The sequence below is a fragment of the Pelophylax lessonae genome (assembly GCF_965119305.1).
Source record: "Pelophylax lessonae genome assembly, chromosome: 2".
Lineage (NCBI taxonomy): Eukaryota > Metazoa > Chordata > Amphibia > Anura > Ranidae > Pelophylax > Pelophylax lessonae.
Genome location: NC_138769.1, coordinates 1344568 through 1471740, shown reverse-complemented (window position 1 = coordinate 1471740; position 127173 = coordinate 1344568). Strand labels below are relative to the sequence as shown.

The following is a 127173-nucleotide window of genomic DNA, read 5'->3' as shown; positions in this document are numbered from 1 at the left end:
AGGATAGAAGACCAGTAAGGACAGTCCAATTGTGGGCAGTATTGATAGGATATAAGACCATTAAGGACTGTCTCATTGTAGGCAGTATAGATGGGATAGAAGACCAATAAGGACAGCCCCACTGGGGACAGTATAAACAAGAAAAAATACAAGTTATTCCCACTGTGGGCAATATGGACAGAACTGAGGACCAGTCATTTTCTTGTGGTGATATTTTCTCACTCAGCTTCTTATGCTGCGTTTTCTTTTTTTCCTTCCTGTCTTGATGGTTTTATGTCCACTTTAGATCTTCCGACGGACAGTGCTGGGTATGTTTGAAGGGTATTCACTGACCCCATGGCCGCTCCCTGTATTTGCACACCTTGTGAATTCAAAATCGTGTCAAAGAAACCACGTAACAGAAATCACAGACACCCTAAAATAAAAAGAGGGTGTGAATTCCAGCAAGGGCATAGGCCTGTCCCTATGGAAGGGGTCAAGACTGTGTCCCTACAAGAAGAAAAGGGGGTTTAAATGTGCCTCTACGAACAGTCAAAGTATGCACATGTTCTTGTAGCATAGCAACAGTACACAAATGTTATTTTTTTTAAAAAATTCATAAATCTTTATTAATACATAGTAAAAACAAAAAGTATATCACTCTAATAGATAAAGCAGTCAATACATAGTGACAGGATTAGTACAAATATAGATAGAAAATGCTGGAGCTACGCGTTTCGCATTATGCGCTTCCTCAGGGTCCAGCAAAGGAGAGTATGTAAACAGAGATTCAGTCTTTAATAATCTAAAGGTACATAAAACAATTATTAGATTTGTGAATATACATATATGTCTTATAACATTTTTGTTATTCTCAGTTTGTTATTTGCAGCTATCAATTGTATGTTACTTACACTGTTATCTTAACCTTGAACACATCAGTTTTACTCTAATTATTTAACAATTATATAAATAGATCAAAAGATAGATTTTCCATAAATATAGCTGGTTAGTATATTGGTTCCTATGTTTATAGATTCCTTTAGATAAAAGGGAGGGAGAGAAAAGCCATTTCTGTTTGACAAACTCTTTTATGCTTTGCTTGTCAGAAGGACAAGAAACTAAATCCCACATACTAAACAGAAAGAGTGGAAGGGGGTGGGGAAGAGGAGAAAGAGAAGAGGGATGAATATGAGAGAACAGTGATCAAAAAGGGGAGGGGGGGGGGGAAAAACTGTAGAGTGTGAATTACCACGTAGCCCACAGGGGGGGCAGTGATAAGGATAGGCTAGTTCACCCGAGTATAGTAACTCAGGGGACAGTCCATCCATAGGGGAGGCATAGAGGAGACCAAAAAAGATAAATGGTATATATAAAGAGGTATATTCACTTTATTATAAACTAAGAAAATGACATACTAAGGTATTAAATTGTCTTACCCCAATTTAGACGTCACAGTGAATAGAGTTGAATATACTTGTTTAATTTAAAATCATGTTGTATGAAAGGGGGAGCCAGAGCCCCTAAAATCAGCAGGAAGAGAAAAATGAATTTATATATATGTATAGTTAATCCTTATTAGATTATTTTAATAAGGGGGATGGTGATTTGTAAGAATAGGTACTTACCAGGGACTCATTCTCTAAAATTTGTGTATTAGGTGGTGTAAACGTCAAGCAAGACGTGTATATATTTAAGTAGAGGGGGGGTTAGACATTGGAATCCCCTACAAAGGTGTGCACCAATATTAAGTGAGAACGGGTTAAATAGAAAGTCCCCTTTGAAAATTGGGGATCAGTGTGGTGCTGGAAGTATAAAAACTAAGTATGAAAGAGTCATTGGGTGCTTTAGACAGATTGGATCCAGCCCCGAATCTGAAAAGATATATAAAAATAATGGACCGTTGGTAAAGTGCTGAGCCTGATAGAAAAGAAAAGTGAGGAGCTGAGTTTATAATTAGAACACTTACCATCTGAAGCAATTCAGAAAACCCACGAGGAGTATGACACTCAGCCTATGCAGCCTGTAAGTGTGAGCTTACTAAGCTGTCCGGTATATATACTAACCACTCTGTATCTGGTCTCCTCCTCCTCCCGGTCTCACGCCCCCCACATCCGCCCGCCATAGCGTCCACGTGTAGACGCCGCGGGAGGATGTTCCCGCATACCGGAAGTGAGCGTCACTTCCGGTTCCGGGACCGGAAGTGACGATCTGCCATAACGTAATACGCCATTCAGACAAATAAAAGCCAATAGGAGCTGATTAACACTGTCAAAGATGGCAAAAAAACAGGAAAACATCCCAACCTTCAATATAGCATGTATGAAAAGCATCTGAATATAACTATTTATTCCCTATTTGAATCAGTTCAAACCTGCATTTAAGCCATATAAGAGAAGAGATTATCCATAAACGTACCAGCAAACAGTTTTACTCAGAAATGAAATTAGCAAATCTGCTTATATGGTCTGGTCATGTGGAACAGTGAATAATTAAGATTTGTAAGAAAAAGAAGAAAAAGAATATATAATTTGGCAGCCGATATGTGGGACAATGAACCACGCGGTAAACAGACCTACAGCAATGGAATCCAGGGGGGGGGGAGGGGGGGGGGAAAGGCTAGGGGGGGAAAAGAAAAAAAAAAAAAGGAAAAAAAAAAAAAAAAAAAAAAAAATTTAAAATTATATACACTCTTTTTTTTTTTTTTTTTTTTTTTTTTCCCTTCTTTTAAAAAATTATTTTTGTTTAACTTGAAAAATTATATAAAAAAGTGAATACAAATGAGTTAATCTCTTCAATATCATATTGGAGAGTCTAAGAGGATATTAGTCTGCCAAAAAGGGGGCAAAGCTCAGGTGTTCATTCAGTCCTGGGAGGGTGCAGGCATTTAAAGAGAAAATCCAACGCGCTTCCCTTTGTAGAATTAAGTTGTCAAAAGGTCCCCCTCTGGGTCCAGGATGGATCCTATCTAGGGCGAAAAATTTGAATTTTGGACATTTATATCTATGCGTTTGAGCTATGTGTCTTGCTATGGGACTTTCTAAATCTCCACCCCTTATGTATGATACATGGTCCTTGATTCTCTCCCAGAAATGTCGTTTGGTTTTGCCCACATAAAAAGCGGGACATTCACATTTCCAAATATAGACAATACCTATAGTTTGGCATGTCACAAAATGTTTGAGAACAAATGGGCGTCCATTTGGCAACGTTTGTTGAGGCTTGCTAGCAATGAATTTACAATAACCACAAAGTCCACAAGGGAAAGTGCCTTGGGGTAGTTTGATACAGGGGTCTGCCCTTTTGTCTCTCTGGTAGTGGCTGGCAGTCACCATATCTCGAATAGATTTATTTCTCCTAAAAATCACACTCGGTCTAGTATCCACAAAGTTACTGAGGATTTTATCCTCTGCTAAGAGATGCCAATGTTTGGCTATAATACTTTTTAGTTGGTTGGATTGAGAACAATATCTCGTGATCATTTTAGTTGAGTTTTGAGAGTTTTGACATTCTCCTTGAAAAAGGAGAAGGTCTCTAGGGCTGTCTTTTGCTTTTTTGTAGGCTTTTTTAGTGCTTTTCCTACTATATCCCCTCTGTATGAATCTTTTTTGTAATTCTAAAGCTTCTTTTTCAAATTCAGTCTCTTCCGAACAGTTTCTACGAATCCTATAATACTGTCCTATTGGTATTCCTTGAATTACATGTCTTGGGTGACTACTATCTGCATGTAATAACGCATTTGTTGCAGTTGGTTTTCTATAGAGTGTGGTTGAAAGTGTATTATCCATGCTTCTATAGATCTCAAGATCTAAAAAAGGAATCCTAGATCTATCAAAAACATAGGTGAAATGCAAGTTGAAGTCATTTACATTTAAGATGTCTATGAATTCCTTTAAGGTGTCGAGAGGACCCGACCATAGGATGAATATGTCGTCGATATATCTTTTCCAGATCTCTATATGTGCCAGATATACTGATATAGATTCTTGGGCAAAGAGCCATCGTTCCCACCCCCCCAGGTACAGGTTGGCATAAGATGGGGCACATTTAGTCCCCATCGCCACCCCCTGTACCTGGAGGTAGTGGGAACCATCAAACACAAACACGTTGTGTGTCAAGATAAAAAATAACAAGTCTGAAACAAACTTGTTTAACCTTCTATGGTCAAGTCCTCTCTCATCCAAAAAGGATTCAATAACTTCCACACCTCGAGAGTGTGGAATATTTGAGTATAGGGACTCAACATCTATAGATACCAGATAGGTCTCCTCTTCGATCTGTATATTTTCAATCGTTAATAACATATGCATAGTATCTTTTAGATACGAGGGTAACGACTCTACATGTGGGCGTAGGTATGCATCTACATACGAACTAGCATTCTGTGTAAGACTATTGATGCCCGAGACTATGGGACGGCCGGGGGGATTTGTGTGATTTTTATGCATTTTTGGAAGTGCATAAAATGTGGGCGTTGTGGGTTCTTTAATAATCAAAAATTCCATCAAATCCTTGGTTATAATTCCCCACTGATAGTATTGATCTAGGAGTTTTAGAAATTCTCTTTGATTTTTAAGTAACTGTAAACTGCTTACTCTTGAATACCAGGCTCTATTATCAAGAATATTGTTGCACATTTCTGTGTATTGTACTTGATTTAAAATGACAACATTTCCGCCTTTGTCCGCAGACTTAATCACAATATCTTTGCGTTCTTGTAAGTTGCGTAGAGCCTGGTATTCTGTTTCGGACAGGTTATTAGAGTTTTTTCGTATGTTCATTTGTTTAATATCCTTTGTTACCATATGGATGAAAAGATCAACTTTAGGATTGGTTTGACTCGGGAAACGTTTAGACTTTTTTTTAAAAGTTTGTACTGATTGTTGTGTTGTTCCTACCGAGGTCGAGGGTGGGCTGGGTCCGGGTGTAGTCGGACCCGACTCATCCTCAAGCTCGGTCAGGATTTTAAGCATCTTATAATCCTTTTTGGACCAATCGCGCCAGGTTTGAAGAAGACCACCCATGGGGGCTTCTTTTTGCTTGATTTTAGGGCCCTCAATTAGGGACCTAAAATTAAGCTTTCGTGCAAAAAGATTAACATCTTTTATAAATTCAAAACGATCTATGTCTTTTGCCGGACAGAAATTAAGCCCTAGACCAAGTATTTTAATTTCCTCTTCATTTAATTGAACACCAGAGATGTTAATGACTTGTAGAGAATTTATTTCTTGGTTTAGTTTTTCTCTTCTGTTGTGGATATTTTTAGAGGACCTAGAAGTCCTAGTGTCATTTGTTCTAAAAAAGCATTGTCCTGAGTATTGGGGGAATTTCTTTTTGGGATAGTTCCACAGTGTGTTCCTTGGGCATTTGCTGATGATGTGCTGGATCCACTTGCCAATGGGTTTGATGGTGATTGATTTTGAGTTTTGGATCCAAGTTTTAAAGCCTTGGCTGTTTGTGTAGTCTGAAAATTATGCTGTGTTCCCATAGGGGTATCTCTTTCATCATCTTTCCTTTTTTCCTGTCTCATTCTATTAGATCTCTCTTGGCGAGCATTCCAAAAGTTGGAAGATGTGGAGGATGCAGCTGATGAGTCAGACCAGTTGCCATCCTCTCTATTTTGTTCATTTTGTGGTCTAGACCTGTATGTTTTATTAGTGTTCCTTTCCCATTTATAGGCTCTTCCTGTCCTAAATGCCATTTGATCACGATTCATTTTTTTGTCTTTTCTTTTAATAATTTCTCCACTAAATTTTTCCACTGCATGTTTAATTTCAAGATTTTTCTCCTTGAAAATGGGTTTATTTTGGAATGCCGCTAGTTGGTTTACAATTTCTACTATTTCTTTGTCTAAAATGAGTGCTTCTGCCTCATAATAGCTTTTTAGAATCTTCATCATTTCAATTGAGCATTGTGTGAGATTATCTTCCCATTTATTTTTTAATTCTGTTGAGACTGAATGAATTGTTGGAAATATTTGTATACGTAACCCAATGGGTATAATTTTGGTGTCTATATATTGTTGGAAATAAGTGGCATGCCAGAAGAAAGTTGTCTTACGTATTAGAAGTTGTCTTAAACGAGTTGTGATTTGCGAGATTTCGGAGTCCTCCTTATTTGAGCCGCGAATTTCAGTCTGTATTTGTAGCATGTAATTGGACCAGAGATTTCCCAGATAGTCAGCCATTTCAGTCACTGTCAAAGAGACAAAAGGACAGACCCAGACACACAAATGAAAAAAAAAAAAAAAAAAAAAAAAAAAAAAAAAAGGGGGGGGGGAGGGAGGTTAGGAAATGTGAAATAGAGGGAGGGGAAGGAGTGTTGTGGGATTCAAATTCAGTAGATATTCTTTAACAAACACTATTGTAATATCTAGTTCAGTATATCATACATATTACTTTTATGCGAATTATATTCTCAAAGGTATTACATTAAACATATGCATAGATTTGGCTTGTTAATGATTAGTTTAATATATTTAATTAAATAGAGCGACCCTTAAAAAGGTCCCCCTTCCAGAGGAGTTGGGGATTTGACTCCCCTCAAAGAACAACAGACAGTATGGATGGAAGGGGGGATTGGGGTCTTTTTAATCAGAGATTATAATGGCACCTGCCCCCATATGCAAACAATGGAAGGAATTCCAGCAAGGGCATAGGCCTGTCCCTATGGAAGGGGTCAAGACTGTGTCCCTACAAGAAGAAAAGGGGGTTTAAATGTGCCTCTACGAACAGTCAAAGTATGCACATGTTCTTGTAGCATAGCAACAGTACACAAATGTTATTTTTTTTAAAAAATTCATAAATCTTTATTAATACATAGTAAAAACAAAAAGTATATCACTCTAATAGATAAAGCAGTCAATACATAGTGACAGGATTAGTACAAATATAGATAGAAAATGCTGGAGCTACGCGTTTCGCATTATGCGCTTCCTCAGGGTCCAGCAAAGGAGAGTATGTAAACAGAGATTCAGTCTTTAATAATCTAAAGGTACATAAAACAATTATTAGATTTGTGAATATACATATATGTCTTATAACATTTTTGTTATTCTCAGTTTGTTATTTGCAGCTATCAATTGTATGTTACTTACACTGTTATCTTAACCTTGAACACATCAGTTTTACTCTAATTATTTAACAATTATATAAATAGATCAAAAGATAGATTTTCCATAAATATAGCTGGTTAGTATATTGGTTCCTATGTTTATAGATTCCTTTAGATAAAAGGGAGGGAGAGAAAAGCCATTTCTGTTTGACAAACTCTTTTATGCTTTGCTTGTCAGAAGGACAAGAAACTAAATCCCACATACTAAACAGAAAGAGTGGAAAGGGGTGGGGAAGAGGAGAAAGAGAAGAGGGATGAATATGAGAGAACAGTGATCAAAAAGGGGAGGGGGGGGGGAAAAACTGTAGAGTGTGAATTACCACGTAGCCCACAGGGGGGGCAGTGATAAGGATAGGCTAGTTCACCCGAGTATAATGGCTCAGGGGACAGTCCATCCATAGGGGAGGCATAGAGGAGACCAAAAAAGATAAATGGTATATATAAAGAGGTATATTCACTTTATTATAAACTAAGAAAATGACATACTAAGGTATTAAATTGTCTTACCCCAATTTAGACGTCACAGTGAATAGAGTTGAATATACTTGTTTAATTTAAAATCATGTTGTATGAAAGGGGGAGCCAGAGCCCCTAAAATCAGCAGGAAGAGAAAAATGAATTTATATATATGTATAGTTAATCCTTATTAGATTATTTTAATAAGGGGGATGGTGATTTGTAAGAATAGGTACTTACCAGGGACTCATTCTCTAAAATTTGTGTATTAGGTGGTGTAAACGTCAAGCAAGACGTGTATATATTTAAGTAGAGGGGGGGTTAGACATTGGAATCCCCTACAAAGGTGTGCACCAATATTAAGTGAGAACGGGTTAAATAGAAAGTCCCCTTTGAAAATTGGGGATCAGTGTGGTGCTGGAAGTATAAAAACTAAGTATGAAAGAGTCATTGGGTGCTTTAGACAGATTGGATCCAGCCCCGAATCTGAAAAGATATATAAAAATAATGGACCGTTGGTAAAGTGCTGAGCCTGATAGAAAAGAAAAGTGAGGAGCTGAGTTTATAATTAGAACACTTACCATCTGAAGCAATTCAGAAAACCCACGAGGAGTATGACACTCAGCCTATGCAGCCTGTAAGTGTGAGCTTACTAAGCTGTCCGGTATATATACTAACCACTCTGTATCTGGTCTCCTCCTCCTCCCGGTCTCACGCCCCCCACATCCGCCCGCCATAGCGTCCACGTGTAGACGCCGCGGGAGGATGTTCCCGCATACCGGAAGTGAGCGTCACTTCCGGTTCCGGGACCGGAAGTGACGATCTGCCATAACGTAATACGCCATTCAGACAAATAAAAGCCAATAGGAGCTGATTAACACTGTCAAAGATGGCAAAAAAACAGGAAAACATCCCAACCTTCAATATAGCATGTATGAAAAGCATCTGAATATAACTATTTATTCCCTATTTGAATCAGTTCAAACCTGCATTTAAGCCATATAAGAGAAGAGATTATCCATAAACGTACCAGCAAACAGTTTTACTCAGAAATGAAATTAGCAAATCTGCTTATATGGTCTGGTCATGTGGAACAGTGAATAATTAAGATTTGTAAGAAAAAGAAGAAAAAGAATATATAATTTGGCAGCCGATATGTGGGACAATGAACCACGCGGTAAACAGACCTACAGCAATGGAATCCAGGGGGGGGGGAGGGGGGGGGAAAGGCTAGGGGGGGAAAAGAAAAAAAGGAAAAAAAAAAAAAAAATTAAAATTATATACACTCTTTTTTTTTTTTTTTTTTTTTTTTTTTCCTTCTTTTAAAAAATTATTTTTGTTTAACTTGAAAAATTATATAAAAAAGTGAATACAAATGAGTTAATCTCTTCAATATCATATTGGAGAGTCTAAGAGGATATTAGTCTGCCAAAAAGGGGGCAAAGCTCAGGTGTTCATTCAGTCCTGGGAGGGTGCAGGCATTTAAAGAGAAAATCCAACGCGCTTCCCTTTGTAGAATTAAGTTGTCAAAAGGTTGTAAAAAGAGGGTGTCTCTTCTTTATTTATATATTACACCTTATCGTTCAGAATACCTAGAACAGGTGAGCAGATATTATCATACAAAGAACTGAGAGTATGTACCGAGGCATTGCTCCTTTACACCAAGGACCGTGTGTATCACAATTTTCTGTATTCTCCATTGTTTTCCCATCATTATGTTTGTCCTATATTAAGTCCAGCGGGTTGTATGTTGGGCTTGGTGGCCCGCTGTTTGTCATTTAGGCCAGATCTAATTAATTTCTTCGAAATATTGAGGCAACACATTGGGGATGCAGAACAGAACATTGTTGTTCTTTAAAGTTCAACTCCAGCTCTTTTGAGCCTTTCATTTTCCTCAGAAGTACTTCTCCCCGACAGTGTTAATTTAGTCGACTAAAACCGACTAAAACGTTTTCGTCGACTAACACAATTCAGATGACTAAAATACGACTAAAACTAAAATGGCATTTTAGTCTTAAGACTAAAATACAACTAAAACTAAAATGGCATTTTAGTCAAAAGACTATAACTAAAACTAAATCGAAATTTGCTGCCAAAAATTAACACTGGTGCATGCTCAAAGCATAAATAATAACATATTAGATTTTTCACTCCAGGACCAGCAGTAGTATATAATGAGTTTGGAAATTGTAAAGAAATGCTTAAATGATGCATTACATATTACAATTGAACTACACCCATTTGATTATAGATGACTAAAATGAGTTTTAGTCGACTAAAATGTAGGGCGTTTTAGTCGACTAAAATATACTGGAGTTTTAGTCGACTAAATACGACTAAAACTAAAACACTTGCAGAAGACTAAAATAGGACTAAAACTAAAATGCCATTTTAGTCCTAAGACTAAGACTAAAACTAAATTGAAATTTGCTGCCAAAATTAACACTGCTCCCCGATACAAGTCTAGACGGATGCAAACACAGATGAAGCCGGTCAAATGCTGCTGCAATGAAATCTGATGGTCTCTGAAGTGCCTTAAACTGATGGTAAAAGCATGCTAAATTTTCCCATCGACATCGGTCCTTTTTTGGACAGAGCAGGGAAGAGATTAAACCCCTTATTGGCTTTTTTTTGTACCATAGTACAGCTTCCCCCTTACTTCCTAGTAATGTTTCCAGTTGGGATGGGCACTCTTTATCATGGGAAGGGTTGGATCCTCTGCGGGGTCTTTTCTTTCTTTCTGTCCTGGTGATAATTCCTCTCATATCTTGTCCGATTGCTACAGGTTGGCGCAGGGACAGGAAGATGGTAAAAGTCTCACAAATGTGGTTACAGAGAGTGATAGAAAGTTGACAAAAGTGATTGGAGTTTGGCATTCTGGTGTGAACAGTCTTATAAGTAATAAGATGAATACCTCCATTGAACAATCACATTGCAATGGTTCAGGCCAGCTCTGCCTCTCCTTAGCACCTTAGGACATTAGCTGTGGATGAGGACGAGGGGACATTGGCTGTGGATGGGGACTGTGACAGACTCACCCAGGACACAGACTTTTGGAGAGAACTAGGAGCAAGCCTCTAACCCACTGACTATGAGCCCTGGCTTTTAAGGGAACACTAGTCTTTGGGAGGTGGGTGCCTGGGGGACCCTTATAGAGGTCTTGTTGATGATATCAAGTTCATGTCTCCCCAAAACATACAGACTCTGGAAATCTAGGCCCAGGATCCCTGTTTAGGGCCTAGATGCCCCATCACCAGAAATGACTGTTTTACGCTGTGAGACTCTAGCAGATGTTAATATAATCAGACTACTGGGACATTGTATGAGCTTTGCCTCATAGCCTGTTGTAGACTGTTGCCATGAAGTCTGTGGCTCCTGATTAATCAAAGCATTGCTTAGATGTGGATTCCATGGGTTAGTGGGTCACCTATTGTTTGTCTGTTTGCTAGTAATCTGTGAACTTCGCCTAGGCTGGTTTAGGTGACTAGTTCATTAGCTCAAGTTAATTATATCACTGTCAGCTATTAGTTGCTAGAGGTAAATTAGCATTGTTTATGTTGGCTGTTTCATAATTATGTTAATTATCTTCTTGTCTATAGTTTGTATTGTTAGGGCAATATAATCAGGAGGGGGATGTCCTCCCATGGGGTATGCAGTATTTGTGTGAGTTTTCAATAAACAGTTCCAGTTGTCATCTAAGCTATTGTCGGTTAGTCTTGGATGGTCAGCTATAATATCTGGTATCTATGTCCAGACTGGAGGAAGCCATATACTGATGGAAGCACCAAAGCTGGGTGCTGAGACAGTTCTGTCACAGGGACGAGGGGACATCAGCTGTGGATGGGGACAAGGGGACATCAGCTGTGAACGGGTACGAGGGGGCATTAGCTGTAGATGGGGACGAGGGGACATCAGCTGTGGATGAGGGTGCATCAGCTGTAGATGGGGACGAGGGGCCTTCAGCTGTGGATGGGGACATTAGCTGTGGATGAGGATCAGGGGCCATCAGCTTTAGATGGGGATGAGAGAACATTAGCTGTGTATGAGGGGGGCATCAACTGTGGATGCAGACAAGGGGGCATCAGCTTATGATGGGGACAGAGGGAATTAGCTGTGGATGGGTATAAGGGAACATCAGCTGTGTATGGGGACAGTAGCTAGGGATGAGATTAAATAAGTTGTGGATGGGGATGAGGTGGCATCAGCTTTAGATGGGGACAAGAAAGCATCAGCTGTGTATGGGGACAAGGAGGCATCAGTTTTCAACGGGGACAAGAGAACATCAGCTGTGGATGAGGATAAGGGTACATTAGCTGTGTATGGGGAAGCGCACCATCCTCAAATAGGGACAAGGGGACATCAGCTGTGGATGGGGATAAGGGAATCTTAGCTGTGTGTGAGGACAAGGGGACATTAACTGTGGATGGGAACAAAGGGACATCAGCTGAAGATGGTAGAAGGCAGAATTTACCATCAGTTCAGGAAGGGATTCTTTACAGTAAACTGTAAATTAATTTACTAGGTGATGTAGAAATGGCAATGGTGGAATATATATGACCAAACAGTTTTCCTACAATGAGTATTCTCAGATCTCATACCAACTGGTCATATGGGGATATTTCCATCCGGATAGGCAATCCAATTGCCCTTTACGGGTCATAGGGACTTTTCTCTCTCTGTGGGATCAATTTGGCCACCATTGTTTTGTTTTCGTCTGGAGAGGTGGAATCAACCCAGGGGCCAAACACAGAATGATGGCAGTCTACCAGGGGGTCATGATGGCTATCTAACAAGGTGTCAGACACAGAATGATGGCCATCCACCAGGGGGTCAGACACAGGGTAATGGCCATCCACCAGGGGCCAAACACAGAATGATGGCACTCTACCAGGGGGTCATTATGGCTATCTACCAGAGTGTCAGACACAGAATGATGGCCATCCACCAGGGGGTCAGATACAGAATGATGGCCAGCAACCAGGGGGCCAGACACAGAATGATGGCAGTTTACCAGAGGGTCATGATGGCAGTCTACCAGGGGGCCAGACACAGAATGATAGCCATCCACAGAGGGGCCAGACACAGAATGTTGGCCATATTTACCTTAGTTCTGATATAACACAGACAGACAAAATAAAGTATATAAATTTATTGCATCTGTACATTATCGGGATCTCTCCAGATTCTGAATATTCCAAGTTCTTGTCGACTTCCATAATACTGCATTCACGGCGTTGTCACCGCTATCCCTGACCCCGTCATGTACAAGGTTATACGGCTTTCCATGACAGGTGATAGCGAATACACATCATCTCTATATATGTGCCAGATAGAAACGTCCTCACCCCAGGCCTCAGCCGTCAGCTAATACAATGTAAGAAGACATAAATGTGCTGCGTTCGGGTTAGTGAGAACTTTTACAACATATGTGTGCTGCGCTCGTGTTAGTGAGAGCGCTATATTAGAGAACTTTGTACGCTATGTGTGCTTTGTACAACATGTGTGTTGCGTTGGGGTTAGTGAGAGCGATATGTGTATAGAACTTTGTATGTTACCTGATAAATATAAAGGTTATGTGCTGGAGGGGCAGCAGACCCCATTGCTCATACATTTAGCAGAAACACTCCTTTTTCTCCTGAGGCGCCAGAACGTATCTGCATTGAGGTCGATATACTGGCGTTTTGGATATACAGTTTATGTAACCTCAGTGAAGCTGAAGAGTTTACACAGGCTGGCAAGTAGGATGGGGCCACACATTCCCCCATGGGGCCACTCTGGACCCAAGCCTTTCATACAGCAAATATACAGTATGTCCTGTGTGGTCAAGCCGGGGAGATGGTGGACATGTCCAGGACGGGAGGGTAGTGTCTCACCACAAAGTGATGGGAGTTAGGTGGGACGAAGCTCTCACCCAGCGTTAGTCTGGGGATCCGACTCACACTGACCACCAGCTGAGTGTCCCCTCCACGCAGGCAGAAGGTCAGAGAGGAGTGCAGGGTCCCAGTGACCGACTCCTCACTCAGCAACGTCCACTGATCTACGTTGGCCCCAGAGTACTGGCAGGTGGGCCCCGGCCGCAGGTATTGCTCCAGGAAGGCCTGTAGGGGAGAGAGATAAGTGATATCAAGAGATGTTACAAAATACACCCAGATCACTGACTGTACACCCCAAAACTCATTTCTGTACCCAGGAAATACAACCAAACCACAAACAATCTCTAAAAGTGTCATAAGACTCTATGAGTTCCTCCCACAAAAGGAAACCTACCTACACCTACAGTACCTCCTTCCTTCCCTTAATCCTCTCTTACTGAAAACTCGGAGGTGTGGTCCCCAGGTTCCTCCATACTGCTCATGTACTCTGGATTTCCTGCATCTAGTGTAGGATCACAGCATTATCAGTAGGCACCACAGATGTTCCCACTAAGGAAATGCTGATCCGTAGGGACCCTGGAGGACTGGAGATGGCACTCCACCCATAATATCTGATCTCTGCTGACTGAAAGAGATCAGGGCTCTGCAGAGTATATTGTAGACTCAGAGAGCCAAGGTACCTGAAGTGTGGTCCTCAGGTTCTCCTGACGGGTCACGTGCTCTGGATTTCCAGCATCTAGTGTAGGATCACAGCAGGATCATTAGGCACCCATTAGGCACCACAGATGTTCCCAACTGAGGGAAATCCTGAAATTATGACCCATAGGGGACCCTGGAGGACTGGAGATGGCACTCCAACCATAATATCTGATCTCTGCTGACTGGAAGTGCTCTGAGCTCTGTAGGCCCATGGAGCCAGGGTACCTGAGCAGACATATTGTGAGTCAGACACTGGCTGAGGTGGTGGATGATGGCCTCCATGCTGTACAGGTGTGCCTGCCGCGTGGTGCGGAGGTAGCGTTGCAGGCTCTGTGCGATGAGGGGGAAGACGCTCTGGGCTGCCTCTCTTGGTGGTAAAGCTTGGGAAGATTTTGTGCCGTCATCCAAGAGATTCACCTGTGAGAAGGCGCGGTGCACAGCGACCACCAGCCTGCCAACATGTACAAAGAAACCAAAATGTATCACTGAGCATATAAATCACACAGCGTATCATCTACAGATATACAAAACATAGATATGCTTCAGGAGAACCATTATCACTAACCCCTATGTATTTCCCAGAATCCCTTGCTACTGGAAACATGGTGCTGTGCTGAGAAGTCACATGACTAACCTACAGAAGGGCGATCATGACCACCTCCTATGTATTTCCCATATCTATTTTTTTACTGGAAACATGGCTCTCCTGCAGAAGGATCCTCATGGGCGTCCCCTATGAATTTCCCACAATCCATTGTTACTGGATACATGGTGCTGTGTTCAGAAATCCAATGACTATTTTAGAGAAGGACCAACATAGCCTTTCCCATAATCCCTTTTTACTGGATACAAGGCGCTCAGCTGAGTCATCACATGAGTATCCTACAGAAGGACCATCATGGGTGACCCTATGTATTTCCTATAATCCTGTGTTATCGGAAACATGGCGCTGTGCAGACAATTCACATGACAATTTTACATAAGGACCATCCGAACTGCCCCTATGTATTTCCCATCATTTTTCTTTTACTGGAATCATGGCGCTGTGCTGAGTGGTTGCATGGCTATTCTACAGAAGGTCCATCATGGACATCCCCTATGTATTTCCCACAACCCCTTGTTGCTAGATACATGGTACTGTGCTAAACAATTCAATGACTATCCTACAGATGGACCAGCAGGTCCTTTCCTATAATGTCTTGTTACTGGAAACATGGCGCTGAGCTGAGTGGTCACGTGACTATTCTACAGAAGGTCCATCATGGGCGTCCTGTATGTATTTCCCAGATTTCCTCGTTTTTGGTGCCTAAAACATCCCATCCTCGCGGACTGTCTTTTGTTCTATCTATGGGGACGTTGCACCTTAGCAACTGGGATCTATTTCTATCCTACAGAAGACCAATATCACCTTCCCTTATGTATTTCCCATCATTCCTTGTAACTGGAAACATGGGGATCTTCTATTTAATCCCACAGCTATCCTAATGACGGACCAGCGTGGAGTTTACCATGATCCCCAGTTACTGGAAATATGGTGTTGTGCTGCGTAGTCGCATGACTATCCTACAGACGGACCAGCATGGCCTTTCCCATGATCCCCTGTTACTGGAAATATGGTGTTGTTCTGGGTAGTCGCATGACTATCCTACAGACGCACCAACATGGACTTTCCCATGATCCCCTGTTACTGGAAATATGGTGTTGTTCTGGGTAGTCACATGACTATCCTACAGATGGACCAGCGTGGCCTTTCCCATGATCCCCTGTTACTGGAAATATGGCATTGTTCTGGGTAGTCGCATGACTATCCTACAGATGGACCAGCATGGCCATTCCCATGATTCCCCTGTTACTGGAAATATGGTGTTGTTCTGGGTAGTCACATGACTATCCTAAAGACGAACCAGCATGGCCTTTCCCATGATTCCCTGTTACTGGAAATATGGTGTTGTTCTGGGTAGTCACATGACTATCCTAAAGACGGACCAGCGTGGACTTTCCCATGATCCCCTGTTACTGGAAATATGGTGTTGTTCTGGGTAGTCACATGACTATCCTAAAGACGAACCAGCATGGCCTTTCCTATGATTCCCTGTTACTGGAAATATGGTGTTGTGCTGTGTAGTCACATGACTATCCTACAGATGGACCAATGTGGACTTTCCCATGATTCCTTGTTACTAGAAATATGGTGTTGTGCTGCATAGTCACATGACTATCCTACAGAGGGACCAGCATGGCCTTTCCCATGATCCCTTGTTACTGGAAATATGGCGTTGTGCTGCATAGTCACATGACTATCATACAAATGGACAAAGGCGGCCTTTCCCATGATTCCCTGTTACTGGAAATATGGTATTGTTCTGGGTAGTCACATAACTACCCTACAGATGGACCAATGTGGACTTTCCCATGATTCCCTGTTACTGGAAATATGGTGTTGTGCTGTTTTGTCACATGACTATCCTAAAGACGGACCAGCGTAGACTTTTCCAGGATTCCCTGTTACTGAAAATATGGTGTTGTATTGTCACATGACTACCCTACAGATGGACCAATGTGGACTTTCCCATGATCCCCTGTTACTGGAAATATGGTATGTGCTGCGTAGTCACATGACTATCCTACAGACGAACCAGCATGGCCTTTCCCATGATCCCCTGTTATTGGGAACAATGATAGGGATGACTGTGCAGATCTATACGGTGTTACATTCTCCATATGAGAAGGTTGTACCATACGTCACCTGGCGCGGCGCCTGCGGATTCTGCGCTCGTATTCTATATCTTCGTAGTAGCGGTCCTTGTAGTTAGAAGAAGTGAGCTGTGATTGGCTGGCTGTGCTTTGTCCCAGGCCTGGGGAGAGTAAAAATGAGCTTAGTACATTTTAAAACCCTCCAAATAACAAATAGTAGATGCAACTTCAAGGGAATAGCTTTCAGCACAGTGGTATTGTCCGCTCTGGTCCATCCTTCACATCACAGCAAATGTTCTGGGTCAGTAAAGAACCTTTTTTATTCAACAAAAACAAAGCATTTTGTCATGAACTGCTATATCTGTTGCACTTTTGGTCTTGGTGATGTGAAATATGGAATAAAGAAGATGGTTGTGCTGAATGCAAATCCTTTGAGCCTTGCCATACACCAAATCCAACACAGCAAAAATGGCGGCTGCTCTGATGATTGCGCCTTTAAGACCTTGTCACCAGACCATTCATTTATACAATAATCTCCCTATGGGATTTTACAGAGCCTAGCCATTGTGATGTCCCACCTAATATTGAGTAGGTCCCCATTTTGCCCTGACCTGTCGAGGCATGGACCCCTCTAGACCTCTGAAGGTGTGCTTTGGTATCTGGCACCAAGCCCTTATAAGCAGATCCTAGTCCTGTAAGGTGTGAGGTGGGTCCCCCATGATTCAGACTTGTTTTTCCAGCACATCCTACAGCTGCTCGATTGGTTTAAGATCTGGAGATTCCGGAGGCCAGGTCAACAACTCAAACTAGTATTCCTCGAACCATTCCTGAATTATTTTTGCAGTGTGGCAGGGTGCATTATCCTGCAGAAAGAGGCCACTCCCATCGGGGAATACGGTTATCATGTAGGGGTGTACTTGGTCACAACAATGTTTAGGTAGGTGCCTTGTGCCCAGTAACATTCACATGAATGGCAGGTGCCAAGATTTCCCAGAAGAACATTGGCCAAAGCATTACACTGCCTCTGCTTGCTTGTCTTCGTGCCATACAGCATCCTGGTGCCATCTCCTTCCCAGGTAAGTGACAAACCCACCCATCCACATGATGGAAAAGACATCAGACAGGCCACCTTCTTCCATTGCTGCGTCCTCCAGCTCTGTAGCCATCAGTAGCAGATCCTGTAAGTTGGGAGGTGGGACCTCCATGGATCGTACTTGTTTTTCCAACACCTCCCACAGATGCTCGATTGGATTGAGATCTGGGGAAATTAGAAGCCAAGTCAACACCTCAACCTCCTTGTTATGTTCCTCAAACCATTCTTGAATCCATCAGACCAGGCCACCATCTTCCATTGCTCTGTGCTCCAGTTGTGACGCTCACGTGCCCATTGTAGTTGCTTTTGGCTGTGGACACGGGTCAGCATAGGCCCCTGACCGGTCTGCGGCTACACAGCCCCATACACATCACCTTCAGGTACAACATGTTCACTTGCTGGCTTATATATCCCACCCACTTTCAGGTGCCATTGTAACCAGATAATCAATGTTATTACTTAACCTCTCAGTGGTCATAAAGTTATGGCTGATTGGTGTATATACTACATTTAATGTATCCTTTTCATGTTATCCTCCCATTTATAGACATCTAAAACCCTGAGCCTGCCGCTGAGTGCCGCCATCTTGGATGTAATGTCAAAAAGACACAGCAAACTCAGAAACTGTCACTCAACTGTCAGTCTCTAGTATTCCCCTTCATTCCTCCTCTTATGTAGGGAGGTGAGGGGGGGGGGTGGAGAAGCTGGGCCACCACAAACAATAATTACACACACTTATACTTACCAACATATTGATCACCCCCCCCCCCAGGGCCCACACTTTACATGCCTACTTTTCAGGTGGCCATGCCTAGTCTATGGCCACTCCCTTACAGGGTACCACCCCTAAATATGTAGAGAGTGCCCACTCACAGCCATGGTCCAATCAGTTCATAACTTTTTCAAGTTACTGCACATGCTCAGGAACTCAAATAAAAGTGATGCTGTGATTCCCGAGACACAGACAGAGGTTGAGGATGTGGGACTGCCCCAGGAAATCTGGGACAGTTGGCATCTCTCCAGCTTCACATAGCTTCAATCTCTGCTTTCATACCACATGTTGATCTGTTAGGTCCTTTTTATGCTTCCTATCAGGACTGAGTGCTGGGGAGTCTTTCTATGGCTTAGTATACTGTTCCTCCCTTCCTGGGCTAGTTATACTGTAGGGACCCTGCCTTGGGTGTCATTGGTCCAGTTGCCCCCTGGCTATAGCAGGTCTGAGCCTTGTTTATGTTATCTGGGTTTGCTGGGTTTCTCCAAAGCCCAAGGACATTGATTGCTTTTTCTAGCTTCTAGGCAGTGTTCTCCTCCAGTGAGCAGATACTGTACAATGTATGGGGTTAAGAATATTAATTCCAATCGCTGAGGGGTTTATGCCATTGATTTGGGCTGAGGAAGATGATACACACTTGGGGACACCTTTTAGAAGGATCCTTCCCTCCTGGGCCTGCTGCATGGAGAGGATGTGTGTGGTGGAAGGTCCTTCCCTCCTGGGCCTGCTGCCTGGAGAGGATGTGTGTGGTGGAAGGTCATTCCCTCCTGGGCCTGCTGCCTGGAGAGGATGTGTGTGGTGGAAGGTCATTCCCTCCTGGGCCTGCTGCATGGAGAGGATGTGAGTGGTGGAAGGTCATTCCCTCCTGGGCCTGCTGCCTGGAGAGGATGTGTGTGGTGGAAGGTCCTTCCCTCCTGGGCCTGCTGCCTGGAGAGGATGTGTGTGGTGGAAGGTCATTCCCTCCTGGGCCTGCTGCCTGGAGAGGATGTGTGTGGTGGAAGGTCCTTCCCTCCTGGGCCTGCTGCCTGGAGAGGATGTGTGTGGTGGAAGGTCCTTCCCTCCTGGGCCTGCTGCATGGAGAGGATGTGTGTGGTGGAAGGTCATTCCCTCCTGGGCCTCCTGCCTAGAGAGGATGTGTGTGGTGGAAGATCCTTCCCTCCTGGGCCTACTGCCTAGAGAGGATGTGTGTGGTGGAAGGGCATTCCCTCCTGGGCCTGCTGCATGGAGAGGATGTGCGTGGTGGAAGGTCATTCCCTCCTGGGCCTGCTGCCTAGAGAGGATGTGTGTGGTGGAAGATCCTTCCCTCCTGGGCCTACTGCCTAGAGAGGATGTGTGTGGTGGAAGTTCATTCCCTCCTGGGCCTGCTGCCTGGAGAGGATGTGTGTGGTGGAAGGGCATTCCCTCCTGGGCCTGCTGCCTGGAGAGGATGTGTGCGGTGGAAGGTCATTCCCTCCTGGGCCTGCTGCCTGGAGAGGATGTGTGTGGTGGAAGGTCCTTCCCTCCTGGGCCTGCTGCATGGAGAGGATGTGTGTGGTGGAAGGTCATTCCCTCCTGGGCCTGCTGCCTAGAGAGGATGTGTGTGGTGGAAGGGCATTCCCTCCTGGGCCTGCTGCCTGGAGATGATGTGTGTGGTGGAAGGTCCTTCCCTCCTGGGCCTGCTGCCTGGAGAGGATGTGTGCGGTGGAAGGTCCTTCCCTCCTGGGCCTTCTGCCTGGAGAGGATGTGTGTGGTGGAAGGTCCTTCCCTCCTGGGCCTGCTGCCTGGAGAGGATGTGTGTGGTGGAAGGTCATTCCCTCCTGGGCCTGCTGCCTAGAGAGGATGTGTGTGGTGGAAGGTCATTCCCTCCTGGGCCTGCTGCATGGAGAGGATGTGTGTGGTGGAAGGTCATTCCCTCCTGGGCCTTCTGCCTGGAGAGGATGTGTGTGGTGGAAGGTCATTCCCTCCTGGGCCTGCTGCATGGAGAGGATGTGTGTGGTGGAAGGTCATTCCCTCCTGGGCCTTCTGCCTGGAGAGGATGTGTGTGGTGGAAGGTCATTCCCTCCTGGGCCTGCTGCCTGGAGAGGATGTGTGTGGTGGAAGGTCATTCCCTCCTGGGCCTTCTGCCTGGAGAGGATGTGTGTGGTGGAAGGTCCTTCCCTCCTGGGCCTTCTGCCTGGAGAGGATGTGTGTGGTGGAAGGTCATTCCCTCCTGGGCCTGCTGCATGGAGAGGATGTGTGTGGTGGAAGGTCATTCCCTCCTGGGCCTTCTGCCTGGAGAGGATGTGTGTGGTGGAAGGTCATTCCCTCCTGGGCCTGCTGCCTGGAGAGGATGTGTGTGGTGGAAGGTCCTTCCCTCCTGGGCCTGCTGCCTGGAGAGGATGTGTGTGGTGGAAGGTCCTTCCCTCCTGGGCCTTCTGCCTGGAGAGGATGTGTGTGGTGGAAGGGCATTCCCTCCTGGGCCTGCTGCCTAGAGAGGATGTGTGTGGTGGAAGGTCATTCCCTCCTGGGCCTGCTGCCTGGAGAGGATGTGTGTGGTGGAAGGTCATTCCCTCCTGGGCCTGCTGCCTGGAGAGGATGTGTGTGGTGGAAGGTCATTCCCTCCTGGGCCTGCTGCCTAGAGAGGATGTGTGTGGTGGAAGGTCCTTCCCTCCTGGGCCTGCTGCCTGGAGAGGATGTGTGTGGTGGAAGGTCATTCCCTCCTGGGCCTGCTGCCTGGAGAGGATGTGTGGTGGAAGGTCCTTCCCTCCTGGGCCTGCTGCCTGGAGAGGATGTGTGTGGTGGAAGGTCATTCCCTCCTGGGCCTGCTGCCTGGAGAGGATGTGTGTGGTGGAAGGTCATTCCCTCCTGGGCCTGCTGCCTAGAGAGGATGTGTGTGGTGGAAGGTCTTTCCCTCCTGGGCCTGCTGCCTGGAGAGGATGTGTGTGGTGGAAGGGCATTCCCTCCTGGGCCTACTGCCTGGAGAGGATGTGTGTTATGGAAGTTCATTCCCTCCTGGGCCTGCTGCCTGGAGAGGATGTGTGTGGTGGAAGGGCATTCCCTCCTGGGCCTGCTGCCTGGAGAGGATGTGTGTGGTGGAAGGTCCTTCCCTCCTGGGCCTGCTGCCTGGAGAGGATGTGTGTGGTGGAAGGGCATTCCCTCCTGGGCCTGCTGCCTGGAGAGGATGTGTGCGGTGGAAGTTCCTTCCCTCCTGGGCCTGCTGCCTGGAGAGGATGTGAGTGGTGGAAGGTCCTTCCCTCCTGGGCCTGCTGCCTGGAGAGGATTTGTGTGGTGGAAGGTCCTTCCCTCCTGGGCCTGCTGCACGGAGAGGATGTGTGTGGTGGAAGGTCCTTCCCTCCTGGGCCTGCTGCCTGGAGAGGATGTGTGTGGTGGAAGGTCCTTCCCTCCTGGGCCTGCTGCATGGAGAGGATGTGTGTGGTGGAAGGTCATTCCCTCCTGGGCCTGCTGCCTAGAGAGGATGTGTGTGGTGGAAGATCCTTCCCTCCTGGGCCTACTGCCTAGAGAGGATGTGTGTGGTGGAAGGGCATTCCCTCCTGGGCCTGCTGCCTGGAGAGGATGTGTGCGGTGGAAGTTCCTTCCCTCCTGGGCCTGCTGCCTGGAGAGGATGTGAGTGGTGGAAGGTCCTTCCCTCCTGGGCCTTCTGCCTGGAGAGGATGTGTGTGGTGGAAGGTCATTCCCTCCTGGGCCTGCTGCCTGGAGAGGATGTGTGTGGTGGAAGGTCATTCCCTCCTGGGCCTGCTGCCTAGAGAGGATGTGTGTGGTGGAAGGTCTTTCCCTCCTGGGCCTGCTGCCTGGAGAGGATGTGTGTGGTGGAAGGTCATTCCCTCCTGGGCCTGATGCCTGGAGAGGATGTGTGGTGGAAGGTCCTTCCCTCCTGGGCCTGCTGCCTGGAGAGGATGTGTGTGGTGGAAGGTCCTTCCCTCCTGGGCCTGCTGCCTAGAGAGGATGTGTGTGGTGGAAGGTCATTCCCTCCTGGGCCTGCTGCCTAGAGAGGATGTGTGTGGTGGAAGGTCCTTCCCTCCTGGGCCTACTGCCTGGAGAGGATGTGTGTGGTGGAAGTTCATTCCCTCCTGGGCCTGCTGCCTGGAGAGGATGTGTGTGGTGGAAGTTCATTCCCTCCTGGGCCTGCTGCCTGGAGAGGATGTGTGTGGTGGAAGGTCATTCCCTCCTGGGCCTGCTGCCTAGAGAGGATGTGTGTGGTGGAAGGTCCTTCCCTCCTGGGCCTGCTGCCTGGAGAGGATGTGTGTGGTGGAAGGTCCTTACCTCCTGGGCCTGCTGCCTGGAGAGGATGTGTGTGGTGGAAGGTCCTTCCCTCCTGGGCCTGCTGCATGGAGAGGATGTGTGTGGTGGAAGGTCATTCCCTCCTGGGCCTGCTGCCTAGAGAGGATGTGTGTGGTGGAAGATCCTTCCCTCCTGGGCCTACTGCCTAGAGAGGATGTGTGTGGTGGAAGGTCCTTCCCTCCTGGGCCTGCTGCCTGGGGAAGGTACAGCTCCAGAGTGGTCCAGTCCATGCTTCTAAGCCTTCTAATGTTTCTAGGGCCTGCTTCCTGGAGAGGGTGTGTGTGGTATAAGGCCTGCTGCCTAGAGAGGATTTGAGTGATTGATGATCCTTGCCTCCAAGACCTGCTGCCTGGTGAAGATATGAGTCGGGGAAGGTCTTTGTCTTCCAGGCCTGCTGTCTGGGGAGGGTATATGTCTAGAGTGGTCCAGTTAATGCTTCTAAGGCTTGCTACCTGGAGAGAATGTGTGTGGTAGAAGGTCCTTGCCTTCTAAGCCTGTTATCTGAGCAGCATATAGTTCCAGAGTGGTCCAGTTTATGCTTCTTCCTAGAGAGAATTTGTGTAGTGGAAGGTCCTTGTCTCTCGGGTTTGCTGCCTGGAGAGGATATGAGTGGTGGAAGGTCTTTGCCTTCTAGGCCTGTTATCCGAGCAGCATATAGTTCCAGAGTGGTCCAGTTTATGGTACTTCCCTGAGTCAAATTGTATAGTGGAAGGTCCTTGTCTCTCGGGTTTGCTGCCTGGAAATTATATGAATGGTGGAAGGTATTTGCCTCCCAGGCTTGCTGCCTGGACAGGTATAGCCCCATAGTGGTCCAGATCATGCTTTATGGCCTGCTACCTGGAGAGAATTTGTGTTGTGGAAGGTCCTTGTCTCTCAGGCCTGTTGCTTGGATGGTGTGTGTGTTTGGTAGGGGGTCCTTGCCTCCTGCTGCCTGGGGAGGGTAAAGTTCCAGATAACTCTAGTTCATGCATTCCAAGTCTGCTGCTTGGGGGAGGAAGCTGAAGCTGGAGAAGAATCCTACTTAGTCAAATGGGCTTAAAGGTTTATTTGGGTACAGAGGAAATCACCATTAAGTAGGCTAGGAGGGCTTGTGAAATCAGGAAGCTTTTTCGAGTGTCATTCCTGCAATATATTGATGCAAACAATACCATTTTTTGCACATGTTCCAGGTACGGGATGTAAAATAACTGAAGATCGGGATATTCTACAACAGTGGTTTGCTTTGAGTACTCTAATGGCACTTTTCCACTGCCAGTACCGGCTCGGCTCCACTCGGCACTGCTTGGCCCAGCTCGGCTCAGTTTGCTTTTCCACTGCGTGGTACGAGTCGGCACCTTTCAGCACTGTATAGGCTCTACTCGGCTCGGTTTGCTTTTCCACCGTTGTAGTACTTAGTAGTAAGTGGGTGGGATTACAACGATTCTCTGACCAATCAGTGGCTAGTAGTGACAAACAATCAATGCTGCATGCAAAGGATTGTGGGATAGGGTATCGGTACGGCCTGCTTGGAACCCCAACTGAGGTGGTACTGTTTAAGCGAGCCGTACCGACGCCGTACCATGTAGTGGAAAAGCGCCGCTGTACCAAACCGTACCGAACCGTTCTAACCAGTACCATGCGGTACCATGCAGTGGAAAAGAGCCAAACCGATCCGTACCATGCAGTGGAAAAGCGCCGCTGTACCAAACCGTTCTAACCCGTACCATGCAGTGGAAAAGCGCCAAACGGATCCGTACCAGGCAGTGGAAAAGCGCCATATGGTCTTTTATGTGTTTGTTCTTATTCTATTTTGAACAACTAGAGCTGGGGTTTTTCATCATTTACTGAACCTATCCAGGACCTGGGAACCCCCGAATTTGCCGTCAAGTATTACGTATCATATTCTGGATTTGGGTCACCTCCAAACATAAGATAATGACATTATATTATTATTCCTTCACTCTCTACTTTCCATTTATGAAGTCGACCCGGAAAAGACTGAACAGAAAGATTAGGATGGGGGAAGAGGGTGTCTGGGAGATGATTATCAACCCCCCATATTACATATTGTAGATTCATTGATAAAATACACAGCTGGTTAACAAAGGTCTCTATAGGATTGGCCACTTTTTTGACCCCTAATGGCCCCTTTACTATACAACACTGTCATTCCAAGCTGGAAAAACCTACATCAGAAATCTTTTGGTTCTACCAAATGTCCTTGTTTGTCTTTGGGCCCAGGGGTTCTTGAGGATCCTAAGGTGACTCCTTATGAAAAGTGGTGTGCCCAGGATGTGGGTCAGAGAGGGGGAATTTTGATTATTTATAGACTATTGCTGACAAACTGCCTTATATGCAGGCCTGGGACTCGACTTCGGAGAGGAATGCGGACCATTGGCATGCCTGTTTCCATTTTGCATTTTTAAACATTTCCTTGGTGGAGGCGAATGTGAACGTTATGACTAGATGATATATGGTTCCTTCCCGTCTTTCAAGGCTTTTTCTGAATTTCTCGCCTTTGTGCTTTCGTAGCTGTCACTCTATTGGCACAATGTGTCACATTTGGTGGGAATGTCCAAAACTGCAGGGCTTCTAGAATAGGCTGATTGCCTGATTCAGGAGAGACTCTGGGGCCCCGGTACCTCAAACTCCACAGGTTTTTTTTCTTTATTTTAAAGCCCGTGGTGTGTGAAACACACTCAAAAGACTTAACACCCGGACCCCGGTGCATAAAAAAGTGCACACACGCAAACGTGGACACACAAAAAGTGCACAAGGCGTACACACATGGCCCTCCTCCGAAGAGGAAGGGCCCTGACCCTGATCCCCCGGGGCGCGAAGCTCCTGACAGGGACTGAGGTACTCACTTAGGTCCACCCAGCCGAAACCGGGCGGACCCCATTCTTCAGGGGGACTGCCGAAACAGCCCACCCCGAGTACTAGGTAGGGCTCCCCCGAAGGGAGACCCCATGGGAGAGGGCGAACTAAGCCAAAAGGCCATATCCACCCCCTCCCAAGACTTACAGGGCAGGCCCGAGGACCTACGCCATCAAAGTCGTGCAAAGTGCTCAACCAAAAAAAGGGACAAACGTGACACACAACAAAGAAAAACAGAGTGGGGAAAAGGGAAGTGGAGAAGTGCAGGGTAGTGCCAAAGTGAAAAACCTTGGCAGGCCCCCCGGCCAGGAATAAAAAATTCCTCTGGTGTTGGCCAAAAGGCCCACCCCAAGAGGCAGGTGCTTGAAAAAGTGTGATGGTGCAGTGACCAAGGTGCCACAAAACTCAGGTGAGCTGCCCCTCACCAGTGAGATTGAGGCACCCCTGGGCTGCCACCCCAGGGGCACGTACACCACGGGCTTTTTTCGGTCTCAGCCCCCGGCCAGACCCAGTGTAGCCCTATCCCATCAGGAGGCATCAGAATTTTAGACAGCTTAGGGAGAACCTGCCTTCAACTGGGGACAAGCCTTTTGCAAGGCCAGATTCAACCCAGGAGGAAAGGTTCCCCCACCACCATCCGCCATTCCTTACCAATCACATCCAGGAGCAGTACTAACCGGAAAATTGGCGAAACCGGCTTTCCCGCTCCCTTCAAACTGACAGGGGCGGACCTATTCAAATCAGAAGGCAACAGACCCATCCGGCTTTCTCTGACAGTGCCTACTTCCCGGTCCTCCAGTTACGCCCAGAGCGCCCGGTTCATTTCAGCCCCTGCCGATACTAACCATCAGGGTCCATACCAGCTGATAAGAACAGATACTACACTTCATCTTAGCCAAAAGGCCTCAAACTCCACAGGTTACTTTACTAAATAAACCAGTAGAGAACCTTCCATGATCAGCGCAAAGACTGATCTTCTTTATGCTACTGGCTGCTAAACTTACTATAGCTCGCTCATGGAGAAGACCCTCTGTTGCAGTTCCTATGTTTAGGCACGAAGTCTCTTGGATCATGCTAAACGAGCACCTCGCCAGCAAACCTATTGACAATTCTCATCGCTTTTAAAGGGTTTGGAGTCCATGGGCCAGCTATGTTGACCTCTAGAGATCTGCAATGTATTGAATGTTTCCTTCTAGCTTAATGTGCCTTACGATCTTCCCTCCAGGCCAGTGGTGTATTTAGGTTTTGTGCTGCCCTAGGCCTGACTAAACTTGTGCACCCCCTAATTTAAATATGACCCACCCCTTCCTGTAAAGGCCACACCCCTTCCTGTTTCTGAAGCGTTCTGTCATCTATAAACCACAGACCACAACCACAGCGTATCAGTGCCCATCAGCGTAGCCTCATCAGTTCCCATAAGTTCAGCCTCATTACTGCCCATCCGTGCAGCCTTATCAGTGCCGCCTCATTACTGCCCATCAGTGCAGCCTTATCAGTGCCGCCTCATTACTGCCCATCAGTGCAGCATATCAGTGTAGCCTCATCAGTGGCCACCAGTGCAGCCTATCAGTGGACATTAGTGCATCCTAAGATATTTGGACCAAATGTCCTTACCCGCCGGTACTATCATACTGGTAGGTAGAAGTGTGAGTGCTTTATGTGGGTGCCAGACTTATTTGCCCTTCTGGACCCTGCCCTCTGGCCCAATTCGCCTCATAAGACTGGCACTATACTAAAAGTGGGGCGCAAGCTGGCGGGGACCCTTTTTCGTGCGGGAGCTAGGAGGAGGCTATTTTTTTTTTTTGTGCAGGTGCAGCTTTTCTGCTGCCCCCCTGCAAAGTGCCGCCCTAGGCCTGGGCCTTGTTGGCCTAGGCCAAGATACAGCACTGCTCCAGGCTCCTTCTATCACTTCTTCTTTTCCTCCCCTTCTGTTCTTTTCCCTCCTTCCAATTCTTCTTTGTCTCCATCATTCTTGTGTTGCTTCAGACACTTCCTTTCAATGTATATCCGGTGAGAGCAAAGAGTACAGTTTTATAGTCTTGTTGTAATCTCCACCATTGCATAGTGATAACATGGCACAGATATTCCTTCCCCTGGGCTGGTTGGTCATCTTTCTCAATGGTTACCTGCCAATAATGCGATGCCTGGGCGCTCCTCAGGGTTCATATCATACTGTAATTTCCCTATGTTCTGCCAATGCTCTGGGCTCATGTTTCTATGTCATTTTCTACTCTATTTCTTCAAAATAATAAAAAGATTGAAAGAAAAATACACAGATGGGCTCTGGATCCCCCCCTGCCCATCCATTCTACCACACCACTCACCATCCACACCTTTACCCTCCGAGTGACGCAAAGATTTTCCCAACTTTCTGCCATTGGGCTCCGGAGTGTAAACAGGGAAGTCCTTCGAGTAATTCTCCAACACATACAGAGCAGCTCTTTGTATACTGCAGAGAAGAAGAAGATATTACATTGTAAAACTAATGTGACTGCTCAGTGTTCTCTGTACAGCACTGCCGTATACAGTGCCTTGAAAAGGTATTCACACCCCCTGAAATTCCCCACATTTTCTCATGTTACAACCAAAAATGTAAATGTATTTTATTGGGATTTTATGTGATAGACCGACACAAAGTGGCCATAATTGTGAAGTGGAAGGAAAATGATAAATGGTACAAATAAATCTGTGAAAAGTGTGGCTGCATTTGTATTCACCCCCCGGAGTCAATACTTTGTAGCTCCGCCTTTCCCTGCAATTACAGCTGCAAGTCTTTTTGGGGATGTCTCTACCAGCTTTGTACATCTAGAGAGGACATTTCTGCCCATTCTTCTCTGCAGAATATCTCATCTCTGTCAGATTGGATGGAGAGCATCTGTGAACAGCGATTTTCAAGTCTTGCCACAGATTCCCAATGTGATTTAGGTCTGGACTGTGACTGGGCCATTCTAACACATGAAACCATTCCATTGTAGCTCTGGTTGGATGTTTCGGGTCGTTGTCCTGCTGGAAGGTGAACCTCCGCCCCAGTCTCAAGTCTTTTCTTCTAAGATTGCCCTGTATTTGGCTCCATCCATCTTCCCATCAACCCTGACCATCTTCCCTGTCCCTGCTGAAGAAAAGCACCCCCACACCATGATGCTGCCACCACTATGTTTCACAGTGGGGATGGTGTGTTCAGGGTGATGTGCAGTGTTAGTTTTCCCCCACATATAGAGTTTTGCTTTTAGGCCAAAAAGTTGAATTTTGGTCTCCTCTGAGCAGAGCTCCTCCCCCACATGGCTTCTCCCAAACTGCAATGGGGACTTCTTATGGCTTTCTTCCACCAATGGCTTTCTTCTTCTCACTCTTCCATAAAGGGCAGATTTGTGGAGCGCACGACTAATAGTTGTCCTGTGGACAGATTCTCCCACCTGAGCTGTGGATCTCTGCAGCTCCTCCAGAGTTCCCATGGGCCTCTTGGCTGCTTCTCTGATGAATGCTCTCCTTGCCCGGCCGGTCAGTTTAGGTGGACGGCCATGTCTTGGTAGCGGCCCGGCCAGTCGGTTTTTATATAACCTAACCCTGCTTTACACTTCTCCACAACTTTATCCCTGACCTGTCTGCTGTGTTCCTTGGTCTTCATGATGCTGTTTGTTCACTGAGGTTCTCCAAAAAACCTTCACAGAACAGCTGTATTTATACTGAGATTACATTACACACAGGGGGACTCTATTTACTAATTAGGTGACTTCTGAAGGCAATTGGTTCCTCTAGATTTTAGTTAGAGGTATCAGAGTAAAGGGGGGTGAATACAAATGCAGCCACACTTTTCACAGATTTATTTGTATCATTTATCATTTTCCTTCCACTTCACAATTATGGCCACTTTGCGTTGGTCTATCACATAAAATCCCAATAAAATACATTTACGTTTTTGGTTGTAAAGTGACAAAATGTGGGAAATTGCAAGGGGTGTGAATACTTTTTCAAGGTACTGAGGTGTATAAATGTATAATAATAGTATGTGACTTTTTGGAATTTGTGGCAGTGGATTATACAGTATGGAACTTAAGGTGGCTTTTTCCTTTAAGTGGGCATATAGGATGAGGGCTGGGGTGGGTATATAGGATGAGGGCTGTGGTGGGTATATAGGGTGAGGGCTGTGGTGGGTATATAGGGTGATAGCTGTGGTGGGTATATAGGGTGAGGGCTGTGGTGGGTATATAGGGTGATAGCTGTGGTGGGTATATAGGGTGAGGGCTGTGGTGGGTATATAGGGTGAGGGCTGTGGTGGGTATATAGGGTGAGGGCTGTGGTGGGTATATAGGGTGATGGCTGTGGTGGGTATATAGGGTGATAGCTGTGGTGGGTATATAGGGTGATAGCTGTGGTGGGTATATTGGGTGATGGCTGTGGTGGGTATATAGGGTGATAGCTGTGGTGGGTATATAGGGTGATAGCTGTGGTGGGTATATAGGGTGATAGCTGTGGTGGGTATATAGGATGAGGGCTGTGGTGGGTATATAGGGTGATAGCTGTGGTGGGTATATAGGGTGATGGCTGTGGTGGGTATATAGGATGAGGGCTGTGGTGGGTATATAGGGTGATAGCTGTGGTGGGTATATAGGGTGATAGCTGTGGTGGGTATATAGGGTGAGGGCTGTGGTGGGTATATAGGGTGAGGGCTGTGGTGGGTATATAGGGTGATAGCTGTGGAGGGTATATTGGGTGATAGCTGGGGTGGGTATATAGGGTGAAAGCTGTGGTGGGTATATAGGGTGATAGCTGTGGTGGGTATATAGGGTGATAGCTGTGGTGGGTATATAGGGTGATAGCTGTGTTGGGTATATAGGGTGAGGGCTGTGGTGGGTATATAGGGTGATAGCTGTGGTGGGTATATAGGATGAGGGCTGTGGTGGGTATATAGGGTGAGGGCTGTGGTGGGTATATAGAGTGATGGCTGTGGTGGGTATATAGGGTGAGGGCTGTGGTGGGTATATAGGGTGATAGCTGTGGTGGGTATATAGGATGAGGGCTGTGGTGGGTATATAGGGTGATAGCTGTGGTGGGTATATAGGGTGATAGCTGTGGTGGGTATATAGGGTGAGGGCTGTGGTGGGTATATAGGATGAGGGCTGTGGTGGGTATATAGGGTGATAGCTGTGGTGGGTATATAGGATGAGGGCTGTGGTGGGTATATAGGGTGATGGCTGTGGTGGATATATAGGGTGATAGCTGTGGTGGGTATATAGGGTGAGGGCTGTGGTGGGTATATAGGGTGAAAGCTGTGGTGGGTATATAGGGTGAGGGCTGTGGTGGGTATATAAGGTGAGGGCTGTGGTTGGTATATAGGGTGATAGCTGTGGTGGGTATATAGGGTGAGGGCTGTGGTGGGTATATAGGGTGAGGGCTGTGGTTGGTATATAGGGTGATGGCTGTGGTGGATATATAGGGTGAAAGCTGTGGTGGGTATATAGGGTGATAGCTGTGGTGGGTATATAGGGTGATAGCTGTGTTGGGTATATAGGGTGAGGGCTGTGGTTGGTATATAGGGTGATAGCTGTGGTGGGTATATAGGGTGAGGGCTGTGGTGGGTATATAGGGTGAGGGCTGTGGTTGGTATATAGGGTGAGGGCTGTGGTGGGTATATAGGATGAGGGCTGTGGTGGGTATATAGGGTGATAGCTGTGGTGGGTATATAGGGTGATAGCTGTGGTGGGTATATAGGGTGAGGGCTGTGGTGGGTATATAGGGTGATAGCTGTGGTGGGTATATAGGGTGAGGGCTGTGGTGGGTATATAGGGTGAGGGCTGTGGTGGGTATATAGGGTGATGGCTGTGGTGGGTATATAGGGTGAGGGCTGTGGTGGGTATATAGGGTGATAGCTGTGGTGGGTATATAGGGTGAGGGCTGTGGTGGGTATATAGGGTGATAGCTGTGGTGGGTATATAGGGTGAGGGCTGTGGTGGGTATATAGGGTGAGGGCTGTGGTGGGTATATAGGGTGAGGGCTGTGGTTGGTATATAGGATGATGGCTGTGGTGGGTATATAGGGTGATGGCTGTGGTGGGTATATAGGGTAATAGCTGTGGTGGGTATATAGGGTGATAGCTGTGTTGGGTATATAGGGTGAGGGCTGTGGTGGGTATATAGGGTGATGGCTGTGGTGGGTATATTGGGTGATAGCTGGGGTGGGTATATAGGGTGATGGCTGTGGTGGGTATATAGGGTGATGGCTGTGGTGGGTATATAGGGTAATAGCTGTGGTGGGTATATAGGGTGATAGCTGTGGTGGGTATATAGGGTGATAGCTGTGTTGGGTATATAGGGTGATAGCTGTGGTGGGTATATAGGGTGATGGCTGTGGTGGGTATATAGGGTGAGAGCTGTGGTGGGTATATAGGGTGAGGGCTGTGGTTGGTATATAGGGTGATAGCTGTGGTGGGTATATAGGGTAATAGCTGTGGTGGGTATATAGGGTGAGGGCTGTGGTGGGTATATAGGGTGAGGGCTGTGGTGGGTATATAGGGTGATAGCTGTGGTGGGTATATAGGGTGATAGCTGTGTTGGGTATATAGAGTGAGGGCTGTGGTTGGTATATAGGGTGATAGCTGTGGTGGGTATATAGGGTGAAAGCTGTGGTGGGTATATAGGGTGATAGCTTTGGTGGGAATATAGGGTGATAGCTGTGGTGGGTATATAGGGTGAAAGCTGTGGTGGGTATATAGGGTAATAGCTGTGGTGGGTATATAGGGTGATGGCTGTGGTGGGTATATAGGGTGATGGCTGTGGTGGGTATATAGGGTGATAGCTGTGGTGGGTATATAGGGTGAAAGCTGTGGTGGGTATATAGGGTAATAGCTGTGGTGGGTATATAGGGTGAGGGCTGTGGTTGGTATATAGGATGAGGGCTGTGGTGGGTATATAGGGTGATGGCTGTGGTGGGTATATAGGGTGATGGCTGTGGTGGGTATATAGGGTGATAGCTGTGGTGGGTATATAGGGTAATAGCTGTGGTGGGTATATAGGGTGAGGGCTGTGGTGGGTATATAGGATGAGGGCTGTGGTTGGTATATAGGGTGAGGGCTGTGGTGGGTATATAGGGTGATGGCTGTGGTGGGTATATAGGGTGATAGATGTGGTGGGTATATAGGGTGATAGCTGTGTTGGGTATATAGGGTGAAAGCTGTGGTGGGTATATAGGGTGAGGGCTGTGGTTGGTATATAGGATGAGGGCTGTGGTGGGTATATAGGGTGATGGCTGTGGTGGGTATATAGGGTGATAGCTGTGTTGGGTATATAGGGTGAGGGCTGTGGTTGGTATATAGGGTAATAGCTGTGGTGGGTATATAGGGTGATAGCTGTGGTGGGTATATAGGGTAAAAGCTGTGGTGGGTATATAGGGTAATAGCTGTGGTGGGTATATAGGGTAATAGCTGTGGTGGGTATATAGGGTGAAAGCTGTGGTGGGTATATAGGGTGATGGCTGTGGTGGGTATATAGGGTGATAGCTGTGGTGGGTATATAGGGTGATGGCTGTGGTGGGTATATAGGGTGAGGGCTGTGGTGGGTATATAGAGTGATGGCTGTGGTGGGTATATAGGGTGAGGGCTGTGGTGGGTATATAGGGTGAGGGCTGTGGTGGGTATATAGGGTGATGGCTGTGGTGGGTATATAGGGTGAAAGCTGTGGTGGGTATATAGGGTGATGGCTGTGGTGGGTATATAGGGTGATAGCTTTGGTGGGTATATAGGGTGATGGCTGTGGTGGGTATATAGGGTGAAAGCTGTGGTGGGTATATAGGGTGATAGCTGTGGTGGGTATATAGGGTGATAGCTGTGGTGGGTATATAGGGTGAGGGCTGTGGTTGGTATATAGGATGAGGGCTGTGGTGGGTATATAGGGTGATGGCTGTGGTGGGTATATAGGGTGATGGCTGTGGTGGGTATATAGGGTGAAAGCTGTGGTGGGTATATAGGGTGAGGGCTGTGGTTGGTATATAGGATGAGGGCTGTGGTGGGTATATAGGGTGATGGCTGTGGTGGGTATATAGGGTGATAGCTGTGTTGGGTATATAGGGTGAGGGCTGTGGTTGGTATATAGGGTGATAGCTGTGGTGGGTATATAGGGTAATAGCTGTGGTGGGTATATAGGATGAGGGTTGTGGTGGGTATATAGGGTGAGGGCTGTGGTGGGTATATAGGGTGATAGCTGTGGTGGGTATATAGGGTAATAGCTGTGGTGGGTATAGAGGGTGATAGCTGTGTTGGGTATATAGGGTGAGGGCTGTGGTTGGTATATAGGGTGATAGCTGTGGTGGGTATATAGGATGAGGGCTGTGGTGGGTATATAGGGTGATGGCTGTGGTGGGTATATAGGGTGATAGCTGTGTTGGGTATATAGGGTGAAAGCTGTGGTGGGTATATAGGGTAATAGCTGTGGTGGGTATATAGGGTGAAAGCTGTGGTGGGTATATAGGGTGATAGCTGTGGTGGGTATATAGGGTGAGGGCTGTGGTTGGTATATAGGATGAGGGCTGTGGTGGGTATATAGGGTGATAGCTGTGGTGGGTATATAGGGTGAGGGTTGTGGTGGGTATATAGGGTGATAGCTGTGGTGGGTATATAGGGTGAAAGCTGTGGTGGGTATATAGGGTGATAGCTGTGGTGGGTATATAGGGTGATAGCTGTGGTGGGTATATAGGGTGATGGCTGTGGTGGGTATATAGGGTGAAAGCTGTGGTGGGTATATAGGGTGATAGCTGTGGTGGGTATGTAGGGTGAGGGCTGTGGTTGGTATATAGGATGAGGGCTGTGGTGGGTATATAGGGTGAGGGCTGTGGTTGGTATATAGGATGAGGGCTGTGGTGGGTATATAGGGTGATGGCTGTGGTGGGTATATAGGGTGATAGCTGTGGTGGGTATATAGGATGAGGGCTGTGGTGGGTATATAGGGTGATAGCTGTGGTGGGTATATAGGGTGATGGCTGTGGTGGGTATGTAGGGTGAGGGCTGTGGTTGGTATATAGGATGAGGGCTGTGGTGGGTATATAGGGTGATAGCTGTGGTGGGTATATAGGGTGATAGCTGTGGTGGGTATATAGGGTGATGGCTGTGGTGGGTATATAGGGTGATGGCTGTGGTGGGTATATAGGGTGATGGCTGTGGTGGGTATATAGGGTGATAGCTGTGGTGGGTATATAGGATGAGGGCTGTGGTGGGTATATAGGGTGATAGCTGTGGTGGGTATATAGGGTGATGGCTGTGGTTGGTATATAGGGTGATGGCTGTGGTGGGTATATAGGGTGATAGCTGTGGTCATACCTGACTGTCCCCAGGGTGTAGAATCGGCTCTCCCCATCACTGCTCCGGACCACCGTCAGGATGTAGTAGGCCTGCAGTTGTCTCAGCTCCAGTAGAACCACAGCCAGGTAATGGATGAAGATGAAGGCATCCACCAGGGAGGCAGCATACTGGACCACACTCAGCAAGTTCCGCTCCCGGCCACCCAGGACCCTCACTATATAGAACAGCCAATAGGAGAGAAGGAAGATGCAAAGCAGAAGAAGCAAGAAAGCCCGAAACTCCACCAGACGGGGCAGAACGTAGCGCGGAGTACGAAGGAAAACCGCCCAGGAGCCCAGGATCATGAACAGCATCTTAAATGCCACAGAGACATAAAGACCCTCACAGATTACCCCGCAGGGCTCCAGGTCGGAGCGCCACAGCACCTGAGGAAGAAGGATAAAGAGAGGAGGAGTCAGAAGTGTGAGAACCCCCAGAATACAGAAAGTATAGAACCCCAACATGGTCCGAGCACCAGGCCTGCCTGGCTGAGACTCTGAGGGTCCGCGCCGCGGAGATACATCTTCAAGGGAGGCACTGCGCTCTGATGTCACCGCCGTGGTCGTCTCACCCCAATTATCGTCCTGGAGAAGAAAAGAGAGACATGGATGCAGAGATTGATGGATGCAGAGATTGATGGATGCAGAGATTGATGGATGCAGAGATTGATGGATGCAGAGATTGATGGATGGAGAGATTGATGGATGCAGAGATTGATGGATGCAGAGATTGATGGATGCAGAGATTGATGGATGCAGAGATTGATGGATGGAGGGATGGATGGAAGGACTGGCAAACTGATGGAGGAATGGACAGATGGGGCGAATGATGGATGATGGGTAGGTAGAAGAATGTTGAGATGGATGGATGGACCAGTGAAAGGAGGAAGGGAGGGGGCATGTGATGGGTGGAAGGTTTGTTTATTTGGATACTTGGTTGGTTTATTTGGTGAATGGATGGAAGGAAGGTTGTTCAGTTAAAAAGAAGAGTAGAGGCACAGGGGGTTGGATGAAAGAATGGAACGTTGGTTGGCTGGTTGGAAAGATGGTTAAAGAAATGAGAAAAAAGATGGATGGTTGGAAGAAGGGATATAAATTTGGTTAGATGTTTGAGTGGATGGATGACTGGATGAATAGATGGATGGATGGAAAGTTGGTTGGTTGGCTTGTTGGTTGATTTGTTGGTTGATTGGTTAGTTGGTTTGTTGATTGATTGGTTGGTTGATGGGATGAACAGAGGGATAAATTAATGGATGGAAAGTTGGTTGGCTTGTTGGGTAATTGGTTTGTTGGTTGCTTGGTTGGTTTGTTGGTTGATTGGTTGGTTAAATGGATGGATGGATGGAAAGTTGATTGGTTGGCTTGTTGATTTATTGGTTTGTTGGTGGAATGGATTGATGGATGGATGGATCAGTGGGTGGAAAGTTGGTTGGTTGACTTGTTGGTTGGTTGTTGGGATGAACTGAGGGATGAATGGATTGTTGGAAGGATATAATAAAGAAGACTAGATATATAGGTCTCACCCTCCCCTCCTCCTCCTCATCTTCTCGTCCTGTCTCCTCAGCATCCAAAAGAGGTTGGCTGGCCGGGGTCTGGATGGTGACCGACTTCTGGGTATCATTGTATCTGGATTGGAAGACAGATTTAATCACACACGAGTCCTATGTGACAGCGATGTAGAACTGATTATAGCAGGCAGTAAAGGGGGGTTGGGTCATGACTGAACACGGTCCTGTGATGGGGCAATGAAAGGACCAACTCCCCCTCTTACTTCCTTCATATTGGCCTGCGTATATAGCTCAGCTGTAGCTGTATCCAGCTTTATCCCAAACTCTGAGAATATAACAGGAATGGACTGTGTATATAGCTCAGCTGTTTATCGGTTTCTGTCCCATTCCCATTTCACGTTCCCTTCTTCTCCTACAGACCAATTTTATTGACCGATGTGTAGGTGTATGGACAGACTGAGTGATCGATGTGTAGGTGAATGGACAGACTGAGTGATCGATGTGTAGTTGAATGGACAGACTGAGTGATCGATGTGTAGTTGAATGGACAGACTCACTGACTAATGACAGACTGAGTCCCTGTCTGAGCTCCCACCTCACTGACAACAACCTTATTTACCCCTCTCTGCCAATCCCTCCACTGACCTCCATTCAGTGTCCTCCACCCCTCTCTGCCAATCCCTCCATTCAGTGTCCTCCACCCCTCTCTGACAATCCCTCCACTGGCTTCCCATTGCCCAAGAATAAAATTAAAAACACTAACAATAACATAAAAAGCCATTTATAATTCTGCCCCGAGCTACATCACCAATCTTGTCTCCAAATATCACCCAAACCGTGCTCTCCCCTCCTCCCTACACCTCCTGCTCTCTAGCTCCCTTGTCTCCTCCTCCAATGCTCGTCCCAAGGACTTCTCCAGAGCCTCTCTCATCCTCTGGAACTCCCTACCCCAATATGTCCCAATCTTTTGCTCTGTCCCTGAAAACTCATCTCTTCAGGGAGGCCTAATCCTTCCTTCAGTGCACAACCAAATCTTCTACTTCCCTCATCAGTTCATCCCTCACAGGTATTACCTTTTGTTTCATCCTCCCCTCCCTATTAGATTGTAAGCTCCCAGGAGCAGGGCCCTCCTAACCCTCTTCTATGTAATTGTGTTGCTGTATTGTCTTCCATTATATTGTAAAGCGCTGCGCAAACTGTTGGTGCCATATAAATCCTGTATAATGATAATAATGAATGGTAATTGATAGACAATTGGTTACCTCTCAGATCCCGGCCTGCTGTGAAATGATTGGGCTGAATACACGGATTCCTCATCCATCCCTGCTGGAGAGAAGGAAAGGTCAGTAAAAGAACCAATATCAGGGACATGGGGTCAGAGGTCAGGGGTGCTTCGTGTCACCTTTATTATAGTAATGTCCTGCATTGTGTTCCTCATTCTGAAGGTTTCCCGCACCGGTTGTCATGTCCCTGGAAGGGTCCATGTTAATCACATTGCTAAGTAACCATTGTAGGGGGAACCGGCTCAACCAGTACTGGTAGAGGAGAACAATGCACAGGACAGGGACACCCAGGCATGGTCCAAGCTGGTTTGTCCTTCACTTGTTTTCAGTAAGGCAGCAAACAAACGCAGTTTAACCCAGGAGGGGTTCTTACAGCAAGTCCATTGAATAAAACAAACAAATCAGGTGCTCTTCCGAGCAACAATCCAAACTCAGATCAGAACCAGAATAACGGGGCGCCCCTTAATGGTTACCCCAAAACATGCAGTTCTTGTAGTATTTAGTGTTCGGTCTGCCTTTTCACCCAGCAGCAGGCCTGATCATCAGACACAGTGGCGGCTGGTGCTCAAAATTTTTGGGGGGGTGCAAGCAGAAAAATTAGTGACCAGCGTGCCCCCCATCAATGCAGAGTGCCACAGCGTGCCCCCCATCAATGCAGAGTGCCACAGCATGCCCCCCATCAATGCAGAGTGCCACAGCATGCCCCCGTCAATGCAGAGTGCCACAGCGTGCCCACAATCAATGCAGAGTGCCACAGCGTGCCCCCAATTAATGCAGAGTGACCATAGCATGCCCCCAATCAATGCAGAGTGCCACAGTGTGCCCCCAATCAATGCAGAGTGCCACAGCTTGCCCCCCATCAATGCAGAGTGCCACAGCATGCCCCCAATCAATGCAGAGTGCCACAGCGTGCCCCCAATCAATGCAGAGTGACCATAGCATGCCCCCAATCAATGCAGAGTGCCACAGTGTGCCCCCCATCAATGCAGAGTGCCACAGCTTGCCCCCCATCAATGCAGAGTGCCACAGCATGCCGCCAATCAATGCAGAGTGCCACAGCGTGCCCCCGTCAATGCAGAGTGCCACAGCATGCCCCCAATCAATGCAGAGTGCCACAGCTTGCCCCTAATCAATGCAGAGTGCCACAGCGTGCCCCCAATCAATGCAGAGTGCCACAGCTTGCCCCCCATCAATGCAGAGTGCCACAGCATGCCGCCAATCAATGCAGAGTGCCACAGCGTGCCCCCATCAATGCAGAGTGCCACAGCATGCCCCAATCAATGCAGAGTGCCACAGCGTGCCCCTAATCAATGCAGAGTGCCACAGCGTGCCCCCAATCAATGCAGAGTGCCACAGCGTGCCGGGAGTCACTTTGGTTGGGGGGCCCGTGGAACACAGCTTACCTTGGAGAGGTTGAGAAATCCCTCTCTCCGCCCCCTAGACCTCTCTTATGTCTAAGCCACCCTGTGTCTATTAGGGTGACCATGGAATTGGACAGGTACTTAATGGACACTGAGAATATGGTTTGGATTACTTCAGCTGGCACAGTAATATTTATGAACCATATATCTCAAGAAATATATGATGATTATTCCTGGCCTGTTTGATTCTGAACATTGGTAGAGCGAATCACATTGGTTTCTGTTCCATGTCCTTCAATGCAGAGATGGACAGTCTGTCACTGGTGGTCTCTTCCTATTGTCTGTGTATTGAGGTGTGATGTGGATTCTGTTAAGCCTGTCTGTCCCATTGTTAATTGTTAATTAACCAGTTAACGACCGCCAGTTACACTGCGGCAGGCAGCCGCTCCCAGGCAAATCGCCGTACATGTACAGTGCTCGCTCCCGGGAGGCTAGGGGGCGAGCGTGTGCCGCAGGTGGCACACTCCTGCCCCCGCTCCTCAGCGGGGAAGCTGATGCAGCGGGCAGGCGGCTCCGATTGCCTCCTGACACCCGCGATCTCTCCCCGCTGAGAGAGAAGTTTGGTGAGATGTGTTTACATATTTTTAGCACTGATTACTGCAGTAATGTCACTGGTCCCCCCAAAAGTGTAAAAAATATCAGTTAGGGGTCCGATCTGTCCACCGCAATGTCGCAGTCCCACTAAAAATCACAGATTGCCGCCATTACTAGTAAAAAAAAAAAAAAACAATAAAAATGACATATCTCTCCCCTAGTTTGTAGACGCGATAACTTTTGCGCAAACCAATCAAGATACGCTTACTGGGATTTTTTTACCAAAATATGTAGCAGAAAACAAATTGGCCTAAAATGTTAAAACATTTTGATTTTTAAATTTGGGGGGGGGGGGGGATTTCATATAGCAGAGAGTGAAAAATATTGTTTTTCTTTTTTCAGAATTGTCGCTCTTTTTTTGTTTAAAGCGCAAAAAATAAAAATCGCACAGATGATCAAATACACCCAAAAAAAAAGCTCTACTTGAGCACATAAATTTTATTTGGGTACAGTGTTGCACGACTGCGCAATTGTCAGTTAGGGCTCTTTCACACGGTCCGCTCCGTAGGCGGATCCGTGTTGCTCAGCGGGGATCGATCCGCGATCCCCGCTGAGCCGGCGGATGACAGCTCCATCTCCGCTTGCAGAGCGGAGAGGGAGGTGTCTCAGCACCCGCTGCCCTCTATGGGAGATCGGAGCGGACCGCCTGTCCACTCTCATCAGATCCGATCCGATCCGATTACTGAACGGATGGAAAAATAGGGTTTCCATCCGTCCAGATTTCACGGACAGGATCGGATACGGATGGCAGCGGGTGTCAGCGGAGGTGTCTCTGCTGACACCCGCTGCCCCATAGAGCTGCATGGAGGATCCGATCAGATCTGCCTAAAAAACTGACAGGCGGATCTGATCGGATCGCCCGTGTGAAAGAGCCCTTAAAGTAACGATGTGCTGAATCGCAAAATAGGGCCTGGTCATTAAGGGGGGAAATCCTTCCAGTCTTAAAGTGGTTAAATCACATATTGTTTCTGTCCAGATGGCTAGATAATTAGTTCAGGTTAATTCTATTTCTGTATACAATTTCATCTGCATATGATAATGTAATCAGACACCTGACCTGGTGTGGTCATCTGATCAGGAGTATATATTTGGTGTAAGTTTGTTCAATAAATTTTCCAGATCTATACAAGCTATTCTTGGCTAGCTTTGTATGGGGGGCAGCTGTAATATCTGATATCTATGTCCAAGACTGAAGGAAGCCGTATACTGACGGAAGCCCACAAGCACATTGCGGGGTCGCGGTTCCGTTACAACAACAAAGTTTGTGTTTCCTCCACAGATACAAAGACTGAAGCCCCTCACCCTGTGTATGGGAACCCTTCCAAAAAGCTGCCATGAAATGTATTTATCTGCCAGTAAAAAGTCATGACTTCTCCTCTTTCCCCTCTTCAGCATCAAAGAGCAGACAGACCAACTTCTACCGCGGTTCCTCACCGAAACGTCAGCATTTTATCTACTCCTGTGCCGGAAATAAAGATTTTCATACCGATGTTGGAGTTTCCGGCTACCACCTCCAGGGGTCTCCAAACTATGTTCATGAACTACAATTCCCATCATGCCTGTAAATGTCAGAGTTTTACAATGCCTCATGGAACGTGTAGTTCCACAACAGCTGGAGGGCCGTAGTTTGGAGATCCCTGAGCCCCAACTTATAAACCAAAAAAATGGAAGGTAAGAGTAGAGCTAAACATCTTCCTTCGCTTCACAGGAACACAAGAGGGCGCCAACTAAGTGTAGCATTAAAACACAAGTTTATTAAAAAGACAATGGGCAGCTGACATGTAAAAAGAGAAAGGCAGGCGTGTCTGATTTATCTGCGGACAGATGGTGGGCGCAAGTCAGGTTCTCCAACTGGACTGACGTTTCTGTTCCTTAACGCGCTTGAGGACCATGGGGGGGTGGGGGGAATTGGATTGCGACCGGAAGTAGCTGCGTCAGCATGGAACGCAACTGGGAGAGAATTTACTTACTGACATCACTTCTGATTGCGTTCCACGCCGGCCCTGCTACTTCTAATCCCTCATGGGCCTTGAGCGTGAGGAGAGGAAACGTCCGTCCAGTTGGAGATCCTGACTTGTGCCCACCATCAGTCTGCAGGTAAATCAGACACGCCTGCCTGCCTTTCTCTTTATGCATGGGAGTTGCCCTTTTACTTTTTTTGTGTTTTAATACTGCACTTAGTTGGCGCCCCCTCGTGTTCCTGGTATAGATTAAGAGATGGAAGACGTTTAGCTCTATTCTTACTTTCCATTCTTGGGCCTTATAAATTGTTCTGTTCGCTCTCTGGTGCTGAAGAGCTGGAATAATGTTTGATACTGCACTTAGTTGGCGCCCCCTGGTGTTCCTGTTATAGAGGAAGTGATGGAAGACGTTCAGCTCTATTCTTACTCTCCAAGTTGCTCTGTCTGTTCTTTGATGTTCAAGAGCTGAAATAAAGTTTAACCACTTCAGCCCCGGGAGGATTCCCCCCCTTAACCACTTGCCGACCGCCGCACGACTATGTGAGGTCAGCCCCTCACATACAAAGCGACTTAGGGCTACATCGCTAGCCTGTGAGGCTCTAGGGAGCGAGCATGCGCCACCAGAAGCGCGCTCTCACTCGGTCACGGACCCCCCCCCCCCCCCCCACGGCGCGTGTGCTGTGCCTGGTGGACCCGATGTCCGCCGGGCACTTGCGATCGTCGGTTACACCGGGAGAAAGGCAGACGGCTAATGTAAACAAAGCCGCCTGTCATTCTCCCCTGTGTAAGAATGGAGATCACACGGTTCTACTATGTAGGACCGTTGATCTCTGTTCTTACACTAGTAGCCACAGCCAATCACAGTTATAAACACGCCCCTAGGACACACTTAACCCCTCCCTCTCCAATAAAGTTAACTCCTTCACTGCCAGTGTAATTTTTACAGTAACAGTGCATATGTATAGCACTGATTACTGTAGTAATGTCACTGGTACCCCCAAAAGTGTAAAAAATGTCAGTCAAGGGTCCGATCTGTCCGCAATGTCGCAGTACCGCAAAAAAAAAAATCGCAGTTTGCCGCTATTACTCGTTAAAAAAAAAACAACAAAAATGACATAAATCTTTCCCTTAGTTAGTAAACGCGATAACTTTTGCGCAAACCAATCAAAATACGCTTTTTGCGATTTTTTTTACCAAACATATGTAGCAGAAAACAAATTGGCCTAAAATGTTAAAAAATTTTGATTTTTACATTTTTTTGGGGGGGGGGAATTTCATATAAAAAATGTGAAAAATATTGTTATTTTTTCAAAATTGTCGCTTTTTTTTTTTGTTTATAGCGCAAAAAGTAAAAATCGCACAGGTGATCAAATACCACCAAAAGAAAGCTCTGTTTGTGGGGAAAAAAGGACGTCAAATTCGTTTGGGTACAGCGTCGCACGACCGCGCAATTGTCTGTTAAAATCACGCAGTGCCGAATCACAAAATAGGCCCTGGTCACAAATTAATAAAAACTTAATCAATGTATTAATACATCACATATTAAAAACCATCTAGATTAATCGGTAAAGCAATATCATTGTCAAAAACATATTTATAGTTAACCCGACTTGACAGGATAAGCAAGTTCAGATATCGGTACAAAAGGATCTGGATCAACGCGTTTCGCCTGATTTTGGGGCTTCTTCAGGATCCACGTATTTGATGTTATATACACTTCATACAGCATCAAGAATACGATCCAATACCTGCTTCAACAGAGCATTGTATGGGCCCAGACATTTATATGGCTTCTGATCTGTAAAATGCTTAAAACCAAATAAAGATGGGCCAATAGGGAGCCACCATCCCTCAGGGAAAATATAATAACCGATCCCATACATAGATTTAGGCAGGGCTGGCCCGAGACATTGTGCTGCCTGGGTCCAAGAATGAAATGCTGCCCCCCAAAAATAAATCATGCCCATCAAAGGGCGTGAGCAGGCGGGCCGGGCATCTACTCCTCCAGTTCCACCCAATAGAAATGGAAGCTGTGCCCGAACATCGGCTGATGGCGGAGCCGGTGGGAAAGGGATCTTTGCTCTCCTGTGGGTTCCCCGCCCCGGCAGTACACACACCTGAGCTCTTCATGCGCGCTTGGATGTTTACCAGCCGGGGTTAGACTGTGTGAGCACCCTCGTGCCCGGCAACTATGAGTATGTGTGTTGAGGGCAGCAGGGTGGCATTGGAGCGGTCCAGGGGGGCAGTTCTCACACACAAAACTGCTGGGAAAAAAATCTTGGCCGTCAGTTTGCCGCCCCTCTCAAATTGCTGGCTGAGTCCAATGGACCCATGGAAGGGCCGGCCCTGGATTTAGGTGTAAACAGTCCTAAACGGCAACCATTTAGTAGAGACTCCAAACAACGAATCTCCCGATGCTCAATGTCCAAATTGATTCAAAAACCATCCAAAACCAAATAGGAGGGAAGGGAAAAGACAAATCCCCAAAACCAACAAGATCTATGGCAGCCTCCGAACACGACGGCCACATCAGTCCCGCCATCCTTTCCAAGGGGAGGAGAGGCAGGGGCCTACTTTAGAATTTAACTCTCCTGTAACCTAACCTCCTAGTATGGCCGCAGTGACAGACAAACAGCAAGAGGTGCACAGATCTACAGTGTGATAAACTTTCCTAAAGTATCTAAGAGAAAGGTTTTCCTTCTGAAATTTTAATCCAAGAGAAAGCTTTTCCTTCCGAAATTTTAATCTAAGAGAAAAATTTTCCTTACGAAATTTTAATCTAAGAGAAAGGTTTTCCTTACGAAATTTTAATCTAAGAGAAAGGCTTTCCTTACGAAATTTTAATCTAAGAGAAAGGTTTTCCTTACAAAATTTTAATCTAAGAGAAAGGTTTTCCTTCCGAAATTTTAATCTAAGAGAAAGGTTTTCCTTACAAAATTTTAATCAAAGAGAAAGGTTTTCCTTCCGAAATTTTAGGTTTTCCTTCCGAAATTTTAGGTTTTCTTTCCGAAATTTTAATCTAAGTGAAAAGTTTTCCTTCCGAAATTTTAATCTAAGAGAAAGCTTTTCCTTCCGAAATTTTAATCTAAGAGAAAGCTTTTCCTTCCAAAATTTTTATCTAAGAGAAAAATTTTCCTTCCGAAATTTTAATCTAAGAGAAAGGTTTTCCTTACAAAATTTTAATCTAAGAGAAGGGTTTTCCTTCCGAAATTTTAATCTAAGAGAAAGGTTTTCCTTACAAAATTTTAATCAAAGAGAAAGGTTTTCCTTCCGAAATTTTAGGTTTTCCTTCCGAAATTTTAGGTTTTCTTTCCGAAATTTTAATCTAAGAGAAAAGTTTTCCTTCCGAAATTTTAATCTAAGAGAAAGGTTTTCCTTCCGAAATTTTAATCTAAGAGAAAGGTTTTCCTTCCGAAATTTTAATCTAAGAGAAAAGTTTTCCTTCCGAAATCTCCTCTGGACAAGGATCTGTTTATAATTGGATGACAGGAGCTCATTCTATTAGAAGGGAACACATGAAACTCCCACCAGTCCTCAGTGTAGGACTACCAGGAACCCTCTCACCAGCCGTACCGGTTACAGTCATGGATTCCCGATGACTCAGCCACTCACCACTTGTATGCTCAGCACTTACACCACATTCTTCCCATCCTCCGCATTCCCTAAGCTCAGACTTCACCACTATGAAACCCTTCAATTCTCACATCAGGTGTCAAACTTTCTACAATGTTACCCCCCTCTAATGATAAGGTGGGGGGGCCCTGTGCCTGGATACCATACTGAAAGGCTTTTTTCAACCTGTCCTCATACAGTGCCTTGCAAAAGTATTCGGCCCCCTTGAACTTTGCGACCTTTTGCCACATTTCAGACTTCAAACATAAAGATATAAAACTGTAATTTTTTGTGAAGAATCAACAAGTGGGACACAATCATGAAGTGGAACGAAATTTATTGGATATTTCAAACTTTGTTAACAAATAATAAACTGAAAAATTGGGCGTGCAAAATTATTCAGCCCCTTTACTTTCAGTGCAGCAAACTCTCTCCAGAAGTTCAGTGAGGATCTCTGAATGATCCAATGTTGACCTAAATGACTAATGATGATAAATAGAATCCACCTGTGTGTAATCAAGTCTCCATATAAATGCACCTGCACTGTGATAGTCTCAGAGGTCCGTTTAAAGCGCAGAGAGCATCATGAAGAACAAGGAACACACCAGGCAGGTCCGAGATACTGTTGTGGAGAAGTTTAAAGCCGGATTTGGATACAAAAAGATTTCCCAAGCTTTAAACATCCCAAGGAGCACTGTGCAAGCGATAATATTGAAATGGAAGGAGTATCAGACCACTGCAAATCTACGAAGACCTGGCCGTCCCTCTAAACTTTCAGCTCATACAAGGAGAAGACTGATCAGAGATGCAGCCAAGAGGCCCATGATCACTCTGGATGAACTGCAGAGATCTACAGCTGAGGTGGGAGACTCTGTCCATAGGACAACAATCAGTCGTATACTGCACAAATCTGCCCTTTATGGAAGAGTGGCAAGAAGAAAGCCATTTCTTAAAGATATCCATAAAAAGTGTCGTTTAAAGTTTCCCACAAGCCACCTGGGAGACACCAAACATGTGGAAGAAGGAGCTCTGGTCGGATGAAACCAAAATCAAACTTTTTGGCAACAATGCAAAACTTTATGTTTGGCGTAAAAGCAACACAGCTCATCACCCTGAACACACCAACCCCACTGTGAAACATGGTGGGGGCAGCATCATGGTTTGGGCCTGCTTTTCTTCAGCAGGGACAGGAAAGATGGTTAAAATTGATGGGAAGATGGATGGAGCCAAATACAGGACCATTCTGGAAGAAAACCTGATGGAGTCTGCAAAAGACCTGAGACTGGGACGGAGATTTGTCTTCCAACAAGACAATGATCCAAAACATAAAGCAAAATCTACAATGGAATGGTTCACAAATAAACATATCCAGGTGTTAGAATGGCCAAGTCAAAGTCCAGACCTGAATCCAATCGAGAATCTGTGGAAAGAACTGAAAACTGCTGTTCACAAACGCTCTCCATCCAACCTCACTGAGCTCCAGCTGTTTTGCAAGGAGGAATGGGCAAAAATTTCAGTCTCTCGATGTGCAAAACTGATAGAGACATACCCCAAGCGACTTACAGCTGTAATCGCAGCAAAATGTGGCGCTACAAAGTATTAACTTAAGGGGGCTGAATAATTTTGCACGCCCAATTTTTCAGTTTTTTATTTGTTAAAAAAGTTTGAAATATCCAATAAATTTCGTTCCACTTCATGATTGTGTCCCACTTGTTGTTGATTCTTCACAAAAAATTACAGTTTTATATCTTTATGTTTGAAGCCTGAGATGTGGCAAAAGGTCAAAAAGTTCAAGGGGGGCGAATACTTTCGCAAGGCACTGTATATACCCAACCAGACTTCACACCACACAATCATCATCATCATCATCATCATCATCATCATCATCCCAACCTGTCCTCATATCACCCAACCAGACCTCACACCTCACACTCATCATCATCATCATCATCATCATCATCATCATCATCATCCCAACCTGTCCTCATATCACCCAACCAGACCTCACACCACACAATCATCATCATCATCATCATCATCATCATCATCATCATCATCATCCCAACCTGTCCTCATATTACCCAACCACACCTCACACCACACACTCATCATCATCATCATCATCATCCCAACCTGTCCTCATATCACCCAACCAGACCTCACACCACACAATCATCATCATCATCATCATCATCATCATCATCATCATCCCAACCTGTCCTCATATCACCCAACCAGACCCCACACCACACAATCATCATCATCATCATCATCATCATCATCATCATCATCATCATCATCATCATCATCATCATCATCCCAACCTGTCCTCATATCACTCAACCAGACCCCACACCACACAATCATCATCATCATCATCATCATCATCATCATCATCATCATCATCATCATCCCAACCTGTCCTCATATCACCCAACCAGACCCCACACCACACAATCATCATCATCATCATCATCATCATCATCATCATCATCCCAACCTGTCCTCATATCACCCAACCAGACCCCACACCACACAATCATCATCATCATCATCATCCCAACCTGTCCTCATATCACCCAACCAGACCTCACACCTCACACTCATCATCATCATCATCATCATCATCATCATCCCAACCTGTCCTCATATCACCCAACCAGACCCCACACCACACAATCATCATCATCATCATCATCCCAACCTGTCTTCATATCACCCAACCAGACCCCACACCACACAATCATCATCATCATCATCATCCCAACCTGTCCTCATATCACCCAACCAGACCTCACACCTCACACTCATCATCATCATCATCATCATCATCATCATCATCCCAACCTGTCCTCATATCACCCAACCAGACCCCACACCACACAATCATCATCATCATCATCATCATCATCATCATCATCATCATCATCATCATCCCAACCTGTCCTCATATCACCCAACCAGACCCCACACCACACAATCATCATCATCATCATCATCATCCCAACCTGTCCTCATATCACCCAACCAGACCTCACACCTCACAATCATCATCATCATCATCATCATCCCAACCTGTCCTCATATCACCCAACCAGACCCCACACCACACAATCATCATCATCATCATCATCCCAACCTGTCCTCATATCACCCAACCAGACCTCACACCTCACAATCATCATCATCATCATCCCAATCTCTGATGTTATTATACAGTGCGGTGTGATATATTATATACTCTCTATATTATACAGTGTGATATATTATATACTCTATATTATACAGTGTGATATATTATATACTCTCTATATTATACAGTGTGATATATTATATACTCTCTATATTATACAGTGTGATATATTATATACTCTCTATATTATACAGTGTGATATATTATATACTCTCTATATTATACAGTGTGATATATTATATACTCTCTATATTATACAGTGTGATATATTATATACTCTATATTATACAGTGTGATATATTATATACTCGGTATTATTATACGGTATATAATGTGTAATGATATTACGGGAAGTGCTGGTTGAGTATAAATAAGTAACATAAGTCGTATTGTATCTCACCTCCTCCTCCTCTATTTCTATGGAGAGATAAAACTTCACCTCCCTCACCTGTATGTGAATTCCTGTGTCACCGTTACCGCCCCCGCACCCGGTATATTACCCCCCCCCCCATAGTATAATGTACCCCCATACAGCCCACCTGAAGCGTCTCACCTCATAGAATGCGGCCTGAGTGCAGAGACTCCCCCGCTCTGAGTCTGCAGAACCTTCACACCGCTCACCAAACCTGCTCCACCACTCCTTTGCCCGAGGTGCGCCTTCCCCTCCCCCACACCACTGACAGGCCTCACCGATCCCTACTACACACCAACGTGTGACTATCACACACAGGAACATGGAAGAAATACCAATGCTCCATCAATCGCCATCGTCTTTTTTTAGATGTTTTTGGGATTATTTGGAACCTTTTTTTGTCTGAGTTTAGATCTACGATTGTCCCAAGCATGGAATCTTCTTCCTGAGGACGGCCCACCTCTACTGGAAGTCAGATCCAAGCATCAACTACTCCTTCACTACAATCATTCTTCTCACCTTCGTTTTGGACTTTCCTCTTCTAGTTGAGGTCCCCGAGTTCTTCGTGCCGGTTCACATATGTGCGGCTGCGGCGATCACATATAATATAAGAGCGCGCTGCTCCTTCATTACATGCACCGCTCCTTCATTACATGCGATCGGCTGTGCGGTGCGAGTTCAGCCATACACTCTGTATGGCTGAATTCTCACCGCACCCGCAGCAAAGACGCACAGGACCCTTTTTTGCAGCCGCATCAGGATCGGATCGCACAGTGGTTCACATTTGTGCGATCCGATCCTGTGCGAACTGCGATATGCGATCAAACTGGGGGTGTCATTAAGATTACATTGACACCCCCTAGCGTATCGCATATGGCAGTGTGAACTGCCAGGGGTGCGTTTGCGATGCGGGAACAGGCTGCGAATTCACTATTTTCACACCTTGCCGGTTTTGTAGCATTTTAGGCATTTTTTGGGGGTTATTGGAGGCAGGCATAACATCAGAACTTCTGTGTAGGGGTATATATACACACACACACATGTATGTATATATACACTTACACATATATAGGTGTGATAGAAGCAGAACACTAAACTTGCGCTTATAGAACAGCGATATGGCTTCTCGCCTGTCACCCTGCTTTTTGCTGCAGGCGTTTATAGGGCTTTTTTGAGGACATGTTTGGAGTCAGGCATGACATCTGAAATTCTGTGTAGGGGTATATATACACACACACACGTATGTATATATACACATACACATATATAGGTGTGAAAGTGGCAGAACACTATGCTTGCTCTAATGAAATAATTAACACCCATATGGCTTCTCTCCTTTCACACCTATGTATGTGTATGTGTATATATATACATACATGTGTGTGTATATATACCCCTATACAGAAGTTCAGATGTTTTTCCTGCCTCCAAAGACCCACAAAAAATGTCCAAAAAAACCGCCTGCAATAACACCCCTGGGCATTTTTTTTTGGCGCAGGTGTTTTTTTGGGCATTTTTTGTGGGTCTTTGGAGGCAGGCAAAACATCTGAACTTCTGTATAGGGGTATATATACACACACACCTGTATTTATTTATACACATACACATATAGGTGTGATAGGAGAGAAGCCATATGGGTGTTAATTATTTCATTAGAGCAAGTATAGTGTTCTGCTATTTTCACACCTATATATCTGTATATGTATATATACATACATGTGTGTGTGTATATATACCCATACACAGAAGTTCAGATGTCATGCCTGACTCCAAACATGTCCTCAAAAAAGCTCTATAAACGCCTGCAGCAAAAAGCAGGGTGACCGGTGAGAAGCCATATTACTGTTCTCTAAGTGACCTAAGAGAAACGACCTTTTCTCTATAGCGGTCACCCTGACATGGAAGGGTTTGGTCACCCTGCCATAGCAGTCAGTTAACCCTACACTACACTACGGTCCCCTTACACTTAACACTTTCCCTACAGAAACTAGATTATTAAATCTAACTATAGTGGAAAATAGCACCCTAACTACACTAGATATCCCTTTCCTCACACTAATAATTGCTAAATGACACTTTGTAGCAGAAGTAACAGAACTGCTTCCACTCTCTTCCATGTCCTGTATTACAGTGCTAGAGATTTGGCGGGGCTATCTTATATACTGGCGGGCGTATTCACTACTGATTGGCCTCTGGACCCCCTAGTTACTCCAATCACATTCCTAGCATCCTCCTGCCCCCTCAATTGGCTTTTACTAATGGTTCTGGTCCAATCACGGGCTTTTAAAGCCCAGTTCCTGTCCCATTGCATTTTGGTCGGTTCTGGTTGCCGAATTTCGAACAGTCAATGTTCGGGTCGAACCGATGGTCAACCCGAACCGTTCGATTATCCCTACTGGTGACCCCTCCAGTGATATAAAGATCTATATAGAGGAATCAGGACCTCCTTCATCCTGCTGGGGACCCCTCTAGTGATATAAAGATCTATATAGAGGAATCAGGACCTCCCTCCTCCTGCTGGGGACCCCTCTAGTGATATAAAGATCTATATAGAGGAATCAGGACCTTCCATCCTCCTGCTGGGGACCCCTCTAGTGATATAAAGATCTATATAGAGGAATCAGGACCTCCCTCCTCCTGCTGGGGACCCCTCTAGTGATATAAAGATCTATATAGAGGAATCAGGACCTTCCATCCTCCTGCTGGTGATCCCTCTAGTGATATAAAGATCTATATAGAGGAATCAGGACCTCCTTCCTCCTGCTGGTGAACCCCTTTAGTGATACCAATCATGGCTCTGATAGTACAGTTCAGGCGAATGCTTTGGCCAATCATCAGCAATCAACCCAATGAGGTCAGGGGGCCCGGATTCACCATTAAAGGACCCGATAAGATCAGGGGGCTCCAGAACACCCATTGCAGAACCTGGTGAGGTTGGGGACCCGGATTCGCCATTATAGGACCCGATAAGGTCAGGGGACCCGGATTCGCCATTATAGGACCCAATAAGGTCAGGGGACCCGGATTCACCATTACAGGACCCGATAAGGTCAGGGGACCCGGATTCGCCATTACAGGACCCGATAAAGTCAGGGGACCCGGATTCGCCATTATAGGACCCGATAAGGTCAGGGGACCCGGATTCGCCATTATAGGACCCAATAAGGTCAGGGGACCCGGATTCGCCATTATAGGACCCGATAAGGTCAGGGGACCCGGATTCGCCATTACAGGACCCGATAAAGTCAGGGGACCCGGATTCGCCATTATAGGACCCGATAAGGTCAGGGGACCCGGATTCGCCATTACAGGACCCCGATAAGGTCAGGGGACCCGGATTCGCCATTATAGGACCCGATAAGGTCAGGGGACCCGGATTCGCCATTATAGGACCCGATAAGGTCAGGGGACCCGGATTCACCATTACAGGACCCTGATAAGGTCAGGGGACCCAGACTCGCCATTATAGGACCCGATAAGGTCAGGGAACCCGGATTCGCCATTATAGGACCCAATAAGGTCAGGGGACTCGGATTCGCCATTATAGGACCCGATAAGGTCAGGGGACCCGGATTCACCATTACAGTACCCAATAAGGTCAGGGGACCCGGATTCGCCATTATAGGACCCGATAAGGTCAGGGGACCCGGATTCGCCATTACAGGACCCGATAAGGTCAGGGGACCCGGATTCGCCATTATAGGACCCGATAAGGTCAGGGGACCCGGATTCGCCATTATAGGACCCGATAAGGTCAGGGGACCCGGATTCACCATTACAGGACCCCGATAAGGTCAGGGGACCCAGACTCGCCATTATAGGACCCGATAAGGTCAGGGGACCCGGATTCGCCATTATAGGACCCGATAAGGTCAGGGGACCCGGATTCACCATTACAGGACCCCGATAAGGTCAGGGGACCCGGATTCGCCATTATAGGACCCGATAAGGTCAGGGGACCCGGATTCGCCATTATAGGACCCGATAAGGTCAGGGGACCCGGATTCACCATTACAGGACCCGATAAGGTCAGGGGACCCGGATTCACCATTACAGGACCCGATAAGGTCAGGGGACCCGGATTCGCCATTATAGGACCCGATAAGGTCAGGGGACCCAGGATTCACCATTACAGGACCCGATAAGGTCAGGGGACCCGGATTCGCCATTATAGGAGCCGATAAGGTCAGGGGACCCGGATTCACCATTATAGGACCCCGATAAGGTCAGGGGACCCGGATTCGCCATTACAGGACCCGATAAGGTCAGGGGACCCGGATTCACCATTATAGGACCCGATAAGGTCAGGGGACCCGAATTCGCCATTATAGGACCCGATAAGGTCAGGGGACCCGGATTCGCCATTACAGGACTCGATAAGGTCAGGGGACCCGGATTCACCATTATAGGACCCGATAAGGTCAGGGGACCCGGATTCACCATTACAGGACCCTGATAAGGTCAGGGGACCCAGACTCGCCATTATAGGACCCGATAAGGTCAGGGAACCCGGATTCGCCATTATAGGACCCGATAAGGTCAGGGGACTCGGATTCGCCATTATAGGACCCGATAAGGTCAGGGGACCCGGATTCACCATTATAGGACCCGATAAGGTCAGGGGACCCGGATTCGCCATTACAGGACCCGATAAGGTCAGGGGACCCGGATTCGCCATTATAGGACCCGATAAGGTCAGGGGACCCGGATTCACCATTATAGGACCCGATAAGGTCAGGGGACCCGGATTCGCCATTACAGGACCCGATAAGGTCAGGGGACCCGGATTCGCCATTATAGGACCCGATAAGGTCAGGGGACCCGGATTCGCCATTATAGGACCCGATAAGGTCAGGGGACCCGGATTCACCATTACAGGACCCCGATAAGGTCAGGGGACCCAGACTCGCCATTATAGGACCCGATAAGGTCAGGGGACCCGGATTCGCCATTATAGGACCCGATAAGGTCAGGGGACCCGGATTCACCATTACAGGACCCCGATAAGGTCAGGGGACCCAGACTCGCCATTATAGGACCCGATAAGGTCAGGGGACCCGGATTCGCCATTATAGGACCCGATAAGGTCAGGGGACCCGGATTCACCATTACAGGACCCCGATAAGGTCAGGGGACCCGGATTCACCATTATAGGACCTGATAAGGTCAGGGGACCCGGATTCACCATTACAGGACCCGATAAGGTCAGGGGACCCGGATTCACCATTCCAGGACCCGATAAGGTCAGGGGACCCGGATTCACCATTATAGGACCCGATAAGGTCAGGGGACCCGGATTCGCCATTATAGGAGCCGATAAGGTCAGGGGACCCGGATTCGCCATTACAGGACTCGATAAGGTCAGGGGACCCGGATTCACCATTACAGGACCCCGATAACGTCAGGGGACCCGGATTCGCCATTACAGGACCCCGATAAGGTCAGGGGACCCGGATTCACCATTATAGGACCCGCTAAGGATAAGGGGCCCCTGAGTAGGGATTACATGAGTCATTGAAGTCAGGGGGCCCCATAATAGTGAATACAGCCCCTGTGGTGTCCCCTGACTCCTCATATTACATATAAGATGGTGAGGAGCCCATTCTATACACACAGCCCTCCTCTCCATCCTCTATACACAATATATGGAGGAGGATGGGAGGTTTCGGATCACCGCTCTCCATATTATTGGTGGGTTTCCGGGGGAGGCGACATTTCTGGTCGCCATCTTATTGGTGGGGTGGAGGTGGATCTATTTCCGGGTCCCGGGCGCCGCCATGTTGGATTTGTCAGACTGGAGATGGCCGAGCGGACGGATCAGACCCGATCAATGGATGTCAGAGAGATGGCGCTGGTGTTTCTACTCCTTCTGGGGGCCCCAGGGGCTCTGACAGCTCAGGGGGAGGGGCAGACGGGGGGTGAGTTCTGGGGGTAAAACAGTACTATGGGGGAGGGGTACAGGGGGGGGTAATATAGGACCATGGGGGAGGGGTACAGGGGGGTAATACAGGACTATGGGGGAGGGGCACAGGGGGGGTAATATAGGACCATGGGGGAGGGGTACAGGGGGGGGGGGTAATACAGGACTATGGGGGAGGGGTACAGGGGGGGTAAAACAGGACTATGGGGGAGGGGTACAGGGGGGTAATACAGGACTACGGGGGGGGGTAATACAGGACCATGGGGGAGGGGTACAGGGGGGTAATACAGGACTATGGGGGAGGGGTACGGGGGGGGGGGTAATACAGCACTATGGGGGAGGGGTACAGGGGGGTAATATAGGACTATGGGGGAGGGGTACAGGGGGGTAATATAGGACTATGGGGGAGGGGTACAGGGGGGTAATATAGGACTATGGGGGAGGGGTACGGGGGGGGGGGTAATACAGCACTATGGGGGAGGGGTACAGGGGGGTAATATAGGACTATGGGGGAGGGGTACGGGGGGGGTAAAACAGGACTATGGGGGAGGGGTACAGGGGGGGTAATACAGGACTATGGGGGAGGGGTACAGGGGGGGGTAATACAGGACTATGGGGGTGGTAATACAGGACCATGGGGGAGGGGTACAGGGGGGGTAATACAGGACTACGGGGGGGGGGGGTAATACAGCACTATGGGGGAGGAGTATAGGGGGGGTAATACAGGACTATGGGGGAGGGGTACGGGGGGGTAATACAGGACTATGGGGGAGGGATACAGGGGGGGTAATACAGCACTATGGGGGAGGGGTATAGGGGGGAGTAATACAGGACTATGGGGGAGGGGTACGGGGGGGGTAATACAGGACTATGGGGGAGGGGTACAGGGGGGGTAATACAGGACTATGGGGGAGGGGTACAGGGGGGGGGGTAATACAGCACTATGGGGGAGGGGTACAGGGGGGTAATATAGGACTATGGGGGAGGGGTACAGGGGGGGGGTAATACAGGACTATGGGGGAGGGGTACAGGGGGGGTAATACAGTACTATGGGGGGGGGGGGGGTAATACAGGACTATGGGGGAGGGGTACATGGGGGGTAATACAGGACTATGGGGGAGGGGTACAGGGGGGTAATACAGGACTATGGGGGAGGGGTACAGGGGGGGGGGTAATACAGGACTATGGGGGAGGGGTACAGGGGGGGGTAATACAGGACTATGGGGGAGGAGTACAGGGGGGTAATACAGGACTATGGGGGAGGGGTACAGGGGGGGGGGTAATACAGGACTATGGGGGAGGGGTACAGGGGGGGGGGGGGTAATACAGGACTATGGGGGAGGAGTACAGGGGGGTAATACAGCACTATAGGGGGGGGGTAATACAGGACTATGGGGGGGGGGTAATACAGGACTATGGGGGAGGGGTACAGGGGAGGTAATACAGGACTATGGGGGAGGAGTACAGGGGGGTAATACAGGACTATGGGGGAGGAGTACAGGGGGGTAATATAGGACTATGGGGGAGGGGTACGGGGGGTAATATAGGACTATGGGGGAGGGGTACAGGGGGGGTAATACAGCACTATGGGGGAGGGGTACAGGGGGGTAATATAGGACTATGGGGGAGGGGTACAGGGGGGGTAATACAGCACTATGGGGGAGGGGTACAGGGGGGTAATACAGCACTATGGGGGAGGGGTACAGGGGGGGTAATACAGGACTATGGGGGAGGGGTACAGGGGGGTAATACAGCACTATGGGGGAGGGGTACAGGGGGGGGTAATACAGGACTATGGGGGAGGGGTACAGGGGGGGGTAATACAGGACTATGGGGGAGGGGTACAGGGGGGGTAATACAGCACTATGGGGGAGGGGTACAGGGGGGGTAATACAGGACTATGGGGGAGGGGTACGAGGGGTAATACAGGACTATGGGGGAGGGGTAATACAGCACTATGGGGGAGGGGTAATACAGCACTATGGGGGAGGGGTACGGGGGGTAATATAGGACTATGGGGGAGGGGTACAGGGGGGTAATACAGGACTATGGGGGAGGGGTACAGGGGGGTAATACAGGACTAAGGGGGGGTAATATAGGACTATGGGGGAGGGGTACAGGGGGGTAATCCAGGACTAAGGGGGGGGGGTAATATAGGACTATGGGGGAGGGGTACAGGGGGGTAATACAGGATTATGGGGGGGGGGTTAATACCAGACTATGGGGGAAGGATACAGGGGGGTAATATAGGACTATGGGGGAGGGGTACGGGGGGTAATACTGGACTATGGGGGAGGGGTACAGGGCTATGGTGGAGGAGTTCAGGTGAGGGTCTCTATATTGGGGGTGGGTAGGTGGAGGTCTCCATATTGGGGGAGGGTAGGTGGAGGTCTCCATAGAAGGGGTGGGTAGGTGGAGGTCTCTATATTGGGGGGGGGGGGGGGTAGGTGGAGGTCTCCATATTGGGGGTGGGTAGGTGGAGGTCTCCATAGAAGGGGTAGGTAGGTGGAGGTCTCTATATTGGAGGTGGGTTGGTGGAGGTCTCCATATTGGGGGTGGGTTGGTGGAGGTCTCCATATTGGGGGTAGGTTGGTGGAGGTCTCTATATTGGGGGAGGGTAGGTGGAGGTCTCCATATTGGGGGTGGGTAGGTGGAGGTCTCCATATTGGGGGTAGGTTGGTGGAGGTCTCTATATTGGGGGAGGGTAGGTGGAGGTCTCTATATTGGAGGTGGGTTGGTGGAGGTCTCTATATTGGGGGTGGGTTGGTGGAGGTCTCCATATTGGGGGTGGGTAGGTGGAGGTCTCCATATTGGGGGTGGGTAGGTGGAGGTCTCTATATTGGGGGTGGGTAGGTGGAGGTCTCCATATTGGGGGTGGGTAGGTGGAGGTCTCCATATTGGGGGTGGGTTGGTGGAGGTCTCTATATTGGGGGTGGGTAAGTGGAGGTCTCCATATTGGGGCTGGGTAGGTGGAGGTCTCTATATTGGGGGTGGGTTGGTGGAGGTCTCCATATTGGGGGTGGGTTGGTGGAGGTCTCTATATTGGGGGTGGGTTGGTGGAGGTCTCTATATTGGAGGTGGGTTGGTGGAGGTCTCCATATTGGGGGTGGGTTGGTGGAGGTCTCTATATTGGGGGTGGGTAGGTGGAGGTCTCCATATTGGGGGTGGGTTGGTGGAGGTCTCTATATTGGGGGTGGGTTGGTGGAGGTCTCCATATTGGGGGTGGGTAGGTGGAGGTCTTCATATTGGGGGTGGGTAGGTGGAGGTCTCCATATTGGGGGTGGGTTGGTGGAGGTCTCCATATTGGGGGTGGGTAGGTGGAGGTCTCCACATTGGGGGTGGGTAGGTGGAGGTCTCTATATTGGGGGTGGGTAGGTGGAGGTCTCTATATTGGGGGTGGGTAGGTGGAGGTCTCCATATTGGGGGTGGGTAGGTGGAGGTCTCTATATTGGGGGTGGGTAGGTGGAGGTCTCTATATTGGGGGTGGGTAGGTGGAGGTCTCCATATTGGGGGTGGGTAGGTGGAGGTCTCCATATTGGGGGTGGGTAGGTGGAGGTCTCTATATTGGGGCTGGGTAGGTGGAGCTCTCTATATTGGGGCTGGGTAGGTGGAGGTCTCTATATTGGGGGTGGGTAGGTGGAGGTCTCTATATTGGGGGAGGGTAGGTGGAGGTCTCCATATTGGGGGTGGGTTGGTGGAGGTCTCCATAGAAGGGGTGGGTAGGTGGAGGTCTCCATATTGGGGGTGGGTAGGTGGAGGTCTCTATATTGGGGGTGGGTAGGTGGAGGTCTCTATATTGGGGGTGGGTAGGTGGGGGTCTCCATATTGGGGGTGGGTTGGTGGAGGTCTCTATATTGGGGGTGGGTAGGTGGAGGTCTCCATATTGGGGGTGGGTTGGTGGAGGTCTCTATATTGGGGGTGGGTTGGTGGAGGTCTCTATATTGGGGTGGGTAGGTGGAGGTCTCTATATTGGGGGTGGGTAGGTGGAGGTCTCTATATTGGGGGTGGGTAGGTGGAGGTCTCCATATTGGGGGTGGGTAGGTGGAGGTCTCCATATTGGGGGTGGGTAGGTGGAGGTCTCTCTATATTGGGGGTGGGTTGGTGGAGGTCTCCATATTGGGGGTGGGTAGGTGGAGGTCTCCATAGAAGGGGTGGGTAGGTGGAGGTCTCCATATTGGGGGTGGGTTGGTGGAGGTCTCTATATTGGGGGTGGGTAGGTGGAGGTCTCCATATTGGGGGTGGGTTGGTGGAGGTCTCCATATTGGGGGTGGGTTGGTGGAGGTCTCCATATTGGGGGTGGGTAGGTGGAGGTCTCTATATTGGGGGTGGGTTGGTGGAGGTCTCCATATTGGGGGTGGGTAGGTGGAGGTCTCCATATTGGGGGTGGGTTGGTGGAGGTCTCCATATTGGGGGTGGGTAGGTGGAGGTCTCCATATTGGGGGTAGGTAGGTGGAGGTCTCTATATTGGGGGTGGGTTGGTGGAGGTCTCTATATTGGGGGTGGGTAGGTGGAGGTCTCCATATAAGGGGTGGGTAGGTGGAGGTCTCTATATTGGGGGTGGGTTGGTGGAGGTCTCTATATTGGGGGTGGGTTGGTGGAGGTCTCTATATTGGGGGTGGGTAGGTGGAGGTCTCCATAATGGGGGAGGGTAGGTGGAGGTCTCCATAGAAGGGGTGGGTAGGTGGAGGTCTCCATATTGGGGGTGGGTTGGTGGAGGTCTCTATATTGGGGGTGGGTAGGTGGAGGTCTCCATATTGGGGGTGGGTTGGTGGAGGTCTCCATATTGGGGGTGGGTTGGTGGAGGTCTCCATATTGGGGGTGGGTTGGTGGAGGTCTCTATATTGGGGGTGGGTTGGTGGAGGTCTCTATATTGGGGGTGGGTAGGTGGAGGTCTCCATAATGGGGGAGGGTAGGTGGAGGTCTCCATAGAAGGGGTGGGTAGGTGGAGGTCTCCATATTGGGGGTGGGTTGGTGGAGGTCTCCATATTGGGGGTGGGTTGGTGGAGGTCTCCATATTGGGGGTGGGTAGGTGGAGGTCTCCATATTGGGGGTGGGTAGGTGGAGGTCTCCATATTGGGGGTGGGTTGGTGGAGGTCTCCATATTGGGGGTGGGTAGGTGGGGGTCTCTATATTGGAGGTGGGTAGGTGGAAGTTTCCATATTGGGGGTGGGTAGGTGGAGGTCTCTATATTGGGGGTGGGTAGGTGGAGGTCTCCATATTGGAGGTGGGTAGGTGGAAGTTTCCATATTGGGGGTGGGTAGGTGGAGGTCTCTATATTGGGGGTGGGTAGGTGGAGGTCTCCATATTGGGGGTGGGTTGGTGGAGGTCTCCATATTGGGGGTGGGTAGGTGGAGGTCTTTATATTGGGGGTGGGTTGGTGGAGGTCTCTATATTGGGGGTGGGTTGGTGGAGGTCTCCATATAAGGGGTGGGTAGGTGGAGGTCTCTATATTGGGGGTGGGTAGGTGGAGGTCTCCATATTGGGGGTGGGTTGGTGGAGGTCTCTATATTGGGGGTGGGTAGGTGGAGGTCTCCATATTGGGGGTGGGTAGGTGGAGGTCTCCATATTGGGGGTGGGTAGGTGGAGGTCTCCATATTGGGGGTGGGTTGGTGGAGGTCTCCATATTGGGGGTGGGTAGGTGGAGGTCTCCATATTGGAGGTGGGTAGGTGGAGGTCTCCATATTGGGGGTGGGTAGGTGGAGGTCTCTATATTGGGGGTGGGTAGGTGGAGGTCTCTATATTGGGGGTGGGTAGGTGGAGGTCTCTATATTGGGGGTGGGTAGGTGGAGGTCTCTATATTGGGGGTGGGTAGGTGGAGGTCTCCATATTGGAGGTGGGTAGGTGGAGGTCTCCATATTGGAGGTGGGTAGGTGGAGGTCTCCATATTGGGGGTGGGTTGGTGGAGGTCTCTATATTGGGGGTGGGTTGGTGGAGGTCTCTATATTGGGGGTGGGTAGGTGGAGGTCTCTATATTGGAGGTGGGTAGGTGGAGGTCTCTATATTGGGGGTGGGTAGGTGGAGGTCTTCATATAAGGGGTGGGTAGGTGGGGGTCTCCATATTGGAGGTGGGTAGGTGGAGGTCTCCATATTGGGGATGGGTAGGTGGAGGTCTCTATATTGGAGGTGGGTAGGTGGAGGTCTCTATATTGGGGGTGGGTAGGTGGAGGTCTCTATATAAGGGGTGGGTAGGTGGAGGTCTCTATATTGGGGGTGGGTAGGTGGAGGTCTCCATATTGGAGGTGGGTAGGTGGAGGTCTCTATATTGGGGGTGGGTAGGTGGAGGTCTCCATAGAAGGGGTGGGTAGGTGGAGGTCTCTATATTGGGGGTGGGTAGGTGGAGGTCTCTATATTGGGGGTGGGTAGGTGGAGGTCTCCATATAAGGGGTGGGTAGGTGGAGGTCTCTATATTGGGGGTGGGTAGGTGGAGGTCTCCATATTGGGGGTGGGTAGGTGGAGGTCTCTATATTGGGGGTGGGTAGGTGGAGGTCTCCATATTGGGGGTGGGTAGGTGGAGGTCTCTATATTGGGGGTGGGTAGGTGGAGGTCTCTATATTGGGGGTGGGTAGGTGGAGGTCTCTATATTGGGGGTGGGTAGGTGGAGGTCTCTATATTGGGGGTGGGTAGGTGGAGGTCTCCATAATGGGGGAGGGTAGGTGGAGGTCTCCATAGAAGGGGTGGGTAGGTGGAGGTCTCCATATTGGGGGTGGGTTGGTGGAGGTCTCTATATTGGGGGTGGGTAGGTGGAGGTCTCCATATTGGGGGTGGGTTGGTGGAGGTCTCCATATTGGGGGTGGGTTGGTGGAGGTCTCCATATTGGGGGTGGGTTGGTGGAGGTCTCTATATTGGGGGTGGGTTGGTGGAGGTCTCTATATTGGGGGTGGGTAGGTGGAGGTCTCCATAATGGGGGAGGGTAGGTGGAGGTCTCCATAGAAGGGGTGGGTAGGTGGAGGTCTCCATATTGGGGGTGGGTTGGTGGAGGTCTCCATATTGGGGGTGGGTTGGTGGAGGTCTCCATATTGGGGGTGGGTAGGTGGAGGTCTCCATATTGGGGGTGGGTTGGTGGAGGTCTCCATATTGGGGGTGGGTAGGTGGGGGTCTCTATATTGGAGGTGGGTAGGTGGAAGTTTCCATATTGGGGGTGGGTAGGTGGAGGTCTCTATATTGGGGGTGGGTAGGTGGAGGTCTCCATATTGGAGGTGGGTAGGTGGAAGTTTCCATATTGGGGGTGGGTAGGTGGAGGTCTCTATATTGGGGGTGGGTAGGTGGAGGTCTCCATATTGGGGGTGGGTTGGTGGAGGTCTCCATATTGGGGGTGGGTAGGTGGAGGTCTTTATATTGGGGGTGGGTTGGTGGAGGTCTCTATATTGGGGGTGGGTTGGTGGAGGTCTCCATATAAGGGGTGGGTAGGTGGAGGTCTCTATATTGGGGGTGGGTAGGTGGAGGTCTCCATATTGGGGGTGGGTTGGTGGAGGTCTCTATATTGGGGGTGGGTAGGTGGAGGTCTCCATATTGGGGGTGGGTAGGTGGAGGTCTCCATATTGGGGGTGGGTAGGTGGAGGTCTCCATATTGGGGGTGGGTTGGTGGAGGTCTCCATATTGGGGGTGGGTAGGTGGAGGTCTCCATATTGGAGGTGGGTAGGTGGAGGTCTCCATATTGGGGGTGGGTAGGTGGAGGTCTCTATATTGGGGGTGGGTAGGTGGAGGTCTCTATATTGGGGGTGGGTAGGTGGAGGTCTCTATATTGGGGGTGGGTAGGTGGAGGTCTCTATATTGGGGGTGGGTAGGTGGAGGTCTCCATATTGGAGGTGGGTAGGTGGAGGTCTCCATATTGGAGGTGGGTAGGTGGAGGTCTCCATATTGGGGGTGGGTTGGTGGAGGTCTCTATATTGGGGGTGGGTTGGTGGAGGTCTCTATATTGGGGGTGGGTAGGTGGAGGTCTCTATATTGGAGGTGGGTAGGTGGAGGTCTCTATATTGGGGGTGGGTAGGTGGAGGTCTTCATATAAGGGGTGGGTAGGTGGGGGTCTCCATATTGGAGGTGGGTAGGTGGAGGTCTCCATATTGGGGATGGGTAGGTGGAGGTCTCTATATTGGAGGTGGGTAGGTGGAGGTCTCTATATTGGGGGTGGGTAGGTGGAGGTCTCTATATAAGGGGTGGGTAGGTGGAGGTCTCTATATTGGGGGTGGGTAGGTGGAGGTCTCCATATTGGAGGTGGGTAGGTGGAGGTCTCTATATTGGGGGTGGGTAGGTGGAGGTCTCCATAGAAGGGGTGGGTAGGTGGAGGTCTCTATATTGGGGGTGGGTAGGTGGAGGTCTCTATATTGGGGGTGGGTAGGTGGAGGTCTCCATATAAGGGGTGGGTAGGTGGAGGTCTCTATATTGGGGGTGGGTAGGTGGAGGTCTCCATATTGGGGGTGGGTAGGTGGAGGTCTCTATATTGGGGGTGGGTAGGTGGAGGTCTCCATATTGGGGGTGGGTAGGTGGAGGTCTCTATATTGGGGGTGGGTAGGTGGAGGTCTCTATATTGGGGGTGGGTAGGTGGAGGTCTCTATATTGGGGGTGGGTAGGTGGAGGTCTCTATATTGGGGGTGGGTAGGTGGAGGTCTCCATATTGGGGGTGGGTTGCTGGAGGTCTCCATATTGGGGGAGGGTAGGTGGAGGTCTCCATATTGGGGGAGGGTAGGTGGAGGTCTCCATATAAGGGGTGGGTAGGTGGGGGTCTCCATATTGGAGGTGGGTAGGTGGAAGTTTACATATTGGGGGTGGGTAGGTGGAGGTCTCTATATTGGAGGTGGGTAGGTGGAAGTTTCCATATTGGGGGTGGGTAGGTGGAGGTCTCTATATTGGGGGTGGGTTGGTGGAGGTCTCTATATTGGGGGTGGGTAGGTGGAGGTCTCTATATTGGGGGTGGGTTGGTGGAGGTCTCTATATTGGGGGTGGGTTGGTGGAGGTCTCTATATTGGGGGTGGGTAGGTGGAGGTCTCTATATTGGGGGTGGGTAGGTGGAGGTCTCTATATTGGGGGTGGGTTGGTGGAGGTCTCTATATTGGGGGTGGGTTGGTGGAGGTCTCCATATTGGGGGTGGGTAGGTGGAGGTCTCTATATTGGGGGTGGGTAGGTGGAGGTCTCCATATTGGGGGTGGGTAGGTGGAGGTCTCTATATTGGGGGTGGGTAGGTGGAGGTCTCTATATTGGGGGTGGGTAGGTGGAGGTCTCCATATTGGGGGTGGGTTGGTGGAGGTCTCCATATTGGGGGAGGGTAGGTGGAGGTCTCCATATAAGGGGTGGGTAGGTGGGGGTCTCCATATTGGGAGTAGGTAGGTGGAGGTCTTCGTATTGAGTAGTTGGGGGTCTCTATATTGGGGGGGAGGGGTTGGTGGAGGTCTTCATATCGGTGACGGATAGGTGGGGGTCTCCGTATTAGAGGTCTCTATATTAAAGGGGGATACGTAGGTGGGGACTCTATACTGAGCAGGGGGTAGGTAGGTGGGGTCTTTAGATTGGAGGTAGGTAGGTGGGGGTCTTTATATGGAGGGGAGGTAGGTATGTGGGGTCTTTAGATTGGAGGTAGGTAGGTGGGGTCTCTATATTGAGCAGGGGTAGGTAGGTGGGGGTCTCTATACTGAGCGGGGGTTAGGTAGGTGGGGTCTTTAGATTAAGGGAGGTAGGTAGGTGAGCTCTTTATATTTGAGGTGGGGTCTTTATATTGAGGGGGGTAGATAGTTGGGGTCTTTATATTGAGGATGGGGGGTAGGTGGGGGTCTCTATATTGGAGGTAGGTGGGGTCTTTAGATTGGAGGTAGGTGAGGGTCTTTATATTGAGGGGGGGGGGGTGGTATGGCGGGGGTAGGTAGGTGGGGTCTTTAGATTGGAGGTAGGTGGGTGGGGTCTTTAGATTTGAGGTAGGTGGGTGGGGTCTTTAGATTGGAGGTAGGTGGGTGGGGTCTCTATATTGGAGGTAGGTAGGTGGGTGGGGTCTCTATATTGGAGGTAGGTGGGTGGGGTCTCTATATCGGAGGTAGGTAGGTGGGTGGGGTCTCTATATTGGAGGTAGGTGGGTGGAGTCTCTATATTGGAGGTAGGTTTGTGGGGTCTCTATATTGGAGGTAGGTGGGTGGGGGTCTTTATATTGGAGGTAGGTGGGTGGGGTCTTTAGATTGGAGGTAGGTGGCTGGGGGTCTGTATATTGGAGGTAGGTGGGTGGGGTCTGTATATTGGAGGTAGGTGGGGTCTCTATATTGGAGGTAGGTGGGTGGGGTCTGTATATTGGAGGTAGGTGGGTGGGGTCTCTATATTGGAGGTAGTTGGGTGGGGACTGTATATTGGAGGTAGGTAGGTGGGGTCTCTATATTGGAGGTAGGTGGCTGGGGTCTCTATATTGGAGGTAGGTGGGAGGGGTCTCTATATTGGAGGTAGGTGGCTGGGGTCTGTATATTGGAGGTAGGTGGGTGGGGTCTCTATATTGGAGGTAGGTGGGTGGGGTCTCTATATTGGAGGTAGGTGGGTTCGGGTCTGTATATTGGAGGTAGGTGGGTGGGGTCTCTATATTGGAGGTCGGTGGGAGGGGTCTCTATATTGGAGGTAGGTGGGTGGGGTCTCTATATTGGAGGTAGGTGGGTGGAGTCACTGTATTGGAGGTAGGTGGGTGGGGTCTCTATATTGGAGGTAGGTGGGTGGGGTCTCTATATTGGAGGTAGGTGGGTGGGGTCTCTATATTGGAGGTAGGTGGGTGGGGTCTCTATATTGGAGGTAGGTGGGTGGGGTCTGTATATTGGAGGTAGGTGGGTGGGGTCTCTATATTGGAGGTAGGTAGGTGGGGTCTGTATATTGGAGGTAGGTGGGTGGGGTCTCTATATTGGAGGTAGGTGGGTGGGGTCTCTATATTGGAGGTAGGTAGGTGGGTGGGGTCTCTATATTGGAGGTAGGTGGGTGGGGTCTGTATATTGGAGGTAGGTGGGTGGGTGGGGTCTCTATTTTGGAGGTAGGTGGAAGGGGTCTCTATATTGGAGGTAGGTGGGTGGGGGTCTCTATATTGGAGGTAGGTGGGTGGGGTCTCTATATTGGAGGTAGGTGGGTGGGGTCTCTATATTGGAGGTAGGTAGGTGGGGTCTCTATATTGGAGGTAGGTCGGTGCGGTCTCTATATTGGAGGTAGGTGGGTGGGGTCTCTATATTGGAGGTAGGTAGGTGGGGTCTCTATATTGGAGGTAGGTAGGTGGGGTCTCTATTTTGGAGGTAGGTGGAAGGGGTCTCTATATTGGAGGTAGGTGGGTGGGGTCTCTATATTGGAGGTAGGTAGGTGGGAGGGGTCTCTATATTGGAGGTAGGTGGGTGGTGGGTGTGGTCTCTATATTGGAGGTAGGTAGGTGGGGTCTGTATATTGGAGGTAGGTGGGTGGGGTCTGTATATTGGAGGTAGGTGGGTGGGGTCTCTATATTGGAGGTAGGTGGGTGGGTGGGGTCTCTATATTGGAGGTAGGTAGATGGGTGGGGTCTCTATTTTGGAGGTAGGTGGAAGGGGTCTCTATATTGGAGGTAGGTAGGTGGGGTCTCTATATTGGAGGTAGGTCGGTGGGGTCTTTATATTGGAGGTAGGTGGGTGGGGTCTCTATATTGGAGGTAGGTGGGTGGGGTCTCTATATTGGAGGTAGGTAGGTGGGGTCTCTATATTGGAGGTAGGTGGGTGGGGTCTCTATATTAGAGGTAGGTGGGTGTGGTCACTGTATTGGAGGTAGGTGGGTGGGGTCACTGTATTGGAGGTAGGTGGGTGGGGTCTCTATATTGGAGGTAGGTAGATGGGTGGGGTCTCTATATTGGAGGTAGGTGGGTGGGGTCTCTATATTGGAGGTAGGTAGATGGGTGGGGTCTCTATATTGGAGGTAGGTAGGTGGGTGGGGTCTCTATATTGGAGGTAGGTGGGTGGGGTCTCTATATTGGAGGTAGGTGGGTGGGGTCTCTATATTGGAGGTAGGTGGGTGGGGTCTCTATATTGGAGGTAGGTGGGTGGGGTCTGTATATTGGAGGTAGGTAGGTGGGTGGGGTCTCTATATTGGAGGTAGGTAGGTGGGTGGGGTCTCTATATTGGAGGTAGGTGGGTGGGGTCTCTATGAGGTAGGTAGGTGGGTGGGGTCTCTATATGGTAGGTAGGTGGGTGGGGTCTCTATATTGGAGGTAGGTAGGTGGGTGGGGTCTCTATATTGGAGGTAGGTAGGTGGGTGGGGTCTCTATATTGGAGGTAGGTGGGTGGGGTCTCTATATTGGAGGTAGGTAGGTGGGGTCTCTATATTGGAGGTAGGTAGGTGGGTGGGGTCTCTATATTGGAGGTAGGTAGGTGGGTGGGGTCTCTATATTGGAGGTAGGTAGGTGGGTGGGGTCTCTATATTGGAGGTAGGTAGGTGGGTGGGGTCTCTATATTGGAGGTAGGTAGGTGGGTGGGGTCTCTATATTGGAGGTAGGTAGGTGGGTGGGGTCTCTATATATTGTAGGTGGGTGGAATGTCGGTATGAAGGGTGTCCTTATTTTCTCTCATTAGATTCTCGTTGGTTTTCTTATCTCCATCGTATCCAGAAGAGGGTGGAGAGCCACGCCCCTTGTCACAATGACACCTGCTATGAATGGTCAGTGTTCCATCCCTCCTCCTTCCGATATGACCCCACCCACCTTCTCCTGTACCGCCCTCCAGTTTTCTGTGACCCCTCCCATTTCCTCCTCTTCCAGGGTCACACAGCAGGATTTGGCTCCATTCCGCTCCGGGATTTCCCGGGAAGTGATGAAGAATCTGATCAGTCGTAAGTTGGGGACTCATTACCAAATCATCGATCGACGACTGTACAGGGAGGAGGAGTGTATGTTCCCGGCACGGTGAGTCCCCGCCCCAGGACACTCCCATTGTCACCTCGAGGTCCTCCCCCTCTCATGTCTTATCCTATGTGTCCTCCATGTTTCAGATGTAGCTCCTCCCCCTCTCATGTCTTCTCCTATGTTTCAGATGTAGCTCCTCCCCCTCTCATGTCTCTATATTGGAGGTAGGTGGGTGGGGTCTGTATATTGGAGGTAGGTAGGTGGGTGGGGTCTCTATATTGGAGGTAGGTAGGTGGGTGGGGTCTCTATATTGGAGGTAGGTAGGTGGGTGGGGTCTCTATATTGGACCCTATGTTTCAGATGTAGCTCCTCCCCCTCTCATGTCTCTATATTGGAGGTAGGTGGGTGGGGTCTGTATATTGGAGGTAGGTAGGTGGGTGGGGTCTCTATATTGGAGGTAGGTAGGTGGGTGGGGTCTCTATATTGGAGGTAGGTAGGTGGGTGGGGTCTCTATATTGGACCCTATGTTTCAGATGTAGCTCCTCCCCCTCTCATGTCTTATCCCATGTGTCCTCCATGTTTCAGATGTAGCTCCTCCCCCTCTCATGTCTCCTCCATGTTTCAGATGTAGCTCCTCCCCCTCTCATGTCTCCTCCTATGTTTCAGATGTAGCGGGGTTGAACACTTCCTCTTGGATCTTCTGCCGGATCTTCCAGATATGGAGATGGTGATAAATGTCAGGGATTATCCTCAGGTTCCTCATTGGATGACGCCGGTTATTCCCGTCTTCTCGTTTAGTAGGGTGAGGAGAGCTCTCTGATGTTCCTGGCCTGGAGCGGGGGGGAGGGGTGGACACATACCATGGTCATGTGACAACACTAACACATTGCCGTTATTATTACATTCACTTCCACAGCACTCATTAAATATCGGCTTTTCATTTCTTTATTGGCCTGTTTATTATGGGAGTTTTAGGTGTAATCCAGCTTTAGGGTTGTCACCCTTTCCAGGGTCATTGTGTGTGTAGAGGTGACATACCAGTGTGCAGTATGCATGTGACATGTATGTGACATGTATGTGACTTTTCCTTCTTCTCTCTTTGAAAGACCTCAGATTACCGAGACATCATGTACCCCGCCTGGACCTTTTGGGAAGGCGGCCCTGCTGTGTGGCCCATCTACCCCACCGGACTGGGACGCTGGGACCTGATGAGGGAGGACCTGAAGCAGTGAGTGATGTGTGGGCTCTCTGGAGTTCTGGGCCAGGGGCGGGCTCTCTGGAGTTCTGGGCCAGGGGCGGGCTCTCTGGAGTTCTGGGCCAGGGGCGGGCTCTCTGGAGTTCTGGGCCAGGGGCGGGCTGTCTTAAAGGCTGGGCTAAGGGCTGCCCCTCTGAAGTGCTGGGGGGCCAAGGGCTGCCCCTCTGGAGTGCTGGGGGGCCAAGGGCTGCCCCTCTGAAGTGCCTAAATCTTGTATTTCTCATATTTGTCGTTATTTAGGTCAGCCAAGCGTTGGCCCTGGGAGAAGAAGATCTCTAAAGGATATTTCCGAGGCTCCAGGTAAGTAAGTGTGGGTGGCCAGAGTCTGAAGGTTGTCCATGTTCCTTCATGTCTATTGACATCACAGGAAGTCTTTCACCTTTTGGGTTTTACTGCCTCCTGTAGGAGATGTGGACACTGGCAAACAGAAAACCAAATTCCAGTCCCTATATAAGCCCCTCCTACTCCCAGCATGCCTCAGTTTTTTGCTGTGTTCTAGGAGGATGGGCGTCTCTTCTTGGGTAAATTTTTTTGTAGCATTGTTGTTTCTTTTTCTTTATTTTCACCTTACTGAAGTCTCTTCTCTACATCCCTGCTGGAGGCGGTGCGTGATTGCAGCTATCTGGCATGGTTGTCCTCATCCTGGGTTTTGGAGTCCTGTGTCTGGACCTCGCTGGGCTGGATGCGGTGGGGATACCCTGGAAGTCCCCTTTAGCACTTGATTTTGCATAAGTCGCTTTGAAGACTCCGTTCTGGTAAAAGCTGTGGAGCGCTTCCAGGTTCAGAGCCACCAGCATTGTCTCAGCACTTGACCCGTCTCTGAAGAACCAGGGAGGAGGCTCACCAGGCCAAGCACCAGCAGCTAGAGTATTTCCATTGATTACCAGGCGGCTTTAAATTCAGCTGGTTGGCACCATAAAAGGGTTAACGCTGAGCGCTGGGGTCTTTCCCTGGGTGGTTTGTCATGTGCTCTTTCCCACCATGAGGAAGCATCTCCCTGCTTCTGCTTTGCGAAGAGCTGTGTGAAACTGCGATCTTTGCCTGCTGCTCACCTACAGTGATTTTGGTCATCGACCCTTTTCTGCTACCGGCTGTTTGGGTTTTGGGAGTTTCTTCTCGAAGTTCTACCATGTGGATGTTCTCGAAGTTCTACCATGTGGATGTTCTCTAAGTTCTACCATGTGGATGTTCTCGAAGTTCTACCATGTGCATGTTCTCGAAGTTCTACCATGTGGATGTTCTGGCCTCCTCTGATGCTGGTGTTGGGTGTAGGGTCCTTCAGACAGCTATTTGTGCCACAATTAGTCCCCAGTTTTGCTCTGGGCCTGTTAGAATTTTGTGTACTGTTGCTCACCCCCTTCATTGGACTGTTTTTGGACCTCCCAACACTATGACTTCCTGCGTCTCTCAATTGATGAGGAAGAAAGTAGGATTTTTGTAATCGCCAGAAGTCCATTAAGTGTCTCACCCCTCTGTGCTCATAAACATTCTCTGGTACTTCTTGATACCTTGAAAACGTCATTTGTGACGAAACATACGTCGAGTCGCGGCGTGCTGACGTCATCCTTGCGTTCCAGGAAGTGAGGACGGGCGGAGGAGCTGACCAGCCGGCGGCTCATTTGTATCTACGCTTCCACATGCGTTTTACTCTGCATTTGCTGTGAGTGCATTACTTTTTGTATATTAATAAAATATGGTTTTACCCTATGGAGCATTTACAATTCTTTTTCATGATGGTGATCTATGAGCGTCTCTGAGGCCAATCCTCTGCGGGTTCTTTGAAGTTATACTGGCTATTGTCCCCTGTACTATCATCATTCGAGATCAAGAGGATTCTTTGGATGTCTCCCTGGTTCTCATACTACAGGCTTGATTTACCATACTTCTGTAAGGAAGAGAAGCTCACTGGTGGAGGATAGAGCACAGTGTGGGGATAATTCGCTTTTTCCCATGGATTGGGATTTATTGGACTCTTTATATGATTCGACACTTTTATATATTTTTATTTCCTTTTTTTCAATCTCCCATGGTATTACAGTTATTTATCCACTTACTTCATTGATATTGACTCACTGTATGATTACTGTTAGATTTTTTTCACTTCAGCGCAGCTTGTTTTTTGTATATTTTGTATTGGTGATGTCACACTGGAAGCTGCAGCTATTTATTTATACTTCATTTTTCACTTGAGCGCGGTTATATTTTTGTTCGTTACTTCTTGTTACCTACAGCAGGGGTGGGGAACCTACGGCCTGCGGGCCATATGCGGCCCGCAAAGTCATCTGGTCCGGCCCCCGTGCAGCTGAGTCTGTGTTTCTCCAGCTGATCTGTCAGAACAAAGCCGATGCTTCCTCTATAGTTCCGGCTCCATTCTGGCTATCTGAGTGAGTCACAGGCGGAGTGATATCAAATGCATTCCTCTTGTGACCAATACCGAAACTATCGCCTCTTCCTCCATCGCGGCGCCGCTGCGCACTACACTTCTCTTAGCCAGCATTTCCCACCAGCAGTACCAGCCAGAGACAGATGTACTCACAGCAGTACCAGCCAGAGCCAGCAGTACTCACAGCAGTACCAGCCAGAGCCAGCAGTACTCACAGCAGTACCAGCCAGAGCCAGCAGTACCCACAGCAGTACCAGCCAGAGACAGCAGTACTCACAGCAGTACCAGCCAGAACCAGCAGTACCCACAGCGGTACCAGCCAGAGCCAGCAGTACTCAGAACAGTACCAGCAGTACCACCCAGAGCCAGCAGTACCCACAGAAGTACCAGCCAGAGCCAGCAGTACCCACAGCAGAATTGGCAGTACTCACTGCTGTGAGTACTGCTGGCTCTGGCTGTTACTGCTGTGAGTACTGCTGGCTCTGGCTGTTACTGCTGTGAGTACTGCCGGCTCTGGCTGTTACTGCTGTAACAGCCAGAGCCGGCAGTACTCACAGCAGTACCAGCCAGAGCCAGCAGTACTCACAGCTGTACCAGCCAGAGCCAGCAATACCCACAGCTGTACCAGCCAGAGCCAGCAGTACCCACAGTAGTACCAGCCAGAGCCTGCAGTACCCACAGCAGTACCAGCCAGAGCCAGCAGTACCCACAGCAGTACCAGCAGGAGCCAGTAGTACTCACAGCAGTACCAGCCAGAGCAAGCAGTACCTGTCAGAGCCAGCAGTACCAGCCAGCAGTACCTACAGCACAGTACCAGCCAGCAGTACCAGCCTCAGCCAGAAGTTCCAGCCTGAGCCAGCAGTACCCACAGCAGTACCTGCCTGAGCCAGCAGTACCCACAGCAGTACCAGTCAGCAGTACCCACAGTACCAGCCAGCAGTACCAGCCTGAACCAGCTGTACCCACTGGCAGTATCAGCCAGCTGTACCCACTGGCAGTATCAGCCAGCTGTACCCACCGGCAGTATCAGCCAGCTGTACCCACCGGCAGTACCCATCAGCAGTTCTTTTAAAACTTACCACCACTAAGAGTCGACTGCGCTCCAGACTGACTGACGCAAACCTGGAAAACCAGTTGTGAGTAGCAACATCATCAATACCAGCTAACATCACACACCTCACCAAAGAGAAGCAGTTGCAGCCATCACATTAGGGGTGAGTTAATGAAACGTTTGACCAAATATAACAGGCACATTTTTAAGTTGATAATTTTGTACGGCCCCCGAAGGATTTTATAAATACCCAAATGGCCCTTGACAGAAAAAAGGTTCCCCACCCCTGACCTACAGGCATGTTGGATATAGGAGGGTTTGCCCTGGTTAACCTAAACATAGAAACATAGAAACATAGAATGTGTCGGCAGATAAGAACCATTTGGCCCATCTAGTCTGCCCAATATATCTGAATCCTATGAATAGTCCCTGGCCCTATCTTGTATGAAGGATAGCCTTATGCCTATCCCATGCATGCTTAAACTCCTTCACTGTATTTGCAGCTACCACTTCTGCAGGAAGGTTATTCCATGCATCCACTACTCTCTCAGTAAAGTAATACTTCCTCATATTACTTTTAAACCTTTGCCCCTCTAATTTAAAACAGTGTCCTCTTGTGGTAGTTTTTCTTCTTTTAAATATGCTCTCCTCTTTTACCGAGTTGATTCCCTTTTATGTATTTAAAAGTTTCTATCATATCCCCTCTGTCTCTTCTTTCTTCCAAGCTATACATGTTAAGGTCCTTTATCCTTTCCTGGTAAGTTTTTTCCTGCAATCCATGTACTAGTTTAGTAGCTCTTCTCTGAACTCTCTCTAGAGTATCTATATCCTTCTGGAGATATGGCCTCCAGTACTGCGCACAATACTCCAAGTGAGGTCTCACCAGTGTTCTGTACAGCGGCATAAGCACTTCTCTCTTTCTACTGCTTATACCTCTCCCTATACATCCAAACATTCTGCTGGCATTTCGTGCTGCTCTATTACATTGTCTTCCCACCTTTAAGTCTTCTGAAATAATTACTCCTAAATCCCTTTCCTCAGATACTGAGGTCAGGACTGTGTCAAATATTCTATATTCTGCCCTTGGGTTTTTACGCCCCAGGTGCATTATCTTGCACTTATCCACATTAAATTTCAGTTGCCAGAGTTCTGACCATTCTTCTAGTTTTCCTAAATCCTTTTCCATTTGGCGTTTCCCTCCAGGAACATCAACCCTGTTACATATCTTTGTGTCATCAGCAAAAAGACAAACCTTACCATCGAGGCCTTTTGCAATATCACTTATGAAGATGTTAAACAAAATTGGTCCCAGTACAGATCCCTGAGGTACCCCACTGGTAACATGACCTTGTTCTGAATGTTCTCCATTGACTACAACCCTCTGTTGTCTGTCACTCAGCCACTGCCTAATCCACTCAACAATATGGGAGTCCATGCTCAATGACTGCAGTTTATTGATAAGTCTTCTATGTGGGACAGAGTTTTGTTTGCCAGTGTCCAATCTTTCCATAGGTGGCAGTATAATCCACCAATAATATCACTTCCTGTGAACAATCCTCCCATAGGTGGCAGTATAACCAAACAGTATATGACTCCCTGTGTCCAGTCCTCGCGTAGGTGGCAGTATAACCCAACAGTATATGACTTCTGGTGTCCCTCAATGAACTCCAATTCCTGCCCAGAACTTACTGGGCAGATTGGGGGAGGTGAGGCTGAAGGAAAATCCCTCCATGACATCCCTTCCTTCTATGATACAGGACCAGCCCTGAGCGGGACCCTCTGATCCTTCTATCCCGGGACAACCCAGATCTGGTGGATGCCGAATACACCAAGAACCAGGCCTGGAGGTCGGAGAAGGTAAAGAGAAGGAATGGGATGATTGGGAATGGTATAATCTTCCATCATTTTCTTATTTAACGTTCAGCTTCCATCGTTCTCCTCATCAGGACACCCTGGGCAGAGCGCCAGCCAAGGAGGTGCCATTAGTGGATCACTGTGCGTTCAAGTATGGCCGCCTTCTGTCTCTTCTACATATCTGCTCCATCTCTTTCCGTCTTCCCACCTTCCTTATGGTAACCAGTCATTGCTCGCTGTCCGGGGCTCCCTGTTCATGGGGCAACTCTCAGTACTGATTCTTTTTAGACTTGGCCCCGCCTCCTTAACTAATGCCCCTCCCCTGTCTCCTCACATAGAATTCCTCCTCCTATCCTACAGCCTAGACTGTCTCTCAACACCCCACCCCCCTTTCCTTAGTGCCTTCCCCCTTTCTCCAGTTACCACAATCTAGCTAAAGGTCCTCCTCCCGTCTCCTTGTCACCTCTGACTTCTTCACCCCCCTCTCCTTGTCACCTCTGACCTCTCCTCTCCACCCCTGTCTCCTTGTCACCTTTGACCTCTCCTCTCCACCCCCGTCTCCTTGTCACCTCTGACCTCTCCTCTCCACCCCTGTCTCCTGGTCACCTCTGACCTCTCCTCTCCACCCCCGTCTCCTGGTCACCTCTGACCTCTCCTCTCCACCCCCTCCTGTCTCCTTGTCACCTCTGACCTCTCCTCTCCACCTCTGTTTCCTTGTCACCTCTGACCTCTCCACCCCCTCCCGTCTCCTTGTCACCTCTTACCTCTCCTCTCCACCTCCGTCTCCTTCTCACCTCTGACCTCTCCGCCCCTGTCTCCTTGTCACCTCTGACCTCTCCTCTCCACCCCCGTCTCCTTGTCACCTCTGACCTCTCCTCTCCACCCCTGTTTCCTTGTCACCTCTGACCTCTCCTCTCCACCCCCTCCCGTCTCCTTGTCACCTCTGACCTCTCCTCTCCACCCCCTCCCGTCTCCTTGTCACCTCTGACCTCTCCTCTCCATCCCTGTCTCCTTGTCACCTCTGACCTCTCCTCTCCACCCCTGTTTCCTTGTCACCTCTGACCTCTCCACCCCCTCCCGTCTCCTTGTCACCTCTGACCTCTCCTCTCCACCCCCTCCCGTCTCCTTGTCACCTCTGACCTCTCCTCTCCACCCCTGTTTCCTTGTCACCTCTGACCTCTCCACCCCCTCCCGTCTCCTTGTCACCTCTTACCTCTCCTCTCCACCTCCGTCTCCTTCTCACCTCTGACCTCTCCGCCCCTGTCTCCTTGTCACCTCTGACCTCTCCTCTCCACCCCCGTCTCCTTGTCACCTCTGACCTCTCCTCTCCACCCCTGTCTCCTGGTCACCTCTGACCTCTCCTCTCCACCCCCGTCTCCTTGTCACCTCTGACCTCTCCTCTCCACCCCTGTCTCCTTGTCACCTCTGACCTCTCCACCCCCTCCCGTCTCCTTGTCACCTCTGACCTCTCCTCTCCACCCCCTCCCGTCTCCTTGTCACCTCTGACCTCTCCTCTCCACCCCCTCCCGTCTCCTTGTCACCTCTGACCTCTCCTCTCCACCCCTGTCTCCTTGTCACCTTTGACCTCTCCTCTCCACCCCCGTCTCCTTGTCACCTCTGACCTCTCCTCTCCACCCCTGTCTCCTGGTCACCTCTGACCTCTCCTCTCCACCCCCGTCTCCTGGTCACCTCTGACCTCTCCTCTCCACCCCCGTCTCCTTGTCACCTCTGACCTCTCCTCTCCACCCCTGTCTCCTTGTCACCTCTGACCTCTCCTCTCCACCCCCGTCTCCTTGTCACCTCTGACCTCTCCTCTCCACCCCTGTCTCCTTGTCACCTCTGACCTCTCCTCTCCACCCCTGTTTCCTTGTCACCTCTGACCTCTCCACCCCCTCCCGTCTCCTTGTCACCTCTGACCTCTCCTCTCCACCCCCTCCCGTCTCCTTGTCACCTCTGACCTCTCCTCTCCACCCCCTCCCGTCTCCTTGTCACCTCTGACCTCTCCTCTCCACCCCTGTTTCCTTGTCACCTCTGACCTCTCCACCCCCTCCCGTCTCCTTGTCACCTCTTACCTCTCCTCTCCACCTCCGTCTCCTTCTCACCTCTGACCTCTCCGCCCCTGTCTCCTTGTCACCTCTGACCTCTCCTCTCCACCCCCGTCTCCTTGTCACCTCTGACCTCTCCTCTCCACCCCTGTCTCCTTGTCACCTCTGACCTCTCCTCTCCACCCCTGTCTCCTTGTCACCTCTGAACTCTCCTCTCCACCCCTGTTTCCTTGTCACCTCTGACCTCTCCACCCCCTCCCGTCTCCTTGTCACCTCTGACCTCTCCTCTCCACCCCCTCCCGTCTCCTTGTCACCTCTGACCTCTCCTATCCACCCCTGTTTCCTTGTCACCTCTGACCTCTCCACCCCCTCCCGTCTCCTTGTCACCTCTTACCTCTCCTCTCCACCTCCGTCTCCTTGTCACCTCTGACCTCTCCTCTCCACCCCCGTCTCCTTGTCACCTCTGACCTCTCCTCTCCACCCCTGTCTCCTGGTCACCTCTGACCTCTCCTCTCCACCCCCGTCTCCTTGTCACCTCTGACCTCTCCTCTCCACCCCTGTCTCCTTGTCACCTCTGACCTCTCCACCCCCTCCCGTCTCCTTGTCACCTCTGACCTCTCCTCTCCACCCCCTCCCGTCTCCTTGTCACCTCTGACCTCTCCTCTCCACCCCTGTTTCCTTGTCACCTCTGACCTCTCCACCCCCCCCTGTCTCCTTGTCACCTCTGACCTCTCCTCTCCACCCCTGTCTCCTTGTCACCTCTGACCTCTCCTCTCCACCCCTGTCTCCTTGTCACCTCTGACCTCTCCTCTCCACCCCTGTTTCCTTGTCACCTCTGACCTCTCCACCCCCTCCCGTCTCCTTGTCACCTCTGACCTCTCCTCTCCACCCCCTCCCGTCTCCTTGTCACCTCTGACCTCTCCTCTCCACCCCTGTTTCCTTGTCACCTCTGACCTCTCCACCCCCTCCCGTCTCCTTGTCACCTCTTACCTCTCCTCTCCACCTCCGTCTCCTTCTCACCTCTGACCTCTCCGCCCCTGTCTCCTTGTCACCTCTGACCTCTCCTCTCCACCCCCGTCTCCTTGTCACCTCTGACCTCTCCTCTCCACCCCTGTCTCCTTGTCACCTCTGACCTCTCCTCTCCACCCCTGTCTCCTTGTCACCTCTGAACTCTCCTCTCCACCCCTGTTTCCTTGTCACCTCTGACCTCTCCACCCCCTCCCGTCTCCTTGTCACCTCTGACCTCTCCTATCCACCCCTGTTTCCTTGTCACCTCTGACCTCTCCACCCCCTCCCGTCTCCTTGTCACCTCTTACCTCTCCTCTCCACCTCCGTCTCCTTCTCACCTCTGACCTCTCCGCCCCTGTCTCATTCTCCTTGTCACCTCTGACCTCTCCTCTCCACCCCCAGTCTCCTTGTCACCTCTGACCTCTCCACCCCCGTCTCCTTGTCACCTCTGACCTCTCCTCTCCACCCCCCATCTCCTTGTCACCTCTGACCTCTCCTCTCCACCCCCCGTCTCCTTGTCACCTCTGACCTCTCCACCCCCATCTCCTTGTCACCTTGCTGTCTGTGATATCTGTATGCCATTTGTGGCCACTTCCCCGCCTTCTCACCTTTGGCTCCTCCCCTCTCTGTCTCACCTGTGGCTCCTCCCCCCCCCTCTCTCTCTCTCTCTCACCTGTGGCTCCTCCCCTCTCTGTCTCAACTGTGGCCCCTCCACATCTCTCTCTTGTACCTGTAATGAATGTCCTCTCTTTCCCGGCAGATATTTATTTAATTTCCGGGGTGTGGCGGCCAGTTTCCGGTTGAAGCATCTCTTCCTGTGCGGCTCTCTGGTCTTCCATGTTGGGGACGCCTGGCTGGAATTCTTCTACCATCGCCTGGAGCCGTGGGTGCATTACATTCCCGTCAGCCAGGACCTAACCGAGCTCAGGTAAGGGGGAGATCTAGGGTCTGTCCCATCAGATTACCCCCCCCCCCCCATTTCGACTCCAGCATGTATGCCCCCTCCCCTAAACACCGGTGTGATTGGGTTGTCATCTCCCTATGGGAAGTCAGTCAGGTGGCTGGATATTCCTGTCCTGATCACTCCTTCTTTCTTCTCCTTCCTCCCTCCTTCCACCTTCCTCCCTCCCTCCCTCCTTCCCCTTCCTCCCTCCTTCCCCTTCCTCCCTCCCTTCCTCCCTCCTTCCCCCTTCCTTCCCCCTTCCTCCCTCCTTCCCCCCTTCCTCCCTCCTTCCCCCCTTCCTCCCTCCTTCCCCCCCTTCCTTCCGCCTTCCTCCCTCCCTCCTTCCCCTTCCTTCCGCCTTCCTCCCTCCTTCCCCGTTCCTCCCTCCCTCCTTTCCCTCCTTCCTTCCTCCTTCCACCTTCCTCCCTCCCTCCTTCCCCTTATTCCCTCCCTCCCTCCTTTCACCTCCCTCCCTCCCTCCTTTCACCTTCCTCCCTCCTTTCACCTTCCTCCCTCCTTTCACCTTCCTCCCTCCTTCCTCCCTTCCTTCCTTCTTCCTTCCTCCTTCCCCTTCCTCCCTTCCTTCCTTCCTCCTTCCCCTTCCTTCCTCCTTCCCCTTCCTCCCTCCTTCCCCTTCCTCCCTCCCTCCTTCCCCTTCCTCCCTCCCTCCCTCCCTCCTTCCCCTCCCTCCCGCCTTCCTCCCTCCTTCCCTCCCTCCTTCTTTCCTTCCTCCCTCCCTCCCTCCCTCCTCCTTCTCCTCCCTCCCTCCTACCTTCCCCTTCCTCCCTCCTTCCTTCCCCTTCCTCCCTCCATCCCTCCTCCCTCCCTCCTTCCCCTTCCTCCCTCCCTCCTTCCCCTTCCTCTCTTCCTCCCCCCTTCCCCTTCCTCCTTCCCCTTCCTTCCTCCCTCCCGCCTTCCTTCCTCCTTCCCCTCCTTCTTTCCTTCCTCCCTCCCTCCCTCCCTCCTCCTTCTCCTCCCTCCCTCCTTCCTTCCTTCCCCTTCCTCCCTCCCTCCTTCCCCTTCCTCCCTCCCTCCTTCCCCTTCCTCCCTCCCTCCTTCCCCTTCCTCCCTCCCTCCTTCCCCTTCCTCCCTTCCTCCCTCCTTCCCCTTCCTCACTCCTTCCCCTTCCTCCCTCCCTCCCTCTCCCTCTCCCTCCTTCCCCTTCCTCCCTCCTTCCCCCCTCCCTCCTTCCCCTTCCTCCCTCCCTCCCTCCCCTTCCTCCCTCCCTCCCTCCTTCCCCTCCCTCCCTCCCTCCTTCCCCTCCCTCCTTCCCCCCCCCCCTCCCTCCTTCCCCTTCCTTCCTCCCTCCCGCCTTCCTTCCTCCTTCCCCTCCTTCTTTCCTTCCTCCCTCCCTCCTTCCCCTTCCTCCCTCCCTCCTTCCCCTTCCTCCCTCCCTCCTTCCCCTTCCTCCCTTCCTCCCTCCTTCCCCTTCCTCCCTCCTTCCCCTTCCTCCCTCCTTCCCCTTCCTCCCTCCTTCCCCTTCCTCCCTCCCTCCTTCCCCTTCCTCCCTCCTTCCCCCCCTCCCTCCTTCCCCTTCCTCCCTCCCCTTCCTCCCTCCCTCCCTCCTTCCCCTTCCTCCCTCCCTCCCTCCCTCCCTCCCTCCTTCCCCTTCCTTCCTTCCTCCCTCCCTCCCTCCCTCCCACCTTCCTCCCTCCTTCTCCTCCCTCCCTCCCTTCCTCCCTCCTTCTTCTTTCTCCTCTTCCTCCTCCTTTTTCCCTCCTTCCTTCCTCCTCATTCCATCTTTCTTATACCTTCCTCCTCATTCCTTCCCCCTTTATACCTTCCTCCTCATTTCTTCCCTCCTTAGCCATTCCTCCCTACTTACTTATTCCTTCCTTCCCTCCCTCATTCCGTCCTTCTCCCTCATTTCAACCTCCTTATTCCTTCCTCTTCCCTCCTCCTTTCTTCTTTATTCCTTTCTCCTTATCCCCCCCCCCCATCTTTCTTCCTCCCACACACTCTCTGTATTTCTTTGCTCTCTCCCCTCCTCCACTCACGGTCTCTCTTGTTCCTTCAGGGAGTTGCTGCAGTTTGTGAAGGACAATGATGATGAAGCAAAGAAAATTGCACAAAGGTACGGCGCTCATCCCATGACTGCCCCCAGCAGAATATTTCCCCCATTGTTGTAGCTGCCCCATATTTCAGTCAGGGTTTGGGTTGCCTGTGAAAGGACATCGGTGTTCCTGGCTCCGGAGCTCCACCTGTATGTGATCATCATTACTAGAGAGCCCCGTCCTCCTTGGGATTCCTGAGGGACTGTGGGTGGCCTTGTCCTCTCTAAGGTCTCTGAGGAGCAGTGGGTGGCCTTGTCCTCGTTGGGGTCTCTGAGGAGCAGTGGGTGGCCTTGTCCTCTCTAAGGTCTCTGAGGAGCAGTGGGTGGCTTTGTCCTCCCTGGGGTCTCTGAGGAGCAGTGGGCGGCCTTGTCCTCCCTGGGGTCTCTGAGGAGCAGTGGGTGGCCTTGTCCTCGTTGGGGTCTCTGAGGAGCAGTGGGTGGCCTTGTCCTCTCTGGGGTCTCTGAGTAGCAGTGGGTGGCCTTGTCCTCTCTAAGGTCTCTGGGGAGCAGTGGGTGGCCTTGTCCTCTCTGGGGTCTCTGAGGAGCAGTGGGTGGCCTTGTCCTCTCTGGGGTCTCTGAGGAGCAGTGGGTGGCCTCGTCCTCGTTGGGGTCTCTGAGGAGCAGTGGGTGGCCTCGTCCTCGTTGGGGTCTCTGAGGAGCAGTGGGTGGCCTTGTCCTCTCTAAGGTCTCTGAGGAGCAGTGGGTGGCCTTGTCCTCTCTGGGGTCTCTGAGGAGCAGTGGGTGGTCTTGTCCTCGTTGGGGTCTCTGAGGAGCAGTGGGTGGTCTTGTCCTCGTTGGGGTCTCTGAGGAGCAGTGGGTGGTCTTGTCCTCGTTGGGGTCTCTGAGGAGCAGTGGGTGGCCTTGTCCTCCCTGGGGTCATTGAGGAGCAGTGGGTGGCCTTTGTTCTCCCTGGGGTCTCTGAGAAGCAGTGGGTGGCCTTGTCTCGTCCTCGTTGGGGTCTCTGAGTAGCAGTGGGTGGCCTTGTCCTCTCTAAGGTCTCTGGGGAGCAGTGGGTGGCCTTGTCCTCTCTGGGGTCTCTGAGGAGCAGTGGGTGGCCTTGTCCTCTCTGGGGTCTCTGAGGAGCAGTGGGTGGCCTCGTCCTCGTTGGGGTCTCTGAGGAGCAGTGGGTGGCCTCGTCCTCGTTGGGGTCTCTGAGGAGCAGTGGGTGGCCTTGTCCTCTCTAAGGTCTCTGAGGAGCAGTGGGTGGCCTTGTCCTCTCTGGGGTCTCTGAGGAGCAGTGGGTGGTCTTGTCTCGTCCTCGTTGGGGTCTCTGAGTAGCAGTGGGTGGCCTTGTCCTCTCTAAGGTCTCTGAGGAGCAGTGGGTGGTCTTGTCCTCGTTGGGGTCTCTGAGGAGCAGTGGGTGGCCTTGTCCTCCCTGGGGTCTCTGAGGAGCAGTGGGTGGCCTTGTCCTCTCTAAGGTCTCTGAGGAGCAGTGGGTGGCCTTGTCCTCTCTGGGGTCTCTGAGGAGCAGTGGGTGGTCTTGTCCTCGTTGGGGTCTCTGAGGAGCAGTGGGTGGTCTTGTCCTCGTTGGGGTCTCTGAGGAGCAGTGGGTGGCCTTGTCCTCCCTGGGGTCATTGAGGAGCAGTGGGTGGCCTTGTCCTCCCTGGGGTCATTGAGGAGCAGTGGGTGGCCTTTGTTCTCCCTGGGGTCTCTGAGAAGCAGTGGGTGGCCTTGTCTCGTCCTCGTTGGGGTCTCTGAGTAGCAGTGGGTGGCCTTGTCCTCTCTAAGGTCTCTGAGGAGCAGTGGGTGGTCTTGTCCTCGTTGGGGTCTCTGAGGAGCAGTGGGTGGCCTTGTCCTCCCTGGGGTCATTGAGGAGCAGTGGGTGGCCTTGTCCTCTCTGGGGTCTCTGAGGAGCAGTGGGTGGTCTTGTCCTCCCTGGGGTCTCTGAGGAGCAGTGGGTGGTCTTGTCCTCCCTGGGGTCTCTGAGGAGCAGTGGGTGGCCTCGTCCTCGTTTGGGTCTCTGAGGAGCAGTGGGTGGCCTTGTCCTCTCTGGGGTCTCTGAGGAGCAGTGGGTGGCCTTGTCCTCTCTGGGGTCTCTGAGGAGCAGTGGGTGGTCTTGTCCTCTTTGGGGTCTCTGAGGAGCAGTGGGTGGCCTTGTCCTCCCTGGGGTCATTGAGGAGCAGTGGGTGGCCTTGTCCTCGTTGGGGTCTCTGAGGAGCAGTGGGTGGCCTTGTCCTCTCTGGGGTCTCTGATGAGCAGTGGGTGGCCTTGTCCTCCCTGGGGTCTCTGAGGAGCAGTGGGTGGCCTTGTCCTCCCTGGGGTCATTGAGGAGCAGTGGGTGGCCTTGTCCTCCCTGGGGTCTCTGAGGAGCAGTGGGTGGCCTTGTCCTCCCTGGGGTCTCTGAGGAGCAGTGGGTGGCCTTGTCCTCTCTGGGGTCTCTGAGGAGCAGTGGGTGGCCTTGTCCTCCCTGGGGTCATTGAGGAGCAGTGGGTGGCCTTGTCCTCCCTGGGGTCTCTGAGGAGCAGTGGGTGGCCTTGTCCTCTCTGGGGTCTCTGAGGAGCAGTGGGTGGCCTTGTCCTCCCTGGGGTCATTGAGGAGCAGTGGGTGGCCTTGTCCTCTCTGGGGTCTCTGAGTAGCAGTGGGTGGCCTTGTCCTCTCTGGGGGTCTCTGAGGAGCAGTGGGTGGCCTTGTCCTCCCTGGGGTCTCTGAGGAGCAGTGGGTGGCCTTGTCCTCTCTGGGGGTCTCTGAGGAGCAGTGGGTGGCCTTGTCCTCTCTGGGGGTCTCTGAGGAGCAGTGGGTGGCCTTGTCCTCCCTGGGGTCTCTGAGGAGCAGTGGGTGGCCTTGTCCTCCCTGGGGTCATTGAGGAGCAGTGGGTGGCCTTGTCCTCCCTGGGGTCTCTGAGGAGCAGTGGGTGGCCTTGTCCTCCCTGGGGTCTCTGAGGAGCAGTGGGTGGCCTTGTCCTCCCTGGGGTCTCTGAGGAGCAGTGGGTGGCCTTGTCCTCCCTGGGGTCATTGAGGAGCAGTGGGTGGCCTTGTCCTCGTTGGGGTCTCTGAGGAGCAGTGGGTGGCCTTGTCCTCTCTGGGGTCTCTGAGGAGCAGTGGGTGGCCTTGTCCTCTCTAAGGTCTCTGAGGAGCAGTGGGTGGCCTTGTCCTCCCTGGGGTCTCTGAGGAGCAGTGGGTGGCCTTGTCCTCGTTGGGGTCTCTGAGGAGCAGTGGGTGGCCTCCTCCTCGTTGGGGTCTCTGAGGAGCAGTGGGTGGCCTTGTCCTCTCTGGGGTCTCTGAGGAGCAGTGGGTGGTCTTGTCCTCGTTGGGGTCTCTGAGGAGCAGTGGGTGGCCTTGTCCTCTCTTGGGGTCTCTGAGGAGCAGTGGGTGGCCTTGTCCTCTCTTGGGGTCTCTGAGGAGCAGTGGGTGGCCTTGTCCTCTCTAAGGTCTCTGAGGAGCAGTGGGTGGCCTTGGAGGGGCAGTAGGTAAGTCAGTCTTCTGGGTGGCTCCCAAGCTGTGGCCATATCTGATCAGGTGATTTACTAGAAGGTTCGGCCAGTCCTTTGGTCTCCTCTCCTTCCTCTGACTCTTCATTGGGTGGGGTCAGTAGATAGAACTTCTGTCCATCTTGCCCCCCCCCCCCATCCTCCGCTCTTCTCACCATTTGACCCTCTTGTGTCTGCAGGGGCGAGCAGTTCATCGCTGAGCATCTACGGATGGAGGACGTCTCCCGGTACTGGCGCTCTCTCCTCACCCAGTACTCCCAGCTTCTCACATACAAGGTCCGCCGGCGGAAGGAGTACCGGGAGGTGACCCGGGGCCCCGACCATCAGGAACTCTGACCTTTCACCCCTGGAATGAGATGGACAGATCCTAATAAGAGAAATTTATGACCCCTCCACCCCCAAATGTTGCGTCCCCCACATCTGATCCTGCTATACGAGAGGAGCCCAGCTGGAGAATGAAATCACTTTGACATAGGAAGGGGGTCTCCCCTGGTAGGCTGGACTCTGCAAATGATTGGATGAGCTGCAACTTCTTCCTATTGGCTGTATAATTATGTCCATAGAGCTTCTTCAGAATCTCACTTCCTCAACAAAGCCTGTAGGTGGGGCTCTACTACATCAGAACATCTCATTTATATGCTATATCAGAACTCTGACACCAGATGGCGCTAGTGTACATCATTTATCTATCATACTAGATCTCTGCCACTAGAGGGCACTGGTGTACATCATTTATCTATCACACTAGATCTCTGCCACCAGATGGCACTGGTGTACATCATTTATCTATCATATTAGATCTCTGCCACTAGAGGGCACTGGTGTACATCATTCTTATGCTAGGGGGCGCTTATCCATCTCTCAGTTCTCTTTTTGTACAATAAATGTTTTCTAAAATGTTTGTGGTGTTCCTTGTGTGTAAAAACTATAAGGGGGCAGGGCCTGGTTCTCTCCTGTAGGGGGCACCCTGCTCACACTGAGCTCCACCCTCCAGTAGCAGGGCCTGGTTCTCTCCTGTAGGGGGCACCCTGCTCACACTGAGCTCCCACCCTCCAGTAGCAGGGCCTGGTTATCTCCTATAGGGGGCACCCTGCTCACACTGAGCTCCCACCCTCCAGTAGCAGGGCCTGGTTATCTCCTGTAGGGGGCGCCCTGCTCACACTGAGCTCCCACCCTCCAGTAGCAGGGCCTGGTTATCTTCTATAGGGGGCGCCCTGCTCACACTGAGCTCCCACCCTCCAGTAGCAGGGCCTGGTTATCTTCTATAGGGGGCGCCCTGCTCACACTGAGCTCCACCCTCCAGTAGCAGGGCCTGGTTATCTTCTATAGGGGGCGCCCTGCTCACACTGAGCTCCCACCCTCCAGTAGCAGGGCCTGGTTATCTCCTATAGGGGGCGCCCTGCTCACACTGAGCTCCCACCCTCCAGTAGCAGGGCCTGGTTATCTCCTATAGGGGGCACCCTCCTCACACTGAGCTCCCACCCTCCAGTAGCAGGGCCTGGTTATCTTCTATAGGGGGCGCCCTGCTCACACTGAGCTCCCACCCTCCAGTAGCAGGGCCTGGTTATCTTCTATAGGGGGCGCCCTCCTCACACTGAGCTCCACCCTCCAGTAGCAGGGCCTGGTTCTCTCCTGTAGGGGGCACCCTGCTCACACTAAGCTCCCACCCTCCAGTAGCAGGGCCTGGTTATCTCCTATAGGGGGCACCCTGCTCACACTGAGCTCCCACCCTCCTGTAGCAGGTCCTGGTTATCTTCTATAGGGGGCGCCCTCCTCACACTGAGCTCCCACCCTCCAGTAGCAGGTCCTGGTTATCTTCTATAGGGGGCGCCCTGCTCACACTGAGCTCCCACCCTCCAGTAGCAGGGCCTGGTTATCTTCTATAGGGGGCGCCCTGCTCACACTGAGGTCCCACCCTCCAGTAGCAGGGCCTGGTTATCTCCTATAGGGGGCGCCCTCCTCACACTGAGCTCCCACCCTCCAGTAGCAGGGCCGGTTATCTTCTATAGGGGGCGCCCTGCTCACACTGAGCTCCCACCCTCCAGTAGCAGGGCCTGGTTCTCTCCTATAGGGGGCGCCCTGCTCACACTGAGCTCCCATCCTCCAGTAACAGGGCCTGGTTATCTCCTATAGGGGGCGCCCTCCTCACACTGAGCTCCCACCCTCCAGTAGCAGGGCCCGGTTATCTTCTATAGGGGGCGCCCTGCTCACACTGAGCTCCCACCCTCCAGTAGCAGGGCCTGGTTCTCTCCTGTAGGGGGCGCCTCCCTCACACTGAGCTCCACCCTCCAGTAGCAGGGCCTGGTTATCTCCTATAGGGGGCGCCCTGCTCACACTGAGCTCCACCCTCCAGTAGCAGGGCCTGGTTATCTCCTGTAGGGGGCGCCCTCCTCACACTGAGCTCCCACCCTCCAGTAGCAGGGCCTGGTTATCTTCTATAGGGGGCGCCCTCCTCACACTGAGCTCCCACCCTCCAGTAGCAGGGCCTGGTTATCTCCTGTAGGGGGCACCCTCCTCACACTGATCTCCTACCTTCCAGTAGCAGGGCCTGGTTATCTCCTATAGGGGGCGCCCTGTTCACACTGAGCTCCCACCCTCCAGTAGCAGGGCCTGGTTATCTCCTATAGGGGGCACCCTCCTCACACTGAGCTCCCACCCTCCAGTAGCAGGGCCTGGTTATCTCCTATAGGGGGCGCCCCCCTCACACTGAGCTCCACCCTCCAGTAGCAGGGCCTGGTTATCTCCTATAGGGGGCGCCCTCCTCACACTGAGCTCCACCCTCCAGTAGCAGGGCCTGGTTATCTTCTATAGGGGGCGCCCTGCTCACACTGAGCTCCCATCCTCCAGTAACAGGGCCTGGTTATCTCCTATAGGGGGCGCCCTCCTCACACTGAGCTCCCACCCTCCAGTAGCAGGGCCGGTTATCTTCTATAGGGGGCGCCCTGCTCACACTGAGCTCCCACCCTCCAGTAGCAGGGCCTGGTTCTCTCCTATAGGGGGCGCCCTGCTCACACTGAGCTCCCATCCTCCAGTAACAGGGCCTGGTTATCTCCTATAGGGGGCGCCCTCCTCACACTGAGCTCCCACCCTCCAGTAGCAGGGCCCGGTTATCTTCTATAGGGGGCGCCCTGCTCACACTGAGCTCCCATCCTCCAGTAGCAGGGCCTGGTTCTCTCCTATAGGGGGCGCCCCCCTCACACTGAGCTCCACCCTCCAGTAGCAGGGGCTGGTTATCTCCTATAGGGGGCACCCTCCTCACACTGATCTCCTACCTTCCAGTAGCAGGGCCTGGTTATCTCCTATAGGGGGCGCCCTGTTCACACTGAGCTCCCATCCTCCAGTAGCAGGTCCTGGTTATCTCCTATAGGGGGCGCCCTCCTCACACTGAGCTCCCACCCTCCAGTAGCAGGGCCTGGTTATCTCCTATAGGGGGCACCCTCCTCACACTGAGCTCCCACCCTCCAGTAGCAGGGCCTGGTTATCTCCTGTAGGGGGCACCCTCCTCACACTGATCTCCTACCTTCCAGTAGCAGGGCCTGGTTATCTCCTATAGGGGGCGCCCTCCTCACACTGAGCTCCCACCCTCCAGTAGCAGGGCCTGGTTATCTCCTATAGGGGGCGCCCTCCTCACACTGAGCTCCACCCTCCAGTAGCAGGGCCTGGTTATCTTCTATAGGGGGCGCCCTGCTCACACTGAGCTCCACCCTCCAGTAGCAGGGCCTGGTTATCTCCTATAGGGGGCGCCCTGCTCAGGGAAGGGGAGGGTGGATGTAAGGGAAGAGAGCCACCAATAGACACAAAAACAAAGAATGTTGGAGAAGTCTCCATTCAGGGGCAGTGGGTGAGGAGGAGGAGCCACAAGATACAAAAAAACATCTGAAGTGTGATCCACGGGTCCTAAAAGGGTGACAGGGGCCCCAACATAGGGACACGGGTCGTATACCAGGGCCCAGTTCTCTAATGGGGGACATATTGGGCCCCTCAGTCCTATATTGGACCCCTTAGTCCTATTTTGCGCCCCTCAGTCTTAGATTGGGCCCCTCAGTCCTGTATTGGACCCCTCAGTCCTGTATTGGACCCCTCAGTCCTTATAATGGACCCCTCAGTCCTTATAATGGACCCCTCAGTCCTTATATTGGACCCCTCAGTCCCATAATGGACCCCTCAGTCCCTATAATGGACCCCTCAGTCCTTATATTAGACCCCTCAGTCCTTATATTAGACCCCTCATATTAGACCCCTCAGTCCTATAATGGATCCCTCAGTCCTATAATGCACCCCTCAGTCCTATAATGGACCACTCAGTCCTTATATTGAACCCATCAGTCCTATAATAGACCCCTCAGTCCTTATAATGGACCCCTTCAGTCCTTATATTAAACCCCTCAATCCTATAATGGACCCCTCAGTCCTTATAATGGACCCATCAGTCCCATAATGGATCCCTCAGTCCTATATTGGACCCCTCAGTCCTTATTTTAGACCCCTTAGTCCTATAATAGACCCCTCAGTCCTTATAATGGATCCTCAGTCCTTATATTAAACCCCTCAGTCCTATTGGTGGATGAGGAGGAGGGGAGGGAGCAGAGATGTAATGATGATAAGTGGCCGCTAGATGGCGGCAGAGAATAATTTGCGGCACCAGGAAGGAATTTCAAAGCGGGGTTGTTCCGTGAGAAAACAATACCCTCGTCACTTCGGATAAGGGAGGGGCGGGGCCTGACAGCGGATCAATCATCGTCTGCGTCTCGACGCAACGATTACGTTTCTCCCGTGAACGTGGTGACGCAACAACAGGAAGTGCGGAGGACGCCATTGTGGAAACTGGCAGAGGGCTGAAGGGCAGAGAGGCGGAGCTCATGGAGAGTGCAATGGTGGGAAGGAGACTGCTGAGAGACACGTGACCGAGAGAGGGTCCGAGATCACTACAGAGAGAGACAGGTGACCTATCCTGGGGGAGGGGACAGTGTTCTGTGTGGGGGAGGGGTTAGAGTTCTGTGTGGGGGAGGGGTCAGAGTTCTTTGTGGGGGAGGGGTCAGTGTTGTGGGTGGGGTAGGGGTCAGTGTCAGTTCTGTGTGGGGGAGGGGGAGGGGTCAGTGTTCTGTGTGGGGGAGGGGTCAGAGTTCTGGGTGGGGGAGGGGTTAGAGTTCTGTGTGGGGGAGGGGTCAGAGTTCTGGGTGGGGGAGGGGTTAGAGTTCTGTGTGGGGGAGGGGTCAGAGTTCTGTGTGGGGGAGGGGTCAGTGTTGTGGGTGGGGTAGGGGTCAGTGTCAGTTCTGTGTGGGGGAGGGGGAGGGGTCAGTGTTCTGTGTGGGGGAGGGGTCAGTGTTCTGTGTGGGGGAGGGGTCAGAGTTCTGGGTGGGGGAGGGGTTAGAGTTCTGTGTGGGGGAGGGGTCAGTGTCAGTTCTGTGTGGGGGAGGGGGAGGGGTCAGTGTTCTGTGTGGGGGAGGGGTCAGTGTTCTGTGTGGGGGAGGGGTCAGAGTCAGTTCTGTGTGGGGGAGGGGGAGGGGTCAGTGTTCTGTGTGGGGGAGGGGTCAGTGTTCTGTGTGGGGGAGGGGTCAGTGTTCTGTGTGGGGAAGGGGTCAGAGTTCTGGGTGGGGGAGGGGTTAGAGTTCTGTGTGGGGGAGGGGTCAGTGTTCTGTGTGGGGGTGGGGTCAGTGTTGTGGGTGGGGTAGGGGTCAGTGTCAGTTCTGTGTGGGGGAGGGGGAGGGGTCAGTGTTCTGTGTGGGGGAGGGGTCAGTGTTCTGTGTGGGGGAGGGGTCAGAGTTCTGGGTGGGGGAGGGGTTAGAGTTCTGTGTGGGGGAGGGGTCAGTGTTCTGTGTGGGGGTGGGGTCAGTGTTGTGGGTGGGGGAGGGGAGGGCTCGGTGTTCTCACCCTCTTCTCTCTATTTTCAGATGGTGGAAAGTCCTCCAGTGGGGCCCCGGGGCCGCTCCTCTCCCCTCCCCCCGGATTCCCAGTTTCTCCCCCCTCCGGATCTTCCACAGAGTGGCTGGGAGAGAGTGAAGGAGCTTTACCGCCGCAAGTCAGTGCCCCTCCCCCACTTTCCCCCCCCCCCTCTGCACCCCTCCCCCATTTTCTCCCTCCCTCACCTGTGATCTGTTCCCTCTCCCGGCAGTGACCGCGGTGAACTCCCGGAGGAGGCGGAGTTTATGGTGAAGAGCGCCCTCACAGGGGGGATGGTAGGTTTTGTGTACGGCGGAGTGCCGGCCGCCCGCTTGAGCCGGGAACAATACATCCAGAATCACCGGGCCGAGGTTTACCGACACCGAGTGGAGGCCGTGGTAAGATGAGGGGGGAGGGGAGGGATCTGTCAGTATTGTCACCCCCAAAACTGCCCCCCATTAATGCGTCTCCTCCTCCCCCTCCCCCCAGAGATCCGCCCAGAACGCCGCCATTCGGGGATTCATCCGATACGGATTCCGCTGGGGGTGGAGAGTTGCCGCCTTCGTCACCATATTCAAGTGAGTTCCCCTCCCCCCCCTGTGTGTCACCCCAAAAATCCATCCCACCCCCCCCCCAAAAAAATCCACCCCACCCCCCCAAAAATTCATCCCATCCCCCCCCCCAAAAAATCCATCCCACCCCCCCAAAAATTCATCCCATCCCCCCCCAAAATCCATCCCACTCCCCCCCCCCCGTGTGTCACCCCAAAAATCCATCCCACCTCCCCCCACAAAATCCATCCCAACCCCCCTCCCAAAAATCATCTTATTCCCCCCCCCCCCCCCGTGTGTCACCCCCAAATTATTATTATTATTATTATTATAGAGGATTTATACAGCACTTTACAGAATGAAGTCAGATATTACAATACAGGAGGAATCAGAGGGCCCTGATCCTAAGAGCTGACAATCTAAGGGGGGGGGTCAATTGATACAAAAGGCAATAGCTGTGGGGGATGGGCTGAGTGTTATTAGTTAGTAGCCGGGTGGTTTTCAGGGTCTAAAGATGGATAGATTAGGGGAGAGTCGGACAGATTGGGGTAGAGAGTTCCAGAGGATGGGAGAAACTCTGCAGGAGTCCTGGAGGGGAGCATGGGAGGAGGTGACAAGGGAAGAGGAGGTCCTGGAAGGAATGAAGAGAGCGGATTGGTTGATAATTGAGATCAGGTTAGAGATGTAGCTGGGGGCGGAGTTGTGGATGGCTTTGTTAGCACTTTGAATTTTATTTGTTGGGTGAGTGGAAGCCAGTGAAGGGATTGGTATAGAGGGGTGGAGCCAGTGAAGGGATTGGCAGAGAGGGGTGGAGCCAGTGAAGGGATTGGCAGAGAGGGTGGAAGCCAGTGAAGGGATTGGCAGAGAGGGGTGGAGCCAGTGAAGGGATTGGTATAGAGGGGTGGAGCCAGTGAAGGGATTGGCAGAGAGGGGTGGAGCCAGTGAAGGGATTGGCAGAGAGGGGTGGAGGACACTGAACGGTTGGTAAGGTGGATTCATTATGGATTGAAGGGGGGAGGAGCCTATGTAAGGGTAATCCAATGAGGTGGTCGCTCAGGCGGTTGTAGACTAAATGTTCAAGGAGTTTGGAAGCAAAAGGGAGTAAGGAGATGGGTCTCAAGTTATTAAGATTGGTGGGGTCTAGTGAGGCTCTCTTTGGTATGGGAGTGACTAGCGCATGTTTTAGAGGGTTGGGGAAGATGCCAGTGGAGAGGTTGAAGATATGAGTTGTGTAGGGTGGAGTCGGAGGGTGGAGTCGGAGGGTGGAGTCGGTGGATAGAGTCGGAGGGTAGAGTCGGAGGGTAGAGTCGGAGGACAGTGTCGGAGGGTAGAGTCGGAGGGTGGAGTGGGAGGGTAGAGTGGGAGGATAGAGTGGGAGGGTAGAGTCGTAAGGTAGAGTGGGAGGAGGGTAGAGTGGGAGGAGGGTAGAGTGGGAGGGTGGAGTGGGAGGATAGAGTGGGAGGGTAGAGTCGTAAGGTAGAGTGGGAGGGTAGAGTGGGAGGATAGAGTGGGAGGGTAGAGTCGTAAGGTAGAGTGGGAGGAGGGTAGAGTGGGAGGAGGGTAGAGTGGGAGGATAGAGTGGGAGGATAGAGTCGTAAGGTAGAGTCGGAGGGTAGAGTTGGAGGGCAGAGTCGGAGGGCAGAGTCGGAGGACAGTGTCGGAGGGTGGAGTCGGAGGGCAGAGTCGGAGGACAGTGTCGGAGGGTGGAGTCGGAGGGTGGAGTGGGAGGGTGGAGTGGGAGGGTGGAGTGGGAGGGTAGAGTGGGAGGGTAGAGTCGTAAGGTAGAGTGGGAGGAGGGTAGAGTGGGAGGAGGGTAGACTGGGAGGAGGGTAGACTGGGAGGAGGGTAGAGCAGAGATCTCTTCACCAATTGTATCTTATTTGTAACCACTTCCCCACCGGAGGATTTTCCTGCTTTACCTCCAGGCCACTTTTTGCGATTCGGCACTGCGCGACTTTAACTGACAATTGCGTGGTCGTGCGACGCCGTACCCAAACGAAATTGACGTCCTTTTTCCCCACAAACAGAGCTTTCTTTTGGTGGTATTTGATTACCTCTGCGATTTTTACTTTTTGCGATAGTAATAAAAAAAGAGCGAAAATTTTACGAAAAAACTGACATTTTCTACTTTGACAGTTAAAAAATATCCAATATATTCAATGTTTGTCATATATTTAGGCCAAAATGTATTTAGCTACATGTCTTTGACAAAAAATTCTCAATGAGCATATTTTTAACCACTTTAAGACCGGAAGATTTTACCCCATTCCTGACCAGGCCATATTTTGCGATTCGGCACTGCATTACTTTAACGGACAATTGTGCAGTCGTGCAACGCTGTAACCAAATGTAATTGATGTCCTTTTTTTCCCACAAACAGAGCTTTCTTTTGGTGGTATTTGATCCCCTGTGTGATTTTTACTTTTTGCACTATAAACAAAAAAGAGCGATAATTTTGAAAAAATAACAATATTTTTCACATTTTTTTTATATGAAATTCTCAACAAAAAAAAAATGTAAAAATCAAAATTTTTTGACATTTTTGGCCAATTTGTTTTCTGCTACATATGTTTGGTAAAATAAATCGCAATAAGCGTATTTTGATTGGTTTGCGCAAAAGTTATCGCGTTTACTAACTAAGGGAAAGATTTTTGTCATTTTTGTTGTTTTTTTTTTTTAACGAGTAATGGCGGCGATCTGTGATTTTTTTTTTTTGCGGAATTGCGACATTGCGGCGGACAGATCGGACCCTTGACTGACATTTTTGACACTTTTGGGGGTTCCAGTGACATTACTGCAGTAATCAGTGCTATAAATATGCACTGTTACTGTAAAAATGACACTGGCAGGGAAGGGGTTAACTTTATTGGAGAGGGAGGGGTTAAGTGTGTCCCTAGGGGTGTGATTCTAACTGTGCAGGGATGTGGCTTTACATGTAACAGCAGAGATCTATGTTCCTACATAGCAGGATCGTATGATCTCTGCTGTTACACAGGGAAGAATGACAGGCGGCTGTGTTTACATTAGCCGCCTGCCTTTCTCCCTTCACAGCGGGAGATCGCGAGTGACCGGCGGACATCGGGTCCGCCAGTCACACGCGCGGAGGTGTCTGTGAACGAGCGGGGGGGCGGGAGCGCGCTCGCCCCCTATTGGCTTACAGCCTAGCGACGTACCGGTACGTCACTTTGCTTGGCCGGGGCTGACCGCTGCAGTATATGTACTTGCGGCGGCTGGCAAGCGGTTAAGGTCAAAAGAGGAGGTTAAGCTGAGAAGTTTAGAAGTAGTAGGAGTGTTAAAATTAACAGCGATGTTGAAGTCTCCAAGAATGATTGTGGGAATTTCAGAAGAGAGAAAGTAGGGTAGCCAGGCAGAGAAGTCATCAAGGAAGCCGGATACCGGTCCAGGAGGCCGATAGATCACAGCAATTCTCAATGAGAAAATAGAGGAATACAGTGCGCTTCAAATGAGGAGAGAGACAGAGAAGGGGGTGGATGAAGAACCTGAAAAGTGCTTTGAGGGGAAAGCAGAATTCCATCCCCCCCTCCTTTCTGTCCCTTAGGCCTGGGAGAGTCCACAGGAGGCCACCATGGGAGAGGGCAGCAGGAGAAGGAGAGTCAGAGTCTTGAAGCCAGGTCTCAGTAATTGCAGGCAGGTTGAAGGAGTTTGTGATGAATAGGTGATGGACAGAGGTGAGTTTGTTGCATTGCAGAGGGCGCAGGAGAAGGGGAGGTTGGCTCTACTCAGAAGAGGAATAGAAACCAGACTGTGTGGATTTCGGCTGGTGTCAGAGGATAGGGGGTGACGGGTATGTTGGCCAAAGGTAAATGATGGGGGTCCAGGATTTGGGGAAATATCTCCAGAGGTTAGGAGAAGCAGAAGGGTGAGGGAGGTGATATGGGATTTATGAGGGGGGACATATTATATCTCAGTGTCCTGGAGGTTTTATTGGTGTGTGGGTTGAGTTGATGAGTGCAGTATAAAGGTGAGGATAGGAGTGAGGGTGATATATACAAGCTGTGGGGCGGAGAAGAGGGGTGAAGGAGAATTAGGGATTGCATAATACAGGGTGATGAGATAGAGAAGTAGACTGAATGTGAGATGGAAAAGTTGTATAGAGACTCAGATCACCTGTAGTCTGTCTGTAGTCTGTCTGTAGTCTGTCTGTAGTCTGTCTGTAGTCTGTCTGTAGTCTGTCTGTAGTCTGTCTGTAGTCTGTCTGTAGTCAGTCTGTAGTCAGTCTGTAGTCAGTCTGTAGTCTGTCTGTAGTCTGTCTGTAGTCTGTCTGTAGTCAGTCTGTAGTCTGTCTGTAGTCAGTCTGTAGTCAGTCTGTAGTCTGTCTGTAGTCTGTCTGTAGTCTGTCTGTAGTCAGTCTGTAGTCAGTCTGTAGTCAGTCTGTAGTCAGTCTGTAGTCTGTCTGTAGTCTGTCTGTAGTCAGTCTGTAGTCAGTCTGTAGTCTGTCTGTAGTCTGTCTGTAGTCTGTCTGTAGTCTGTCTGTAGTCAGTCTGTAGTCAGTCTGTAGTCAGTCTGTAGTCTGTCTGTAGTCAGTCTGTAGTCAGTCTGTAGTCTGTCTGTAGTCTGTCTGTAGTCTGTCTGTAGTCTGTCTGTAGTCTGTCTGTAGTCTGTCTGTAGTCTGTCTGTAGTCAGTCTGTAGTCAGTCTGTAGTCAGTCTGTAGTCAGTCTGTAGTCTGTCTGTAGTCTGTCTGTAGTCTGTCTGTTGTTCGCTTTGTGCATTCGCTGAAGTGCTGAGCCGAAGTGCAATACTTAATCCAATATTAATAGTTTATCCAAGATAAATGCAATCCCTGCCTGTGCAACCCCCTGCCTTTCCCATTGACTTTACACCATTCTCCCCAGAAATCCACCCATCCCCCCCTCGTGTCACCCCCCACAATCTATTTCATCCCCCCTCCCCAAATCCATCACATCCTCCTTTTGTATATCCCTCAAACCCCCCTCCCCCCTGTGTTATAGGAATAGATGATGGTGGTAGTAGTCTCCCCCCCCCCCCCCCCTGTGTTATAGTAATAGATGATGGTGGTAGTAGTCTCTCTCCTCCCCCCATGTGTGTTAGTAATAGATGATGGTGGTAGTAGTCTCCCCCCCCCCCCTGTGTTATAGTAATAGATGATGGTGGTAGTAGTCTCTCTCCTCCCCCCATGTGTTATAGTAATAGATGATGGTGGTAGTAGTCTCTCTCCTCCCCCCATGTGTGTTAGTAATAGATGATGGTGGTAGTAGTCTCCCCCCCCCCTGTGTTATAGTAATAGATGATGGTGGTAGTAGTCTCTCTCCTCCCCCCATGTGTTATAGTAATAGATGATGGTGGTAGTAGTCTCTCCCCCCCCCCCCGTGTTATAGTAATAGATGTTGGTGGTAGTAGTCTCTCTCCTCCCCCCATGTGTGTTAGTAATAGATGATGGTGGTAGTAGTCTCTCTCTCTCTCTCTTGCAGTGGTGTGAGCTCCGGGCTGTCGGCGTATCGGGATAAAGTCGTCATCGGTCACTTTGCAGCGGCTGGAGGTGATTGGACTTCATGTTTCCTCTTCTACTGCCAGACACACATTGGGGGTGGGGGGGGGGGGTCACCTATAATATAACATGAGGGGGTCACCTATAGAACATGGGGGGGTCACCTATAGAACATGGGGGGGTCACCTATAGAACATGGGGGGGGGGTCACCTATAGAACATGGGAGGGTCACCTATAATATAACATGGGGGAATCATCTATAGAACATTGGGGGTCACCTATAATATAACATGAGGGGGTCACCTATAGAACATGGGGGGGTCACCTATAGAACATGGGGGGGGGTCACCTATAGAACATGGGGGGGGGGGGGGTCACCTATAGAACATGGGAGGGTCACCTATAATATAACATGGGGGAATCATCTATAGAACATTGGGGGTCACCTATAATATAACATGGGGGGTCACCTATAGAACATGGGGGGGGGTTGTTACATATAGAACATTGGGGAGGTCGCTTATAAAACATGGGGGGTCACCTATGATATAACATGGGGGTCACATCTAGAACATTGGGGGGGGTCGCCTATATAACACAGGGGTCCTGTATATAATGCCCCCCCTCCTGTCCTGTCTCATTTATAATGTCCCCCCCCTCCTGTCTCATATATAATGCCCCTCCCCCATGTCTTCTATTACACTCTGTTCTCCTTGTAGCGGTGGCCGGCGGTTTGTTCCGGGTGAATCTCGGACTGAGGGGTCTGATTGGTGGATCCGTCATTGGAGCCATGTTGGGGTGAGTTTGGTGATGTGTATGTGGGTGGTATTGGTCTGATGTGGGTGGGATTGGTCTGATGTGGGCGGGGTCTGATGTGGGTGGGATTGGTCTGATGTGGGCGGGGTCTGATGTGGGTGGGATTGGTCTGATGTGGCTGGGATTGGTCTGATGTGGGCGGGGTCTGATGTGGCTGGGATTGGTCTGATGTGGGCGGGGTCTGATGTGGGTGGTACCTCTTTTACCCGCAGGGTCCCGGTGGGGGCGCTGTTCTCGGGGTTGCAGGCCCTGGCGGGGGAGGATCTCCGGGAATACAAGCGCAGACAACACCGCCAACATTACCAAGAGAAGGTAGAAGAATGGTGAGTGGTTTGTTTTCTCCCCTCCCCCGATTCCTCCACTCTGCACCCCTTTGTGACGTTCTCTCTGTCTCCTGATTGGTCAGGAGTGAGCGGCTGCAGCTCACCGACGTCGTCCTGGAGGAGATGGAAAACGCGGACACGGAATCGGCTGCCAGTCAGATGGAGAAGATCACAGAACTGCTGCAGCAGCCGCGGAACCCGGATCAGGGGCGGGAGGAGTGAGACTGGGTCCGCCTCCTGTGTGATGACATCACAGTGTATCACTGTGTGACTTTTATCTTCCTGTGACGGTGGGGGCTCGGTGTCCTCTGTATACGGGTAATGCTGCGCTCTCAGGGTGGCTGTGTGTGGTCAGTGCAGCACACAGCCCCAGAGCCCCACTGTTTGTGGACTGTCAGCCTGGAGGGTTCTGGGAGGAGCCGTCCTCCTTTCCACCAATAAAACTATAATATTATCTCTGTATTCGGTGTGATTTCTGCACCTGCACTGGGGGTTGGGCTTCACTTCCTCTTCGTGCCGACCGCCTCACATAAGAGTCCAGCGGCTGAGCGGCTCCCGGTGCCGGATCACCCACCTACTACACTGCCCTGAAAGAGGTCCACACCCTTTCCATGACCTCAGGTGCCTCCTGTTTCCACTGATCATCCTTCAAATGTTTTTACAACTTGATTGGAGTCCACCTGTGGTAAATTCAGTTGATTGGACATGATTTGGAAAGGCACACACCTGTCTATATAAGGTCTCACAGGTAACAGTGCATGTCAGAGCACAAACCAAGCCATGAAGTCCAAGGAATTGTCTGTAGACCTCGGAGACAGGATTGTATGGAGGCACAGATCGGGGGAAGGGTATAGAAACATTTCTGCAGCATTGAAGGTCCCAATGAGTACAGTGGCCTCCATCATCTGTAAATGGAAGAAGTTTGGAACCACCAGGACTCTGGGAGGATGTGAGAATTCGCGGGCGGGTTTGAGAATGCGTAGGCGGGTTTGAGAATGCACGGGCGGGGCTGAGAATGCGTGGGCGGGTGTGAGAATGCGTGGGAGGGTGTGAGAATGCGTGGGCGGGTGTGAGAATGCGTGGGCGGGTGTGAGAACGCGTGGGAGGGTGTGAGAATGCGTGGGCGGGTGTGAGAACGCGTGGGCGGGTGTGAGAATGAGTGGGAGGGTGTGAGAATGCGTGGGCGGGTGTGAGAAGGCTTGGGAGGGTGTGAGAAGGCTTGGGCGGGTGTGAGAATGATTCAAGGGGTGTGAGAATGCGTGGGAGGGTGTGGGAATGCGCGGGCGGGTGTGAGAATGCGTGGGCGGGTGTGAGAATGCGCGGGCGGGTGTGAGAATGCGTGGGCGGGTGTGAGAATGCGTGGGAGGGTGTGAGAATGCGTGAGCGGGTGTGAGAACGCGTGGGAGGGTGTGAGAATGCGTGGGCGGGTGTGAGAATGCGTGGGCGGGTGTGAGAACGCGTGGGAGGGTGTGAGAATGCGTGGGCAGGTGTGAGAACGCGTGGGCGGGTGTGAGAATGAGTGGGAGGGTGTGAGAATGCGTGGGCGGGTGTGAGAAGGCTTGGGAGGGTGTGAGAAGGCTTGGGCGGGTGTGAGAATGATTCAAGGGGTGTGAGAATGCGTGGGAGGGTGTGGGAATGCGCGGGCGGGTGTGAGAATGCGTGGGCGGGTGTGAGAATGCGTGGGCGGGTGTGAGAATGCGTGGGAGGGTGTGAGAATGCGTGTGAGGGTGTGAGAATGCGCGGGCGGGTGTGAGGATGGGTGGGAGGGTGTGAGAATGCGTGGGCGGGTGTGAGAATGCGTGGGAGGGTGTGAGAACGCGCGGGAGGGTGTGAGAACGCGTGGGTGGGTGTGGCCACGGCTGAGCGCACTGCGGTCTGTATATTCATGTGAAATGCAAAGAATGAAAACACGAGGGGGGGAGGGGCCCTCAGTATTGACATGACAGCCAGGCAATGAGTATTTTCAGTGGGAGGTCGGCAGTGAAGCCCCATGCTGGGTTTATACCATTGTAATGGGGTGTCCGGTGTCGGGTTGTCCACATTCCCCCCAGCAGAAGGCCAGCCCCACCATCTCCACATTTCAACAGAACTTCAGGACGGGCTGAATTGTAGACATTCTAGGAGTTCCCGGGTGAAACGCGTCAGTATGGGGGAGGCTCCCAAGCACGGCTTCTTCCTCAGGTTCTCTGGAACAATAAAGTTTTATTGAAATGCTGGGATCATGCGGCTGGTTGGAATTTGCTGAGAGTGACCCCTATAGGAAATTCAGAAGCTCCACATCAGACGGGGACACGAGAGTCAGTCAGAGGGTTTTCCAACAATTTATTCAACATAAAAATATTTCCAACTGGGTACAATAAATATAACAGGGTGCTGGGCTTAGAGGGGTCCTCAGATATGGCTCACCAACTGCAGCCTGGTGCTGGGCTTAGATGGGTCCTCAGATATGGCTCACCATCTGCAGCCTGGTGCTGGGCTTAGAGGGGACCTCGGATATGGCTCACCATCTGCAGCCTGGTGCTGGGCTTAGAGAGGACCTCAGATATGGCTCACCATCTGCAGCCTGGTGCTGGGCTAAGAGAGGACCTCAGATGATATGGCTCACTATCTGCAGGCTGGTGCTGGGCTTAGAGAGGACCTCAGATATGGCTCATCATCTGCAGCCTGGTGCTGGGCTTAGAGAGGACCTCAGATATGGCTCACCATCTGCAGCCTGGTGCTGGGCTTAGAGAGGACCTCAGATATGGCTCACCATCTGCAGCCTGGTGCTGGGCTTAGAGAGGACCTCAGATATGGCTCACCATCTGCAGCCTGGTGCTGGGCTTAGAGGGGTCCTCAGATATGGCTCACCATCTGCAGCCTGGTGCTGGGCTTAGAGAGGACCTCAGATATGGCTCACCATCTGCAGCCTGGTGCTGGGCTTAGAGAGGACCTCAGATATGGCTCACCATCTGCAGCCTGGTGCTGGGCTAAGAGAGGACCTCAGATGATATGGCTCACTATCTGCAGGCTGGTGCTGGGCTTAGAGAGGACCTCAGATATGGCTCATCATCTGCAGCCTGGTGCTGGGCTTAGAGAGGACCTCAGATATGGCTCACCATCTGCAGCCTGGTGCTGGGCTTAGAGAGGACCTCAGATATGGCTCACCATCTGCAGCCTGGTGCTGGGCTTAGAGAGGACCTCAGATATGGCTCACCATCTGCAGCCTGGTGCTGGGCTTAGAGGGGTCCTCAGATATGGCTCACCATCTGCAGCCTGGTGCTGGGCTTAGAGAGGACCTCAGATATGGCTCACCATCTGCAGCCTGGTGCTTGGCTTAGATGGGTCCTCAGATATGGCTCACCATCTGCAGCCTGGTGCTGGGCTTAGATGGGTCCTCAGATATGGCTCACCATCTGCAGCCTGGTGCTTGGCTTAGAGGGGTCCTCAGATATGGCTCACCATCTGCAGCCTGGTGCTGGGCTTAGATGGGTCCTCAGATATGGCTCACCATCTGCAGCCTGGTGCTGGGCTTAGATGAGTCCTCAGATATGGCTCACCAACTGCAGCCTGGTGCTGGGCTTAGATGGGTCCTCAGATATGGCTCACCATCTGCAGCTTGGTGCTGGGCTTAGATGGGACCTCAGATATGGATCACCATCTGCAGCCTGGTGCTGGGCTTAGATGGGTCCTCAGATATGGCTCACCATCTGCAGCCTGGTGCTGGGCTTAGAGGGGTCCTCAGATATGGCTCACCATCTGCAGCCTGGTGCTGGGCTTAGATGGGTCCTCAGATATGGCTCACCATCTGCAGCCTGGTGCTGGGCTTAGATGGGTCCTCAGATATGGCTCACCAACTGCAGCCTGGTGCTGGGCTTAAATGGGACCTCAGATATGGCTCAACATCTGCAGCCTGGTGCTGGGCTTAGATGGGTCCTCAGATATGGCTCACCATCTGCAGCCTGGTGCTGGGCTTAGATGGGTCCTCAGATATGGCTCACCATCTGCAGCCTGGTGCTGGGCTTAGAGGGGTCCTCAGATATGGCTCACCATCTGCAGCCTGGTGCTGGGCTTAGATGGGTCCTCAGATATGGCTCACCAACTGCAGCCTGGTGCTGGGCTTAGATGGGTCCTCAGATATGGCTCACCATCTGCAGCCTGGTGCTGGGCTTAGATGGGACCTCAGATATGGCTCACCATCTGCAGCCTGGTGCTGGGCTTAGAGAGGAACTCAGATATGGCTCACCAACTGCAGCCTGGTGCTGGGCTTAGAGGGGTCCTCAGATATGGCTCACCATCTGCAGCCTGGTGCTGGGCTTAGATGGGTCCTCAGATATGGCTCACTATCTGCAGCCTGATGCTGGGCTTAGAGAGGACCTCAGATATGGCTCACCATCTGCAGCCTGGTGCTGGGCTTAGATGGGTCCTCAGATATGGCTCACCATCTGCAGCCTGGTGCTGGGCTTAGATGGGACCTCAGATATGGCTCACCATCTGCAGCCTGGTGCTGGGCTTAGAGAGGACCTCAGATATGGCTCACTATCTGCAGCCTGGTGCTGGGCTTAGAGAGGACCTCAGATATGGCTCACCATCTGCAGCCTGGTGCTGGGCTTAGATGGGTCCTCAGATATGGCTCACCATCTGCAGTGGATGAGCCACATCTGAGGAGGTAAGCCCAGCACTGAGCTGCAGAGGTTGAGCCACATATGCGGCAGCAGGTGGCCAGTGATGGTCCTGAGAGATGTCTGTCTACTTTATCTCCACCACATGCTGCCTTTACCTGGAGCTCCACCCCTCACTATCTAGAGCCTCCTAAGGAGGTCCAGGTGTGCGGTTCTCAGACTCCATGGAAGTTTGATGGTGAGAAGATTGCAGATTCCGATTCTTTCCTGAGAGGTCCAGCCGGGGGTGACCACCATGTTGCTGTGGTCACCATTCCCACCTCCGATGGTCAGGTGTGGAGTCCGGTGTAGGGATCTCCAGTCGGGGATCAGCAATCACCCCCTCCCCCAGGGAGGTGAATAATAAGGTCAGTCCAGTCCGGGTCACAGTGGCTTCAGAAGTCCAATTTCGGTTCTCCGGGGACTTTTGGCATTTCTGGGCGGAGTCACAGGCGGTGGGAATACATTCTAGAAGGTTCTTCACATTGGGGAGTGGTCTGTAGTGGATTTGTGGCATGTTTTCAGATGTCGGTGGATTGGGCGGTCTGATATTCCACATTACCCAATGAGGAACCGGAAAACGGGTTCAGATTGGAGGTAAACGACCTCTCAGAGGTCACATGGTCAGCGGAAGACGTCACATGGTCACACCTGCCAGAGAAAAGCGATATTCAGGAGGGATCCTGAGTGCCCCCCGATGGTGGGAGGGCGGTACTGACCCCTGATTGGCTGACACCAATTTCCCCATGTTCCATAATGAAGGGAATTCCTATCCACCCCCCTTCATTCTTCAATCTGCCCTCCCCCCAGGAACTGCCCCCGCAGGAATTGATGCCCCCTCCAGGAATTGCCCCCTCACCCCCAGGAATTGATGCCCCCCAGGAATTGCCCCCCACACCCCCAGGAATTCATGCCCCCCCAGGAATTGCCCCCACCCCCCCAGGAATTGATGCCCCCCAGGAATTGCCCCCCCTGCCCCCAGGAATTAATGCCCCCCTCCCCAGGAATTGAACCTCCACTCCCAGCAATTGATGCCCCCCCCAGGAATTGCACCCCCACCCCCAGGAATTGATGCCCCCCTCCCCAGGAATTGCCCGCACATCCCCAGGAATTGATGCCCCCCAGGAATTGCCCCCCCCCACACCTAGGAATTGATGCCCCCCAGAAATTGCCCCCACATCCCCAAGAATTGATGCCCCCCCCAGGAATTCCCCCCCATCCCCAGGAATTGATGCTCCCCCACAGGAATCGCCCCCACACCCCCAGGAATTGATGCCCCCCCACCCCCAGGAATCGATGCCCCCCCAGGAATTGATGCCCCCCCCAGGAATTGCACCCCCACCCCCAGGAATTGATGCCCCCCTCCCCAGGAATTGCCCCCCCATCCCCAGGAATTGATGCTCCCCCACAGGAATCGCCCCCACACCCCCTGGAATTGATGCCCCCCCACCCCCAGGAATCGATGCCCCCCCAGGAATTGCCCCCTCACTCACAGGAATTGATGCCCCCCCAGGAATTGCTCCCCCACCCGCAGGAATTGATGCCCCCTCACCCAGGAATTGCCCCAACCCCTGAAAATGATGCCCCCCCCAGGAATTTCCCCCCACCCCCAGGAATTGATGCTCCCCCCCAGGAATTGTCCCCACCACCCTGAGGAATTGATGCCCCCCAGGAATTGCAACGCCACCCCCAGGAATTGATGCCCCCCCAGGAATTGCCCCCCACCCCCAGGAATTGATTCCCCCCACCCCCAGGAATTGATGCCCCCTCCCCCAGGAATTGCCCCACACCCCCAGGAATTGATGTTCCCCCCCCCCCCCGTATGTACTCACAGCAGAGTCTATCTGTTCCAGACTAGGACTGACAGCAGCAGAATAATGCAGACCGGCGCCCGCTGTCCCCGCACTCCGGAGGGCGCTGGAAGTTCTGGAGAGACAGAAAGAGGCGTTACACACCCACCTGAACCCTGCCACAAAACACAACCGCCCCTCCTCCCTCCGACTTACCGAGAAAGACGCTGCAATGCTCCGCCTCCCAGGTCACCACACAGCAGGAGGCGGAGCCTTCCAGGGATGAGCTGATGTTCAGCCGCCCCGAAACGTTGTAGAGCTGAGTGTGGGGGTGACGCTCTGCCCAACTCTCACCAATGTACCCCAAATCTGCCAGAGTGGGGGGCAACTTCCACTCAATGTACCCCCTGGGGTAACCGCCCTGGGCGGAGCATGTGACCGCCGCCTCCTCCCCAGAGCCAATCCTGGCCAGGCTGATCTGCGGCTTCTGATAATTGGCTGGAAGAAAAAAGCAAAATAACCTCATAGAACCATCACCAAATACCCCCCCACCCCGTACAATTACCCCCCACCTCATACAATTACCCCCCACCCTGTACAATTACCCCCAATCTGTACAATTACCCCAACCCTGTACAATTACCCCCACCCTGTACAATTACCCCCCCATCCTGTACAATTACCCCCCACCCTGTACAATTACCCCCCCCTGTACAATTACCCCCAACCCTGTACAATTACCCCCCACCCTGTACAATTACCCCCCAACCCTGTACAATTACCCACCCTGTACAATTACCCCCCACCCTGTACAATTACCCCCCTGTACAATTACCCCCCACCCTGTAAAATTACCCCCCATCCTGTTGTTGGGATTATTGGGGTGATTAATACAATAATAATAGGTAAAAAAAATGGATTTACAAAGCCATGTATATTCCATATTATGCATATAAGATAATGAACATTATAGTTTCCATCTTGTTTTTAAGGTGAAAGAAAGTTCATATACTGTATGTCTTCTTACAAAATGTCTCTTACAAGCTTACAATAGAGTCTTATAATTTCAACAGAGGTCTTGGTATCTATGTAATCGTAAATAAGGTAATACATTGACATCTCATCAGATAAGGGACAATTAGCGAGACACCATACTAGTCTAGCTTGTCATCTTATCTGTATATAACAATGGACAATACCCCAGTATACTCTAGCAGACATTTTAAAATGAACTATATAAGTTTTTAAAGATACATAATTATGTGTGAGAAGATATTAGCCATAATTATGTCATTATATTATGTAAGGCATATACATATATATTTAGGAATATTATATCACATTTTGGGTTTATATTCTTGCAGTAGTAATCTTACTTAGACTTAAGACTAGAGAGAATACTAATTACTTCATTTTAAGGCATGTGGTAGGAGTGTTTATATAAGAATTGCTTTGGACTAGGCTAAGTGTTTGAGGTATCATAGATCTTCCAGTCCTAGACGCTATGTCTGACTGTTATGTCAGAATTCAAATAAGTAATGGACTTTCACTAGCAACAGGTCAAAGATCATCAGATAACAATATGTTTTAATTATTGTTAACTACAAAATCTAATGAACGGTACGATACTGCCCTCTATAGACGAAAACCAAATGCAGTTTTGAGATAATTCTGATATTTCCCATATAGAAATATATATTGTATTAAAAATATAGTTATTGAAATGGCATTACTTGCCAAGGCGAATGATGGAGATACAGATGGACATTTATGTATGTACTGGGAGTATGGACAAAGTTTTATGATTACTCTTACATATAGAGAAATCATCATTTAACTTTATTATCCAAGGTATAGGGTTAATTATTTAAAGAGGTGTGTCTATGACCTCACCAGTTAAGGTATAGAATATCCCAACCAATGGGGATAATGTTTCATTCCTCTGGGTTTAACTTATGGTAATTTTTATAGCCCTTTGTTCATACCATATAAAAGAACAACCCAGATGAGAGATAGCACATCACATTACACTACTGACAACACACCTTACACTTACATCACACACTCTACTACGTCCATCTATAGACTCATCCAGACATACTCTATCTTGCTCCATCGTTCATCTGAAACTTTGAGGGACGCCAAACGAAACTCCTCCCTCACTGGCATCCATCTTAAGACTCTGGTAACGACCATTTGAAGCTAGCTGCCATCTTAACCACTTAAGCCCCGGAAGATTTTACCCCCTTCCTGACCAGGGGGTATTTTGCGATTCGGCACTGCGTGACTTTAACGGACAATTGCGCGGTCGTGCGACGCTGTATCTAAACGAATTTGGCGTCCTTTTTTTCCCACAAACAGAGCTTTCTTTTGGTGGTATTTGATCACCTGTGCAATTTTTTGATCACGCGCTATAAACAAAAAAAGAGCGTAAATTTTGCAAAAATAGCAATATTTTTCACATTTTTTTATATGAAATTCCCCCCCAAAAAAATGTAAAAATCTAAATTTTTTAACATTTTCGGCCAATTTGTTTTATGCTACCTTTGTTTGGTAAAAAAAATCGCAAAAAGCGTATTTTGATTGGTTTGCGCAAAAGTTATCGCGTTTACTAACAAAGGGAAAGATTTTTGTCATTTTTGTTGTTGTTTTTTTTAACGCGTAATGGCGGCGATCTGCGATTTTTTTTGCGGTACTGCGACATTGCGGCGGACAGATCGGACCCTTGACTGACATTTTTGCCACTTTTGGGGTTACCAGTGACATTTCTACAGTAATCAGTGCTATACATATGCACTGTTACTGTAAAAATACACTGGCAGTGAAGGGGTTAACTTTTTTTGAAAGGGAGGGGCTATGTGTGTCCCTAGGGGCGTGCTTTCTACTGTGATTGGCTGTGGCTTCAGATGTATGAAGAGTGATCAACGGTTCTACATAGTAGAACCGTATGATCATCCTTCATACACAGAGAGAACTGACAGGCAGCTTGTTTACACAAGCCGCCTGACTTTCTCCCTCTCCCCAGCCGATCGCAGAGTGACCGGCGGACCCGATGTCACACGTGCGGGGGGGTCCGTGACCACGCGGGAGCGCGCCTCCGGCGGCGCGCGCTCGCTCCCTAGACCCTCACAAGCTAGTGACGTAGCCCTACGTCACTTTGCCTGTGAGGGGCTGACCGCCGACGTAGATAGTCGTGCGGCGGTCGGCAAGTGGTTAAGTGTGGTAAATATAGCCTTGCTATATTATTTGATTTTATTCAATTATTTATTTCCTTCCTTATATGTTTTATATTGCATATTCAAGGGTAATAAGATTACAATCCCAGCCGTATAAACCATAGTAGATTTTTCTCTAAAAAGCTGATTTTTGTTTTTATACATTTTTATTAATATCAGATTCAGCGCATTATTGCGATCTTAGTCTTCGTTTTGCATAGCTTATTCTCGCTCCATCTGCAGTGAAGTGACTTTCGGCTATGCATTGCGCAGACAATTGTAGTCTGTTTATATAGAATACCTATGGTTTATGCTTTACCTGGAGAAATGATAATCTTGCTTTCGTTTCACTTTCATTATTGAGCTAAACATCACATTGCATTAATTGTTTGAAGTTAGTAGTTTATGTAAGAGTTGTTTCTTTGTGTCACTTCCCGTTTGATCATATATTGTGAATACATGTCTGGTGAATAAATATTTTATATATATTCCATACTGTAGACTGTACTCACTAAGATTGGTATATGCTTTTAAAAAGAAATTAATCAATTAAAAAGAATTCACAACATATTGATTTGTGGCAATAGGTGGAGATTCTCCTTTCTCATAGATCTTTGCTTATTAACCATAAATAGACACTGTTATATACAGAGCAGTATAAATATTCTGACATAATGAAGTACGAGCGCGAGATATTATTATTAAATATTCTTACACTGTACAATTACCCCCCCCACCCTGTACAATTAACCCCCCCACCCTCTACAATTACCCCCCACCCTGTACAATTACCCCCCGACCCTTTACAATTACCCACCCAACCTATACAGTTACCCCCCATCTGTACAATTACCCCCACCCTGTACAATTACCCCCCTCCACGCTGTACAATTACCCCCCACCCTGTACAATTACCCCCCCATCCTGTACAATTACCCCCCCATCTCTACAAATATCCCCCCACCCTGTACAATTACCCCCCATCTCTACAATTACCCCCACCTGTACAATTACCCCCCCCATCTCTACAAATACCCCCACCCTGTACAATAACCCCCCCATCTCTACAAATACCCCTAACCCTGTACAATTTCCCCCACCCTGTAAAATTACCCCCCACCCTGCACAATTACCCCCCTCCTGTACAATTACCCCCCACCCTGTGCAATTACCCCCCCCCCATCTCTACAAATACCCCGAACCCTGTACAATTACCCCCACCCTGTACAATTACCCCCCCCATCTCTACAAATACCCCCAACCCTGTACAATTACCCCCCCATCTCTACAAATACCCCCCACCCTGTACAATTACCCCCCTCCACCCTGTACAATTACCCCATCCACCTTGTACAATTACCCTCCCATCTGTACAATTACCCCCCCCCTTCCACCCTGTACAATTACCCTCCCATCTGTACAATTACCCCCATCTGTACAATTACCCCCCACCCTGTACAATTACCCTCCCATCTGAACAATTACCCCCCCCCCAACCCTGTACAATTACCCTCCCATCTGTACAATTACCCCCATCTGTACAATTACCCCCACATCTCTACAAATACCCCCCATCTGTACAATTACCCTCCCCCATCTGTACATTTACCCCCCTGTACAATTACCCCCCATCTGAAAATGACCCCCCCCACCTGTACAATTACCCCCCTGTACAATTATTCCCCTTCTGTACAAACAACCCCCATCTGTACAATTACCCCCCCCCCACCCTGTACAATTACCCTCCCATCTGTACAATTACCCCCATCTGTACAATTACCCCAACATCTCTAAAAATACCCCCCATCTGTACAATTACCCTCCCCCATCTGTACATTTACCCCCCTGTACAATTACCCCCATCTGTACAAATACCCCCATTTGCAAAATGACCCCCCCCCCGTACAATTACCCCCATATGCACAATTACCCCCCCCCATCTATACAATTACCCCCATCTGTACAATTACACCCCATCTCTACAAATACCCCCCATCTGTACTATTACCCCCTACACCCCAACATATACCCCCATCTGTACTAATACCCCCTACACCCCAACATCTACCCCCATCTGTACTAATACCCCCTACACCCCAACATATACCCCCATCTCTACTAATAACCCCCTACACCACAACATATACCCCCATCTGTACTAATACCTCCCTACACCCCAACATATACCCCCATCTCTACTAATACCCCCCTACACCCCAACATATACCCCCCATCTGTACTAAATAAAACCTACACCCCAACATATACCCCCATCTGTACTAATACCCCCTACACCCCAACATATTCCCCCATCTGTACTAATACCCCCCTACACCCCAACATATACCCCCATCTGTACTAATACTCCCCTACACCCCAACATATACCCCCATCTGTACTAATACCTCCCTACACCCCAACATATACCCTCATCCGTACTAATACCCCCTACACCCCAACATATACCCCCCCATCTGTACTAATACTCCCCTACACCCCAACATATACCCCCATCTGTACTAATACCCCCTACACCCCAACATATTCCCCCATCTGTACTAATACCCCCCTACACCCCAACATATACCCCCATCTGTACTAATACTCCCCTACACCCCAACATATACCCCCATCTGTACTAATACCTCCCTACACCCCAACATATACCCTCATCCGTACTAATACCCCCTACACCCCAACATATACCCCCCATCTGTACTAATACTCCCCTACACCCCAACATATACCCCCATCTGTACTAATACCTCCCTACACCCCAACATATACTCTCATCCGTACTAATACCTCCCTACACCCCAACAAATACCCCCATCTGTACTAATACTCCCCTACACCCCAATATATATCCCCATCTGTACTAATACTCCCCTACACCGCATAATATACCCCCATCTGTACTAATACCCCTTTACACCCCAACATATACCCCCATCTGTACTAATACTCCCCCACACCCCAACATATACCCCCATCTGTACTAATACCTCCCTGAACCCCAACATATACCCTCATCCGTACTAATACCCCCTACACCCCAACATATACCCCCCATCTGTACTAATACTCCCCTACACCCCAATATATATCCCCATCTGTACTAATACTCCCCTACACCCCAACATATACCCCCCATCTGTACTAATACTCCCCTACACCCAACATATACCCCCATCTGTACTAATACCTCCCTACACCCCAACATATACCCTCGTCTGTACTAATACCCCCCTACACCCCAACAAATACCCCCACCATCTGTACTAATACCCCCTACACCCCAACATATACCCCCCATCTGTACTAATACTCCCCTACACCCCAACATATACCCCCATCTGTACTAATACCCCCTACACCCCAACATATTCCCCCATCTGTACTAATACCCCCCTACACCCCAACATATACCCCCATCTGTACTAATACTCCCCTACACCCCAACATATACCCCCATCTGTACTAATACCTCCCTACACCCCAACATATACCCTCATCCGTACTAATACCCCCTACACCCCAACATATACCCCCCCATCTGTACTAATACTCCCCTACACCCCAATATATATCCCCATCTGTACTAATACTCCCCTACACCCCAACATATACCCCCCATCTGTACTAATACTCCCCTACACCCCAACGTATACCCCCATCTGTACTAATACCTCCCTACACCCCAACATATACCCCCATCTGTACTTGTACCCCCCTACACCCTAACATATACCCCCATCTGTACTAATACCCCCCTACACCCCAACATATACCCCCATCTGTACTAATACCCCCTACACCCCAACATTTACCCCCATCTGGACTAATACCCACCTACACCCCAACATATGCCCCCATCTGTACTAATACCCCCCTACACCCCAACATATACCCCCATCTGGACTAATACCCACCTACGCCCCAACATATACCCCCATCTGGAACAATACCCACCTACACCCCAACATATACCCCTCATCTGTACTAATACCCCCCTACACCCCAACAAATACCCCCCATCTGTACTAATACTCCCCTACACCCCAACAAATACCCGCATCTGTACTAATACCCCCATACACCACCACATCTACCCCCCATATGTACGAATACCCCCCTGCACCCCAACAAATACCCCCATCTGTACTAATACCCCCCTACACCCCAACATATACCCCCATCTGGACTAATACCCACCTACACCCCAACATATACCCCCATCTGGACTAATACCCACCTACACCCCAACATATACCCCCATCTGTACTAATACCCCCTATACCCCAACATATACCCCTCATCTGTACTAATACCCCTCATCTGTACTAATAGCCCCCTGCACCCCAACATATACCCCCATCTGTACTAATACCCCCCTGCACCCCAACATATTCCCCCATCTGTACTAATACCCCCCTACACCTCAACATATACCCCCCATCTGTACTAATACCCCCTACACCCCAACATATACCCCCATCTGTACTAATACCCCCCTACACCCCAACATATACCCCCCATCTGTACTAATACCCCCTACACCCCAACATATACCCCCATCTGTACTAATACCCCCCTACACCTCAACATATACCCCCCATCTGTACTAATACCCCCTACACCCCAACATATACCCCCATCTGTACTAATACCCCCCTACACCCCAACATATACCCCCCATCTGTACTAATAACCCCCTACACCCCAACATATACCCCCATCTGTACTAATACCCCCTGCACCCCAACATATACCCCCCATCCGTATTTGTGGCTAGGGATCAGGTCTGTTAGTTTCTCAGTTAATACATCCTGGGGTTGTGAGATATGTGTTAAATATTGCCTCGTAACATCTGTTGTAATATCAGCTTTGTTCGATGAGATAAAAATATATTATCGATCGATGTTGGTTTGGGCCGCAGATTGGTTGCTGTGTGTGCTGGATTGGTTTTTGGCGGGAACTCGTTTATTAGTGAAACTGGTTTTTGCTTTGGACTCTGATGTTTGAATTGAGCATAGAGCAGACAGTTTTGGACTGAGTTTCTAAAATCAGCATTCCACCAGGATAGCTATTGTCTCTGAATACAGCTGATCCTGTAAAACCTGTTTTTCCTGTCTTTTGTTGTTGTGTACGAAGAAGCACATGGTTGCTCAAACTCTTTGTTTTGTGCAACTCTTTTGTGTGGGCCATGTGCTCGGATGGCAGCCATTTTGTCCATGTGGTTATGATGTAATTTCCTTTGTGTGGACCATGTGCTCGGATGGCAGCCATTTTGTGATGTCATTTCCTTTGTGTGGACCATGTGCTCGGATGGCAGCCATTTTGTGATGTCATTTCCTTTGTGTGGACCATGTGCTCGGATGGCAGCCATTTTGTGATGTCATTTCCTTTGTGTAGACCATGTGCTCGGATGGCAGCCATTTTGTGATGTCATTTCCTTTGTGTGGACCATGTGCTTGGCAGCTATTTTGTTAAATGGAGTTGAGACTCATGTGGCTGAAATGCTATTTTGAGCTTTAAAACATTTTTCTATTTTTTTGGTAGTTTTAAATGGCAACTTTGTGATGTTATTTTTGCACTGTATTTCAGTTTAAAAGTAATGTTTTTTCATTTTGATTGAAATCTGGCATCTAGGCAGTTGTTTTTCTAGCTAGCTTTGTTCATCTTTTTGTTCATATTTAGCACAGATATATACATATCCAACCCATCAGTTTTTGTGTTTTTGTCTGTTTTTCAGGGGTAACTATTTATTTTTTTGTTTTGTAAGTTTTTGGTTAAGCTGTTTTTGTGGTGTATTTTGTCTCATTTTTGTTGTAACTAAGTTTTTTCCAATGATAAGAGTACATTGTGGAGTGACTGATATTGGATCCAGTTTTTCAGGGTTGTTTTGTGCTGAGTAGCGGTTGTTTCTCACAGAGGTAGTTTTTGGTACTGCAGGTTGAATTTTAGGTAGAGAGGTTATATCTTCCAGTGTGCAATCAGTAACCGGCATCTTAATTTAAATTTTTAATGCAACATCAAGGAATAGACTGAAGCCAAGGTTTGTATAGGGAGGACTTTCATTGTACTTTCGGGGTTGTTTGGCTGCACGGGTTAGGTCGAAACGAACGTTTGTACTTTGAGCCGTCTACGTGAAACGGGTGATTGTGACACGCTTGTTTCAGCCTTCAACGTGTGAGGAGTAGATACCGAAACCCGCCCCACATTTGGCCGTGTAAGATAATCGGAAGTTGGGGAGCGAGTGGAAGTTGATGAGCTGTATAGCTGTACAAAGCCACCGGGTTGAGGTCTTCTAGCTGACCGGCTATCAGGTATCAAGTGCTGGAGGCCAATGGAGAGAGGGCTTCCCTTGCAGCTAAGTGCCAAACTCCCCTGGAGATGAGACAGGAGGAGTTAGGCCCCAAGTCGCACAGGTCGCCTGCAAGTTGCTTGCAGAAAAGGGTTCAGGGATACCGCTGTGGTGCTGCGGGGTTACTGCAGGCAGGTGACACCTGTGAGATGAAGCAGGTACTTAGGATCGCTGAGACAGAGGGTGGTTGATTCAAGCCGAGGTTCAATGCCAGGTGGGTAGCGGAGGAGACAAGGTCAAGTGGTAGCCAAGGTCTGGACAGGTAGCAGGCAGAGGAGATCCGTTAAACAAGCCGAGGTCAAAGTCAGGAAGCAAGCTGGAGATGAAGGTGTAACAAGCCGAGTCAGGAACCAGGAATCACAGGAAACAGGAAACAGGATGTTGGTAGAAGCTAAAGATCAAACAGCAATTAGAGAAGGTTTAGAGATTCCTTATAAAGGCCCAGGTAAGGGGCTGACAGAGTTGCTGGGTCCTAGAGCCCTTCTCCCATTCTGACGGACACTGGGTCCTAGAGCCCTCCTGCTATTGGTACCATGACACTGGCGTAGGGCCGTGTAAATTAACCGGAGTCCGGAAGCAGGCCAACACTGTCAAAGTTGGCACCTGGCAGTGTTGCTCCTCATCCAGGTGCAAGGAAACGATTCAAATCGGCATGGTTAATGGTTTATCCATGCAATGGGGGGTAACGCAGGTCCCCCAGGCTAGCCAAACAACTTTCGCGGTACATGAAGTCTGAGTTTGGGGCTCGGGCCATGAGACCCCTCAGGAAGGGGAATAACCAAGGGAAACAGTTGGTACATCCCTTTTGGAAGGTGTTTTTTATGTCTGGAGATGGGAGGAGTTCATTATTGAATTCAGAACTAGGCTCCAGGCGACACAGATGCTAAGTGTAGCACAATTGTGGCTTCAGAGATCTATTATGGTCAATCAGCAAGGTGTGCATGAGGCGGGTTCAGTCCGGAAGAACCGCATTATGTACACTTGGCCTGATGAGATAGCCGAGTCCAGCGATCTGGTGAGAGACGTGGAGGAAGCTCTTCCTGGGCTAACTTTAATAAGACGAGCCAGATCCGCTGACACTGAACCTGTCACTGTCTCTGTACTTTAAAGCGGAGTTCCAGCCATTTACTCACCTGTCCAACGGTCCAGCGATGCGGCCGCCGGAAGCCTCGATCCTCTCCCTCGGCGCCGGCATCACTGCTGTGGGCACCCGGCTGTTACAGTTTGCGGCTTCACAGCCGGGTACCCACTGCGCATGCGCGAGTCGCGCTGCACGCCGTGATTGGCCGGCAATCTTCTGGGACCTCTGACGTGTCCCAGAAGATTGCAGGGAGGGAGGGGGAGAGGAGAACTTCCGCTCAGGGCGCCGCGGCGCTCCGAGCGGAAGTGGGAGCGGGTACCTGTCAAAACTAGGTACCCGCTCCCCCCCCCAAAAAATGACATGCCAAATGTGGCATGTCGGGGGGTCAGGACTCCCTAAAGCGGAAGTTCCACTTTTGGGTGGAACTCCGCTTTAATCTCCGTTTTCTTCAGCTCACGGTGCAGACTTTGGTACTGGTAACGCCCTCCCACCTCACAGTGTCTCTTATCTCTCAACAGCCTGTCATAACAGCTGAACCCTTTCCTTCTAACACTGTGGCAAACTAGAAGTTCTTTTAACAGGTCTGCTATGGATGTGGAAAGTCAGGGTACATCAGGCATAATTGTCCTACCAACCCGGCTGGTCCGTGGGGTAAGTGGCAATTTATTCCGGAGGATCCGGAAAATTCAAAGGTAGGTGTGGTCAGAAACGACTATGACTTATCATAGGGCGTTGGTAAACCGGTGTCAGCTCACATCCTAGAGGAATTAAAATAGCCCCTCCCTTGCCTCGCTGACACCGATGCAGCCAACACGGTTTTAAGATCTCAAAAACCTAGAGGCAAGGTTCCCCTTCCAGGGAAGACAACTCCCACTGTAGGTCTCACAGGCCAGACAGTGTCAGTGACTGAACCTCTCTATTGCAGGCTAGGCCAGCTTTGCATGGAGAAGCTTGTTTTTTTTTAGGTCATTGCATTTCTCTGGGTACCCAACATCTAACCACTCAGAGAATACAGACATTGAAGGACCCCCAAAGTCCTCGTAACCTTAAACGATGCACTATTTTGGAACCCTGCGTCTCTTCTTCCTGTTAAGGAGGAAGAGAAGGGGGGAGAAGGCCGTGCAGAAAAATGGTAATTTTCAAAACTTTATCTCGCTCTCTTTCTCTTTTTCTCTCTTTCTCTTTTCTCTCTCTCTCTCTCTCTCTCTCTCTCTCTCATCAATTTCCAACTTTAGTAAGAACAACACGATTGTCTTTTCTTTGATGGAGTGGCAATCAGCGGCTGTCAGTCCAGTGAATGAGACCCCCATTCCAGTTGCTAACCTTTTTGTCGATGGTTCCAGGTACTACACCCCAGATGGTAAGACATAGAGATCAGAGGATCAATTTCTATACAGATTCGAGATACGCTTTTTGGTCTGGCACATGATTGTGGTCCTGTCTGGAAGGCAAGAGGGTTCTTGACTAGTTTGGGGAGGTCGGTGAAACGTGCGGGGTTAATAGAGCTGTTCATTGCCTTTTGCTTGCCACACGTGATAACCATTCTGAAGGTAAAGGCTCATACTACTGAGACGACTATGGAAGCCAATGGAAACGCCTTGGCAGATAGAGCTGCTAAGGAAGGTGCTCTGAGCCCTGTGACAGAGACCCTAATGCTAGCCATCCCCTCTGATGTGTTAAGAAGCTGCAGTCCCAAGCGGAAGTGCAGGAAAAGAGGAGATGGATGGTTTTGGGGGCTACACAGGGTCCAGATGACATCTGGGGTCTTGATGGTAAATGGTGTTTACCCAGATCCCTTTTTCCAATGATGGCCCAATCTGCTCATTACCCTGGGCACCAGTTAAAGATGGTTATGTGTGCATAGGTAGTGGAGCATTGGATTAGCCCTGGCTTTACTACCGCAGCTGAAAACGACTGAATTGAAAGAGCCACGGCTCGAATGTTTTCTCATTGCTCTTTACCCCAACAGGAATGCCCCATGGGTTATCACCCTACAAAGTTTTGTTTGGGAGTCAACCAGAGCCTGGATTGTGCTTTCCTCAGCAGCTGTAATTTTTACATTCTCAGCTGACGGGTTGGGGGTGCAGTCCTGGCAACCGGAGCTCCAAAAGGTCCATCATAGGGTTCGGGAATCTCTCCCAGACCCTGACACGATAACCGGTGTACATTCTGTCCAACCAGGTGACTGAGTAAACGTCAAGGGACGGGATTGGAGCGGAGGAATTACCAGGTTCAGCTGACAACGCTGACTTCCTTGAGGTTCTGGATCCATGCCAACCACTGCAAAAAGCTACTCAACTCCATCCATGAATGATAATGAGGAGTATCATTTTTATTTACATATTTAGCAAGTGTGTTTTAGCAAGGGTAATGCATTTTCAGCTGGCCAAGACGGCAAACAGGTCTAATGGCTGGGTGTGCTCCAAACCCCCACCTAGCTATTACACCCCAGCAATGGCAGACATTCGTATCATCATGAAGACAACCAAGAGACACTTGTGCACAGAATTTAATGACACATTCCTAGAGGGTAACATCAGTTATAGTTTTATTGTTAGCTCTGGCTCCTGTTCTTTTCTGGTCAATACAATTTGGGTATCGGGACAATCAGGTAGTCCACGGCTGGGCTTTAATTTTAGTTTTGGCACCGGAACTAGATTTGTAGGATCTACAACCTGTGGGACAGGTATAGCAGTCATCTCACCAATGAAACTCCGGGTGTTTTTACTGTAGGAGAAAATGGTACTAGATTTTCTTTTAGCTTCCAAGGGGGGTTTCTGTAGGGGAAGACTGCTGTTCCAGTATAGCAAACACCAGTGATAAGGTCCAAGCCCATATGGATAAGGTAACTTCATTGCAAGGCAGAGCCAGAGCTATAGCTAGCGAGGGTTGGAATCCTTTTAATGCTTTGGGAGGTTCTGGGAATTTTTTTGTTCTCCATTGGATCTTGGTTGAAGGAAATAGAAGTATATATAATTATGTTGTTCTTGTTTCTATTCCTCCTATATGGTCCTGTTGTCTGGTCAACCGAGTCACCAAAGCCCGAGCAGATGACCTCGTCCTGATTGCTGAGACGAGACGCCCCAAGATTCCGCCCTGCATCCGACACCAAGGACTCCAGCCCGACCGCTGGTCAACGAATCCCATCGTCTCATGCCCTCCCTCTGAAGTCATCTCCCGAAGAACAGAACCCAAGTGTCGTTTCCTTTCGATGGATTGTTTTTACCCGTTATCTTTTTCTTTATATAAACTTTTTGAAATGGATTGTTTTTATCGTGAGAAGAACTGTTCTGTTTTTCTGGAAGAAGATTCATCAAGGGACACATGGGAGCATATGACAAAGAGGAGGGACTGTTGTGGAAATTTTGATAGGACATTTTCTTTAGTTTAAATAGTCATTATGTCTCCCAGTGTCGGTTTTACCGATAATCGATATTCACAGTGATTGTTGCTTCATCTGTCATTGAAAGACTTGTTAGTGATAAGATGGCAGCCATTTCTGCCATCTCTGCACATGGCTGTGTTTGTACATAAGCCCTGCCCATTGTACTTTGTGATTGGTGGTTGTGAAGCCACTCCCTGTAACTTCCTCTTGTTCACTTGATGTAAATAAACCTGCTCTGCCCTGCCCTCAGACAGAACACAACAGAACACAGAGGACACACACACACACATAGACACAGACACAGACACATAGACACAGACACAGACACACACACACACAAGCTCACATAACAGCAGCTAACACATCATTCATCCATGAAGAGACACATAAACTCTCACACACAAACACTAGCTCTTATACACATGCACACACATACATATCCAATGGAGAGAGACCTGGCAGATGGCATCAAAATGACCCAGCGCGTCTGTTCCTTTCTTTATCGCCGAATGCTTGGTAAATCGTTATGCAAAAGAGCGGGCCATTTGTACTTTTCAGTACAAGCCTATTTAATTTCCACCACAGTACTAATACCCCTCTACACCTCAACATATACCCCCATCTGTACTAATACCCCCCCTACACCCCAACATATACCCCCCATCTGAACTAATACTCCCCTACACCCCAACATATACCTCCCATCTGTACTAATACCCCCCTACAACCCAACATATACCCCATCTGTACTAATACCTCCCTACACCCCAACATATACCCCCCCATCTGTACTAATACCCCCTCCACCCCAACATATACCCCCATCTGAACTAATACGCCCCTACACCCCAACATATACCCCCATCTGTACTAATACCCCCCTACACCCCAACATATACCCCATCTGTACTAATACCTCCCTACACCCCAACATATACCCCCCATCTGTACTAATACCCCCTCCACCCCAACATATACCCCCCATCTGTACTAATACACCCCAACATATACCCCCATCTGTACTAATACCCCCCTACACCCCAACATATACCCCCATCTGTACTAATACCCCCTACACCCCAACATATAACCCTCATCTGTACTAATACCCCCCTACACCCCAACATATACCCCCATCTGTACTAATACCTCCCTACACCCCAACACATACCCCCCCATCTGTACTAATACCTTCCTAGACCCCAACATATACCCCCCATCCATGCTAATACCCCCCACACCCCAACATATACCCCTCATCTGTACCAATAACCCCCTACACCCCAACATATACCCCCATGTGTACTAATACCCCGCTACACCCCAACATATACCCCCATCTGTACCAATACCCCCTACACCCCAACATAGACCCCCATCTGTACTAATACCCCTCTACACCCCAACATATACCCCAATCTGTACTAATACCCCCCTACACCCCAACATATACCCCCATCTGTACTAATAACCCCCCTACACCCCAACATATACCCCCCATCTGTACTAATACCCCCTACACCCCAACATATACCCCCCATCTGTACTAATAACCCCCCTACACCCCAACATATACCCCCCATCTGTACTAACACCTCATACCCCAGAGAGGACAACCCCTGCACCTCATACCCCAGAGAGGACAACCCCTGCACCTCATACCCCAGAGCGGACAACCCCTGCACCTCATACCCCAGAGCGGACAACCCCTGCACCTCATACCCCAGAGCGGACAACCCCTGCACCTCATACCCCAGAGCAGACAACCCCTGCACCTCATACCCCAGAGCAGACAACCCCTGCACCTCATACCCCATAGGGGACAACTCCTACACCTCATACCCCAGAGAGGGACAACCCCTGCATCTCATACCCCAGAGCGGACAACCCCTGCACCTCATACCCCAGAGCGGACAACCCCTGCACCTCATACCCTAGAGAGGGACAACCCCTGCACCTCATACCCCAGAGAGGACAACCCCCGCACCTCATACCCCAGAGCGGTCAGTCCCCTGCACCTCATACCCCAGAGCGGTCAGTCCCCTGCACCTCATACCCCAGAGCGGTCAGTCCCCTGCATACCCCAGACAGAGAGGTTGAGGTGTCCCTCGTGTGTGAGCTGTGACCCGGATTTGGTCAGTCGGAAGATCTTGCAGTCATACGGTCCTTCATCCCGGGGAGTGACGTCAGAGAGGTACAAGGTGAGGTTCTGGAGGCAGAGCCGGGTCCGGTTCCGGAACCTTCTGTCCTGGTACTGTGGCTCCTCCCTCCCCTCAGAGAAGGAGAAGACCACCAATGGGGAGGCGTCCTTCACAGGCCTCTGCACAAATAGACGATGCCAATCAGAGATGACCGTGGGAGGAGTCACACATTGGAGGTCCGCCCTCTGCCCAACGCCGGCGCGGATCCAAAGACTACCACCTGATAGGACAAGAAGAAGAGTTACACCCACCTGTCCATCCAGTCCTGACATTCATACTGCTCCGTCACCTGTCCATCCAGTCCTGACATTACACTGCTCCGTCATCTGTCCATCCAGTCCTGACATTACACTGCTCCGTCACCTGTCCATCCAGTCCTGACATTCATACTGCTCTGTCACCTGTCCATACAGTCCTGACATTCATACTGCTCCGTCATCTGTCCATCCAGTCCTGACATTACACTGCTCCGTCACCTGTCCATCCAGTCCTGACATTACACTGCTCTGTCACCTGTCCATACATTTCTGACATTACACTGCTTTGCCACATAGCACAGACCAAGCACCTTTAGACAGTGAAGGTGCAGCCGCCACACTGGGGAGGCCATCGATGCGCTCACTCTCCTGCTCTCAGCACACCTTGCCTTATTGGCTCCTTGTGCTGTCCCTCCCCCATCTCCTAGTCTGAGCTCTGCTGTACAGGGGAGGACAATAACTGGCCCAGCTCTTCCCTCTTTACCTATCATAGCCCTCCTCTCTTCTGGGAGTGTCTGATTACCTCCTGTGCTGGCCCAGCTCCTCCCCCTTTACCTATCATAGCCCTCCTCTCTTCTGGGAGTGTCTAATTACTGCCTGTGCTGGCCCAGCTCCTCCCTCTTTACCTATCATAGTCCTCCTCTTCTGGGAGTGTCTGATTACCTCCTGTGCTGGCCCAGCTCCTCCCTCTTTACCTATCATAGCCCTCCTCTCTTCTGGGAGTGTCTAATTACTGCCTGTGCTGGCCCAGCTCCTCCCCCTTTACCTATCATAGCCCTCTTCTATTCTGGGAGTGTCTAATTACTGCCTGTGCTGGCCCATCTCCTCCCCCTTTACCTATCATATCCCTATTCTCTTCTGGGAGTGTCTAATTACTGCCTATGCTGGCCCAGCTCCTCCCTATTTACCTATCATAGCCTCTCTTCTCCTCTGCATATAATTAGAGGTGGGGTTTTGGATGGACCATTCTAATAAGTGGGTGGGCCTGAGACGGAAGGTGGGTGGAGCTAAATGTTTCCTGGGTGACTTGGACTGGAATGTTGGTAAGTGTTCCCCCTGGTGAAGTGACTGGATGAATCCTCCCCCCCAGCCTTACATCCAATCAGACGCCAAAGTCTACTCCGGGAACATATCTGAGCAGATAATGATTGGATACCAGCAATCACCATACTGTGTGTAATATGATTGGCAGCGCCATCTAGTGACCATAATGAGGTATTTTCCTGAAATTCTTCAATAAAAAAAATATAATAAATTATGGCCACTAGATGGCGCTGCGGCTCCCAGGAGAGGATTATATTCCCTACAATAATAGGAATGATTTGTATGGGTGGGGGGTTACCTGCACTGATGAACGTCCAGAGGACAAAACATCCCAGCAACAACATGGCGGCTGTTCCTCCGCAGACTCCTGAAAGGTGACAGAACGGCCCGGCTCTTCCTCCGCAGACTCCTGAAAGGTGACAGAACGGCGCGGCTCTTCCTCCGCAGACTCCTGAAAGGTGACAGAACGGCGCGGTGAGTCTCAATATGTGACAGCAAAACATCCAATCACACAGCGGCCTCATCCAGGACCATCCCCGGGGTGCAAGATAGTCACCCCAAACCCCAGAGTCACCTCGAATCCCAGAGTCACCTCGAATCCCGGAGTCACCCCAAATCTCAGGGTCACCGCAAATCTCAGGGTCACCCCAAATCTCAGATTCACCCCAAATCTCTGGGTCACGTGCTCTGCCCCCATTTTCTCTCCCCACCCCCCTCAGGCCACTCCCGTGTTGCTTTCCATGGAGGGGTGCCAAAAAAATCACTTCTTCTACTTCCAACGTTTGTGGTGACCCATCGTACCGCCGAGACACAACAGCGCTCGCCAAAAATCACTCTGACATTTGACCCCAACCGTGACCTTTATTCATGACCCCGAGCCTATCCTACATGAAGCCCGCATCTCACCATTGGATCCTTCCTTTCCTCCGGATACAATGTATCATTCTCACAGAGTACTGACCAATCACAGAGATCATGTGATCGAGTGTCAGTCCTGATTGTTAGATGATGGCGACAGCGCGGTCTACACACCGGTGGGCACGCCAAGGAGGGCGCCAAGAAGAGGAAGTCTCATGTCTGACCATCTCCTCTTATATGTCTGCACTCTATCCTCCTCATCCTCCTCACTCCCCCTCATCCTCCTCACTCCTCCCAATGCTCCTCACTCCCCCTCATCCTCCTCACTCCTCCTCCTCACTCCCCCTCATCCTCCTCACTCCTCCTCCTCCTCCTCACTCCCCCTCCTCCTCCTCACTCCTCCTAATCCTCCTCACTCCCCCTCATCCTCCTCACTCCTCCTCATCCTCCTCACTCCCCCTCATCCTCCTCACTCCTCCTCATCCTCCTCACTCCCCCTCATCCTCCTCACTCCTCCCAATGCTCCTCACTCCCCCTCATCCTCCTCACTCCTCCTCCTCACCCCCCCTCATCCTCCTCACTCCTCCTCCTCCTCCTCACTCCCCCTCCTCCTCCTCACTCCTCCTAATCCTCCTCACTCCCCCTCATCCTCCTCACTCCTCCTCATCCTCCTCACTCCTCCTCATCCTCCTCACTCCTCCTCATCCTCCTCACTCCCCCTCATCCTCCTCACTCCTCCTCATCCTCCTCATCCTCCTCACTCCCCCTCATCCTCCTCACTCCTCCTCCTCCTCACTCCCCCTCATCCTCCTCACTCCTCCTCATCCTCCTCACTCCTCCTCATCCTCCTCACTCCCCCTCATCCTCCTCACTCCTCCTCCTCACTCCCCCTCATCCTCCTCACTCCTCCTCATCCTCCTCACTCCCCCTCATCCTCCTCACTCCTCCCCATCCTCCTCACTCCCCCTCATCCTCCTTATTTTCTCCTCCTCATCCTCCTTATTCTCTCCTCCTCATCCTCCTTATCCTCTCCTCTTCCTCTCTCCTCATTCTCCTTATTCTATCCTCCTCATCCTCCTTTTTCTCTCCTCGTTATTTTCTCCTCCTCATCCTCCTCACTCCCGCTCATCCTCCTTATTCTCTCCTCATTCTCTCCTCATCCTCCTTTTTCTCTCCTCCTTTATTCTCTCCTCCTTATCCTCCAAATGCTCTCCTCCTTCTCCTCATTCTCTCCTTATCCTCTCCTCCTCTCTCCTCATCCTCCTAATTGTTTCCTCCTTTCTCTTCTTCCTCCTTATTTTCTCCACCTCATCCTCCTTATTCTCTCCTCCACCTCCTTATTCCCTTCTTATACTCTCCTCCTCTTTCCTCATCCTCCTTATTCTCTCCTCATTATTCTCTCCTCCTCCTTCTTATTCTCTTCTTATTCTCTCATCCTCTCTCCTCAACCCCATTACGCTTTCCTCCTCTTCCTCCTTATTCTCTCCTCCTCCTCATCCTCCTTATTCTCTCCTCCTCATCCTCCTTATTGTGTCCTAATCATCATTCTTTATTGTCACGGACCCTACTTCCCCCCCCTTCTTTTCCTCTCTTCTGCACCCCCAGTACTTTACTATCTTCCCCAGCATGGGATTCTTTTCTCCCCCCTGGCTGCTCACTCCTTTGCCTGCCCCCCCCCACTGTGCTGTCCCTCTCCCCTCCCCAGCAAGGTGCCTGAATGTCTGCTTCTCCGCCTTCATGCTCACTGTGGACAATGAACACATTCCTTGTGTGGGCTCAAATAGAGGGGGGCGGGGCTGGTTGCTGGGGCAACTGGACGCCTGGCTGGGAGTTGCCTGGCCCACCTGCTGGGACACAAGTCCTAATATATTTAGCTGAGTGAGAGTCTTTCCTGGGTTGTTCATCTCTGCTGTTTGGAAGACTGCGTGTCTCTGAGCTGTGGCCAGGGAACACAGAATCCCCTATTGGTTCCTGCGGGCCTCTTCAAACCTTCCTACAACCTGGATTTTGGATTCATCCTGTCCCTTCCTACAACCTGGATTTTGGATTCATCCTGTATCTGCCTGCTGGTGAGTGGATTAACACTGGGCCTACCAGAACTCTGCCTGAACTTTGTCACCTCATTGTTTGCCCTGATCTGTGTGTGGCCCAATCCCTCGCTGGCCAGGACTTTGCCCATTCTATTGGGAGCCCCTTGTTACGGACTAACCCGTTTATCTGCAACTCTGTCCTACCCACATTGGGTCTGACCCTGGGCACCTTTGTTTGGCCCTTTCTTTGTGAACATACCCGCTACCGTTCAATAAAAGGCTTTGTTGGCACTCCTGCTCTCCATGTGCGTTCTGTCTTACCTACACTTCCGTCACACTGGTTGGCAGCGGCGGGATCAGAACGCTGAAGAGGATGGAGAGCAGCCCCATCACCCTGGATATAACGCGGGGTGGGGAGTACAGAGATTGGACTGTGGCAAGTTTGCAAGAAAAGGCTCAGGAGTTAAGCCTTACCTACAAGGGACTGTCCAAAGAAGAGCTGGTCACCGCCATTGAGGAAGCCGGCCTCCAGAGAACTGAAAGCTTGAATGCTCCGCCGTCAGAGAATGAACAGAGTGCATCCACCGTCTCAAGTCCCAGGAGCCCTTGGATCACATGGTACGAAGAGGAGATGGCTATCCTGGGGCCCGGGGCCACCTTGGATGACAAGCGGGAGGCTATCCGAAGGGCTCATGAGCGAGAAACCATGAGAGGCCTCAGGGGATATGACCCTCTCCCCAGCCCACGAGTCGGTGGGCCTGATCGGCCAAGGGTGACTCGTAAAGACTTCAAGCCATTTTGTGAAGCTACAGGGGATGTGGAAGGGTTCTTCCAGGACTTCGAACACTTATGTCAGCTGCTGGAGGTGCCCCGTGGAGACTGGGTACGCCACCTAGTGGGCCTGCTGGAAGGGGGTGCGGCTGCTGCCTACCGGACAATGAACGCACAGTGGAATCGAGATTACAGTAGGATCAAACAGACTATACTAGAACACTACGCGGTAACTTCAGAAACCCACCGGATCAAATTCCGGGACCTCTCCTGTCATTCTGAGCCTTCCTTCAAGATGTATGCGCACAAAATCTCGCAGGCCTGCAGACGCTGGCTGGAGGGGGAGCAGGCCTTTACTATTGAACAAGTTGTCCAGGCCTTTCTAAAGGAACAATTCTTTGCCAAATGCCCAGCAGAGGTGCGGGAGTGGGTGAAGGAGAGGGACCCTGGCACCCTTGAGCGGGCTGCTGCACTGGCAGACGAGGCCCTTGCCATTAAACCCCATTGGAAGAGACTGGTAGTCGAGCCGCCCAAAGCCCAGAACACAGGCAGACCACTTCCCAGCAACCCCCTGCCACTCCTCCAGCGCCCTGTCGCCCCAACACCATCCACAGCCCCTTCCTACCGACCTCGTACTTCTGGGCCATTTCTGGACCGCCGGTGCTATGGGTGCAACCAGCCCGGGCATCTTCAGGCCAGCTGCCCTCAGTACCGTCGCACCATGTCTGCCAGCCACAGTCGCCCAGTCAACTACCTAAAGTTGACCCCAGAGGAAGAACCACTACCCCCACCTCCCAGTGACTGGCTGACCCCCACTGTTGCCAATCCTCCTCGGGGAGTCTACGGTGTTCATCCCCTTGTCCCATCCTACCCAGAGCAGAGGCAGCGCCACCTGCAGGAGGTCCTGATTGATGGAGAGAGAACTACGGGATTTCGGGACACTGGGGCCTTCCTCACCATTGCTGATCCCCGCGTGGTAAAACCAGAAGCCATCAAGCCAGGCCCCGGGTTCTTTATTGAAATGGCAGGTGGTACTACGAAACACATCCCCAAGGCGTCGGTTCGCCTTGACTATGGGTTTGGGGAAAAGCGCTGCCAAATTGGAATCATGGCTGGACTACCTGCGGACATTCTGCTTGGAAATGATTTAGGAGAGCTACAGTGCCAATACGTCAGAGCTGTGACCAGGAGCCAAGCCAGCCACGGCCTGCCTGCCGAGAAAACCCAACGGGACTCCCCTTCTGCCCTGGATCCGGTGAGTGTTACCAACCCTGACCAGAATACCACCCTGACCTGGGACCGTGAGAAATTTAAACAGGAACTAGACTCTGACCCCACATTGAGCAAATTCCGGTGCTATAGGTGTAACCAACCTGGGCATCTTCAGGCCAGCTGCCCTCAGAACCGTCGCACCACATCCGCCAGCCACAGTCGCCCAGTCAACTACCCAGAGTTGGCCCCAGCGGAAGGACCTCTACCCCAACCTCCCAGTGACTGGCTGACCACCATGGCGCCCAATCCTCCTCAGGGAGTCTACAGTGTTTATCCCCTTGTCCCACCATACCCGGCAGCAGGACCTTCAGTAGGTGAGCCTATTACCACAAGTGCCTCCAAGGAGACCTGCCGAGGTCCCCCTGTCGGCACTTGTAAAATAAAAGGGGGAGGGGTTGTCACGGATCCTACTTCCCCCCCCTTCTTTTCCTCTCTTCTGCACCCCCAGTACTTTACTATCTTCCCCAGCATGGGATTCTTTTCTCCCCCCTGGCTGCTCACTCCTTTGCCTGCCCCCCCCACTGTGCTGTCCCTCTCCCCTCCCCAGCAAGGTGCCTGAATGTCTGCTTCTCCGCCTTCATGCTCACTGTGGACAATGAACACATTCCTTGTGTGGGCTCAAATAGAGGGGGGCGGGGCTGGTTGCTGGGGCAACTGGACGCCAGGCTAGGAGTTGCCTGTCCCACCTGCTGGGACACAAGTCCTAATATATTTAGCTGAGTGAGAGTCTCTCCTGTGGGTAGTTCATCTCTGCTGTTTGGAAGACTGTGTGGCTCTGAGCTGCGGCCAGAGAACACAGAATCCCCTATTGGTTCCTGCGGGCCTCTTCAAACCTTCCTACAACCTGGATTTTGGATTTACCCTGTCCCTTCCTACAACCTGGATTTTGGATTTACCCTGTCCCTTCCTACAACCTGGATTTTGGATTTACCCTGTCCCTTCCTACAACCTGGATTTTGGATTCATCCTGTATCTGCCTGCTGGTGAGTGGATTAACACTGGGCCTACCAGAACTCTGCCTGAACTTTGTCACCTCATTGTTTGCCCTGATCTGTGTGTGGCCCAATCCCTCGCTGGCCAGGACTTTGCCCATTCTATTGGGAGCCCCTTGTTACGGACTAACCCGTTTATCTGCAACTCTGTCCTACCCACGTTGGGTCTGACCCTGGGCACCTTTGTTTGGCCCCTTTCTTTGTGAACATACCCGCTACCGTTCAATAAAAGGCTTTGTTGGCACTCCTGCTCTCCATGTGTGTTCTGTCCCACCTACACTTCCGTCACATTTATCTATCCTCCTCTCTCCTCAACCTCCTTATTCTCTCCTTGTTATTCTCTCCTCTTCCTCTCTCCTCGTCCTACTTGTTTTCTCCTCCTTATTCTCCTAA

At 50.3% G+C, this 127173-nt stretch overlaps 4 protein-coding genes across 5 annotated transcripts; 2 read left to right on the top strand and 2 right to left on the bottom strand.

The window, feature by feature from the left end:
• Positions 1-13362: 13362 nt before the first annotated feature.
• On the bottom strand, positions 13363-49343 carry LOC309546115 (vang-like protein 2). 2 transcript variants are annotated; one of them, XM_082245642.1, is made up of 8 exons: positions 49242-49343; positions 37887-37947; positions 36640-36742; positions 35097-35701; positions 28117-28241; positions 16867-16975; positions 14346-14571; positions 13363-13646 (listed from the first exon to the last, which is right to left on the bottom strand). In XM_082245642.1, the coding sequence occupies exons 2-8, from the start codon at positions 37943-37945 to the stop codon at positions 13371-13373; spliced, it is 1503 nt and encodes a 500-aa protein (XP_082101768.1). In that variant the 5' UTR covers positions 37946-37947; positions 49242-49343; the 3' UTR covers positions 13363-13370. The 2 variants fall into 2 exon arrangements, with proteins under 2 accessions (XP_082101768.1, XP_082101769.1); XM_082245643.1 differs by having other exon boundaries at positions 37887-37950; positions 49242-49319.
• A 5538-nt stretch (positions 49344-54881) lies between these two features.
• On the top strand, positions 54882-84251 carry POGLUT1 (protein O-glucosyltransferase 1). The gene is made up of 11 exons (XM_082247161.1): positions 54882-55018; positions 67551-67635; positions 67736-67879; positions 68486-68621; positions 68926-69047; positions 69315-69374; positions 74266-74365; positions 74455-74513; positions 78176-78343; positions 80376-80432; positions 84018-84251. The coding sequence occupies exons 1-11, from the start codon at positions 54901-54903 to the stop codon at positions 84172-84174; spliced, it is 1206 nt and encodes a 401-aa protein (XP_082103287.1). The 5' UTR covers positions 54882-54900; the 3' UTR covers positions 84175-84251.
• A 4202-nt stretch (positions 84252-88453) lies between these two features.
• Positions 88454-97099, top strand: TIMMDC1 (translocase of inner mitochondrial membrane domain containing 1; the record flags this gene model as incomplete). Its single annotated transcript, XM_082247905.1, has 8 exons — positions 88454-88510; positions 89730-89857; positions 89951-90116; positions 90208-90296; positions 95721-95788; positions 96458-96536; positions 96767-96877; positions 96961-97099. The coding sequence occupies 8 exons, from the start codon at positions 88454-88456 to the stop codon at positions 97097-97099; spliced, it is 837 nt and encodes a 278-aa protein (XP_082104031.1).
• Positions 97100-101891: 4792 nt separating this feature from the next.
• LOC309545553 (T-lymphocyte activation antigen CD86-like) lies at positions 101892-121201 on the bottom strand (the record flags this gene model as incomplete). The annotated part of the gene is made up of 5 exons (XM_082244765.1): positions 101892-102168; positions 103350-103443; positions 103524-103805; positions 119438-119776; positions 121156-121201. The coding sequence occupies 4 exons, from the start codon at positions 121199-121201 to the stop codon at positions 103358-103360; spliced, it is 753 nt and encodes a 250-aa protein (XP_082100891.1). The 3' UTR covers positions 101892-102168; positions 103350-103357.
• Between the last annotated feature and the right edge of the window lie 5972 nt (positions 121202-127173).

Coding starts and splice junctions, on each gene's coding strand:
- POGLUT1 (XM_082247161.1), top strand. CDS start 54,901: ATGGCCGAGCGGACGGATCAGACCCGATCAATGGATGTCAGAGAGATG. Junction 67,880..68,485: donor GAGTGTATGTTCCCGGCACG/GTGAGTCCCCGC, acceptor CCTATGTTTCAG/ATGTAGCGGGGTTGAACACT. Junction 74,514..78,175: donor GTGGATCACTGTGCGTTCAA/GTATGGCCGCCT, acceptor CTTTCCCGGCAG/ATATTTATTTAATTTCCGGG.
- LOC309546115 (XM_082245642.1), bottom strand. CDS start 37,945: ATGGATGAGGAATCCGTGTATTCAGCCCAATCATTTCACAGCAGGCCG. Junction 36,743..37,886: donor AGCAGGCCGGGATCTGAGAG/GTAACCAATTGT, acceptor CTTCCAATCCAG/ATACAATGATACCCAGAAGT. Junction 35,702..36,639: donor ATGAGGAGGAGGAGGGGAGG/GTGAGACCTATA, acceptor TTTCTTCTCCAG/GACGATAATTGGGGTGAGAC.